Source organism: Pseudophryne corroboree, chromosome 3, assembly GCF_028390025.1.
Source record: "Pseudophryne corroboree isolate aPseCor3 chromosome 3, aPseCor3.hap2, whole genome shotgun sequence".
Lineage (NCBI taxonomy): Eukaryota > Metazoa > Chordata > Amphibia > Anura > Myobatrachidae > Pseudophryne > Pseudophryne corroboree.
In genome coordinates this window covers 543596493-543740671 of record NC_086446.1, presented here as the reverse complement: position 1 = coordinate 543740671, position 144179 = coordinate 543596493, and the positions used below count along the sequence as shown (strand labels likewise).

The following is a 144179-nucleotide window of genomic DNA, read 5'->3' as shown; positions in this document are numbered from 1 at the left end:
GGTAAAATATTTGCATTACAAGGGAAGTTATGCAGTGAAAACAACACTTAAGGTGAAAATCTGTGTGTACTTATGATGTCACTGTCCTATCAGTATTTCGTTGTGTATCCATTATTTTTCAAGACAGCAGCACAGCGACGTGGCATTGAGCCAACCAATGTTTGGAGCTCTTCCTTCTTTATTATGTGGTGCCATGAGACAATTATAGCCTCAATTTATTCTCTTTTATTGGATGGACGTCTCAGATATACCAGTTTTTTCAAATGGAACCACAAATGTTCTATGCGGTGCAGGTCCTGGCTGTTTCCTGGCCATCCCAGCACCTGTATGTCATTCTCGGTGAACCACTGTTTGCATATATGTGCAGTGTGGCAGGGAGCTGAATCCTGCTGGAAAAAAATGGGGCATTATCTAGAAAAAGATCCCAGATAGAAGGCAGAAGTTTTTGTTGTAGGATGGTGGCAATGTACTTTCTGCTGTTCAGTGTGCCATCTATGACATGAAGGCGGCCTACAGCATCTGCTGTCATATATGCCCAGATCATAACACTTGTAGGATTCTTTGTTGTTCCTTGAATGCAATCTGGATGTACCTCTTCCCTGATTTTCTCCCATCACTACTAAATATCGATACCTTAGTTTCGTCACTCCATATCACTTGTTTCTACTGACCTTCTGTCCATGCATTGTGTTCTTTTGCCCACTGTATTTGTTTCTGCTGCTGCTTTTTATTCAGGAATGGCTTTTTTCGGGGGAATCCTACCTTTTAGGCCAACCTCTGTTAGTCTTCTCCGAACCGTTCTTGCACTGACAAAAACACCAGTTGCACTCAGTTCACTGCTAATGACGGCAGATAACATCCATCTGTCCCTGACGCAAATCGTTTTATTCTCCTATCATCAACAGCTGTTGTGCACTTTTTTCAGCTTTTTCCTTCTTTGTTTTGTATAGATTGTGTTTTCTGATGGTGTAAACAAAACTTTCGTACTTCTGATGTTGTCACATTCCCCTCAACTTCTCTCGCAATTGCTGCATACGAAAGACCAATTTCACGTAACACCACAATCCTGGATCTCTTCCTGGGTGACCAGTCACCATTTTGCCTGGACAACATCGTTGTATTAATTTTTTACACTGTCAATAGCACTAAACAATACGCACAAACATCCAACCGTAATTGCACTTCAGTAATCTACTTTATTCTGCAAAATGAAACACCCAAACTGACCTTTCCCACCTTTGAACATGACCTTGCATCTGTTCATATACGACAGCTGATTGGACGACAATTCCGATTGGCTTGTGGTAGCTGTTACCACAATCCGCTTCTTGAAACTCACACATCTGTCTGACTAAAACTAGCATAACTTCCCTTGAAATGCAAATATTTAACCTCTGTTTATTTATTGTGTTGAATTCAGCATTACATTTCCTTTCATTTGATATATGAATCATTGCACTGCGTGAAGTGAAACAGTTTTTATAGGCAAAGTTGAAAACCATTAAAATTTAAAAAAGTGTCCGCAATTTTGGCCACCACTGTATATAATATATATATGTATATATATATATAATTGCTCCTATACCTTAATAGGTCTAAACCTATGTATATCCTTTTTATATACCTCCTTGTACATTGTAGTCTTTTTATATTAGTCATGGTTTAAATTGTTTGCTGTCAGCGTCCGGAGTCTTACCGGTACGCTGGGGCCGCAGGGCTGGCTTCCTTGGCGTTGTGCGGGCAGCGGCGGAGGTGGGCTGCTGCGCCGGATCCGTGGGCAGCAGTAGCGGAGGTGAGGGGGTCCGCTCGTGGCGGCGGGACGCCGCTACAGCGGGTCGCTCTTGCTGAACCGTTGCTTGGAGACCAGGGGCAGTGAGCAATGTGGCTTTGCAAAAAGGTCTGCATTACTGGGCGCCGCCATGTTGGAGACCAAGTTTTAAGCATAGTTCCTGTTTCCTGTTTCTTCCAGCCAATCCAGGGGAAGCTCTCCCTATAAAAGGGGGCTGGTTTAGGACAGGGATGCCAGTGCTTCCAGTTACAACCCTGTTGTAGGTGCTTTAGCCTGTGCTCCCAGAATTCCTGCTGTATCTTGGTTCCTCCTGATCCTGCTTGGTCGGTTCTCTGTTGCTGCTGCAGCCCTGCCGTTTCTTGCCTGCTACTGCCTGTGGAAGCGCTCCTGGAAAACCCGGTCCAGTAAGACTCTTTGGGCACAGTCGGCCCCGGGTCTTCTGTCTCGTCTTTCAAGCCACACTCCACAGATCTCCTTCATCAGCCACGCCTTTGTACCACTGACCACAGCCTGCAGATTATTATCTTCAAGCCACGTTTTCCAAACCACAGTCCACAGTCCTTGTCTCCAGCCACGTTTTCAACTACCATCCACAGTTCCACAGTTCATCATCTACAGTCTCGTCTTTCAAATCACAGTCCGCAGTTCTTCACCTCCAGCCACGTCTTTAACCATTGTGCTTCAGCCTCAGTTCCCTACCTCAGCCCTGTACATAATAAATACTTTCTATTGACGTTCTTCATTGCTCCGTGTCCCATGCGAAGGAACTATATCCAGCCCCCTAATCTGGTTCATTCACAGCCTGTAACCTCCTCGGGCAAATCTCAGCTGCCGGATCCTCAAACCCTGCCAGACGTGACAGTAAGCACTGGCCCAATGGATTCGACGGTTGATCAGGCCTCAGGAGGGGATTCAACTGCAGATATCTGGTCTCGCTTAAGTAAGCAGGAGGCCACACAATCTCAAATCGTGCAGTTCATGCAGAGTATGTCCGAACGTCTCGATTCTCTCTGTGTTGCCATGACGGCACCTCAAGTATCTACAGCTGCTCCCACATTGGCACCTCCGGTCCTGCTTCCTCCTGTACCAGTACCACTTCCACGTTTGCATTTGCCACCTCCCAGTAAATTTGATGCGAATCCAAAACAATGCCGCGGGTTTCTTAACCAGTGCGAAATCCAGTTCGAACTACAGTCGGCCAACTTCCCATCAGCACGAACCAAAGTAGCCTATATAATTTCTTTACTTACCGGGCAAGCGTTGGAATGGGCTTCACCTTTGTGGGAGAGGATGGATCCCATCTTATCTAACTATCCAGAATTCATGGCCACCTTTCGAAGAATCTTCGACGAACCGGGCAGGACTTCTGCCGCCTCATTGGAGATCCTGCGCCTGCGTCAGGGCACGCGTACGGTCAGTCAGTACGTGATCCAGTTTCGCACCCTTTCCTCAGAACTGAACTGGAAGGAGGAGGCTCTCATTGCAGCTTTCTGGAGCGGTCTCTCCGAAAAGATCAAAGATGACCTCGCAACTCAGGATGTACCTGATAAGTTGGATAAACTAATTTCTTTATGCAATAAGTTAGATCTGAGGTCCAGAGAACGCTGCATGGAGAGGTTGCGGTCAGATCGCCCTAAGCCTAGAGTTGTTCTTCCACCAACACCATCATCACCAACTGTGGAAGAACCCATGCAGATTAATCGCTCCCACCTCTCCAATGAAGAACGTCAGAGACGGCGACAAGGGAACCTCTGCCTGTATTGTGGTGCATCTGATCACTTTGTTAAAACTTGCAGTCTACGTCCGGGAAACGCCCGCTCCTAGTTTGTGCTGGAGAGGTCAAGCTAGGAGAATTCTCAGAATTACATACCAAGAAAGAGTCTGTCCTGTTAACCCAATTGGAGCTCCCTTCTTCTTCTCTTCTCATCCCTGCACTACTCGACTCCGGAGCCGCCGAAAGCTTCATTACGTCAGCTCTGGTCAAACGATCTGGAATACAAATGGTTCCTTTGGATCGTACCATTTCTGTTACCGCAGTGGATGGAAGTTATATCCCAGAGGGTATTATATCCTTTCGTACTATTCCTCTCAAGCTGAAGGTCGGAGTTCTCCATTCAGAAAAAATCTCTTTCCTTGTAATTCCTAAAGCCTCTCATGAACTAATCCTAGGGTTTCCATGGTTAATCAGACACAATCCCCACATAGATTGGCAAACTATGGATGTTCTCTCTTGGGGACAAGACTGCTTTCAGAACTGTTTACCTTCAGTTAGACCTCTCTGTTCTTCCAACCCTTCCAGCCTTCCTGTGGAGTACCAATCTTTTCAAGATGTTTTCAGTAAGCATGGGGCGGACACCTTGCCCCCGCATCGTACTTGGGATTGTCCCATTGAGCTAGTACCCGGTAAGACTCCTCCCCGAGGTCGAATTTACCCTCTCTCACTTCCCGAGACACAGGCCATGTCGGAGTATATACGGGAGAACTTGGAGAAAGGGTTCATCAGGTCTTCTACATCTCCGGCCGGAGCAGGGTTTTTCTTCGTCGAAAAGAAGGATGGGGGGTTGCGGCCCTGTATTGACTATAGAGGTCTCAATGACATAACAATTAAGAACAGATATCCGTTACCTCTGATTCCAGAACTGTTTGACCGTGTTAAAGGAGCTACTGTATTTACTAAGTTGGACTTACGGGGGGCCTACAATCTTATACGTATTCGCCCAGGGGACGAATGGAAGACAGCATTTAATACCCGCGACGGCCATTACGAATACCTGGTAATGCCTTTTGGCCTATGCAACGCCCCAGCCGTCTTTCAAGAGTTCATTAACGAAATCTACAGAGATCTCCTCTATGACTGCTTGGTAGTGTATCTGGATGACATCCTCATTTTTTCTAGGGATCTGAAGACCCACCGGGAACAAGTCAAAGAAGTGTTAACTCGTTTACGAAGGAATCAGTTATTCTGTAAGTTAGAAAAGTGCACCTTTGAAGTACCCACGATTCCATTGCTCGGTTACATTCTTTCAGGGCAGAGGTTACAGATGGACCCCGCTAAAGTCCAGGCGATTCAGGATTGGGCACTTCCAGCTACCCTTAAAGGAATTCAACGTTTCCTGGGGTTTGCTAACTTCTACCGAAGATTCATTCAAAATTCTTCTTCTGTCATAGCTCCTATAACCGCATTAACTAGGAAGGGAGCTGATCCTGCCAAGTGGTCTCCGGAGGCTTTGGAAGCTTTTTCATCTTTAAAGGAGGCCTTCACGACTGCTCCAGTTCTTCGACAACCCGATCTCAGCCGTCCGTTCTTGATGGAGGTTCATGCCTCTACTGTAGGAGTAGGAGCAGTATTATCCCAGCTTTTCGAGGACAAGAAGGTCCATCCTTGTGCATTCTTCTCGCGAAGATTCTCCCCCGCTGAACAGAATTACGCTATTGGGGAACAGGAATTACTGGCAATTAAGTTGGCCTTTGAGGAGTGGAGGTATTTGTTGGAGGGAGCTCAGCATCCAATTTCGGTGACCACGGATCACAAGAACCTCCTGTATCTACAGTCAGCCCGATGTCTGAACCCACGCCAAGCAAGATGGGCACTCTTCTTTACCCGTTTTAATTTTAAACTCAGTTACAGACCAGGTTCCCTCAACAAAAAGGCAGATGCATTATCTCGCTCCCTAAGTTCAGAAGAACCCTCTGACCGTTCAAAAGAGCAATTTATCCTGGAATCCACCTCTTTTTCTGCAACTAATACCTCTCCACTTCCTCCTCCAGGGAAGATCTTCGTTGCACCAAATCTTTGCAAAAAACTTCTTACATGGGCTCACTCCTCCTCCTTCATGGGCCATGCGGGCGGTCATAAGACACTTAAATTCATTCAACGCTCCTACTGGTGGCCTCATCTCAGGACTGACGTACAGGAATTCGTAGCTGCCTGTCCAAAATGTGCCCAGCATAAAAGTCCCAAAGGTCCACCAGCCGGGTTACTCCATCCTTTGCCGGTACCACTAAGACCATGGACGCATATTTCTATGGACTTTATTACAGATTTACCTATGTCTGGTGGGCGGAACACCGTATGGGTCATAGTTGACCGATTCTCTAAAATGGCACACTTTGTTCCTCTGGCTAATCTTCCATCTGCATCCCAGTTGGAAAAATTGTTTATAGCAGAGATCTTTCGACTCCATGGTCTACCCCAGGAGATTGTGTCTGATAGAGGTCCTCAATTTGTGGCCAGGTTTTGGAGATCCCTATGTTCTGCTCTTGGCATGAAATTAAACTTCTCCTCAGGATATCATCCTCAAACGGATGGTCAAACAGAGAGAGTGAACCAGGATCTGGAGACTTTTCTGCGTTTATTCATGTCTTCCTCACAGGACGACTGGCTGGACTTCCTCCCGTTCGCAGAATTTGCCCATAACAATCTTTATCACTCTGCCACAAAATCTTCTCCATTCTTCATTAATTATGGTTACCATCCAAGAGTTCCTGACTTCCAACTTCTGCCTATGCTCGAGGTTCCGGCTGCAGAGTCAACACTTCGTCAATTTACTGAAGCCTGGAAACAAGTTCACAAGACTTTGCTCAAGACATCCAAGAGATATAAGACCTATGCAGATCTGAAACGAAAAGCTGTACCAAGCCTTAAGGTAGGAGATCGGGTTTGGGTTTCCACACGTAACCTAAGATTAAAGGTTCCTACAAAAAAGTTTGCTCCCAGATTTATTGGGCCTTACCCAATCGAAAGAGTGTTGAATCCTGTGGCTTATAAAGTGAAATTACCTCCGCAGTTAAGAATTCCAAATGCATTTCATATTTCTCTCTTAAAACCACTGGTACTTAATCGGTTCAGAGCCGCTCTGCCTAAATCACCCAAGATCCAATCAGCACATGGAGATGAATTTGAGATTCACAAGATCCTCGATTATCGCAGACGTTATGGTCGCATCCAGTACCTTGTTGATTGGAAAGGGTATGGGCCAGAGGAGAGATCTTGGGTAGATGCAGAGGATGTCCATGCTCCAAGACTTCTTCGGACATTTCATGCCAAGTTTCCAACTAAACCACATAGGTGTCCGGAGTCCACCCGCAAAAGGGGGGGTACTGTCAGCGTCCGGAGTCTTACCGGTACGCTGGGGCCGCGGGGCTGGCTTCCTTGGCATTGTGCGGGCAGCGACGGAGGTGGGCTGCTGCGCCGGATCCGTGGGCAGCAGTAGCGGGGGTGAGGGGGTCCGCTCGTGGCGGCGGGACGCCGCTACAGCGGGTCACTCTTGCTGAACCGTTGCTTGGAGACCAGGGGCAGTGAGCAATGTGGCTTTGCAAAAAGGTCTGCATTACTGGGCGCCGCCATGTTGGAGACCAAGTTTTAAGCATAGTTCCTGTTTCCTGTTTCTTCCAGCCAATCCAGGGGAAGCTCTCCCTATAAAAGGGGGCTGGTTTAGGACAGGGATGCCAGTGCTTCAAGTTACAACCCTGTTGTAGGTGCTTTAGCCTGTGCTCCCAGGATTCCTGCTGTATCTTGGTTCCTCCTGATCCTGCTTGGTCGGTTCTCTGTTGCTGCTGCAGCCCTGCCGTTTCTTGCCTGCTACTGCCTGTGGAAGCGCTCCTGGAAAACCCGGTCCAGTAAGACTCTTTGGGCACAGTCGGCCCCGGGTCTTCTGCCTCGTCTTTCAAGCCACACTCCACAGATCTCCTTCATCAGCCACGCCTTTGTACCACTGACCACAGCCTGCAGATTATTATCTTCAAGTCTCGTTTTCCAAACCACAGTCCACAGTCCTTGTCTCCAGCCACGGTTTCAACTACCATCCACAGTTCCACAGTTCATCATCTACAGTCTCGTCTTTCAAATCACAGTTCGCAGTTCTTCACCTCCAGCCACGTCTTTAACCATTGTGCTTCAGCCTCAGTTCCCTACCTCAGCCCTGTACATAATAAATACTTTCTATTGACTCTCAAACCCCGCCTACGTTCTTCATTGCTCCGTGTCCCATGCGAAGGAACTATATCCAGCCCCCTCATCTGGTTCATTCACAGCCTGCTACATCCTCGGGCAAATATCAGCTGCCGGATCCTCAAACCCTGCCAGACGTGACATTTGCCTGCCAGTTGGATTTTGAGTACGCACAAAAAATGATCCAGTTGCTTTAGTTCCATCATTCCTGGACACATCAATCTGTTTAGGGCCACTTTACAGGTCCATGTTTGGCTAACCCACAGGAAGACTTTCTTGCGCTGTTAGGGAATGAGGAATGTTCAGTATACTGTGCAGGTTGGATGAGTATTAATTCTTGTATCTAATGAAGGTAGGAATAATTTTTATACTAAATCATATAGGGTTTTAAAAATATCACTCTATCCCCCCCCCCCCCCCCCCAAAAAAAAAAAAAAAAAAAAAACAGACCTCCCACTGGTATAAAAAATATAGACTAAAAAATAAATAAATCTCTCAGTACACAATGGACCCACAAAAAAGACATACATCCTACATGATAATAGTAATACAGAGATCTCAGTTACATATATTTGCAAACATATGGTAAGCCACCAGCCATGGCAATGAATCTCTGCTCTGGTGCTTCTACACTACATGATAACAGCACCTATTTTGGGCCATACATTTATGTATTTCTAAAATGAAAGCCAACTTACCTGGAGGTACCCTACGTTCCTCCAGTTTGGCACTACAGGCATCAGCATACTGTCCAACTACTGTACTAATCCTAGCCATACCTCTCATAACAGTGATACACATAATGGTAATTGCTTAAATCAATTTATTGGCCCATCACAGGTGCATGTAAGGTAGGTGTTAATCTTGACTACAAAAAAAAAAATCCCCAGCATACCATAATGGACCCGCAAACAGTGGCAAATGCAGGATTTAGCTAGGGTTTTTTTCGTTGGTGTGTATGTATATGTGCACTTATGTGTAATATATATATATATATATATATATATATATATATATATCCCACATTCATATATACATACACAAACAAACAAACAAACAAACACACACATATACACAAGCACACATCCATCCATACATACATACATACTGTACATACACCAGTGCACAAACACACAGACATACTGTACATACAAACATACAAATACACACATAGACACTGGCTTCAAACTTACATAATCCATCAGGGGCTGGGAGCAGAAGGGCGGCAGAGTGAGGACGGAGGGAGCTGCTGTTGCTGGGCATGCGCAGCCAGCAGCTCCCCAGGGACATTCTGTAAGCAGAGAGCTTCATAGCTCTCTCTTGCTGCTGAAGCTCCGCGGTCGCGATTGCAGCTTTTGCTGGGACGGAGACAAAGCTGTCTCCGTCTCAAAACAGAAAACTCGGCTCATCAGGGGGGGGGTGGGGGGGTTTCCAGGTACCCAGAAACCGCCCCTGCGTGCGCTACTGGCAAATGAGACATGCTGTTTCTAGCCAATTTGGCTCCCAGTGCGAGATTTAAAAATGCGCCCACCCATGACATAAAAAATGTGCCCCCCCCCCCACACACACACACACACACACCTAGATAAAAAAAACCTTGCGCCCACACCCGGCAAGGGGGCGTGGACTCATCTAAATGGGTGTGGCCTCATTTAAATGGGCATGGCCTCGTCTGAAAAGACTACCTCACAATCCAGTTTTTGACCCTGCTCCAATAGATCACGACCGCCACAGGAAAAAAAAATTCTACCATATTAAGCCCCACACAGTAATGACCCCTGCACCATATTATGCCACACACCGCAATGCCCTTGATACATTAAATCCCCACACTACGGCAGGCAAAAGTCCCCATTTCACACATTACGGCAGGTCTCCCCATTTTACACATTGAGAGAGAGAATACTTACAGAGGCGATTACCGCTCTTCGGCTCGCCACACCAGTCGCTCCTCGCGCCGACCTTTCCCTCTTCCTAACCTGGATCCCCCTCTGTACTCCGCTCGGGGAGGGGGGGGGGGGGGGAGTTTCGCGGAGTGACGGGGTTGCGTCGTGACATAACGAAGCAACCGCGTCATTCCGTGAAACTCCGCCCCCCGAGAGGGTTACTCGGGGAGAAATAGGAGGGGGAAGCAGGGAGCCACAGTTAGTGCGGTTGCACTGCTCGCCTGCCCCAAGAAACGGCCCTGATCCTATGTAAATTATGTATGCAAGTAACTGAAATCTCTTTATTACTACAGTATTATCATGTAGGATGTGTGCTCTTTTACCAGTCAATTACAATTTGCTGTGGGAATTGTTTTTTTTTTTCTATTCCAGAGCTGCCTGTGTTTTCCAAGTGAAGTGGGAGGTCCAGGTGGACGATAATGCAATTTGTGCTGAATCACCTTATTGTAGTCCTGCCTCCTGCTTTATATTGCTGGTAATCTTGCCATTGTATAGTTTGGGTGGGGCCACCCACCAATGCTGCACCCCGCACCACCCCACACAACTGCTGTGCCGAACTGGCTGCTCCCTCAGAGGGGCCAGCCAGAAAGACAGCAAGTATGTTTCAGTTAAAGGGCCAAATGTAATAGGGTCCGAGTTTATTGTGAGGGACAAACTCACACCTTCTCGCATATTTGAAGGTGCAAGTGTGTCCCACAACTTGGCAAATGTAATAACCTGTGAATTTGGTTTCCTGTGGGAATGAAGACCCCCCCCCCCCTCCCCCAGAAAAAAAGGGGGTCCTCCCTCCTCCAGGCACCCCAATCCGGGGCTGAATCCCAGGGATATCCCCGGCACCCTGGGGCTGTAGGTGCCGAGTTGGTTAATCTATTCGTTTGAGATTGGTAAAAACTATATTGTCTTTTACAGTTTATTTCTTCTAATTTAACCCTTTTTTCACATTTTAACAGAGAAGCACTGCAAAGTTCTCACTAATCTGTGCATGTTTCTGTCAAACTTGCCTATAAAAGTTATACTTGCCTATACTTATAGGTGAGTTTTGGTAAGGGTTTGCTTATTGGTATCCGGACTCTAGGTCGACACACTTTAGGTCATCACCTATTGGTCGACACTGACTAGGTTGACACAGCCATTACGTCGATATGAATAAGGTCGACATGGAAAAAGGGCGACATGAGTTTTTCAATTTTTTTTACTTTTTCACACTTTACGATCCACGTGGACTACAATTGGGAGTAGTAACCTCTGCCGAGCGCAGCGGTAGCAGAGTTAGGCACCTTGCCCGAAGCATGGCGAGCTAAGCGACACGGTGCACTAACTGGAGTTCCTCGTCACTTTACGAAGAAAAAGACACCAAAAAAAAACATTTAAAAACTCATGCCGACCTTTTTCCATGTTGACCATTTTCCATGACGACCTAATGGCCGTGTCGACCTATTTCCTGTGTCGACCTAGTCACTGTCGACCAATAGATGTCAACCTAGACACTGTCGACCCTGAGTTCCATGCCCTGCCTATTACATAGGCTATGTTGTATGTTTTCCATAGGAAAGCATCTGGATGTGAGATTGGCCATTACATGTTTGCATGTTCTTGTATCCTATTACATTGTTCGAGTTCTAAAAATGTGTGAGTTTAGCGGTAAAATATTTTACAGACTCTGGCCCTTTTACATTTAGCCCCAGAATTGAAAGTGGAAATGATGTTTTACTGCACATGTGCTGAACGCTGAGCATGTTCATAAAAGAAGAGCTGTGCCTGTGGAGATGGTGGATACACAGCAAAATTTTGCCCAGTCTTGGCTTGTTATGCACCTGCATCCTAAAATGGGTGATAATGGCCCAGTACTACTATTTAGTAGCAGATTGCCGTTGCAATAACGCGGTTTCTATTTCTAGAGACAGTTTATTTTCTACAAACGTTACAAATACAACATAAAGGGGCTGATACTGACACAGATGTTGTATTTGCGACTTTGTGCTAATGCCAGTAACAGCCCTTCCTCACATGTACAGCCACGCATTTGAATGTACAAGTCATTTGATGCCCACTTTGAGCTTCTGTAGTCGTAATAATCCGAAGCACCATCTGGACTTACACCAGCCCCATGATAGGTGCAGAATCTCCATTAGAGTATGTCCTCTGACAAAGCCGTATTATAGGAGGGGTGACAGGGGCGGTCGTACCAGGCCCCCCACACATTGTCCCCCAGACTCCGCACTCAGAGGCGGATCTATCTGCGATGCAGCGGGTGCATTTCACCAGTAAAAGAGCAACAGAATTCTTGAGGTCACTGAGCTCTTCAGAAAGACCCATTTTTGTATCACAAATGTTTACAAATGGAAACTGCATGGCTAGGTGCTTGATTTTATACACCTGTGGCAACGGGTATGATTGAAACACCTGAATTCAATAACTAACAGGTGTGCCCCCGTCTGTGGCAATCTCTCCACAAATCACAGTGAAAATGGCGTGGAGGACATTTTCCCAGCGTTTTGTGCATGCGCAGTATGGAAATCTCCAGGAAAATGGACGCTGCACATGCGTAATAACATACCTCCCAACTTTGTCCACATCAAAAGAGGGACACACACGTGGCTTCCGAAAAGGGAGTGTGGCCTATGAAAAGGGGCGTGACTTCACGGAGGACTCGCGATCGTGAGCCACGCCCCCCATTTTTGTCACTGAGGGGGCATGCCCAGCGCTCCATGAGGACTTCTGTCTCCGTGAGGACTTCTGTCTCCACTGCATAGACACTGTGCGCATGCGCACAGCGTCTATTCACCACTGCGTCCCGCGGGTGGGACAGTCCCAAAAAAACAGGACTGTCCCTCGAAAATCGGGACAGTTGGGAGGTATGTAATAGAGTCTGTGCCCCCTAGTGCTCAGACGGTACTGCACTGCCCGGCTGGTGGCTAGAGGAGGGGAGGGGGGGGGGGGGGGGCGGGCTGCACATGGGCTTCCTCCTCTGTTAATATGCCAGTGTGTGTGTAATCGATGTGGCTTTCCCTATATGTTTAGTATAGATTCTGTTTGTGTGTGTGTGTGTGTGTGTGTGTGTGTGTGTGTGTGTGTGTGTGTGTGTGTGTGTGTGTGAGAATTTACATCAGTTTTTTCTCCTAATGTATATTTCTGTATTTGTATATATTTGATAGACTGACATGTTATAATATATAACACCCATCCTCACAGCTCAGACTTTGAGAAGATTTTTTAAATAGGTTTATGCCCCAATTGATGCCCCACCCGCACTGTAGCTCCAGTCACAATATCCACAGTGAAGGGTGCCAAAATCTATATTCACTCTATGGGCCTAATTCAGACATCATCGTAGCAGCAAATTTGTTAGCAGATGTACAAAACCATGTCAGTGCCGAAACTAGGATTTTCGTCATCCGGGGCAAGGCAGTAATTTGACGCCCCCTCCCTCTCTCCCCCCCCCCCCCCCCCCCCCCCCCCCCCTTAAAACACCCACCCCCCCCCACACAAAAAAACAAACCTCTATCACACTAAAATAATCAGATTATCATAAGTTTTGAAAAAAGGGAATCCTATTGGACAATATTCCCCTATGTGCCTCAAATGCCCTAAGCGTGTTTAACTACATGCTCCTCTGTGTTTCCCATACAATGCACTATATCATAACACTTCATCACTGCACTACATTCCCCTATCCACTGCACTACATCACTATACTACATCCCCTACACGCTGAACTACATCACTACACTACATGCCCCTATACACCACACTACATACCCTATATGCTACACTACATCACTACACTACATCCCCTTATATGCTTAACCACATCAGTGCACTACATGCCCCTTTATACTGCAATACATTACTACACTATATACACTATATGGTACACTACATCACTGCACTACACCCCCCTATATAAGCTACACCAAATCCCCCCCATCTGGGAGGCAAAGCAGGGGTTGATACTGCTAACTGGGAGCACAGTGCACTTCTATAGCTTGTAGGGTGCACCGCACGCTAGTCGCAGCACTACTTGGCAAAGAAGAGAGTTTAAGACAGAAGCCGACATAGGCGAGATCCAGGTACTGGAGCTCACCCACACAGCGTCGGAGCCACCTGCGGGCAGACAGGTGGGTCAGATACATTGCCCTGGGAGCTGTCTGCTGTCTCACTGGAGCATCACAGCACCAGTAAAAAAATAAAAACCTGTTTCTCTGTAACTCCTTGGCGGCCCCTCAAATCCTGCACCCGGGGCACATGCCCCCTTAGCCCCCCCCTTCCCCCCTAGTTACGGCCCTGACCATGTGCACTGCAGGGAGGGGGGGGGAGAAATAACATGTGCAGAGAGAGATAGATTTGGGTGGGGTGTGGTGGTCATTCCGAGTTGATCGCAGCCAGCAACTTTTTGCTGCTGCTGCTGCAATCAATAGTCCACGCCTATGGGGGAGTGTATTTTAGCTTAGCAGGGCTGCAATCACTTGTGCAGCCCTGCTAAGCTAAAAAAAATTTCAAGCAAAACAAGACTAGCCCTGGACATACTTACCCTGTGCGACGATCTCAGCGATGTTGGGGCCGGCTTTGACGTCAGACATCCGCCCTCTGTTCTCCTGGACACGCCTGCATTTTCCTTACCACTCCCCCAAAACGGCAGCCAACGGTCCGGATCCGCCCTGGAACGCATTCTTCCTATCACTCTTCTTTGCGGTCGGCTCTGCGACCGCTTCCTTCGGTAGACGCGACGTAACCCAGCGACCCCTGTCACCGGGCAACGTGACGCACGCGCACTGTGGCCGCCGCACATGCGCATTCCGGACCCGTTCGCACTGCAGCGATAAACCGCTGCGTGCGAACAGGTCGGAATGACCCCCTGTGTTCAAACTGAAATCTAAATTGCAGTGTAAAAATAAAGCAGCCAGTATTTACCCTGCACAGAAACAAAATAACCCACCCTAATCTAACTCTTTCTGCACATGTTATATCTGCCCCCCCCCCTGCAGTGCACATGGTTTTGCCCATCTGCTAACAAATTTGCTGCTACGATCAGGTCTGAATTAGGCCCTATGGGGGTAATTCCAAGTTGATCGCAGCAGGAAATTTTTTAGCAGTTGGGCAAAACCATGTGCACTGCACGGGGAGCAGATATAACATGTGCAGAGAGAGTTAGATTTGGGTGGGGTGTGTTCAATCTGCAATCTAATTTGCAGTGTAAAAATAAAGCAGCCAGTATTTACCCTGCACAGAAACAAAATAACCCACCCAAATATAACTCTTTCTGCACATGTTATATCTGCCTCCCCTGCAGTGCACATGGGCCCTCATTCCGAGTTGTTCGCTCGCAAGCTGCTTTTAGCAGCATTGCACACGCTAAGCCGCCGCCTACTGGGAGTGAATCTTAGCTTAGCAGAATTGCGAACGAAAGATTCGCAATATTGCGAAAAGATTTCTATGTGCAGTTTCTGAGTAGCTCGAGACTTACTCTTCCAGTGCGATCAGTTCAGTGCTTGTCGTTCCTGGTTTGACGTCACAAACACACCCAGCGTTCGCCCAGACACTCCCCCGTTTCTTCAGCCACTCCCACGTTTTTCCCAGAAACGGCAGCGTTTTTTCACACTCCCATAAAACGGTCAGTTTCCGCCCAGAAACACCTACTTCCTGTCAATCACACTCCGATCACCAGAACGAAGAAAAAACCTTGTAATGCCGTGAGTAAAATACCAAACTTCTTAGCAAATTTACTTGGCGCAGTCGCAGTGCAAACATTGTGCATGCGCAATTAGCGGAAAATCGCTGCGATGAGAAGAAAATTACCGAGCGAACAACTCGGAATGAGGGCCATGGTTTTGCTCAACTGCTAAAAAAATTCCTGCTGCGATCAACTTGGAATTACCCCCCATATTCACTTTCCAAAAAACTAGACTCCGGCTGGCCCTGACTGAAAGTCACTGTTTTCTTGTTTTGTTCATTCTGTTTATGTATTTTGTAAAGCTCTACAGACCCCTTGGTAAAGCCATGTAGCACTACAGGTGGGGCTGTTTTAAAACGTGCAGAGGGTTTTATATTAGATGCGTATCCAAACTCAAATCTAAATTGCAGTGTAAAAATAAAGCTGCTTAGCATTTGTGTGCTACGTGCAAAAGCAGACAGTATTTACACTGAATGCAAAATGTAATAAATGTATACCTTAAAAGAAATTATTTGCACCCCTTAAAGTATAAAATGTTTTGTCCAGGTACAAACTAATGCCCCCATTTGTCAACAAAAATGTTTTTTTTTAAAGCTAATTAACGTTACCGCTCGCTGCACTTTTTTACTTGTATTCAGCATTGAAGCTGTCGCTGGCGAGCGGTAATGTAAAAACACCAGTCAGCCCTGTTTTTCAAGCCCAAACAGCGCTGATGATTGCTCTTTTTCTCTGGCATCTCTACCTACTGCGCATGCGCCGTTCTATGCACATTACGGTACATACGCTGTAGTGAGTTCCAGACGCTGCGGTCATGTCAGGACTGCATGCCGAGTGGGCAGAGCTGTGCTGCCTCTTCTCCACCCCTCTGTTTCCATAGAAACCCGGCAGCCGGGGGGCAACGTTGGATAAACACTGTGTTTTAACAGCTAGGAAGAGGAGACTAATCAGATTAAGGTAGGTGGGCGCTATTACAGAAATAGCGCTCGTTGATAAATATACACTTACATACAACATAGTGGGTGAACACTAATCTGATAGCGCTGTTTATTTAGAGCGCTGTCAAGCAATCAAAAATAGAAAACGACCCTAATTAGCATGGAAAATGAGTTTCCAGCCGGGAAACTCGTTGATAAATGGGGGCATTAGTTACTCTGGCCCAGATTTATGAAGCCTTGGAGAGTTATAAATAGCACGATGCTAAAGTACCAACCAATCAGCTCCTGTCATTTTTCAAACACAGCCTGTAACACGGCAGTTAGGAGCTGCTTGGTTGGTACTTTATAACTGTGCAATTTATCACTCTCCAATGCTTGATAAATCTGGCCTTTTCTCTTTTACCATTACTGTGGGAAACAGTGATTTTGTTGACACATAGCAAGCAGCCATGAGTGGTCCACAGTGGTTCCTTCTTCTTTCTCCCGCTGTTTTCTCTCTCCCATCTTCTAACAAAAAATACTGAAAATGAAGAACTTCTGTCTGCAGTGAGTAAGGGGAGTGTCACAGAAAGAAGTGGGGGGCAATTTAGCACAAATATGCAGAAGAAAGTCTTATCTGGAAATATAAAATAACAAAGGTTAAATATAAAATAACCCAAGGTTAAATATAAAATAACCCAATAGCAGCCTTGGAACACCTGGATGTCTCACCCAAAGTAAACCAGATGGCTACTAGTATCTGGAACTATAGCAAGAACAGTGGTAGTGTCAGCTATTACATGTCACGCTCGGCGTAAGTTGGGGTTCCGACAACCGAGTTTTGGCTGAAGGGACAGCTACCTGTGAGGAGAGTAAACGAGGTGGCTGAATGTAATTCCTCCTCATGGGGTGGAAGCCAAACTAAGTGTTACCGTTGGCCGGAGGGTGTAAAGAAAAGGAGGACTTCGTAGGAAGATAACTGTAGTTTTAATGAATAATCAGGCTGTACACGAATATTGGAGCAATTGAGAAACTGGAAGAATTAGAGTCTATGGTTAAATGACTTGAAGAGTGAAGCTGAAGAACTCCGGTAAAGAAGAACTGAAGACTGTGTTTATTGATTAAAAGACGAGGCTGAAGAACTTGGACTTTGATGAAATGAAGACTGTGGTTTGTAATTGAAAGACGAGGCTGAAGAACTTGGACTTTGAAGAAATGAGGACTGTGGTTTGTGATTGAAAGACGAGGCTGAAGAACTTGGACTTTGAAGAAATTAAGACTGCTTTGTGATTGAAAGACGAGGCTGAAGAACTTGGACTTTGAAGAAATGAAGACGTCTGCGGGAACCGCCGTTAGCACCTGGAGCTCCTCTACGACCCCGTGAGCGCTTCCACGAGTATTAACGGACTTAGACAGCAGGACTGCAGCAGTATTGGTAACCGATGGATGAGAGCAACCAGGACCAGGGAACCAGAAGTAACCTGGGAGCACAGAGCTGGAGAACCTTTCACAAGGAGGTAACATGAAGCACTGGCACTCTCCCTCTGAGCCAGCCCCCTTTTGTAAGGGGAGAACACGCAGGATTGGCTGGACACAGATTGGGAACTTCATTGGTAATACTCTGGTCTCCAACATGGCTGCCCCCAGCACAGGAGACATACTTAGCTGTTAGCACACAGCTTTAGCCAGCTTCTGTCTCTGACACACTATACTGTGTCACCACTAGAGGACCTTACTGCAGCGATCCCCGCCGCAGCGCCCGGCTCTCCAGACCCTCGGCTCCCAGACCTTGGCAGCCGCACATCCGTCCAGAAGGACCCGCCGCCAGCAGCTCCCTGCTGCCGCAGCCGTGCCAACCAGCGGGATGGTAAACCGTGGGAGCACCCGCCGGAGGTAAGGCTCCGGAGCCTGACATGACACTGGCAACTATGTGGCCAGTCCACCCCCAACACACATTCTTAACTTCACACAGCAAGTGTGGAGGAGCAGGTAGAAGGTAGGTGGCTGCCGGCGGATGTGTCTTAAAGTGCGGCTTTTGCTAAAGCGCGTTCCACTCCAAGCATTCTGCATGATAGAACAGTGTTGTGGCGTGCCATCATGCTAGTGACCATTCCGCTCTCTCAGCCTTGCACCCTGGTCGTACAGTAGGTACTAGCTGCACACTCCTCGTTACGACACTAAGCAGTGTTACCAGCAGGCCGTAAATGGTTGTTTGCAGTCAGAGTCGGACTAAAACCCCATGGAGCCTAAGGAAGATATTGGTTTGGGCCTCCAGTTGTTAAAAAATAAACCCATCAAAATGATTCAGAGTAGTATGGGCCCCTCATTGGACACTTGTCCCTAGACAGAAGCCTAAATTACCTAATGGATGATTCGCCCATATATTGTAGTGTATACTAGGTACTATCACAGAATGTAAATAAAACCTGTCTGTAACAACATCTATATAAGTATACATCTTTGTAACTCAGGGACGTGCAGTCAGGGGAGGCAGTGCCTCCCCTGTCATTCTCCCGTCATTAATGATTACAATAATATAAAGAAGATACTTATGACACATATTCTGTGTCCTAAGTATATGCTTTATATTATTGTAATCATTTTTACATTTTAAAACAGGATACGTTTTTTTTTTAGAGGCACCGAGAGCAATGCCTCCTGTGGATAATGACAGAGGGACGGAAGCCAGGGGTGGGCAGGGGGCGGGGCCAAGGAGATGTCTGTAAAAGCCCATTAAAAAAAATAAGATTTTACTCACCGGTAAATCTATTTCTCGTAGTCCGTAGTGGATGCTGGGAACTCCGTAAGGACCATGGGGAATAGACGGGCTCCGCAGGAGACTGGGCACTCTAAAAGAAAGATTAGGTACTATCTGGTGTGCACTGGCTCCTCCCTCTATGCCCCTCCTCCAGACCTCAGTTAGGATACTGTGCCCGGAAGAGCTGACACAATAAGGAAGGATTTTGAATCCCGGGTAAGACTCATACCAGCCACACCAATCACACCGTATAACTCGTGATACTATACCAAGTTAACAGTATGAAATATAACTGAGCCTCTCAACAGATGGCTCAACAATAACCCTTTAGTTAGGCAATAACTATATACAAGTATTGCAGACAATACGCACTTGGGATGGGCGCCCAGCATCCACTACGGACTACGAGAAATAGATTTACCGGTGAGTAAAATCTTATTTTCTCTGACGTCCTAGTGGATGCTGGGAACTCCGTAAGGACCATGGGGATTATACCAAAGCTCCCAAACGGGCGGGAGAGTGCGGATGACTCTGCAGCACCGAATGAGAGAACTCAAGGTCCTCCTCAGCCAGGGTATCAAATTTGTAGAATTTAGCAAACGTGTTTGCCCCTGACCAAGTTGCAGCTCGACAAAGTTGTAAAGCTGAGACCCCTCGGGCAGAAGCCCAAGATGAGCCCCTTTCCTCGTGGAATGGGCTGTTACTGATTTAGGATGCGGCAATCCAGCCGCAGAATGCTCCAACTGAATTGTGCTACAAATTCAGCGAGCAATAGTCTGCTTAAAAGCAGGAGCACCTATTTTGTTGGGTGCCTACAGGATAAAAAACGAGTCAGTTTTCCTGACTCCAGCCGTCCTGGAAATATAAATTTTTAAGGCCCTGACTACGTCCAGTAACTTGTAATCTTCCAAGTCCCTAGTAGCCGCAGGCACTACAATAGGTTGGTTCAAGTGAAAAGCTGATACCACCTTAGGGAGAAACTGGGGACGAGTCCTCAATTCTGCCCTATCCATATGGAAAATCAGATAAGGGCTTTTACATGACAAAGCCGCCAATTCTGACACACGCCTGGCCGAAGCCAAGGCCAATAACATGACCACTTTCCACGTGAGATATTTCAAATCCACAGTTTTAAGTGGCTCAAACCAATGTGATTTTAAGAAACTCAACACCACGTTGAGATCCCAAGGTGCCACAGAAGGCACAAAAAAGGGCTGAATATGTAGCACTCCCTTTACAAATGTCTGAACTCCAGGCAGTGAAGCCAGTTCTTTCTGGAAGAAAATCGACAGAGCCGAAATCTGGACCTTAATGGAACCCAAATTTAGGCCCATAGTCACTCCTGACTGTAGGAAGTGCAGAAAACGACCCAGCTGAAATTCCTCTGTTGGGGCCTTCCTGGCCTCACACCACGCAACATATTTTCGCCAAATACGGTGATAATGGTTTGCGGTTACTTCTTTCCTGGCTTTTATCAGCGTAGGAATGACTTCCTCCGGAATGCCCTTTTGCTTTAGGATCCGGAATTCAACCGCCATGCCGTCCAACGCAGCCGCGGTAAGTCTTGGAACAGACAGGGCCCCTGCTGTAGCAGATCCTGTCTGAGCGGTAGAGGCCATGGGTCCTCTGATATTATTTCTTGAAGTTCTGGGTACCAAGCTCTTCTTGGCCCATCCGGAACCACGAGTATCGTTCTTACTCCTCGTATTCTTATTATTCTCAGTACCTTTGGTATGAGAGGCAGAGGAGGGAATACATAAACCGACTGGTACACCCACGGTGTCACTAGAGCGTCCACAGCTATTGCCTGAGGGTCCCTTGACCTGGCGCAATATCTAGTTTTTTTGTTTAGGCGGGACGCCATCATGTCCACCTGTGGCCTTTCCCAACGGTTTACCAACAGTTGGAAGACTTCTGGATGAAGTCCCCACTCTCCCGGGTGTCGGTCGTGTCTGCTGAGGAAGTCTGCTTCCCAGTTGTCCACTCCCGGAATGAACACTGCTGACAGTGCTAAGACGTGATTTTCCGCCCATCGGAGAATCCTTGTGGCTTCTGCCATCGCCATCCTGCTTCTTGTGCCGCCCTGTCGGTTTACATGGGCGACTGCCGTAATGTTGTCTGATTGGATCAGTACCGGCTGGTTTTGAAGCAGAGGCCTTGCCAGACTTAGGGCATTGTAAATGGCCCTCAGTTCCAGAATATTTATGTGTAGGGACGACTCCTGACTTGACCAAAGTCCTTGGAAATTTCTTCCCTGTGTGACTGCCCCCCTGCCTCGAAGGCTGGCATCTGTGGTTACCTTACCAGGACCCAGTCCTGTATGCCGAATCTGCGGCCCTCTTGAAGATGAGCACTCTGCAGCCACCACAGTAGAGATACCCTGGTCCTTGGAGACAGGGTTATCAGCCGATGCATCTGAAGATGCGATTCCGACCACTTGTCCAAGAGGTCCCACTGAAAGGTTCTTGCATGGAACCTGCCGAATGGAATTTTGCTTCGTAAGAAGCTACCATTTTTCCCAGGACTCGTGTGCAGTGATGCACCGATACCTGTTTTGGTTTCAGGAGATCTCTGACTAGAGATGACAGCTCCTTGGCTTTCTCCTGCGGGAGAAACACTTTTTTTCTGTTCTGTGTCCAGAACCATCCCCAGGAACAGCAGGCGTGTGGTAGGAACCAGCTGTGACTTTGGAATGTATAGAATCCATCCGTGCTGTTGTAGCACTTCCCGAGATAGTGCTACTCCGACCAACAACTGCTCCATGGACCTCGCCTTTATAAGGAGATCGTCCAAGTACGGGATAATTAAAAACTCCCTTTTTTCAAAGGAGTATCACCATTTCTGCCATTACCTTGGTAAAGACCCTCGGTGCCGTGGATAGTCCAAACGGCAGTGTTTGGAATTGGTAATGGCAATCCTGTACCACAAATCTGAGGTATTCCTGGTGAGGATGGTAAATGGGGACATGTAGGTAAGCATCCTTGATGTCCAGGGATACCATGTAATCCCCCTCCTCCAGGCTTGCAATAACCGCCCTGAGCGATTCCATCTTGAACTTGAATTTTTTTATGTATGTGTTCAAGGACTTCAAATTTAAAATGGGTCTCACCGAACCGTCCGGTTTCGGTACCACAAACAGTAACCCCGTCCTTGTTGAAGTAGGGGCACCTTGACTATCACCTGCTGGGAATACAGCTTGTGAATTGCCTCTAGCACAGCCTCCCTGCCTGAGGGAGTTGTCGGCAAGGCAGATTTGAGGAAACGGCGGGGGGGAGACGCCTCGAATTCCAGCCTGTACCCCTGAGATACTACTTGAAGGATCCAGGGATCCACCTGTGAGCGAGCCCACTGATCGCTGAAATTTTTGAGGCGGCCCCCCACCGTACCTGGCTACGCCTGTGGAGCCCCCGCGTCATGCGGTGGACTCAGAGGAAGCGGGGGAAGAATTTTGATTCTGGGAACTGGCTGACTGGTGCAGCTTTTTCCCTCTTCCCTCGTCTCTGTGCAGAAAGGAAGCGCCTTTGACCCGCTTGCTTTTCTGAAGCCGAAAGGACTGTACCTGATAATACAGTGCTTTCTTAGGCTGTGAGGAAACCTGAGGTAAAAAATTTTCTTCCCAGCTGTTGCTGTGGATACGAGGTCCCAGAGACCATCCCCAAACAATTCCTCACCCTTATAAGGCTCTATGTGCCTTTTAAAGTCAGCATCACCTGTCCAGTGTCGGGTCTCTAATACCCTCCTGACAGAATGGACATTGCATTAATTCAGGATGCCAGCCGGCAAAATATCCCTCTGTGCATCCCTCATATATAAGACGACGTCTTATGTTCGCAAAATAGTATCCCTGTTTGACAGGGTTACAGACCACGCTGCAGCAGCACTATCTGCAGGTCTCAGTCTAGTACCTGAGTGTGTAAATACAGACTTCAGGATAGCCTCCTGCTTTTTATCAGCAGGTACCTTCAAAGTGGCCGTATCCTAAGACGGCAGTGCCACCTTTTTTGACAAATGTGTGAGCGCCTTATCCACCCTAGGGGATATCTCCCAGCGTAACTTATCCTCTGGCGGGAAAAGGTACGCCATTAGTAACTTTTTAGAAATTACCAGTTTCTTATCGGGGGAACCCACGCTTTTTCACACTTCATTCACTCATTTGATGGGGGAACAAAACACTGCCTGCTTTTTCTCCCCAAACATAAAACCCTTTTTTAGTGGTACTTGGGTTAATGTCAGAAATGTGTAACACATTTTTTATTGCCGGGATCATGTAATGGATGTTCCTAGTGGATTGTGTATATGTCTCAACCTCGTCGACACTGGAGTCAGACTCCGCGTCGACATCTGTGTCTGCCATCTGAGGGAGCGGGCGTTTTTGAGCCCCTGATGGCCTTTGAGACGCCTGGGCAGGCGTGGGCTGAGAAGCCGGCTGTCCCATAGCTGTTACGTCATCCAGCCTTTTATGTAAGGAGTTGACACTGTCGGTTAATACCTTCCACCTATCCATCCACTCTGGTGTCGGCCCACAGGGGGCGACATCCCATTTATCGGCATCTGCTCCGCCTCCACATAAGCCTCCTCATCAAACATGTCGACACAGCCGTACCGACACACCGCACACACACAGGGAATGCTCTGACTGAGGACAGGACCCCACACAGCCCTTTGGGGAGACAGAGAGAGAGTATGCCAGCACACACCAGAGCGCTATATAATGTAGGGATAAACACTATCACTGAGTGAATTTTCCCCAATAGCTGCTTGTATAAACAATATTGCGCCTAAATTTAGTGCCCCCCCTCGCTTTTTAACCCTTTGAGCCTGAAAACTACAGGGGAGAGCCTGGGGAGCTGTCTTCCAGCTACACTGTGAAGAGAAAATGGCGCCAGTGTGCCGAGGGAGATAGCTCCGCCCCTTTTTCGCTGACTTTTCTCCCGCTTTTTTATGGATTCTGGCAGGGGTAATTATCACATATATAGCCTCTGGGGCTATATATTGTGATTATTTTGCCAGCCAAGGTGTTTTTATTGCTGCTCAGGGCGCCCCCCCCCCCAGCGCCCTGCACCTTCAGTGACCGGAGTGTGAAGTGTGTATGAGGAGCAATGGCGCACAGCTGCAGTGCTGTGCGCTACCTTGGTGAAGACTGAAGTCTTCTGCCGCCGATTTTCCGGACCATCTTCATGCTTCTGGCTCTGTAAGGGGGACGGCGGCGCGGCTCCGGGAACGAACACCAAGGACGGGTCCTGCGGTCGATCCCTCTGGAGCTAATGGTGTCCAGTAGCCTAAGAAGCCCAAGCTAGCTGCAAGCAGGTAGGTTCGCTTCTTCTCCCCTTAGTCCCTCGTTGCAGTGAGCCTGTTGCCAGCAGGTCTCACTGTAAAATAAAAAACCTAACATATACTTTCTTTCTAGGAGCTCAGGAGAGCCCCTAGTGTGCATCCAGCTCGGCCGGGCACAGAAATCTAACTGAGGTCTGGAGGAGGGGCATAGAGGGAGGAGCCAGTGCACACCAGATAGTACCTAATCTTTCTTTTAGAGTGCCCAGTCTCCTGCGGAGCCCGTCTATTCCCCATGGTCCTTACGGAGTTCCCAGCATCCACTAGGGCGTCAGAGAAAGCAGGATAAGCGGCACTAGTATAAGTGCCTCGGTGACAGGGTTGTGCTCTCAGCCCATATGAAAGCACCCCCCTGTCACTGATGCAAATATGATTGGGCACCAGAATTTGAGCTCACCTATCATCTATCTTTTTGCCGGTAGGTGAGGTGACGTAATTACGTCGCCGTGGCTGCACACGCAACAGACCATGAGGCTGACTGTGAGCTGGGGGTGGAGCCGAGGAATTTACGGCCCATGGCTCCACCCTCAGCTCGCAGTCAGCCTCCTGGTCTCTGGGGTATTGGACGGCTGGGGGAAGCTGTAGTGCTGGGGCTTCACTGACACTATCCTGCGCTCACCCGCCGCTGGCGGCTCATTGAGTGTCAATTGGTGGAAGCAGCAGTGCTGTGCCTGGGGCTCAGCTGAGACTGCTGCGCTCACCCCCGCTGGCGACTCATGTGATGTATGTATACACCACATGAGCCGCCAGCGGTGGTGTGCGCAGCATAGTTATACACCAGATGAGCCACCAGCGGGGGTGAGCGGGTGACTATAAGGACCTTTATATGGCCGGGTAGCCCTGTGGGTGCTCATCATTTTCCGTGGGTGTGTGCTATTTTGCCTTCTCTCCCCTCAGCTCCATCCCTCCCCCCAAGCGTCTCTTCCGTAGTGTAACGTGTATAAACGGCTCTCCTGTGGTGTAACGTGTATAAGCAGCTCTTCTGTGGTGTAACGTGTATAAGCGGCTCTCCTGTGGTGTGACGTGTATAAACGGCTCTGCCGTAGTGTGACGTGTATAAGCGGCTCTTCCGTAGTGTAACGTGTATAAGCGTCTCTTCCGTAGTGTAACGTGTATAAACGGCTCTCCTGTGGTGTAACGTGTATAAGCAGCTCTTCTGTGGTGTAACGTGTATAAGCGGCTCTCCTGTGGTGTGACGTGTATAAACGGCTCTGCCGTAGTGTGACGTGTATAAGCGGCTCTTCCGTAGTGTAACGTGTATAAGCGTCTCTTCCGTAGTGTAACGTGTATAAACGGCTCTCCTGTGGTGTAACGTGTATAAGCAGCTCTTCTGTGGTGTAACGTGTATAAGCGGCTCTCCTGTGGTGTGATGTGTATAAGCGGCTCTGCCGTAGTGTGACGTGTATAAGCGGCTCTTCCGTAGTGTAACGTGTATAAGCGTCTCTACTGTGGTGTAACGTGTATAAGCGTCTCTTCTGTGGTGTGACGTGTATAAGCGTCTCTTCTGTGGTGTGACGTGTATAAGCGACTCTTCTGTGGTGTAACGTGTATAAGCGGCTCTTCCGTAGTGTAACGTGTATAAGCGTCTCTTCTGTGGTGTGACGTGTATAAGCGTCTCTTCTGTGGTGTGACGTGTATAAGCGACTCTTCTGTGGTGTGACGTGTATAAGCGGCTCTTCCGTAGTGTAACGTGTATAAGCGGATCTTCTGTGGTGTGACGTGTATAAGCGTCTCTTCTGTGGTGTGACGTGTATAAGCGACTCTTCTGTGGTGTGACGTGTATAAGCGTCTCTTCTGTGGTGTAACGTGTATAAGCGGCTCTCCTGTGGTGTGACGTGTATAAACGGCTCTGCCGTAGTGTGACGTGTATAAGCGGCTCTTCCGTAGTGTAACGTGTATAAGCGTCTCTTCCGTAGTGTAACGTGTATAAACGGCTCTCCTGTGGTGTAACGTGTATAAGCAGCTCTTCTGTGGTGTAACGTGTATAAGCGGCTCTCCTGTGGTGTGATGTGTATAAGCGGCTCTGCCGTAGTGTGACGTGTATAAGCGGCTCTTCCGTAGTGTAACGTGTATAAGCGTCTCTACTGTGGTGTAACGTGTATAAGCGTCTCTTCTGTGGTGTGACGTGTATAAGCGTCTCTTCTGTGGTGTGACGTGTATAAGCGACTCTTCTGTGGTGTAACGTGTATAAGCGGCTCTTCCGTAGTGTAACGTGTATAAGCGTCTCTTCTGTGGTGTGACGTGTATAAGCGTCTCTTCTGTGGTGTGACGTGTATAAGCGTCTCTTCTGTGGTGTGACGTGTATAAGCGTCTCTTCTGTGGTGTGACGTGTATAAGCGTCTCTTCTGTGGTGTGACGTGTATAAGCGACTCTTCTGTGGTGTGACGTGTATAAGCGGCTCTTCCGTAGTGTAACGTGTATAAGCGTCTCTTCTGTGGTGTGACGTGTATAAGCGTCTCTTCTGTGGTGTGACGTGTATAAGCGACTCTTCTGTGGTGTGACGTGTATAAGCGGCTCTTCCGTAGTGTAACGTGTATAAGCGGATCTTCTGTGGTGTGACGTGTATAAGCGTCTCTTCTGTGGTGTGACGTGTATAAGCGACTCTTCTGTGGTGTGACGTGTATAAGCGTCTCTTCTGTGGTGTAACGTGTATAAGCGGCTCTCCTGTGGTGTGACGTGTATAAACGGCTCTGCCGTAGTGTGACGTGTATAAGCGGCTCTTCCGTAGTGTAACGTGTATAAGCGTCTCTTCCGTAGTGTAACGTGTATAAACGGCTCTCCTGTGGTGTAACGTGTATAAGCAGCTCTTCTGTGGTGTAACGTGTATAAGCGGCTCTCCTGTGGTGTGATGTGTATAAGCGGCTCTGCCGTAGTGTGACGTGTATAAGCGGCTCTTCCGTAGTGTAACGTGTATAAGCGTCTCTACTGTGGTGTAACGTGTATAAGCGTCTCTTCTGTGGTGTGACGTGTATAAGCGTCTCTTCTGTGGTGTGACGTGTATAAGCGACTCTTCTGTGGTGTAACGTGTATAAGCGGCTCTTCCGTAGTGTAACGTGTATAAGCGTCTCTTCTGTGGTGTGACGTGTATAAGCGTCTCTTCTGTGGTGTGACGTGTATAAGCGACTCTTCTGTGGTGTGACGTGTATAAGCGGCTCTTCCGTAGTGTAACGTGTATAAGCGGATCTTCTGTGGTGTGACGTGTATAAGCGTCTCTTCTGTGGTGTGACGTGTATAAGCGACTCTTCTGTGGTGTGACGTGTATAAGCGGCTCTTCCGTAGTGTAACGTGTATAAGCGTCTCTACTGTGGTGTAACGTGTATAAGCGTCTCTTCTGTGGTGTGACGTGTATAAGCGTCTCTTCTGTGGTGTGACGTGTATAAGCGTCTCTTCTGTGGTGTGACGTGTATAAGCGTCTCTTCTGTGGTGTGACATGTATAAGTGTCTCTTCTGTGGTGTGACGTATATATGCATCTCTACTGTGGTGTGACGTGTATAAGCGTCTCTACTGTGGTGTGACGTGTATAAGCGTCTCTACTGTGGTGTGACGTTTATAAACGTCTCTTCTGTGGTGTAACGTGTATAAACGTCTCTTCTGTGGTGTGACTTGTATAAGCGGCTCTTCTGTGGTGTATCGTGTATAAGCGACTCTTCTGTGGTGTACCGCTCCTGATAGGCTGCCGGTCCGCAGCAGATTTGAAATGGTAGCGCCGCAGTCATAGGAGCCGCAGTGCCGCCGACCACAGCCTCCTCCTCCTTGCACCGCCGCCGCCCTCTGCCTCCTCCTCGCTACACCCCCGCCACCCTCAGCCGTGCCGCCGCCCTCAGTCCTTCTCTGCACCTCTGCCTCCTCCGCACCATGCCAACCACAGCCTCCTCATCCACTGCACCGCAGACCACAGCATCCTCAGCACCGCTGCTACTAAAGAGGTAATCTTACCCCGCTGCCTTTCTCTCTCCCTAGTCCCTACTATATGCCCTTGCTGTCCCTCTCTCTGTCACTCTCCCTGTCCCTATGTCCATTCTGTCACTTTCCCTGTCGCTCTCTGTCACTCTCCCTGTCCCTATGTCCCTGCTGTCACTTTCCCTGTCCCTCTCCATGTCACTCCCCCTTTCTCTATGTCCCTGCTGTCACTTTCCCTGTCCCTCTGTCCCTGTCACTCTCCCTGTCCCTATGTCCCTGCTGTCACTTTCCCTGTCCCTCTCTATGTCACTCCCCCTTTCCCTATGTCCCTGCTGTCACTTTCCCTGTCTCTCTCTCTGTCACTCTCCCTGTCCCTATGTCCCTGCTGTCACTTTCTCTGTCCCTCTCCATGTCACTCTCCCTGTCCCTATGTCTATGCTGTCACTTTCCCTGTCCCTATGTCTCTGCTGTCACTCTCCCTGATTTTTTTCTCATTCCATGTAGCATAATGTTAATTTCGGCTCATACCATGTGCTATAATATGAATTTCGGCTCATATTGTGTGCTATAATGTGAATTTCGGCTCATACCGTGTGCTATAATGTGAATTTCGGCTCATACCGTGTGCTATAATGTGAATTTCGGCTCATACCGTGTGCTATAATGTGAATTTTGGCTCATATTGTGTGCTATAATGTGAATTTTGGCTCATTCTATGTGCTATAATGTGAATTTCGACTTATACCGTGTGCTATAATGTGAATTTTGGCTCATACCATGTGCTATACTGTGAATTTTGGCTCATACCATGTGTTATACTGTGAATTTTGGCTCATTCTGTGTGCTATAATATGAATTTTGGCTCATTCTGTGTGCTAGAATGTAAATTTCTGCATATACTGTGTGGTATAATGTGAAATGGGCACCAGTACTAGACAGTATAAGGGGTCCTACTATTGTGGTGTATAAGGGGTATACGGTGTGGTAAACTACACTGAAGGACACGCCCCCTTGTGAGTGGCCACGCCCTCTTATCCGGAGCGCACGCACCTTTGGCGCTCACATAATTGCGACCTTCACTTTTCCATATTCCCACTTCAAAATTCCACTTCGACCACTGTGAGGGATGGTATCAGAATCCCGGCGCTTGAGATGACGACTGTCAGAATACCAACAGCATCATCCCGATGTGCAGGATCCCGATAACTGTTAGGTTATTACCCTAACTCTAATCTCCAACCCCCCCAACCCTCCCTGCCTGCAGCCTGTTCCTAAACTGTGCCAGGTAGAGTCCATTCCTAAACTGGTACTGCTGGCCAGGGATGATTTTGCTTGTCTACAGCCTCCACCACAAGCAGCAGCTCTCCCAGCAGCAGCGCAACTGTTGGGAGACCTGCTGCTGCTGGCGGAGAATGGAGATGAGCAGAGTCTGTCCCCATGCTGCCCAAAAGGAGGCTCCAGAATCTGCCCCCCTACTGCTTTAGTGCAGGTAGGAGGAGACACAAGCACAGCCAGGAGCGGTGATGACAGGATATAGTGCTATGGATTGTATGAGGAAGGGGGCCCTAAATCGGTGTGTTGCTTAGGGCCACATGAGGTCTAAACTCGCCTCTGGCAGCGGCCATAGCGGCGGCTTTAGTGGGCATGCCTCACCATCCACTGACCTCACTGCACGCAACTGTTGTAACTCCTTTAAATTAATTATATGAAAAAACTTTACAAATGCAATAAAGTGTACTTTTAATATGCATCAGGGACGTGTAGTCAGGGGAGGCAGTGCCTCCCCTGTCATTAATGATTAAAATAATATAAAGAAGATACTTATGACACATATTCTGTGTCATAAGTATCTCCTTTATTATTCTAATCATTATAAGGTGTTATATGTGTTTGGGAGGCACCGATCGTGGTGCCTCCCGTTGTGAATGGCAAAGGTATGGGAGCGGGGGGCGGGTGCGGGTGTGCCTAGCAATGGGCAGGAAAAGCCAATTGAAATTACATAGGAAAGCGGCACCATTAGAGGTGCCGCTTTCATACAGGGATGTGCTTTCAACCCATGAAAGCACGCCCCTGTGAGTGAGGCCACAGTGATTGGCCAGCGGATCTGTCACTGGATCCGCTGTCATCACTTGGTGGGCTCGGTGGCGGGATGCAGCGGAGGTGCGGGTGGTGGTGGCAACGGGCCCATGCGGCGGAGGTGTGGGCGGCGGGATGCGGCGGAGATGCAGGAGGCGGTGGCGGGACGTAGCAGTCAGGGCCATTCTGCAGAGTTCGGCAGCGGAGAGCGGCTTCCAATTTAAAAAATGGCGCCTCAGCGTCATTTTTTAAATGCAAGATGGCCGCCGTGAGCTAATCACGGCTTGCCATGTCATCACCCCACCCACTCCCGCTGTCTTATATAAGTCAGAACGAGGCAGCGGCGTCAGTCCGATGGCGGAGGAGGAGCAGTGAAGAGCTCCGGAAGAAAGAAGGCGCCGTGGAAGTCCTGGATGGGCGGCGGCTATGCAGAAGAGCTTAGCAGCCGCCGCCCACCAGGTGAAGACGCCGAAGTCCTGGATGGGTGGCGGCTATGCAAAAGAGCTTAGCTGCCGCCGCCCATCAGGTGAAGATGCCGGAAGCACTGGGGTGACGCGGCCATGCAAAAGAGCTTAAAGGCTGCCGCCTCCCAGGTGAAGACGCCGGAAGCCCTGGGGAGGTGGCGCCCCCCCAGGTGAAGACGCCGGAAGCCCTGGGAAGGCGGCGGCCACATAAAAGAGCTTAAAGGCCGCCGTCCCCAGGTGAAGACCCTGTGTAATAAAACTTTTTTTTAAAGACGGTGTTGTGGTTTTTTTAAATATTTTCTTTACAGGAGGACTACTGGTGCCAGCGGGCCCTTTATGTCCGGGCATGCTGGCACTTGTGGTTCTCCAAGTGCCAGCATGCATGGGCGGCTTGCTGGGACCTGTAGGCCACCTGTAAAGAACAATATTAGCATACAATGAACCCTGCACCCACCGCCACCAGGGGTGCGGGACATAGCACTGGGCTGACTGGTTGGGGGGCACTTTATTGGCATGGCAGGGGGACCCCACACTGGTTCTGCCTGGTGCTTTTAGTGGTGTGTGGGGGGACTACACATTTTTTTTATTATTTTTCCCTCAATGGGGGGGGGGGGGGGGGGTGTTTTTAGCTGCCGGTCCCTCCCCAGCCACTGACCTCACCGCACGTCACTGATATGCATATGACACACAACAATGGGTAAGTGTTGTTGACAGTGTACAGTCTTATAGCAGGTGTCAATTTTATGCATTTAACGCGTGTGCTTGAAGCCTATTAAACACACTGTAACATTGATAGTCACATCATTTAAGCAAATGAACCAGTAAACACTTTCTATGGGGATATTCAATTGTTTGAAAAGTCGGTTGGGTGTCTGTTCCCCCCCCCCTGTCTATTAAATAGAAAAAAACAGACACCCAACTGACTTTTCAAACAACTGAATACCCCCCTAGGTGTTCACTTTGCTATGCGACATGTTTGACAATGCCTGCAGCAATTACAAGCATTAACACTCAGGGGTCTATTTACTAAGCCTTGGATGGAGATAAAGTGCATGGTGATAAAGTACCAGCCAACCAGCTCCTAACTGCCATTTTTTAAACACAGCCTGTGACATGACAGTTAGGAGCTGATTGGCTGGTACATTATCTCCATCCACGGCTTAGTAAATAGATTCCTTAGTAAAATATACTGGAGTCTATGGGTGTGCTCCTTACATACATACTACATTTTGGAATCAATGGAAACACCTCTCTACTGCTCTGTTAAAAGCAAGGACACAGGGGGTCATTCCGATTTGATCGCTAGCTGCATTCGTTCGCTGTTGCAGCGATGAGGCAAAAAAAGGCACTTCTGCGCATGCGGCGCAATGCGCACACGCGACGTACTAACACAACGAATGATGTCGTTTCACACAGGGTCTAGCGAAGCATTTCAGTCGCACTGCTGACCGCAGAGTGATTGACATGAAGTGGGCGTTTCTGGGTGTCAACTAACCATTTTCAGGGAGTGTTCGGACAAACGCAGGCGTGCCAGGAATAACGCAGGCGTGGCTGGGCGAATGCAGGGCGTGTTTGTGACGTCAAAACAGGAACTGAACAGTCTGAAGCGATCGCAAGCGCTGAGTAGGTTTTGAGCTACTCAGAAACTGCACAAAAAAACTTTGTAGCCGCTCTGCGATCCTTTCGTTAGCACTTCTGCTAAACTAAAATACTCTCCCAGTGGGCGGCGGCATAGCGTTTGCACGGCTGCTAAAAACTGCTAGCGAGCGATCAACTCGGAATGACCCCCCACAGCACAAGCTGTCAATACATTTTACAGGCGTTGGTTTTCAGTGCTCTTGTACAGGAGCCCTGAAAGGTCGTCTATAATGGGGAAATAATAGCAGGTTACGCTGGGAAATTAAGTTATTTAACTCTATATTTGAAGTAGACTGAAAACTAATGTAAATAGGTCCCTACTATTCTGAGGTATCGTTCTGCTATGGCTGTTACAATTACAAAGGCCATCAATCTACCTAAACTACTCCCAGCCCTGAATAATGTGTATTCATCTCTTACCAGTCTGTCCTAGTGTTATGTAAATCTCTTTGTGCTTCAGGCATGTTTCCATCTATAGAGAATAGGACTTCCTAATGGTAGGAAGTGATTAGCCACAATTCAACTGAATAGACTGCACATATGAGTTGTTCATTAATAACAGATAAATGCATCACCATATTGAGCCGGTAAGTCCTCTGGCTGGGGTACTCCATCATCTCCTGAAACTTCCATGTATGTTTTTGTAATTGTTACCTGTAACTTTTTACCTTGGGGAACTCCATTTACCTAAGTACAGGTGAGTGAATGCCCAGGGCACTGGATTAGGCCTGTGTTCACTGCCAGGGTCATAGATTGGTGTACTATACAGGTAATGACACACGTGTATAATTGAGTGTACAATGTAATGAGGGTTTGGTGACAGTCTCCAGCCATGTGCAGCCTTCATATCTAGGTATACAGTACGTGTGTGTGGTGATATGTCGATCCCATCCCTCAGTGATGCACCTCATCCCCCTCCCCTATATTATTAGGAATATCTTCTCCTGTCTGTGCGCCCACGGCGGCTCTCCTCCCTCCCCCTCCCCCTCCCCGGCTCCATCTCAGCCCTGATCCCTGGGACGGATGTGGGACACGCTGATCTAATCTCCAGCAGTTCAGTCTTTTGAAACTTTCAGCGCCTCTCAAATTACTTCCCATTTACCCGCAAAAGACCCCTAATGTGACTCGACATTAATGACTTTAACGGCTCTTTAATGAGGAAATGGCAGGCTAGTCTATGGGAGGGGGAGGCCCGGGCAGCCCTGAAAGGGTTAATTTAAAGCCCCCTCCTCCCTTTCCAGTTTCCAAATCTTGAATGTGCTCTGTGTGAGCCTCACACACTGTTCCCCCGTATTCTGCTCTCCAGTCCTCACCTACGGTCTGTCCTTGTAACTGGAGAGGGTGTGGGGTCCCAAATTATCTCCCACCCACCCATAACCTCCAAAGGTGGATTCATTCAGCACCCAGCCTTATAGACCACTGGCTTTTGCTAGGGGGTTTACACCCTACTTGTGCCCATTTTAGGTTTGACTCTTCCCATTCTGACCAGCATCCTAATTCCCTGGAACGTCTCTTATGCTGAGAGGATATTCTCCTGTCTAACTTCATCCCTGCACTGGGCACCAGTCAGCACCTGCCCTCCTCTGCTCATGCCACTCAGCTATCACTCAAAGGCATTCTGAACCAAGAACAAAACCTTCTCCATCAGAACGTACACTGCAGCCCTCCAAGAACATATTGGAGTACATTGGTTTGCAATTTGTAAGGTAAGATTTCTGTTTTTTTTATTTTTTTCCCCAGTAATATTTAAAATAAAGCCTATTCTGTTGGTGAGCAATTTGGCTTTTCCAGTTTTCCTGTGTGCAACAATTTATAGAGGATCTCACAATTACAAGTGTTCTACTTCTTCGGACTTGTGGAAGGTACACTGAAGAAGTGATGAAGATGCCCAGCTCACTATTGGTGACTGTAGGAGTTCTAGGGAACAGGAATGGAATTTGTACTGTTTATATGTCAGCCTTCGTAGTGCTGTATAACTGGTGAATAAATGGCAATATACAAATTATGGTGAGCAGATAAAAGTGACAGTGTTTCTAGTGAAGATGATAAAATCACAGTACAGTGAAATAATGTTACATTGAGCCCAGGCTATATTTGGGAGGGTATGGGTCACTAGGTCGACAGTCATTAGGTCGACCACTATTGGTCGGCATGCATTAGGTCGACATGGAAAAAGGTTGACTAGAGTTTTTTTACTTTTTTTGATGTAGTTTTCTAAATAAAGTGACGGGGAACCCCAATTAGTGCACTGTGTCCCCTCGCATGGCGAGCGAAGGCAAGGTGCCTCGCTCTGCTACCGCTGCGCTCGGCACAGGTTACCGTTCCCAATCGTAGTCCATGTGGATCGTAAAGTATGAAAAGTTAAAAAAAGTAAGAAAAAAAAATCTGAAAAACTCATGTCCACCTTTTCCCGTGTCGACATAATGACCATGTCGACCTAATGCACGTTGACCAATAGTGGTCGACCTAAGTGTTGTCGACCTAATGACTGTATCCCATTTTGGATTAATCAGTCTTCAGGCATTTTGCATACTGTGAAACTGAATGTAAATGACATAATACATACAATGTGTATATAATTATATGTATGCCTTATTGCGCTGAAAAAAACATAGTAATACAACTCTACAACCTATCTATAACTGAATGAAGTCTATGTCACAATTCTCACCTTTATAGATGTTTGTGGGATACTAGTAGACTGATGTGAATGGACAAATATTCTCTGTAAAGCGCTGCGGAATATGTGTGCGCTATAAAAATAACTAATAATAATAATAATAATAATAATACTCTAATTGCAGCCAGTATTGCTGTTTTATCTAGGACATAGTCCAGTCCTTTTCTATTGTGCGTGTTGTAACCTTCCTATGCCAAATAATGTCCAGGGTGACTTACGAAAAATGTATCTAAGGGTTCATAGCAATGATGCTTTATAAAACTGTTTTGGGAACAGGTCTGACGCTAGTTACTGCTGTTTCAAGTTTTACTACACCCATTGGCGTTTTCATTCTTTTTCAGGATGCTACTTGCTTTTCTGTATACCACCCAGAAGCTTTCTTGTGATTTATACTATCCCCACCCAAAAATGAAGGAAATGCATTACTAATACACAGTAAAAGAGTAAAACAGTAAAAGTTTGCTATCTATTGTGCATTATTGTCATAACATTTTTTTCTGTACAGTATGATGCACAAGTGTATACACATTGGGAATTCAGTGTTGTGGAAGCTATACAGAGTAGCTGGGTAAGACTGAGGTGTGGTGGATGTGCTTTGATAATGCCATGTGGGACTTTGAAGTAGTGCTGAGGGTGCCACGTGTGTGTAGTTAAGGAGCAGTAAGGATTGTGTGTGACTGCACTGCTGAGCTGGTGACATGAAGTGGCAGTGAAGGAACATCAAGATGTCATATGGTAACGGCGAGGATTCCATATGTGCATTCACAATGTCCTGGCACTCGTGACCCAGATCATGTGTTTGTGCAGTAAATACCCAGTTCTAGAGCAGTACAGTCGCCTGCTTTTCTTCCCTAGGGTTACAAACAGTTCCTTCATTTGCATGTTACATTTCTCGATGGGTTTAATAAAATATATAATAATTTAACAAAATTCTATTGACATTTTTCTATATCTTGTTACTATTGCACAGTTAAATATGTCAGTAAAAAACAACGTTTGTTTGAATTTTTTCCAGTGAAGTTATCAATAAATTTAAATGTTCCGCATTTGTGGGTTGCTTTTTTCTCTGAACCTGGTATAGGAGATATCATTGGATACTTAATGAGGGTGGAGGACAAACAGGCACAGGTGCTTACAACACTGTGTGTGCGGTTAGTGTAGACACTGCAAATCCTATAAGGGTAAATGATGCAGTTTTTTAGCTCCCTAATGCTAGTGAGGTTGGGGATGCCAGGGATGGTCTCTACTATTGTTCCATACTTGCCTACCTGACCCTCGCCATGAGGGAGAAAATGCTCTGTTCCTGGACTTTCCTGGTAATGTATGATTGCCATCACCTGTGGTGAGCTAGTTAATTGATAAGAAAGGCGTTTCACCACAGGTGATGGCAATCATACATTACCAGGAAAGTCCAGGAACAGAGCATTTTCTCCCTCATGGAGAGGGTCAGGTAGGCAAGTATGTGTTGTTCTGTTCTGATTTGCACATGTTACGTTTATAAAGGTAACTCTGAAACAGAGCCAAAGTTATAAAAAGTTGAACTGTAAGGTACCGATAAACTTTAAAATATTGTTGGCCAATTAGGCTGCCTTGTTCTATATTGGCCCTAAATAGCAGTGTTTATATACACTGGAGGACTGCCAGTTCTGATCAGTGTGTGATTGCAAATTTTCAGCTGTCAGTTGGGAATGTGAGAATGCAGTTGCACTATTTGGACTCCATTATGGCCGAAATGGCACAGATCGTGGTGGCTTTAGACACTGGCAAATCTACACCTTTATTCCTTTTATTAACATTAAATTATAAAGCACCAGTCATCACTGCAGTATTTTACAACTGGACTGAAGTTCTTTTTATTATTTTTGCTTTGTAAAGCTTTACATGTAGCTCTCCAGCTTTTGTGGAACTAGAAGTCATGGCATCTCCTGGCAGAATGCTGGGATGTGTCTGACCTCCGATGGAAGCAATCACTATTTCAAACTCTTTTTTTTGTTTCTCCAATAAAATGATTTCTTGCAGGAGGCTTTTTACCAGAGTACACTAATTTTTATTACCAGTTTTGTTGCCCTTTACTAGCGATGTGGGCCTCTATTTACCCTTTCTCCCCCTTCACCCACTTCATGGACACTGCCTGTGGTTTTGAGAAAAAAAAGGAGGATGCCAAAAAAAGCGGAGATCAAAGAGGAGTGGCGACACCCAGAACCGCAGAAAAGGAAGGGGTGTGGGGAGGAGGGAGGAAGAGTGGGGAGTGAGAGAAAGAGGGAAGGTTGCTTTGATGGAGAGATGGAAAGTGACAGGGGGATCAGAAACATGAAAAGCTGAAAAGGACAAATCTGAGCAATACTTCTAAGCTCTGTCTCCTTGTTCTGAAGCATTATATTATGCCGTGCTGTCCACAGATTTATTTGTTTAGTTCCATTGTCCGTCCGGATGATATTTTTTCTGCATCTGAAATAGGAGGATCCTAAAAGTCTGTAACAGAAATTTGGGATACTGATGTGACTTGGAGTCTGCCCTATTCGTGAATACCAAAGCTTGATACTTTTTTTTTTTTGGGTGCCATGCAGAATAAGTTTGTTTATATGTATTCCCTTTGCTTTTCAGAATTCAGTGCAAACAGTTATCTTTCTTTTACAGAAATTAGTTTCTAAAATGAAAGTGCCTAGTGAGGAAAACAAAGACTGAATGTTACACAGTGGTGGGTCTGATTGTGGTGAGAGTACAGAAATAAATGAGCAAGTAATTGGCAAAACCATGCTGCACTGCAGGTGGGGCAGATTTACAACGTGCAGAGATTTAGATGTGAGTGGCATGTGTCCAAACTCAAATCTAAAGTGCTGTGCATAAATAAAGCTGTGTGGGCTACATTCAAAGCATCCAGTATTTACCCTGCATTCAAACCCCCCACCCACTATGGTTTGTCCAGGTGCACAGCTACTTGCTCTTTTTGCTTTAGTGCTACATGTGTGTGTAACAGTGGGGGCAGGTTGGGTTGGGGGGGGTTGCACAGTGTGCAGGAACAGTGATTGGGAGGAAGTGATGGGGTGTTGTTTTGCTTATACCTCTTTTACTCTAAAATTGCGGGTCACAGAAGCTTGACACGGATGCTACCCGGCTGTGACACGCGTCAGGCCCCTTTCCCACTGCCGTCTCCAACCTGGCTTATTGACGGGTTGATGACGTAGCCGATGACGCGGCGGGGGGATCTCCAAGCGCCACCTGTACATTCTCTGTAAACAGGAAGCCAAGTTGATGCGACCCGGCTACCGTTTACACTGCACAGTTTGCTGGGTTGAACTTGTGTTCAACCCTGCAATCTACCCGAGTTGGAATACCGGTCAGTCAACCCGGATTATTCGTACTCTGCCCTTTTACACCGAGCAGCAACACGGGTTATGCACGCTTATGTACAATAACCCGTGTTATATGCTGGCAGTGTAAAGGGGGCATTAGTGAGCAAGAAGTGGAGTTGTTATATGGGATGCGGTCAAAATACCAGCAATCGGGATCTTGACGGTCAGAAGACCGACAGCGCGATCGTAAGTACAGCAGGTTAGGCAGTAGGGGGAGACCTAGCATAAGGCTGCAGGGGTTGGGGGGGGGGGGGGGTCGGGGTCGGGGTTAGGCTGCAGGAGGGGGGAGTATAAAAATATAGAGCCACACGATTGCGCAATCAGTCTAGATATAGCAGCCATATATGTGCCTCACATTATTGTGGAGTAAATTGTAATCTAGTGTAAGCACCCACTGGTTTAACATTTTCTACTTATGCCGGAGTGGGAGGTTAGTTTTGGGCTGCAGGAGGGGTGGGGTAGGGTAAAAATATTTACCAGGATACTCTACCAGTGTAGAGTGTGATGTATATATGTGTGTGTGTGTGTGTGTGTGTGTATATATATATATATATATATATATATATATATATATATACACACACACACACGCATTTAATTGAATGAGAAAATGTGTCCAAACTTTTTACTGGTACTGTGTATATAGGGGGTCATTCCGAGTTGATCGTAGCTGTGCTAAATTTAGCACAGCTACGATCGTAAACTCAGACATGCGGGGGGACGCCCAGCACAGGGCTAGTGCTCCCCGCATGTCCGTGCTGGCCCTCCCCCACACAAATACAAAAGCATCGCACAGAGGCGATGCCTTTGTATCTGTGGAGTAACTCCCGGCCAGCGCAGCTCCTGCGGCTGGCCAGGAGTTGTGCGTCGCTGCCGCTGGCCGCAGCGGCTGCGTGAGTCGTCACGCAGCTGCCGCGCCACGCCTGCGTTGGCCGGACCGCGCCTACTAAACGGCGGCTTAACGCCGCAGTTCAGCCCCCTCCCGCCCAGCGACCGCCTCTGTCTCAGAGGCGATCGCTGGGCACCGACGACTGCCGTGCCGGTGCATGCGCAGTTCCAACCCGATTGCTGCGCTGCGACAAACTGCAGCGAGCGATCGGGTCGGAATGACCCCCATAGTGAGCAATAAGTGGAGTGAAGGACTGTACTCTGTAGTGAGAAAAACACTGAGAGGGAGGACTGTACTCTGTAAGAAGTAGAGTAGGATTAATGTACTTGTGTAGAACTAGAGCGGGATGGGTTGGACTGTGCTATATATATATATATATATATATATATATATATATATATATATATATATATATATATATATATATATATATATATATATATATACACATAATAATGACATTATGGGAATGTACTAAATACAGCAATTAAAATGTAGTGATTTTTTTTTTCTCTCTCTCTTAACTAGAGTGGCTTGTAATGTGCTAAGGGAGTCTATTTATCAAGCATTGATATCCCCTTTCTCCAGAGAAAAGTGTTATCACTGAACGGTGCTGCTTAACAAGAGGAAAACTGCAGAGAAGTCATTGATTACACCTGTGGTCCCTCTATTTTCTCTCCTTGCTGCTGCCCCATTATATAGGCTGACCATATTATCCCTTTAACTTGGGACACTCATGGATTACACAGGTTCTGTGGTTGGTTGACTACAAGCCTGCATTTCACCTGGTTGTAAGCAGCCACAGAACCTGTGTAATTCATGAGTGTCCCAGGTTAAAGCGATAATATGAGCAGCCTACATAGACTGATGTATTTACCACAATGTATGCACAGCTATGCTTTTCACAGTTACTGATAAAAACATTATGGGGTATTCAATTAGGGTCGGATCCATTCCGATATGTATTTGTTGGAATGGATCCGACAACCCCTGTTCAATCTCATCTCAATATGACTTTCAAAAAGTCAAATTGAGATGAGGGACCCAGAGGAGGAGAGGGGTCCCCGTTTCACTCAAAAGTACGTGAATCGGCAGCTATACCGCCGATTCACATACTATTCGACAAGTAGAATTCCACGACTTGCCGAATAAAAACAGCTGGGACTGAATAGGTCGAATCACTATTCGACCTTAAAAAGTCGAAAACTGACGTCTTTTCGATAGACGGCAGTTTTCGACCCTAATTGAATATACCCCTATGTAATCTCAGGATGGGGTTATTATCACAAAGTAACGTCCAGACAGGATAAGCAGGCTGCTCCCCGTCAACCCAAACGGGTGAGTGTGCATGCGTGGCTTCTCTGGTCTGTGCATGTGCAATAAGGATTTACAGTATAATTGCCATAGAGCATTATGGTACCAGTGAAGTCAAATTCATACCCCATACTTGCACACAATTTCACTACTCATCGCTAGGGGGATTTTTTAATTTATTTTTTCATAAATGATCTACCGAGGTGCAGTGTTCTGTATTACTGCAGTAAGTTTCATGGGGCGGGATGTACTAAGCGGTAAACCCCCTGTTTACCGCATTTTCCTGATGTACTATCGCCCGGCTGCCAGGTCAGCGCCGCGGTGGTTGTTCGCCAGCTTTAGCTGGCGATAGTCCATAGAAGCCTATGGGCTTCTCTCCGCGGCGCTGTGTGAGGGATCCGATCGGATCCCTCCCAGCATGCCCTGCGGCCGCCCCCATCACCCCGCGCATGCGCAGACTGATTTCTGGGGCCGAATCCCAGAAGTCAGGCTGCCGCTGTGCATCGCGGGGGACAGCTCTTATCGGAAGAGCTGTCCTCCGCAATGCTGATCGCATATGTTAGTACATATGCGATCAGCATCGTGGCGCAGGGCGGCGATGGGCAGCGATGTACATTAGTACATCCCGCCCATGGTGTCTAAATATGTGGTGGCAATTATATTCATAGGACTCAATCCAATTAGGTGCGAGTCTGTGAATGAGACTTTGTTTCATGATACTCACAGACTTTGCACAAATGCGTGCATCCGAAAACTGCAAAATCCAATAAGGAATGCCTATTTGCGTTACTCGCCGCAAGGGAGAGCACATTTTCTACAAAATGTAATCTAGGAGAATTGCATGAAAAAGTGGGGAGACCTTCCTGGACCACAAAAAAAAATCCTATAGAAGGCTGTCAGTGCATATAAGGAAAGTACCGGATGCTTTTAAAAGGTATCATCATTTTTTTTTATTTTTTTTTTCAGAGAAAATTTTTTTTTTTTTACAAATTTTGTTTAATGATAATAAGATTTTACTCACCGGTAAATCTATTTCTCGTAGTCCGTAGTGGATGCTGGGAACTCCGTAAGGACCATGGGGAATAGCGGCTCCGCAGGAGACTGGGCACAACTAAAAGAAAGCTTTTAGACTACCTGGTGTGCACTGGCTCCTCCCACTATGACCCTCCTCCAAGCCTCAGTTAGGATACTGTGCCCGGAAGAGCTGACACAATAAGGAAGGATTTTGAATCCCGGGTAAGACTCATACCAGCCACACCAATCACACCGTATAACTTGTGATACTATACCCAGTTAACAGTATGAAATATAACTGAGCCTCTCAACAGATGGCTCAACAATAACCCTTAGTTAGGCAATAACTACATACAAGTATTGCAGACAATCCGCACTTGGGATGGGCGCCCAGCATCCACTACGGACTACGAGAAATAGATTTACCGGTGAGTAAAATCTTATTTTCTCTGACGTCCTAGTGGATGCTGGGAACTCCGTAAGGACCATGGGGATTATACCAAAGCTCCCAAACGGGCGGGAGAGTGCGGATGACTCTGCAGCACCGAATGAGAGAACTCAAGGTCCTCCTCAGCCAGGGTATCAAATTTGTAGAATTTTGCAAACGTGTTTGCCCCTGACCAAGTTGCAGCTCGGCAAAGTTGTAAAGCCGAGTCCCCTCGGGCAGCCGCCCAAGATGAGCCCACTTTCCTCGTGGAATGGGCTTTTACTGATTTAGGATGCGGCAATCCAGCCGCAGAATGCTCCAGCTGAATTGTGCTACAAATTCAGCGAGCAATAGTCTGCTTAGAAGCAGGAGCACCTATTTTGTTGGGTGCCTACAGGATAAAAAGCGAGTCAATTTTCCTGACTCCAGCCGTCCTGGAAATATAAATTTTTAAGGCCCTGACTACGTCCAGTAACTTGGAATCTTCCAAGTCCCTAGTAGCCGCAGGCACTACAATAGGTTGGTTCTAGTGAAAAGCTGATACCACCTTAGGGAGAAACTGGGGACGAGTCCTCAATTCTGCCCTATCCATATGGAAAATCAGATAAGGGCTTTTACATGACAAAGCCGCCAATTCTGACACACGCCTGGCCGAAGCCAAGGCCAATAACATGACCACTTTCCACGTGAGATATTTCAAATCCACAGTTTTAAGTGGCTCAACCAATGTGATTTTAGGAAACTCAACACCACGTTGAGATCCCAAGGTGCCACAGGAGGCACAAAAGGGGGCTGAATATGTAGCACTCCCTTTACAAATGTCTGAACTCCAGGCAGTGAAGCCAGTTCTTTCTGGAAGAAAATCGACAGAGCCGAAATCTGGACCTTAATGGAACCCAAGTTTAGGCCCATAGTCACTCCTGACTGTAGGAAGTGCAGAAAACGACCCAGCTAAAATTCCTCTGTTGGGGCCTTCCTGGCCTCACACCACGCAACATATTTTCGCCAAATACGGTGATAATGGTTTGCGGTTACTTCTTTCCTGGCTTTTATCAGCGTAGGAATGACTTCCTCCGGAATGCCCTTTTCCTTTAGGATCCGGAATTCAACCGCCATGCCGTCAAACGCAGCCGCGGTAAGTCTTGGAACAGACAGGGCCCCTGCTGTAGCAGATCCTGTCTGAGCGGTAGAGGCCATGGGTCCTCTGATATCATTTCTTGAAGTTCTGGGTACCAAGCTCTTCTTGGCCCATCCGGAACCACGAGTATCTTTCTTACTCCTCGTCTTCTTATTATTCTCAGTACCTTTGGTATGAGAGGCAGAGGAGGGAATACATAAACCGACTGGTACACCTACGGTGTCACTAGAGCGTCCACAGCTATCGCCTGAGGGTCCCTTGACCTGGCGCAATATCTAATTTTTTGTTTAGGCGGGACGCCATCATGTCCACCTGTGGTCTTTCCCAACAGTTTACCAACAGTTGGAAGACTTCTGGATGAAGTCGCCACTCTCCCGGGTGTAGGTCGTGTCTGCTGAGGAAGTCTGCTTCCCAGTTGACCACTCCCGGAATGAACACTGCTGACAGTGCTAAGACGTGATTTTCCGCCCATCGGAGAATCCTTGTGGCTTCTGCCATCGCCATCCTGCTTCTTGTGCCGCCCTGTCGGTTTCCATGGGCGACTGCCGTGATGTTGTCTGATTGGATCAGTACCGGCTGGTTTTGAAGCAGAGGCCTTGCCAGACTTAGGGCATTGTAAATGGCCCTCAGTTCCAGAATATTTATGTGTAGGGACGACTCCTGACTTGACCAAAGTCCTTGGAAATTTCTTCCCTGTGTGACTGCCCCCCAGCCTCGAAGGCTGGCATCCGTGGTTACCAGGACCCAGTCCTGTATGCCAAATCTGCGGCCCTCTTGAAGATGAGCACTCTGCAGCCACCACAGTAGAGATAACCCTGTCTCCAAGGACCAGGGTATCAGCCGATGCATCTGAAGATGCGATCCCGACCACTTGTCCAAGAGGTCCCACTGAAAGGTTCTTGCATGGAACCTGCCGAATGGAATTCTGCTTCGTAAGAAGCTATCATTTTTCCCAGGACTCGTGTGCAGTGATGCACCGATACCTGTTTTGGTTTCAGGAGGTCTCGGACTAGAGATGACAGCTCCTTGGCTTTCTCCTGCAGGAGAAATACTTTTCTCTAACGTCCTAAGTGGATGCTGGGGACTCCGTAAGGACCATGGGGAATAGCGGCTCCGCAGGAGACTGGGCACATCTAAAGAAAGCTTTAGGACTATCTGGTGTGCACTGGCTCCTCCCCCTATGACCCTCCTCCAAGCCTCAGTTAGATCTCTGTGCCCGAACGAGAAGGGTGCACACTAGGTGGCTCTCCTGAGCTTCTTAGTGAAAGTTTTAGATTAGGTTTTTTATTTTCAGTGAGACCTGCTGGCAACAGGCTCACTGCATCGAGGGACTAAGGGGAGAAGAAGCGAACTCACCTGCGTGCAGAGTGGATTGGGCTTCTTAGGCTACTGGACATTAGCTCCAGAGGGACGATCACAGGCCCAGCTTGGATGGGTCCCAGAGCCGCGCCGCCGGCCCCCTTACAGAGCCAGAAGGCAGAAGAGGTCCGGAAAATCGGCGGCAGAAGACGTCCTGTCTTCAACAAGGTAGCGCACAGCACTGCAGCTGTGCGCCATTGCTCTCAGCACACTTCACACTTCGGTCACTGAGGGTGCAGGGCGCTGGGGGGGGGCGCCCTGAGACGCAATAAAAACACCTTGGATAGCAAAAAAAATGCATCACATATAGCTCCTGGGCTATATGGATGCATTTAACCCCTGCCAGAATCCATAAAAAAGCAGGAGAAAAGTCCGCGAAAAAGGGGCGGAGCCTATCTCCTCAGCACACTGGCGCCATTTTCCCTCACAGCTCCGTTGGAGGGAAGCTCCCTGTCTCTCCCCTGCAGTCACTACACTACAGAAAGGGTTAAAAAAAAGAGAGGGGGGCACTAATTGGGCGCAGTATTAACTATACAGCAGCTATAAGGGGAAAAACACTTATATAAGGTTATCCCTGTATATATATAGCGCTCTGGTGTGTGCTGGCAAACTCTCCCTCTGTCTCCCCAAAGGGCTAGTGGGGTCCTGTCCTCTATCAGAGCATTCCCTGTGTGTGTGCTGTATGTCGGTACTTTTGTGTCGACATGTATGAGGAGAAAAATGATGTGGAGACGGAGCAGATTGCCTGTAATAGTGATGTCACCCCCTAGGGGGTCGACACCTGAGTGGATGAACTGTTGGAAGGAATTACGTGACAGTGTCAGCTCTGTATAAAAGACAGTGGTTGACATGAGACAGCCGGCTACTCAGCTTGTGCCTGTCCAGACGTCTCATAGGCCGTCAGGGGCTCTAAAGCGCCCGTTACCTCAGATGGCAGATATAGACGCCGACACGGATACTGACTCCAGTGTCGACGGTGAAGAGACGAATGTGACTTCCAGTAGGGCCACACGTTACATGATTGAGGCAATGAAAAATGTTTTACACATTTCTGATAATACGAGTACCACCAAAAAAAAAGGGGTATTATGTTCGGTGAGGAAAAACTACCTGTAGTTTTCCTGAATCTGAGAAATTAAATGAGGTGTGTGATGATGCGTGGGTTTCCCCCGATAACAACGGATAATTTCTAAAATGTTATTGGCATTATATCCTTTCCCGCCAGAGGTTAGGGTGCGTTGGGAAACACCCCCTAGGGGGGATAAAGCGCTCACACGCTTGTAAGGGCTCTACCTTCGCCTGAGATGGCCGCCCTTAAGGATCCTGCTGATAGAAAGCAGGAGGGTATCCTAAAAGGTATTTACACACATACTGGTGTTATACTGCGACCAGCAATCGCCTCAGCCTGGATGTGCAGTGCTGGGTTGGCGTGGTCGGATTCCCTGACTGAAAATATTGATACCCTAGATAGGGACAGTATATTTTTGCCTATAGAGCATTTAAAAGATGCATTTTTATATATGCGTGATGCACAGCGGAATATTTGCCGACTGGCATCAAGTCTAAGCGCGTTGTCCATTTCTACCAGTAGAGGGTTATGGACACGTCAGTGGTCAGGTGATGCGTATTCCAAACGGCATTTGGAAGTATTGCTTTATTAAGGGAGGAGTTATTTGGGGTCGGTCTTTCAGACCTGGTGGCCACGGCAACAGCTGGGAATTCCACATTTGTACCCCAGGTTGCCTCTCAACATGAGAAGACGCCGTATTATCAGGCGCAGTCTTTTCGTGGACAAGCGGGCAAAAGGTTCCTCATTTCTGCCCCGTGACAGAGGGAGAGGAAAAAGGCTGCAGAAATCAGACAGTTCCCAGGAACAGAAACCCTCTCCCGCCTCTGCCAAGCCCTCAGTATACGCTGGGGCTTTACAAGCAGAATCAGGCATGGTGGGGGGCCCGTCTCAATGAATTTCAGCGCGCAGTGGGCTCACTCGCAAGTAGACCCCTGGATCCTTCAGGTGATATCTCAGGGGTACAAATTAGAATTCGAGACGTCTCCCCCTCGCCGTTTCCTAAAGTCGGCTTTACCGATGTCTCCTTCTGACAGGGAGACAGTTTTGGAAGCCATTCACAAGCTGTATTCCCAGCAGGTGATAATCAAGATACCCCTCCTGCAACAGGGAACGGGGTATTATTCCACACTGTTGTGGTACCGAAGCCGGACGGCTCGGTGAGACCGATTCTAAATCTAAAATCTTTGAACACTTACATACAGAGGTTCAAATTCAAGATTGAGTCACTCAGAGCAGTGATTGCGAACCTGGAAGAAGGGGACTACATGATGTCTCGGGACATCAAGGATGCTTACCTTCATGTCAAAATTTACCCTTCTCACCAAGGGTACCTCAGGTTTATGGTACAGAACTGTCACTATCAGTTCAGACGCTGCCGTATGGATGGTACACGGCACCCCTGGTCTTTACCAAGGTAATGGCCGAAATGATGATATTCCTTCGAAGGAAGTGAATTTTAGTTATCCCTTCCTTGGACAATTCCCTGATAAGGGTAAGATCCAGGGAACAGTTGGAGGTCGGTGTAGCACTATCTCAGGTAGTGTTGCGGCAGCACGATTGGATTCTCAATATTCCAAAATCGCACCTGGTTCCGACGACGTGTCTTCTGTTCCAATGGATGATCCTGGACAAAGTCCAGAAAAAGGTGTTTCTCCCGGAGGAGAAAGCCAGGGAGTTATCCGAGCTAGTCAGGAACCTCCTAAAACCGAGCCAAGTCTCAGTGCATCAATGCACAAGGGTTCTGGGTAAAATGGTGGCTTCCTACGAAGCAATCCCATTCGGCAGATTCCACGCAAGAACTTTCCAGTGGGACCTGCTGGACAAATGGTCCGGATCGCATCTTCAGATGCATCAGCGGATAACCCTGTCACCAAGGACAAGGGTGTCCCTCCTGTGGTGGTTGCAGAGTGCTCATCTTCTAGAGGGCCGCAGATTCGGCATTCAGGACTGGGTCCTGGTGACCACGGATGCCAGCCTGCGAGGCTGGGGAGCAGTCACACAGGGAAGGAATATCCAGGGCTTATGGTCAAGCCTGGAGACATCACTTCACATAAATATCCTGAAGCTAAGGGACATTTACAATGCTCTAAGCTTAGCAAGACCTCTGCTTCAAGGTCAGCCGGTGTTGATCCAGTCGGACAACATCATGGCAGTCACCCACGTAAATAGACAGGGTGGCACAAGAAGCAGGAGGGCAATGGCAGAAGCTGCAAGGATTCTTCGCTGGGCGGAAAATCATGTGATAGCACTGTCAGCAGTATTCATTCCGGGAGTGGACAACTGGGAAGCAGACTTCCTCAGCACGATCTCCACCCGGGAGAGTGGGGACTTCACCCAGAAGTCTTCCACATGATTAAAAACTCGACAGGTATTGCGCCAGGTCCAGGGACCCTCAGGCAATAAGCTGTAGACGCTCTGGTAACACCGTGGGTGTACCAGTCAGGGTATGTGTTCCCTCCTCTGCCTCTCATACCCAAGGTACTGAGATTGATAAGATGGAGAGGAGTAAGCACTATATTCGTGGTTCCGGATTGGCCAAGAAGGACTTGGTAACCGGAACTTCAAGAGATGCTCACGGAGGATCCGTGGCCTCTACCTCTAAGAAGGGACCTGCTCCAGCAAGGACCCTGTCTGTTCCAAGACTTACCGCGGCTGCGTTTGACGGCATGGCGGTTGAACGCCGGATCCTGAAGGAAAAAAGGCATTCCGGATGAAGTCATCCCTATCCTGATCAAAGCCAGGAAGGATGTAACCGCAAAAACATTATCACCGCAATTGGCGAAAATATGTTGCGTGGTGCGAGGCCAGTAAGGCCCGACGGAGGAAATTCAACTGGGTCGATTCCTACATTTCCTGCAAACAGGAGTGTCTATGGGCCTGAAATTGGGGTCCATTAAGGTTCAAATTTCGGCCCTGTCAATTTTCTTCCAAAAAGAACTAGCTTCAGTCCCTGAAGTTCAGACGTTTGTAAAAGGGGTACTGCATATACAGCCTCCTTTTGTGCCTCCAGTGGCACTTTGGGATCTCAATGTAGTTTTGGGTTCCAAAAGTCACATTGGTTTGAACCACTTAAATCTGTGGAGTTAAAATATCTCACATGGAAAGTGGTCATGCTGTTGGCCCTGGCCTGGGCCAGGCGCGTGTCAGAATTGGCGGCTTTATCCTGAAAAAGCCCTTATCTGATTTTCCATTCGGACAGGGCGGAATTGAGGACTCGTCCTCAGTTTCTCCCCAAGGTGGTTTCAGCGTCTCACCTGAACCAACCTATTGGTGGTGCCTGCGGCTACTAGCGACTTGGAGGCCTCCAAGTTGCTAGACGTTGTCAGTGCCCTGAAAATATATGTTTCCAGGACGGCTGGAGTCAGGAAATCTGATTCGCTGTTTATCCTGTGTGCACCCAACAAGCTGGGTGCTCCTGCTTCTAAGCAGACGATTGCTCGTTGGATTTGTAGTACAATTCAGCTTGCACATTCTGTGGCAGGCCTGCCACAGCCAAAAATCTGTAAATGTCCACTCCACAAGGAAGGTGGGCTCATCTTGGGCGGCTGCCCGAGGGGTCTCGGCTTTACAACTTTGCCGAGCAGCTACTTGGTCAGGAGCAAATACGTTTGTAAAATTCTACAAAATTGATATCCTGGCTGAGGAGGACCTGGAGTTCTCTCATTTGGTGCTGCAGAGTCATCCGCACTCTCCCGCCCGTTTGGGAGCTTTGGTATAATCCCCATGGTCCTTACGGAGTCCCCAGCATCCACTTAGGACGTTAGAGAAAATAAGAATTTACTTACCGATAATTCTATTTCTCATAGTCCGTAGTGGATGCTGGGCGCCCATCCCAAGTGCGGATTGTCTGCAATACTTGTACATAGTTATTGTTACAAAAATCGGGTTATTATTGTTGTGAGCCATCTTTCAGAGGCTCCTCTGTTATCATGCTGTTAACTGGGTTCAGATCACAGGTTATACGGTGTGATTGGTGTGGCTGGTATGTGTCTTACCCGGGATTCAAAATCCTTCCTTATTGTGTACGCTCGTCCGGGCACAGTATCCTAACTGAGGCTTGGAGGAGGGTCATAGGGGGAGGAGCCAGTGCACACCAGATAGTCCTAAAGCTTTCTTTAGATGTGCCCAGTCTCCTGCGGAGCCGCTATTCCCCATGGTCCTTACGGAGTCCCCAGCATCCACTACGGACTATGAGAAATAGAATTATCGGTAAGTAAATTCTTATTTTTTCTGTTCTGTGTCCAGAACCATCCCCAGGAACAGTAGGAGTGTGGTAGGAACCAGCTGTGACTTTGGAATGTATAGAATCCATCCGTGCTGTTGTAGCACTTCCCGAGATAGTGCTACTCCGACCAACAACTGCTCCTTGGACCTCGCCTTTATAAGGAGATCGTCCAAGTACGGGATAATTAAAACTCCCTTTTTTCGAAGGAGTAGCATCATTTCTGCCATTACCTTGGTAAAGACCTTCGGTGCCGTGGACAGTCCAAATGGCAGTGTTTGGAATTGGTAATGGCAATCCTGTACCACAAATCTGAGGTACTCCTGGTGAGGATGGTAAATGGGGACATGTAGGTAAGCATCCTTGATGTCCAGGGATACCATGTAATCCCCCTCCTCCAGGCTTGCAATAACCGCCCTGAGCGATTTCATCTTGAACTTGAATTTTTTTTTATGTATGTGTTCAAGGATTTCAAATTTAACATGGGTCTCACCGAACCGTCCGGTTTCGGTACCACAAACAGTGTGGAATAGTAACCCCGTCCTTGTTGAAGTAGGGGCACCTTGATTATCACCTGCTGGGAATACAGCTTGTGAATTGCCTCTAGCACAGCCTCCCTGCCTGAGGGAGTTGTCGGCAAGGCAGATTTGAGGAAACGGCGGGGGGGGGGGAGACGCCTCGAATTCCAGCTTGTACCCCTGAGATACTACTTGAAGGATCCAGGGATCCACCTGTGAGCGAACCCACTGATCGCTGAAATTTTTGAGGCGGCCCCCCACCGTAAATGGCTACGCCTGTGGAGCCCCCGCGTCATGCGGTGGACTCAAAAGAAGCGGGGGAAGAATTTTAATTCTGGGAACTGGCTGACTGGTGCAGCTTTTTCCCTCTTCCCTCGTCTCTGTGCAGAAAGGAAGCGCCTTTGACCCGCTTGCTTTTCTGAAGCCGAAAGGACCGTACCTGATAATACAGTGCTTTCTTAGGCTGTGAGGAAACCTGAGGTAAAAATTTTTCTTCCCAGCTGTTGCTATAGATACGAGGTCCCAGAGACCATCCCCAAACAATTCCTCACCCTTATAAGGCTCTATGTGCCTTTTAAAGTCAACATCACCTGTCCAGTGTCGGGTCTCTAATACCCTCCTGACAGAATGGACATTGCATTAATTCTGGATGCCAGCCGGCAAAATATCCCTCTGTGCATCCCTCATATATAAGACGACGTCTTTAATATGCTCTTATGTTCGCAAAATAGTATCCCTGTTTGACAGGGTCACAGACCACGCTGCAGCAGCACTATCTGCAGGTCTCAGTCTAGTACCTGAGTGTGTAAATACAGACTTCAGGATAGCCTCCTGCTTTTTATCAGCAGGTACCTTCAAAGTGTCCGTATCCTAAGACGGCAGTGCCACCTTTTTTGACAAACGTGTGAGCACCTTATCCACCCTAGGGGATATCTCCCAGTGTAACTTATCCTCTGGCGGGAAAGGGTACGCCATCAGTAACTTTTTAGAAATTACCAGTTTCTTATCGGGGGAACCCACGCTTTTTCACACTTCATTCACTCATTTGATGGGGGAACAATACACTGCCTGCTTTTTCTCCCCACACATAAAACCCTATTTTAGTGGTACTTGGGTTAATGTCAGAAATGCGTAACACATTTTTTATTGCCGGGATCATGTAACAGATGTTCCTAGTGGATTGTGTATATGTCTCAACCTCGTCGACACTGGAGTCAGACTCCGTGTCGATATCTGTGTCTGCCATCTGAGGGAGCGGGCGTTTTTGAGCCCCTGATGGCCTTTGAGACGCCTGGGCAGGCGCGGCTGAGAAGCCGGCTGTCTCACAGCTGTTACGTCATCCAGCCTTTTATGTAAGGAGTTGACACTGTCAGTTTATACCTTCCACCTATCCATCCACTCTGGTGTCGGCCCCACAGGGGCGACATCACATTTATCGGCATCTGCTCTGCCACCACATAGGCCTCCTCATCAAACGTGTCGACACAGCCGTACCGACACACCGCACACACACAGGGAATGCTCTGACTGAGGACAGGACCCCACACAGCCCTTTGGGGAGACAGAGAGAGAGTATGCCAGCACACACCAGAGCGCTATATAATTTAGGGATTAACACTATATTGAGTGAATTTTTCCCAATAGCTGCTTGTATATAAAATATTGCGCCTAAATTTAGTGCCCCCCCTCTCTTTTTAACCCTTTGAGCCTGCAAACTACAGGGGAGAGCCTGGGGAGCTGTCTTCCAGCTGCACTGTGAAGAGAAAATGGCGCCAGTGTGCTGAGGGATATAGCTCTGCCCCTTTTTCGCGGACTTTTCTCCCGCTTTTTTATGGATTCTGGCAGGGGTATTTATCACATATATAGCCTCTGGGGCTATATATTGTGATATATTTGCCAGCCAAGGTGTTTTTATTGCTGCTCAGGGCGCCCCCCCCCCAGCGCCCTGCACCCTCAGTGACCGGAGTGTGAAGTGTGTATGAGGAGCAATGGCGCACAGCTGCAGTGCGGTGCGCTACCTTGGTGAAGACTGATGTCTTCTGCCGCCGATTTTCCGGACCTCTTCTTGCTTCTGGCTCTGTAAGGGGGACGGCGGCGCGGCTCCGGGAACGAACACCAAGGCCAGTTCCATGCGGTCGATCCCTCTGGAGCTAATGGTGTCCAGTAGCCTAAGAAGCCCAAGCTAGCTGCAAGCAGGTAGGTTCGCTTCTTCTCCCCTTAGTCCCTCGATGCAGTGAGCCTGTTGCCAGCAGGTCTCACTGTAAAATAAAAAACCTAAAATAAACTTTCTTTCTAGGAGCTCAGGAGAGCCCCTAGTGTGCATCCAGCTCGGCTGGACACAGAAATCTAACTGAGGCTTGGAGGAGGGTCATAGTGGGAGGAGCCAGTGCACACCAGGTAGTCTAAAAGCTTTCTTTTAGTTGTGCCCAGTCTCCTGCGGAGCCGCTATTCCCCATGGTCCTTACGGAGTTCCCAGCATCCACTAGGACGTCAGAGAAAAAGGAATGAAACAAGAAAAAAAAATGCAAAAAAGTTGATTTTGGTGCAGTTTGAGTCCATTTGTTTTAACCCCAAAAAGGCCTAGCAATTATTGGCCCAATTACGCTAATTGAAGACTTCCAAATGCGCCTAATTGGTCAATGGGAGGGGGAAGGGGGGGGGGGGGGGGGGGAATTATAGGGGATATTGGCAATGGGTTCTGAAGCAACACCTGGCATTTATCCTTGAGCTAAAGATTTTCCATACCCTCCGGGGTGTGAGCATGAAAAAACACAAATTTCAAGGAATCAATGCAATTTGTTATGAAAATGGCTCACTCGGGCCTACTCGCACCGAACTGGACTTACCCCTTAGAGTGAGTGGTACTGTGTTTGCCTAATGTGGGTTAGGAGTTGAATTTTGCATAATGTGCTAGATGGAGGGCCCAGCTCTCACAAATGGGCGGGATGTACTAAGCGGAAAATGCGGTAGACCCCCTGTTTACCACATTTTCCTGATGTACTATCCTCTGGCTGGCAGGTCAGCGCCGCGGCGGTGTTCGCCAGCTTTAGCTGGCGATAGTCCATAGAAGCCTATGGGCTTCTCTCTGCGGCGCTGTGTGAGGGATCCGATCAGATCCCTCCCAGCATGCCTTGCGGCCACCCCCGTCCCCCTGCGCATGCGCAGACTGACTCCTGGGGCCGAATCCCGGAGGTCAGGCTGCCGCTGTGCATCGCGGAGGACTGCTCTTATCGGAAGTGCTGTCCTCCGCAATGCTGATCGCATATGTGAGTACATATGCGATCAGCATCGCAGGGCGGCGATGTACATTAGTACATCCCGCCCACATATGTTTGGACTGTCCCATTAATCCTTAGGCTGGGTACATACTAAGAGAAATATTGTCCCGTATGTACACCCGATATGTTTGTGTTTGTGAATTATGTCAGTCACAGACATATGTCGGCTGTGCAACATGGCAGATGCTAATATTTTGCAGATATATAGTTAAATCTGCCTGTGTGTATGGGCTACTGACCGACCCATATGCTGGCCACAGCAACCGCTGACAGTGACGTCGCTATTGGTTCTTGTGGCCAGGCATGTCGGGCAGCAGATTGGTAAGTGTGTATGCATGTATTGTTTGTGCAGAATACTTACCAAATCATTAGATCGGTTGGCCCTTAGGCTGGGCGGCCTATCCATCATTCAGGTGTGTACCCCAGCATTACTGTATTGCTTTGGCCGGGGTTTCACTCAGCTGCCTCATTTTTATCTCCAAAATCAGTGTTAGTAGAAATCACCATCGCTCCTTATAATTATCATTATTATTATGCCACCGGCATGCTAAGAAAACATAGATTTGGCTTCAGTAATCCAATTAGAAAATAAGATAGTTAAAAATAGATAAAACATTTTATAAACCTTTCAATTTTAAAATCTTTAAACATCAAAAAATGTTTTAGTTAAAGCAAGGGCCCTCAGAATGGAACATTACCAACCTTAGACAGTCACTTACAATAATGCATTTTTCTTTTGTTGACTACCGGATATCGCCAACCTGAGATAGCTGAGTGCTCCAGTAATGGCCACCACCAGCAATATGTGGCAGTAGCCTTTAATAAACAGAAAAAAGCAGATTATACATATTTTCTATTAATGTGCCTATACAGAGGCTTCCCTCTGTAAAAGTAAGGAGAAGCAAAAACTGTAGGATTAAACTACAATGATTTTTCTAACACTGCTGTCACTGGTGATAACTTTAGGTTTGAGAAAAGCCCCATTGCTAGTGAGCATTAATATATCAACCCCCCTAATTGGGTTGGGTTCATGAGGACGGTCAACGGAGGGGTGTTCTATCTTTAAACATACCGCTTACTTGTATGATTATAATTTATAACACCTACATAGGTAAAATGCTATAAAGAGCATTAAACACTTGTTGGGATCCTGTGGTGTTGACATACTCACTATACCCATAGGGGGAGATTTATCAAACCTTGGAGTTTGCTAATGAGGGAGCTGTATAAAACCTTAGAGCAAGGAGAGAGATAAAGTAGCACCCAATCCGCTCGTAACTGTCATGTTACAGGCTGTGCATGAAAAATAAGTTAGGCGTGGATTTAGACCTGATTGCTGCTGTACGTTTTTGCGCAGCGGGTGATCAAGTACTAACTGCGCATGCATATGCACCGCAATGCACACGCGCATTGGACAACAACAAAGGGCATCGCCGGTCAGCGACGGGATGGTGCGAAAGATCCAAACGCACGGGTGTTCGCAAGGTGACAAGAGGAAGCCGTTTGTGGGTGGTGATTGACCGTTTATTGGGAGTGTCCGGTAAAACACAGACGTGCCCAAGCGTTTTCAGGGAGGGTGTCTCATGTCAGCTCAGGCCCCGATCAGCCTGTTGTGATCGCACTGAAGGAGTAAGTCCTGGGCTGCGCAGAGACTGCACTAAGTGAATTTTTGCCGCTCAGCATACACACAGGCTCGAACACTCCCCCTAGAGGCGGCGACTATCTGAATGCAGGACAGCTAAGTTAGCAGCCCAGCGATCAGGTCTGAATCAACCCCTTTATCTCTTTGCTGTATCTCGTCACGGTTTGATAATCTCATCCAAAGTTTCAACCAATTATCTCCTTACCTAACTGCAATTTACCAAGCACAGCCTGTTAAATGACAGAAGCTGATTGGTTACTCTATCTTTCTCCTACGTCCTAAAGCAGAGGTGGGCAATTATTTCAGCTGGGGGGCCGCTTAACACTTCCAGTGAATGTTCGAGGGCCACACACAAGGGCGGGGACTAATATGAATGACAAATATTTGTAGGAGTAAGTCCTGGGCTGTGCAGAGACTGCACAAAGTAGATTTGTGCAGCTCTGCGTACACATACGATCGTACACTTGCACGGGTGAATTTACACTCCTCCTGGGGGGCGACGACTACCTGAACGCAGGACAGCAAAATTATCAGCACAGTGATCAGGTCTGAATCAGCCCCTTAGTCAGCAGTTGCTGCAAAATGAGACCCGTTATAGGGCCCAATTCAGACCCGGTCGCTGCTGTGTATTTTCGTACAGCGGGTGATTGGGTCTGAACTGCGCATGCATTGCAGTGCGCAGGCACATCGGTCCGCCGCGCTGGGGAGCGTCAGGCAGTGATGGGATGGTGCGAACAAAGCGATCGCACAGGTGATTGACAGGAAGAGGACGTTTGTGGGTGGCAACTGACCGGTTTAGAGGAGTGCACGGAAAAATGCAGGAGGGACCAGGCGTTTGGAGGGAGGGTTTCTGACGTCGGCTCCGGCCCCGATCATCGCACTGGAAGAGTAAGTCCTGGGCTGCGCAGAGACTGGTCAAACTTCTGTTTCTGCAGCTCTCCTGCACATGCGATCGCTCCCCTGCACAGCGATTACCCCCTCCGCCTGTAGGCGGCGACTACCTGATCGTAGCAGTGCAAAAATCACACCCTAGTGATCAGGTCTGAATTAGGCCCATAGTTTCATTTATTTATATATATATATATATATATATATATATATATAACTATAAAAACATAGTATTATATAATATATATATATATATATATATATATATATATATATATATATATATATATATATATATATATATATAACTATAAAAACACACACACCACAATATACATTACACCGCATACGTAGTTTTTTACAGGCAAAATACAAATGTCTAAAAAACACATCCAGTAATAAAAAAATAAAAATAAAAAACTGCTGAAAACAAACAAACAAACAGCATCCTGTGTAATGCTGTTTATCAATCGTATTCACAGCTGGTTACTAGCTCCCCCCACCCGCTTCCCTGAACCCACATAGCAGTCTCAAACTTCCCCTCTCCCTTAAACCCATATAGTAGTCTCTACCCCCCTTCCCCCACCCCTGAACCCATATAGCAGTCACTACCCCCCTTCACCCCCTCCCCTGAACCTATACAGCAGTCTCTACCCCCCTTCCCCTGAACCTTTACAGCAGTCCTCTACCCCCCTCCTCTCCTCCCTCCCTCCCTCCCTCCCTCCTCCTCCTCCTCCTCCTCCTCCTCCTCCTCCTCCTCCTCCTCCCTCCTCCTCCTCCTCCCCCCCTCCGGACCCATATAGCAGCTTTACCTTTGATGTATTTTTTTCACAGTGGCAGATCTGCTGCCCAGATTATCCACCGCCTTCTGCCAGATCCGCTGCGCAGAGCCGCTGCTGCTACCCGCTGCCCTCTGCACGCTCCTGCCGCCCAGCGCTTGATGTCACAGAGGAAATCCCGGTCAGCAGACCGGGTATTTCCTCAGCGGCGCCGCATCTCGGAGCTTCGTAGCGCAATGACAAGCGGCTCAGCCGGGCCGCTTGTCATTGCACAGTGGTATGGGACAGCGGGACAGGCAGAATCGGTTCGCGGGCCGCCCGCATGTAGCCCACCCCTCTCCTAGAGGATGCTGGGAACTCCATAAGGACTATGGGGTATAGACGGGATCCGCAGGAGCTTGGGCACACTAAAAAGACTTTGACTGGGTGTGAACTGGCTCCTCCCTCTATGCCCCTCCCCCAGACCTCAGTTAGACTTTGTGCCCAGGAGTGACTGGACACACACTAGGGGAGCTCTACAGAGTTTCTCTAAAAGACTTTGTTAGGTTTTTTATTTTCAGGGAGACCTGCTGGCTACATGCTCCCTGCATCGTGGGAGTGAGGGGAGAGAAGTCAGACCTACTTCTTAGTTTAAGGGCTCTGCTTCTTAGGCTACTGGACACAATTAGCTCCAGAGGGTTCGATCATTTGGTTCGCCTAGCTGCTTGTTCCCCGAGCCGCGCCGTCAACCCCTCACAGAAGCCAGAAGAAAGAAGCCGGGTGAGTATTGGAAGAAAGAAGATTTCAGTGACGGCAGAAGACTTCAGTAACGGTGGTACAGCGCAGCGGTCGCGCTGCGCTCCATGCTCCCACACACCAACGGCACTCACAGGGTGCAGGGCGCTGGGGGGGAGCGCCCTGGGCAGCAAGTTACTGAAAGTTTTTACCGCTGGCGTAAGTTCATATTCAGTGCCTGGGCACCGTTTACGATACCCCCGCCAGATAATGCAGCGGTCACGCTGCGCGCCATTGCTCCCACACGCCAACGGGTTTTACAAGGGTGCAGGGCGCTAGGGGGGAGCGCCCTGGGCAGCAATATATATACCTTTTTGAGGGTGACAACACGCCTATACAGTATGTAGACGCTGTATAGGGACCCCCGATAGCATACATAAGGCTATATTGTTAGCGGGCTGCAGCGCGCCGAGTAGGGGCGGGGCTTAGCCCTCACTTCAGGTTACAGCGCCATTTTCTACATGTCCCCGCCAAAAGCAATGGAAACAGTGCAGACAGGAGGGGGCACGATGTTTAGTGCTATATAGAAAACAATATAGCACTATTTTTGACAAATGGGCATGTAATCTGTGTGTTATGAATATCTGTGTGTTCCCTGTCGGATACCAACTATAGCTTTAGTCGACATGTGTCGACAGGAGTGAGTGCTCTGTCACTTATGGGGATCACAGTCGGCAACTGCTGTTGGTACTGGATTCTGTAGATGCAGTGTCAACAGGTCGGTAATTGTATACTTGTCAAAAAGTAAACACTGTATGGGAGATACAGTAGTGTGTGGGTGACACTGTCGGCACCAACTGTTATTACTGGGTGTAATTTAACATGCGGTAACTACCTTATATCTGTATATATGTGTATGTATATATATATATATATATATATATATATATATATATATATATATATATATAATATATATATATATATATATAATGTATGGTACGGTTCCATGGGCCTGTAGCTCGAGCACAGACATGGTAGTATAGGTGGGGGAGTGTTGTTGTACTTATTTATGTATACTTCCCTCGGTCCCCTCGGAGTTGCAAGACGGTTATTTTGCCCGGTTACTTCTCCCTGCTGTCGACGAATACTAGTTTTTCTGTCGACCATAATGTTTCCTGGTAGATCCACTACTGGGGCATTCAGTACATGGTCATGTCAGTACATGGTTATACACATTCAGATCACATTACTGTCACTAGGGACCTGACGGGTCCGGACAATCTATCTATCTATATATATATATATATATATATATATATATATATATATATATATATATATATATATATATATATATATATATATATATGAGTTAGGATATGTGTGATATATTGTGTATTACATTATGTATATTCATGAATGCTGAAGTAATAGTATTCCTTTTTTATGTGCTGGTCGGCCGTGACGAGTTGGTCTTCAATCCTCTCAAGGAGTCCGAATGCTTATTCGCTTACCGACGCGGAGAGAATACTGTGGAAGTCAACTCCTGGTCGACACGGGGCCCTGTCACAAAGGATCGTATACAGGAAGCTAAGTGATATTTTATTTCTATGCTTTGAGCTTTTTTGCATTACATGCACATGAGGGAGTGTTTATGTTCGGAAAGGCATCCGATAGAATTAACCTAAAGTGAGTAAGGGTTGTTCTTTCTGTTGGTTCTTCTCTATAATATTGCGGCAGGCTGCTGTACGTATACAGGAGGTGTGGCCGGGGAAATGCTGAGGCTAACTCCGAGAGATTCTGGAGTTTTTCCCTGGGACGGTGTACCGCTGTTTGGGGATTCCTCTGTTCAGTCAATCCCGGGGGATACTTCTGGTAAATCTAATTTCGTGAGTTAGTCTCCTTCACAACGGTTGGTGACGCATTCTTTTGTGGGATGCAGTCGTTTTAACCGGTTCGATACCGTTCTTTTTTTTCCTTTTCTGTGCAGACAGTGGAAGGTGAAAAAGGTAAGAGTTCTGCAGCCTTGTTAGGTTCGCAGAAGCAGATGTAATTTTCTGTTTCTACCATATACATCACATGTCGCGGAGTCTACCTGGCTGGAGGCCACTCTGGTGGGAACTCGTCTACTACTTTTCAGTCAGTCTGGGAATAGACTAGGACCTGTGAGTTAATTATAGAATCCTAAGGGGGACATTCTGGCGTTACAGATGCTTCTCCTCACTGATTTTTCTAATAGATCTTGCCGTTCCCCTCTGGAAGGGGAGGTAGTACGCGACGCCATACCAGAGGTGCGTCAGGTTCAGGGCATTGTCCTGCTGTCCCTGATTAAAAATAAATAAAATAAAAATGCTAGAGGTTAAATGCGTTGTTCTCCGCATTCAGATTACCTGGGTGGATATCCAGGATTGTCTTTGCTTTTTCACCAGAGTGATGGCAGTAGGATGGTATTTTTTCAATAGTAACAGCCATTGTTAGTCTGTACTGGGACACTCTCCTGTTTAAGGCGAGGTCAAGACACAGGTGGTACAAATCGTTGTTTTCTCTCTGACTGTTCTTCAACACAGGGGAGGACTGTTACTCCCAACGTCGCAGACATCGGAGGTGGGTATCAGAGTAGATACGAAATGGTTGAAGTTCTCTGGGTTCCTGTGGAAAGAGGTCTGAGGATCCGGAGTCGGTGACAATCCATCACTATGTTCCGTCGATGAAGAAGATGGGTGCGGCCTAAGAGGCCTTTTTCGGTGAGCAGGTCAAATGCCAGAGTGGGTTTCACTGGGTCACTTAGAAAGGTGGTCCGGGTCTCACCTGCACATGCGCCGAAATATATTCCTAATGGCCAGGATATCGCTCCTGTTGTGTCTGCTCAGTTCTCACCTCCTAGAGGGACAAAGGTACGGATTCCAGGATGAGATCCTGGTGGCCATGCATGCAGATCTCCGAGACTGGGGAGCAGTCCTTGCGAGGGAAGTATTTCCAGATGAAAAGGTCAAGCTGGGAAGCTTGTCTGCAATAAGCTTTCTTGAATTAATAGCTATTTTCAATGAACATATGATTAGTGATCTGCCCGTGTTATTTCTGTCGGGCGTCTTGACAGCAGTGGTGTAAGTAAGCCGCTAGGGCGGAACAAGGAGCAAAGCAGCGATGGCAGAAGCCGAAAAAGTTTTCCGTTGGCTGGAAAGACTGGTAAACGCTATGTTAGCAGTCTTCGTTTCCGGATGTAAACGACGGAGAAATAGATTTCCTCTGCTGACGCGATCTCCATCCGGGAAAAATACAGTCGTCACAGAGAAGTTTTCCCTGAAGTGACAAGTCGTTGAGGAGTGCCTCAATTGGACAGGTTGGCGCCTCGTCGAGAGACCAGGGGGATATTGTTTCAGGTCAGGGGAGACTCAAGCTGTAGCAGTGGACGTCCTCGGGACACCTTGGGTGTTTTCAGTCGGGCTATGTGTCCCCTCCGTTTTCACTCTTCGGAAGGTGATAAATGTAAGAAGAACAAAGGTTCAGGCGATCCTCATTGTTCCGGTCTAACCAAGGAGGGCTTGGTATCCAGTTCTTCAAGATTTGCTAATGGCAAAGCCTTACCACCGTGTTTGGAGACTATGTGTGTCTTGGTGGGAATCCAAGAAGGCTACTACGGAAGACTTTCAGCTGGGTCGTTCTTCTCCATTCTTTGCAAGCAGGTGTGGGTGCAGGCCTAAAGTTAGGCTCCATTTAAGTGCGGTTTTGGCCTTATATATATATATATATTTTCTTTCAAGAAAGAATTGGCAACCTTTCCGGAAGTTCGGACCTTCGTGAAAGGAGTGCTGCACATCCAACCTCCATTTGTGCCCCCGTTGGCACCGTGGGACCTTGACGTGGTGTTGCGTTTCTTGTGTCACACTGTTTGGAACCTTTGTGTTAAAATCTCTCTTTTGAAAAGTGGTCATGATATTGGCTTTGGCATCCGCAAGGCGGGTGTTTGAAGTAGTGGCCTTGTCTCACAAGAGCCTGTTTGATCTTCCGTGTGGATAGAGAGGAATTGACAACTCGGATAATAGTTTTGCCAAATGTGGTTTCTGGGTTTCGCAGAAATCAGCCTATTTTGATGACGTTGGTTACTTACGCATTAGCTGATTCAAAGTCTCTCGATGTAGTCAGGGCTTTGAATATTTCGGTCGCCAATTTGGCTCAGATTGGGGAAACAGAGGCTCGGTTTGTCTGGTATGTTTCCAGCATGATTGGGGCGCCTGTGTCTATGCAGTCTGTTACACGCTGGATCGGTGATACGATTCGGCGTGCTTGTTCTACGGCTGGATTGTCGTTACTGAAGTCGGTGGAGACCCGTTCTACTAGGAAGATGGGTTCTTCTTGGGCGGATGCCCAAGGAGTCTCGGCGGTTCAACTTTGCCGAGCAGCTGCTTGGTCAGGTTCAAACACTTTTGCTATGCTCTACAAGTTTGATACCCTGGCTGATGGGGACCTTTTGTTTGCTCAATCGGTGCTGCAGAGTCGTCCGCACTCTCCCGCCCGGTCTGGAGCTTTGGTATAAACCCCATGGTCCTTATGGAGTCCCCAGCATCCTCTAGGACGTAGGAGAAAATAGGATTTTAATACCTACCGGTAAATCCTCTTCTTAATCCGTAGAGGATGCTGGGTGCCCGTCCCAGTGCGTACTGTATCTGCAGTAATTGGTTATGGTTATGGTGTTTCTTTTCTGTCAGGCTGTTGCTGACGTTGTTCATGCTATGGCATGCGGTGTCTTCTTCTTGGTTGTGTTGACACACAGGTTGTTACATTTTCTCTCAGCATGTGGCTGTGTATTTTTTCATGCCGTTGGCTGGTATTCTATTGAATGCCACGTTTTGCGGTGTGTTCGTGGTGTGAGCTGGTATGACACTCACCGTGTTTAAACAATAAATTCTTTCCTCGAAATGTCCGTCTCTCCTGGGCACAGTTCCTATAACTGAGGTCTGGGGAAGGGGCATAGAGGGAGGAGCCAGTTCACACCCAGTCAAAGTCTTTTTAGTGTGCCCAAGCTCCTGCGGATCCCGTCTATACCCTATGGTCCTTATGGAGTCCCCAGCATCCTCTACGGACTAAGAGAAAAGGATTTACCGGTAGGTATTAAAATCCTATTTTGTCCACTATCTCACTCCAAGATTTGACCCGCCACTCTTAATTGTACTTTCATCGGGATTGAAAAATGTCCAATCCCGGGATACCCGGGTTTGGCTTTTACCTAGGTGGCCGCCCCACCCCGCCCCGCCCGTCCGCACATATAACTCACCATATACTGGGGACGGGTGGGAGGAGAACATCCTGTGAACGCTGCTGGCGGCTCCCACCAGCAGCTGACAGCGCAGCGTGACCTCTCACACTGCACTGGGGACCCGGAAGCAGGAAGCCGGGCAGCGTCTGAGCGTCCTGTGGACGCTCAACGCTGATCCCTCAATCCCCGGGATTGGAGCTTCCAATCCCGGAATTGAATCCCGGCCATTTTTGGGCCTAAATCCCGGGATCCCGCCGATCCCGGGATTGGCCACCATATATGTGACATAGGGGCACCATTGAGGGAGGGTTTTGCTGAGCAATTACTTGAACCCAATATCTATATTAAACTGGTTTGAATTAAACCTTGGTAATCTACGGAAAGCACTGTGCCATTTTTCATAACGACTGCTTCTGAGCATCGTCTTCCCATTGTTTATGACTGTAAGTGTCCTTCAGGTGGCAGGGCAATGTTGCACTACCACCTAGGAAATGTCTTTGCAAAGGGCAAGTATATAGAACTTTTGTGTGGATAAGATCAAAGCAGCTATGATAACGCAACATGGAGGCAAACAATTAGGTATGCAAAGCCTGACATTTAAGGCGTCAGAAATAGAGGAGCAATGTTTTTCTCTGGGCATGCATCTGAATCACACTGCACATAAATCCAAATTTTATATGTAGCCTAGTAGAAGTTCAGATGTGAATGCACAGTGGTAGAAATGAGAGGGGACGTTCCTGGAAGGTGACTGGAAGATAATAGGGGGCTAGCTAAAGAGACGCATGGAGGTGACTAGGTGTGTCGTGACAACATGCAGTTTCTAGTGGTAGTACTCTGCCTGGGGGCTGTAGTATTTACTTAATGACATAACCACGTCTTTCTGCAAAACTCTCGCCCCCTCCCGAGCGGAGTACTATGGAAGCGGGAGGAGCAGGATATATTGCCAGAGAATATACACCTTTGGCAACGAGCCATTATCCTTTGCAATGAGTATTACACTGGGCAATGAGCATTACACCCAGCGCATGAAACCCATGGCAACGAGTAGATAATTTAAAAGTAATTAGAAGCCTTTTTTCTTTTCTTTTTTTCTCCTGTGGCGGCCGAGGTCTGTTGTTGCAGGGTCAAAAACTGAGGTGTAAAGTAGTCTATTCCTGCGAGAGCACACCTATTTTAATGAGGCCACACCTATTTTAGAGAGGCCACGCACCTTCACCAGGAGCACGCACATAAAATGTTGTTTTTTGTTTTTTTCTATGGTGGGGGGCATATTTTTAATGCTCACACTGGGAGCCAAATTGTCTAGAAACAGCCCAGTGTGGAAAGCTGTTCTGTACAAAGACACTACACTATAAACATAGGAGGCCATACTCTGACAGCGAAACTGTACCTGCCATAGGGCTATTGCATGTTTTCATGGTGCAACCAATGATGTGTCTAAAGACACACCGGTCAGTATGTCAACATCTCAGTCCCGGCACAGTGTGCGCCTCAGTCCTTTCACATTCAGACGTACAGATCTCTCCCAGGGAAGGGCTTTGTAGCGGCATTACCATAGAGTAGAAATTGCGAATGTGGCATAAGCCGCAGCAACGTCTTCCCCTGTCTCAGCATCAGCCCCTTTGTGGCATTGCATTAGGATGCATACAGGATGGATTACATCTTTCTTACAACTTTATTCACTCTTGAATTTGAATTTAACTAAATTAGGACAGCCGGGATCCGGAACGATGACTACACGGGCCGCAGGAGAGGTAAGCCGCAGGTGTGTGTGTGGGGAGGGAAGAGTTAGGCTGCCAAGGGGAGGGTTAGGAACACCTGGGGAGAGTTAAGGCCCATACACACTGGCCGATATAGCGGCCGTTCTCTTAAACGGCCGATATATCGCGGGTCCGTCGGCCAGTGTGTACGGCCGATACGTCTGTGAACTCCGTCGTTCACAGACGTATCGCGTCGGTCTCGCAGCACAGCCGACGGCCAATATATCTACCAATATATTGGCGTGTCGCTGTGTGTGTACGGCGGTCGGCCGACCGCCCGTACACATGCTGCGGCGGCCGGCGGTGGTTGACAGCTGAACTGGGCGGGCATGTGTACACGCCCGCCCAGTTCATGACGTTAGTCCCCGACGGATCCGGCAGTGTGTATGCTCAACACACTGCCCGATCTGTCCATAGATATATCTGCAGATCAATTGATCTGCAGATATATCTACTAGTGTGTATGTACCCACCTTTAAGGTTAGGCTGCAGGAGAGGCAGGGTTACGGTTAGTTACCATCGGGGAGGGTTAGGCTGCAGGGTGAGGGAAGGGTTAGGTTTAGGCTGCGGGAAAGATGGGTTAGGTATCAGGGATAGTATTCTAAATTATCCTGGGTCTGTATTTTAATAATCGGGTTGCTGCTGTCAGTATTTTGACAGCCGACATCCCAACCACCAGAATCCCGATACCAATGCCTATAACTGACTGGTTCCTTCTCCCCACAGGGCTACAGGAAAAGCAGCTTGTTGCTGCCTTGAGAGATCACCATGCAGTACAAGAGGGAAACTCATTACGTTTTATTGGTTTCCAGTTATTTTGTGGTTGAAGCAGTAACTTGTCTGTTACTGCTCCAGGCCAGTGTCTCAGGGACAGTTAATATCACTTTGCTGCCTTGGTAATATATTATTATTATTATTATTATTATTATTATTATTATTATTAAGAAAAAAAATGTAATGCTAAGCTCATTACCACATTGATGACAAAAAAAATATTGGGGGTAATTCCAAGTTGATCGCAGCAGGATTTTTGATAGCAACTGGGCAAAACCATGTGCACTGCAGGGGAGGCAGATATAACATGTGCAGAAAGAGTTAGATTTGGATGGGTTATATTGTTTCTGTGCAGGGTAAATGCTGGCTGCTTTATTTTTACACTGCAAATTAGATTGCAGATTGAACACACCACACCCAAATCTAACTCTCTCTGCACATGTTATATCTGCCTCCCCTGCAGTGCACATGGTTTTGCCCAGTTGCTATCAAAAATCCTGCTGCGATCAACTCAGAATTACCCCCATTATTCTGCCAACATTGGGGTTCCTCTTATAAATAGATTTCTGTAATCAGATGAAATGTTATACAACCCCGTGCATTCTGCAAACTTGTAACTCATTATTCTTCCTCACATAGGGCTTCATGCTATAAAAGCATAAAAGCTCTCGATGGTATTTATTTATATTACATGTGTTTTTTGTTACATATATTAAAGACTTACTTAGCTAGTTTTTATTGAGATGTGGGGTATGAGTAGGGGTGGAGGTAACTTAGGGGGTCATTCTGACCTGATCACACGCTGCCGTTCATCACAGCGCAGTGATCAGGTCAGAAGTGCGCATGCTCCGGCACCGACGGCTGTCATTGCCTAGCGATCGCCTCTGCCTGATTGACTTTAATGCCGCCCCCCCCTACCCCCCTTCTCAAGCAGCACAAGCAGTTTAATTCAGAAAAGGCAGGCCAGCAACAAACCAAACAGATGGGACTCGCAGCCTACACGCAGGAACGTAGAACATCGTGTCTAAGGGTTGGTCTATGGCTACGCTGACTGAACACAGCAGTAGTTATGCAGGAGCCATGTATTTGTACTTACGAACTCACAGCTGACAGCAGATACCTACCCCGAAAATGGCCATGACATGCTTGCGGTTTGCCAACTAGTCCCTGTAAACTACCAGCTGATGGCTCCAAACGGTCACTTCCTGTCAATCACTTTGCAATGTAATCGTCACTGTGAGCGGGATTTCAGTGGCACCTTTGTGCATGCGCGTTATGATTGCAGCACATGCGCAGTCTGCCGATAATCGCTCCATTGTACAATAGTTGACCATTGTGTACAAACATGAATTAGGCCCATAGCTAGCCATTATCTCTTGCAGTTTACAGTCATGGTTGCAACATTCTCTTTCTTGAAGCTTTGTGTTGGTGACATCAACGGGGTGTAGTTATGTGACCGGCGGTCACAATACCGATGGCTACATCCCGAACCCTCTAAATTCCGACATAGAGTGGGAATAGAACCTGTGGGGAGCGCCACCGGGCCGGCAGCGAGCCCACAAGGGGCTTTGTGTGTGTGTGTGTGTGTTCCGCCCCCGCTGTCTTTCTGCTGCAGGGATTCAGTGACCGGTACGCTGATCCCTAGTGCTGGCCAAGCTTACCCGACCCACATCAACAAGCATCTGTCCTCAATTTCACAAAAGAAGGCCAGGTGAAAATTTGTCTTCCTTCCCTTACTTCTCCTGTAGTCTAGAATACATGTTGATGTAACTCTTATTGAAAGTTGGTGCTAAAAGCAGGTCAAGGTGCTTATACTACCACAACCAAATATACAAATACATTTAATATAGAAGTGTGTTTCACTGACAGCTTGATTCGGGAGACATTTAAGAATTCATTAGTCATTGATTAAATGAAAATTTATCTGCCTGATTTACTGGCCATGTCTTTCGTTATTATGTTCGTGATAGATGTTCCCTAATAAATGTTATACTGGTATTTCATTTATTTCAGGGTTTATTTCCCTTGCAGTTTCTTCATGTGTGGTTGCTGAACATCTAACAGTTCAAGTTATTTTTTTCCTTTCTTTACTGTTTATTATTCCCAAAATGTTTATTTTTATGCTGGAGCTATAAAAAAATGATCAGTAATCCCCTTTATATTCTGTTTAATGGATGTCATTCTGAGGCACTATACTCACTCTATACAAAGACTGCTTTATTTGTTCAGTATACCTAATATCATTCTCGGTTTCTGTTCTTACACACTATGGGGTATATTTACTAAGATTCGTAATTTCCGAAAATAGGTCAAAGTTCAATCACGAATGACATCGACAGTGTAAAACTGCAACTTTTTGAATTGATTACGATGGATTTACTAAGCTGTCGTATTCGTATTTTTCTTTGCTTCCGATGTCGATGTCATTCGTTTTTTTTTACCTATTTTTACGGCAGTGATTAGCAAAACACTGCCGTTTTTTTTTTACAATCAATCTCGGCCGGATCTGTGTGATCCGTGCTGGGGTTCTTATTTTTTTTTTTTTTAATTAAACAATGTAAAATCCCAAAAAAAAATGCGTGGGGTCCCCCCTCCTAAGCATAACCAGCCTCGGGCTCTTTGAGCCGATCCTGGTTGCAGAAATATGGGGAAAAAATTGACAGGGGTTCCCCCATATTTAAGCAACCAGCATCGGGCTCTGCGCCTGGTCCTGGTTCCAAAAATACGGGGGACAAAAAGAGTACGGGTCCCCCGTATTTTTAAAACCAGCACCGGGCTCCACTAGCTGGACAGATAATGCCACAGCCGGGGGTCACTTTTATACAGTGCCCTGCGGCCGTGGCATAAAAAATCCAACTAGTCACCCCTGGCCGGGGTACCCTGGGGGAGTGGGGACCCCTTCAATCAAGGGGTCCCCCCCCCCCAGCCACCCAAGGGCCAGGGGTGAAGCCCGAGGCTGTCCCCCCCCCCATCCAATGGGCTGCGGATGGGGAGGCTGATAGCCATTTGTGATAATGAAAAGATATTGTTTTTAGTAGCAGTACTACAAGTCCCAGCAAGCCTCCCCCGCATGCTGGTACTTGGAGAACCACAAGTACCAGCATGCGGCGGAAAAACGGGCCCGCTGGTACCTGTAGTACTACCACTAAAAAAATACCCAAAAAAACACAAGACACACACACCGTGAAAGTATAATTTTATTACATACATACACACATACATACATACTTACCTTATGTTCTCACGCAGGTCGGTCCTCTTCTCCAGTAGAATCCAAGGGCTACCTGTTGAAGAAATTCTACTCACCAGATCCATGGGTCCAGGCTCCTCGGCAAATCCAGGGTTAATCCACGTACTTGAATAAATAAAAAAAAAACGATGTCCCGACCACGAACTGAAAGGGGACCCATGTTTGCACATGGGTCACCTTCCCACGAATGCCAGAAACCCACTTTGACTTCTGTCTAAGTGGGTTTCTTCAGCCAATCAGGGAGTGCCACGTTGTAGCACTCTCCTGATCAGCTGTGTGCTGCTGTCCTCACTGACAGGCAGCACACGGCAGTGTTACAATGTAGCGCCTATGCGCTACATTGTAACCAATGATGGGAACTTTCTGCCCTGCGGTTGACCTAAAGTGACGTCACCGCTGAGCAGAAAGTTCCCAGCATTGGTTACAATGGAGCGCATAGGCGCTACATTGTAACACTGCCGTGTGCCGCCTGTCAGTGAGGACAGCAGCACACAGCTGATCAGGAGAGTGCTACAACGTGGCACTCCCTGATTGGCTGAAGAAACCCACTTAGACAGAAGTCAAAGTGGGTTTCTGGCATTCGTGGGAAGGTGACCCATGTGCAAACATGGGTCCCCTTTCAGTTCGTGGTCGGGACACCGTTTTTTTTTATTTATTCAAGTACGTGGATTAACCCTGGATTTGCCGAGGAGCCTGGACCCATGGATCTGGTGAGTAGAATTTCTTCAACAGGTACCCCTTGGATTCTACTGGAGAAGAGGACCGACCTGCGTGAGAACATAAGGTAAGTATGTATGTATGTGTGTATGTATGTAATAAAATTATACTTTCACGGTGTGTGTGTCTTGTGTTTTTTTGGGTATTTTTTTAGTGGTAGTACTACAGGTACCAGCGGGCCCGTTTTTCCGCCGCATGCTGGTACTTGTGGTTCTCCAAGTACCAGCATGCGGGGGAGGCTTGCTGGGACTTGTAGTACTGCTACTAAAAACAATATCTTTTCATTATCACAAATGGCTATCAGCCTCCCCATCCGCAGCCCATTGGATGGGGGGGGGGACAGCCTCGGGCTTCACCCCTGGCCCTTGGGTGGCTGGGGGGGGGGGACCCCTTGATTGAAGGGGTCCCCACTCCCCCAGGGTACCCCGGCCAGGGGTGACTAGTTGGATTTTTGATGCCACGGCCGCAGGGCACTGTATAAAAGTGACCCCCGGCTGTGGCATTATCTGTCCAGCTAGTGGAGCCCGGTGCTGGTTTTAAAAATACGGGGGACCCCTACTCTTTTTGTCCCCCGTATTTTTGGGACCAGGACCAGGCGCAGAGCCCGATGCTGGTTGCTTAAATATGGGGGAACCCCTGTCATTTTTTTCCCCATATTTCTGCAACCAGGATCGGCTCAAAGAGCCCGAGGCTGGTTATGCTTAGGAGGGGGGACCCCACGCAATTTTTTTGGCAAAAATAAGCACTTTCCCACCCCTTCCCACTGATATACATGCACGGATCTCATGGATCCCTGCATGCATCTCAAATCACGGAAAAAAAAAGCAGGTCTGTTTTTTTTAGGACTTTTTTACGAGTTGTAATTTTTCACGGCAGTGTTTTGTGTTTTTTTGCTTTGCACTTCTTAGTAAATGACCGAGATTCATACTTAAACAGCCGCGTTTTGACCGATGGTGTATTCATTCGTAATTTTTTACCTGAACTAGCAAAAAATTACGAATGCCCTCATCACTGCCGTGATTAGTGTTTAGTAAATGACCGAGATTTACCGAGATGACACTTTGATGAAAAAACGGCATCTCGGTCAAAATCGGGAGCTTAGTAAATATACCCCTATATGTGAACAATTATTCAACACCACTTCATTGGCTATAAATGTCTCATGTCATTCTCAGGAAGGAACTAGGGGGGGCAATTCAGACCTGATTGTAGCAGCAAATTTGTTAGCAGATGGGCAAACGATGTGCACTGCATGTGGGGCAGATATAACATGTGCAGAGAGAGTTAGATTTGGGTGGGTTATTTTGTTTCTGTGCAGGGTAAATATTGGCTGCTTTATTTTTACACTGCAATTAAGATTTCAGATTGAACACACCCCACCCAAATCTAACTCTCTCTGCACATGTTACATCTGCCCCCCCCCCCTGCAGTGCACATGGTTTTGCCCAACTGCTAAAAAAAAATTGCTGCTATGATCAGGGGGTCATTCTGACCTGATTGCTCGCTGCAGTTCATCAGGTCAGAACTGCGCCGGCACCGCAGTGCGCCGGTGCGTGGCTGACAGTCGACGGCTGTCGTTGCCTAGCGGTCGCCTCTGCCTGATTGACAGGCAGAGGCGGTCGCTAAGCGGGAGGGAGCTGCACGGCGGCGTTTGGCCGCCGTTTTGTGGACTCGGTCCGGCCAACGCAGCCGCTACAAGCTGGGCAGCGACGAGTAGCTCCCGGCCAGCATGCAAAATCTGCGTTGGCCGGGAGCTACTCCTGAAGTACAAAAGCATCGCCACTGTGCGATGCTTTTGTACTTCTGCGATGGGGCAGGGACTAGCATGCGAGGCGGACTAGCCCTGTGCTGGGCGTCCCCCCGCATGTCAGTGTGACTGATCGTAGCTGTGCTAAATTTAGCACAGCTACGATCAACTTGGAATGACCCCCCCAGGTCTGAATTACCCCCTTCATTCTATACTGTATGTTTGCAACAGCTCTGTATAGAGGGTGTAATGTTTTAGTATAATAATTGTCTATTACGCAAGGGCACGTGCACATGATCGTCTCTCCCCTCTGTATGAGGTATATCATTAACAGAAAGATATTTTTGCTTTGGGGGGGGGGGGGGTGTTTTTATAAAAACATGTTAATATGTCTTGTTACTTTTTTGTTGTTGTGTGGACATTTTAATTTGGTTGTCCAGTATAATAATGAGTCTTTTACTCAGGATAACGTGTCGCCCTCACGTAAGACCAAGTGCTTATTGAAAATATTGACGTTGCTCACTGCTGTGTTTTTGTAATTGTATATGTTTCTATATGCATGATTACTGGATCATGCATATTGTTTCTTTTGAAACTGATTATTATTTTACTTTTTTTAAAATTTAATTTACATGTACTAATCACTGTTTGAGTATATGCATGTTAAATAAATCATGATCTTTTAATAATCTCTTCAATATTTAAAGTATTACTTACTTGTAAGCATTTAAAGTATTTGTTTATTATCTTCTTTCCTCCGATGTTAAGTACAGCACTGTTTTATTTTTGTTTGTTTTTTAAATCCCACCTGAAAATTTCAATGCAAAGTAATTGTAACTGTAAACATCAGACAAAAAGAGAATAAAGTACAGTGTATGTATATATGCGTGTGTTTATTATTTAATTTATATATAATATATAATGACACACACATTAGTATCAAAGACCCAGAATGCACCAGGTCACCTCAGTGTTCACCTCGCCCCCTCTGTGGCCGGTCTCTCCTAATCCCTGCTGCACACCCTCAATGCACTATGGGCCTAATTCAGACCTGATCATAGATGTGCTAAATTTAGCACATCTACGATCAGTTTCACAGACATGCGGGGGGACGCCCAGCACAGGGCTACTCCACCCGGCATGTCGGGCCCTACCTCACCCGCACAGGTAAAAAAGCATAGCACGGCAGGGATGCTTTTGTACCTTACGAGTAGCTCCCTGCCAGCACACCACCTGTGCACTGGCAGGCCGCGTCCCGGGTCACTGTGGCTGCGTGTGACTTCATGCAGCCGACGTGGCCTGCCCCCTCCCAACGGTCCAGACCGCACCCTGCCAATGGCGTTCTAACGCCGTTGGCACGCCCCGCGAACGCCTCTGCGTGTCAATCAGGCAGACGCGATCGCAGCCCTGAGATCGCCCGCTGCGCCCAGATCAGGGGAATTTGAAGGACAAGTCAACACCTTTGAACTCTCTTTGCCATGTTCCTCAAATGGGCTCGGTAGGGAATGCCGGAGGTCAGAATTCCAACCGCGGCATCCTTACGATCAGATAAGTATACTTGCCTTACCCACATGGACCCCTAACCTTACCTCCCCCCGCAGCCTAAACCTAACTCACCTGGGCCGCAGCCTAACCCTAACCCTACTCCTGCAGCTTAAACCTACCTTTTCAGAGTCCCGGCACTTGGTTGTTCACAATCCCGGTGGTTGGGATTCCGACGCCAGGCAGGTGTTCCTATTCGGGATGCTGGTGTCTGCATTCCGAGTAGCAGAGGCGGATTGGCCATAGGGTTTACAGGGAAGATTCCCGGTGGGCCGACGCACCCGTGGGGCCTGTTTTCTTTGAGGACATTTGGTCCTTTTTATAGACATAATGAATAAGATGCAAAATAATTTGCATATATGAAAATAACTTAGCCTGTGATTGCAGATGATCTAGTGTATGCTCTGTCTGCCTGCTTGGCTGACATATAAGATTGAGTGAATAGTGATTGGGATACGGTTGGTGTAATAAGCAAGAAAATATATCTTTCTAAAGATTTATATAGTTTCCTAAATTCTGAAGGTGTATCATATAATGTGCTCATAATATTTAATTTTATTTCCATTATTTACTTCCCCCTTGATGCCGGACATGCCCACTATCTGGAAAGTCTTGGGGGGAGGGTGCTGCTGCCATGGCTAGACCGTACACCTCTGGTGCTGCCCATGTGGGGCCACTAGTACAAATTTCTCTATCGTCCTAGTGGATGCTGGGGTTCCTGAAAGGACCATGGGGAATAGCGGCTCCGCAGGAGACAGGGCACAAAAAGTAAAGCTTTTCCAGATCAGGTGGTGTGCACTGGCTCCTCCCCCCATGACCCTCCTCCAGACTCCAGTTAGATTTTTGTGCCCGGCCGAGAAGGGTGCAATCTAGGTGGCTCTCCTAAAGAGCTGCTTAGAAAAAGTTTAGCTTAGGTTTTTTATTTTACAGTGAGTCCTGCTGGCAACAGGATCACTGCAACGAGGGACTGAGGGGAGAAGAAGTGAACTCACCTGCGTGCAGGATGGATTGGCTTCTTGGCTACTGGACATCAGCTCCAGAGGGACGATCACAGGTACAGCCTGGATGGTCACCGGAGCCGCGCCGCCGGCCCCCTTGCAGATGCTGAAGTCAGAAGAGGTCCAGAATCGGCGGCTGAAGACTCCTGCAGTCTTCTAAAGGTAGCGCACAGCACTGCAGCTGTGCGCCATTTTCCTCTCAGCACACTTCACACGCAGTCACTGAGGGTGCAGGGCGCTGGGGGGGGGGCGCCCTGGGAGGCAAATGTAACCTATATAAAGGCTAAAAATACCTCACATATAGCCCCCAGAGGCTATATGGAGATATTTAACCCCTGCCTGGATTCACTAAATAGCGGGAGACGAGCCCGCCGGAAAAGGGGCGGGGCCTATCTCCTCAGCACACGGCGCCATTTCCTCTCACAGCTCCGCTGGTCAGGACGGCTCCCAGGTCTCTCCCCTGCACTGCACTACAGAAACAGGGTAAAACAGAGAGGGGGGCAAATTTATGGCGATATTTTGATATATATAAAGCAGCTATAAGGGAGCACTTATTATAAGGCTATCCCTGTTATATATAGCGCTTTTGGTGTGTGCTGGCAAACTCTCCCTCTGTCTCCCCAAAGGGCTAGTGGGTCCTGTCTTCGTTAGGAGCATTCCCTGTGTGTCTGCTGTGTGTCGGTACGTGTGTGTCGACATGTATGAGGACGATATTGGTGTGGAGGCGGAGCAATTGCCAAATATGAGGATGTCACCCCCTAGGGAGTCGACACCAGAATGGATGCCTTTATTTATGGAACTACGGGATAGTGTCAACACGCTAAAGCAGTCGTTTGACGACATGAGACGGCCGGACAATCAATTAGTGCCTGTCCAGGCGACTCAAACACCGTCAGGGGCTGTGAAACGCCCTTTGCCTCAGTCGGTCGACACAGACCCAGACACAGGCACTGACTCCAGTGGTGACGAATCAACCGTATTTTCCAGTAGGGCCACACGTTATATGATTTTGGCAATGAAGGAGGCGTTACATTTAGCTGATACTACAGGTACCACTAAACAGGGTATTATGTGGGGTGTGAAAAAACTACCTATAGTTTTTCCTGAATCAGAAGAATTAAATGACGTGTGTAATGAAGCGTGGGTTGCCCCTGATAAAAAGCTGATAATTTCAAAGAAATTATTGGCATTATACCCTTTCCCGCCAGAGGTTAGGGAGCGCTGGGAAACACCTCCTAGGGTGGACAAGGCGCTAACACGCTTATCTAAACAAGTGGCGTTACCCTCTCCTGAGACGGCCGCACTTAAAGATCCATCAGATAGGAGGATGGAAAATATCCAAAAAAGTATATACACACATGCAGGTGTTATACTACGACCAGCTATAGCGACTGCCTGGATGTGCAGTGCTGGGGTAGTTTGGTCAGAGTCCCTGATTGAAAATATTGATACCCTGGACAGGGACAATATTTTACTGTCGTTAGAACAAATAAAGGATGCATTTCTTTATATGCGTGATGCACAGAGGGATATCTGCACACTGGCATCACGGGTAAGTGCTATGTCCATTTCGGCCAGAAGAGCTTTATGGACGCGACAGTGGACAGGCGATGCGGATTCAAAACGACATATGGAAGTTTTGCCGTATAAAGGGGAGGAGTTATTTGGAGTCGGTCTATCAGATTTGGTGGCCACGGCTACAGCCGGGAAATCCACCTTTCTACCTCAAGTCACTCCCCAACAGAAAAAGGCACCGACTTTTCATCCGCAGCCCTTTCGTTCCTTTAAAAATAAGAGAGCAAAGGGCTATTCATATCTGCCACGAGGCAGAGGTCGAGGGAAGAGACAGCAACAGGCAGCTCCTTCCCAGGAACAGAAGCCTTCCCCGGCTTCTACAAAAGCCTCAGCATGACGCTGGGGCTTCTCAAGCGGACTCGGGGACGGTGGGTGGTCGTCTCAAAAATTACAGCGCGCAGTGGGCTCACTCGCAGGTAGATCCCTGGATCCTGCAGATAATATCTCAGGGGTACAGGTTGGAATTAGAGACAGATCCACCTCGCCGTTTCCTGAAGTCTGCTTTACCAACGTCCCCCTCCGAAAGGGAGACGGTTTTGGAAGCCATTCACAAGCTGTACTCTCAGCAGGTGATAGTCAAGGTACCTCTTCTACAACAAGGGAAGGGGTATTATTCCACTCTTTTTGTGGTACCGAAGCCGGATGGCTCGGTAAGGCCTATTCTAAATCTGAAGTCCTTGAACCTGTACATAAAGAAGTTCAAGTTCAAGATGGAGTCACTCAGAGCAGTGATAGCGAACCTGGAAGAGGGGGACTTTATGGTATCCTTGGACATCAAGGATGCGTATCTCCACGTTCCAATTTACCCCTCACACCAGGGGTACCTCAGGTTCGTTGTACAAAACTGTCACTATCAGTTTCAGACGCTGCCGTTCGGATTGTCCACGGCACCTCGGGTCTTTACAAAGGTAATGGCCGAGATGATGATTCTTCTTCGAAGAAAAGGCATATTAATTATCCCATACTTGGACGATCTCCTAATAAGGGCAAGGTCCAGAGAACAGCTAGAGATGGGATTAGCACTGTCTCAAGAAGTGCTAAAACAGCACGGGTGGATTCTGAATATTCCAAAATCCCAGTTAATGCCGACAACTCGTCTGCTGTTCCTAGGGATGATTCTGGACACGGTTCAGAAAAAGGTTTTTCTCCCGGAGGAAAAAGCCAAGGAGTTATCCGAGCTTGTCAGGAACCTCCTAAAACCAGGAAAGGTGTCTGTACATCAATGCACAAGAGTCCTGGGAAAAATGGTGGCTTCTTACGAAGCAATTCCATTCGGCAGATTCCACGCAAGAATTTTCCAAAGGGATCTGTTGGACAAATGGTCAGGGTCGCATCTTCAGATGCACCTGCGGATAACCCTGTCTCCAAGGACAAGGGTGTCTCTTCTGTGGTGGTTGCAGAGTGCTCATCTATTGGAGGGCCGCAGATTCGGCATACAGGATTGGATCCTGGTGACCACGGACGCCAGCCTGAGAGGCTGGGGAGCAGTCACACAAGGAAGAAACTTCCAGGGAGTATGGACGAGCCTGGAAACGTCTCTTCACATAAACATTCTGGAACTAAGAGCAATATACAATGCTCTAAGCCAGGCAGAACCTCTGCTTCAGGGAAAAACGGTGTTGATCCAGTCGGACAACATCACGGCAGTCGCCCATGTGAACAGACAGGGCGGCACAAGAAGCAGGAGTGCAATGGCAGAAGCTGCAAGGATTCTTCGCTGGGCAGAGAATCATGTGATAGCACTGTCAGCAGTGTTCATCCCGGGAGTGGACAACTGGGAAGCAGACTTCCTCAGCAGACACGATCTTCACCCGGGAGAGTGGGGACTTCATCCAGAAGTCTTCCACTTGCTGGTAACCCGTTGGGAAAGACCAATGGTGGACATGATGGCGTCTCGCCTCAACAAAAAACTGGACAGGTATTGCGCCAGGTCAAGAGATCCGCAGGCAATAGCTGTGGACGCGCTGGTAACGCCTTGGGTGTACCAGTCGGTGTATGTGTTTCCTCCTCTGCCTCTCATACCAAAAGTATTGAGAATTATACGGCAAAGAGGCGTAAGGACGATACTAGTGGTTCCGGATTGGCCAAGAAGGACTTGGTACCCGGAACTTCAAGAGATGATCACGGAAGATCCGTGGCCTCTACCTCTAAGGAGGGACTTGCTTCAGCAGGGTCCCTGTCTGTTTCAAGACTTACCGCGGCTGCGTTTGACGGCATGGCGGTTGAACGCCGGATCCTAAAGGAAAAAGGCATGCCGGAAGAAGTCATTCCTACTTTGATTAAAGCAAGGAAGGAAGTAACCGTGCAACATTATCACCGAATTTGGCGAAAATATGTTGCGTGGTGCGAAGATCGGAGTGCTCCGACGGAGGAATTTCAACTGGGTCGATTCCTACATTTCCTGCAATCAGGATTGTCTATGGGTCTCAAATTGGGATCTATTAAGGTTCAAATTTCGGCCCTGTCGATTTTCTTTCAAAAAGAATTGGCTTCAGTCCCTGAAGTCCAGACCTTTGTTAAGGGAGTGCTACATATACAGCCTCCTGTGGTGCCTCCAGTGGCACCGTGGGATCTCAATGTGGTTTTGGACTTTCTAAAATCTCATTGGTTTGAACCACTAAAGAAGGTGGATTTGAAATATCTCACATGGAAAGTGACCATGCTTCTAGCCCTGGCTTCGGCCAGGAGAGTGTCAGAACTGGCAGCTTTATCTTACAAAAGCCCATATCTGATTTTCCATTCGGACAGGGCAGAACTGCGGACTCGTCCGCATTTTCTCCCTAAGGTGGTGTCAGCATTTCATCTGAACCAGCCTATTGTAGTGCCTGCGGCTACAAGTGACTTGGAGGACTCCAAGTTACTGGACGTTGTCAGAGCATTAAAAAAATATATATTGCAAGGACAGCTGGAGTCAGAAAATCTGACTCGTTGTTTATATTGTATGCACCCAACAAGATGGGTGCTCCTGCGTCTAAGCAGACGATTGCTCGTTGGATCTGTAGCACAATCCAACTTGCACATTCTGTGGCAGGCCTGCCACAGCCTAAATCTGTAAAGGCCCACTCCACAAGGAAGGTGGGCTCATCTTGGGCGGCTGCCCGAGGGGTCTCGGCATTACAACTTTGCCGAGCAGCTACGTGGTCAGGGGAGAACACGTTTGTAAAATTTTACAAATTTGATACTCTGGCTAAGGAGGACCTGGAGTTCTCTCATTCGGTGCTGCAGAGTCATCCGCACTCTCCCGCCCGTTTGGGAGCTTTGGTATAATCCCCATGGTCCTTTCAGGAACCCCAGCATCCACTAGGACGATAGAGAAAATAAGATTTTACTTACCGATAAATCTATTTCTCGGAGTCCGTAGTGGATGCTGGGCGCCCATCCCAAGTGCGGATTATCTGCAATAATTGTACATAGTTATTGTTAACTAATTCGGGTTATTGTTGAAGGAAGCCATCTTTCAGAGGCTCCGCTGTTATCATACTGTTAACTGGGTTTAGATCACAAGTTGTACGGTGTGATTGGTGTGGCTGGTATGAGTCTTACCCGGGATTCAAAATCCTCCCTTATTGTGTACGCTCGTCCGGGCACAGTACCTAACTGGAGTCTGGAGGAGGGTCATGGGGGGAGGAGCCAGTGCACACCACCTGATCTGGAAAAGCTTTACTTTTTGTGCCCTGTCTCCTGCGGAGCCGCTATTCCCCATGGTCCTTTCAGGAACCCCAGCATCCACTACGGACTCCGAGAAATAGATTTATCGGTAAGTAAAATCTTATTTTTTCCAGGGCCGCTTTTTGTTCCCTGCCGAGTATTGTCGGTATCCCGGCATTGGTATTTTGACTGCCAGGATCACGACCGCCTGGATCTTGACTGGATTCCCCTCAAACCATTCTTGAACAATTTTTGAGGTGTTGCAGGGCGCAGTATCCTGCTGAAAGAGGACACTGACATTGGGAAATAAAGTTGCCATGAAGAGTTCTATTTGGCTGCAACAATGAAACAAGGCTACATCGAAGGTGCTTTTTGCGGTGGACAGGGTTCAGCATGGGCACTCTGACCAGTGTGTGGCTACTCAGCAAGCTGCGATGTACTGTGTGTTCTGACAACTTTCTGTCACAGCCAGAATTAACTTTTTCAGCAATATCTGCTACAGTAGCTCTTATGTGGAATCTGACCAGACAGGCTAGCCTTTACTCCCCACAGACATCAATGAGGCTTGTGCACCCATGACTCCATCACTGGTTCACCGCCTGTTCTTCTATTGGACCACTTTTGGTAGGTACTACTGCATACCGGGAACACCCCACCTGCAGTTTTGGAGTTGCTCCGACCCAGTCGCTTAGCCATCACAATTTGGCCCTTGTCAAAGTTGCTCAGACACTATGCTTGTCCATCTTTCCTGCTTCCAGCACATCATCTTCAAGAATTGACTGTTTACTTGCTGCCTAATATATCCCACCCTTTGTAAGGTGCCATTGTAAGGGGATAATCAATGTTATTCACCTAATCTGTCTGTGGTTTTAATGTTGTGGCTGATGGGGTGAGGGTGGGGGTGGGGAAGGGGGGGGATTAATAAATAAATATATAATTCAATTAAGAGTTGCACTCGCCAGTCTTGCAAAGCAGTAACAAATCTTTTTTTTAGTAAACTGTCATCATTAAACAGGATCAACATTTCTGTCCTATCCCTTTGTTTGTATTGAACTATATGGATACTGGTATTCCAGCCTTTTTTGGATTGCTACCCCAGCATAATGGATAATTATGCGTGAGTGTGGACCTGTTGCAGCATCTATCTATCTATCTATCTATCTATCTATCTATCTATCTATCTATCTATCTATCTATCTATCTATCTATCTATCTATCTCTATAAATCCCATATATACTAGAGATGTGTGGTTCGGTTTTCCTGGAAAATGAACACATTGAACTTAGGGGTTCCGAGTCGAATCGAGTTCCTGCTCAGGTCTGTTGTCAGTTCGAAACTCTGATTTAAAAACCAAACTCTGGTTTTGAACTGCATGTGAACGGGTCCAAATTACACGATTTTAGCTGTTTTTTTATTTTATTTTGGGTTGTTAGTTTTTTTTTTATCAATGTTTGTTTATTGATTTATTTATTTTTTAATTGATATTTAAAGGAATGCAGAACCAGTCCAAACACCAAATTAAAACCAAAACACTTGAGGGTGGTTTTGCCAAAACCAATTCATGATGATGAATTCGAACCAAAACCAAAAATCGGGGTCCACATGGTATCTGGTCTATAGATCCTCACTAAAAAGGTCTGTAGTCAATAGGTCAACCACTACTGGTAGACATGCATTAGGTCGACAGGGTCAAACGATCAACATGACACTGTTCGACACAAGTTTTTGGTTTTAATATATTTATTTTTTACTTTTTTATACTTTACCACACATGTGGATTACAATTGGGAATAGTAACCTGTGCCGAGCGCGGAATACATTTGTTACCGGTGGGCGGGATGCCAGCTGTCAAGATCCCGACAGCGGCATCCCGTCCGCCAGAATGCCGGCAGCGGGGTGAGCGGTACGAGTCACCTTGCGGGCTCGCCACGCTGCACTCGCCACAGGTTATATTCTCACTCCGCGAGTGTTGTGGACACCCACGAGTGCGAATAGTCCCTGCGCACTGGGATTCTGGCGTTTGTATCCTGACCGCCGTCAAATTAATTACATCCCCCGAGCATAGCTCTGAGTGGAATAAATGTTTAATGTACAATGTTACATGGCTTGAATATAATCCCATACTTCAGCATTTCAAGAAATGTAACATAATTCTGTATTTACAATTTTGAGGCTGCGGGTTTAAAGTTTCCTTCAGTCCTTCAATTCCTTAATGGTATCACAGTATAGGATATGGTGCATAAATTCTTGAGGATGCTACCACGAATTGCATTAAAGACTTATGCATGGACAAATTTCCAATATGTACTCCTCAATACCTGCTCTTATTCTGTATATAAGGATAACTGCCCAGTATCACTATGCCTAATTTAATTCTCAGTATGTGTTCTTCTTCTGTTTGTATGGACATCTGTACAGTAAGTTGAACATACAGATAAGGCCAATAGCATTTGCCTACTTACCGGTACTATTCCATTATGTATAGCTGTGATTAATATTGGTTTTCACTTCTCTGCAGGGTGGCACTCTGTGCCTGGCATGGCCGGGGGGATGTGTGTGACTCTGTTGCTCCTGCTCAGTGTAGTCCCTGCAGGGAGCAGGAAGAGCTGGAGGAGACGTGGGCAACAGTTTGTACCCAGCAGCCGTGAGCGAACGGAAGGGGGTGGAGAGAGCTTCCCATTGGATTTTACTGCTGTAGAAGGAAATATGGACAATTTCATGGCCCAGATAAAGAGCCTGGCACAGTCATTGTACCCATGTTCTGCACAACGTCTGGATGAGGAGATGAAATTGCACCTTCTGATCAATCAGTCCATCACCTGCAATGATGGGAGTCCAGCTGGGTAAGTGACCAATACAAAGTGTCAGGAGAGATTAGGTGAAATCATTAGTGATATACAGTAGAGCTGTCCAACTGCACCCTTGAAGGCTGGTTCTAGCCCTCCAATGGCCATATAGTTAGAGCCCATTTTCCTGTATCAACTTAGTGGTCATTAGGTACACCTACCTGTACACCTGTTTGTTAATGCAAATAGCTAAATAAGCCAATCATGTGCATACAAGCATGGAGGCAGTCAAGAGTTTCCGTTGTTGTTCAAACCAAACACCAGAATGACCTAAAATAAATTTTAATGTCAGAGTACATTAAATATCATAAAAACTGCTGGTCATCTGGGATCTTAATGTACAACAGTCTATAGAGATTACATAGAATGATGTACAAAACAAATGAAAAACAAAAACCCATTTAGTGAGTGGCAGTTCTGTGGATGAAAAATGCCTTGTTAATGTGATTAGGTCAGAGGATAATATTAGATTAGTGGTTTGGGAAAAGTTTTCTTGGTAAACATTAGGCCTCTAAAAACCAATTGTTTAAATACCATAGTCTACCTCAGTATTGTTGCTGTGAATTACTTTATACAGTAGTTGCAGCCTACACACCTTTTAGTGGCTATTTCCAGCAGGATAACACCCAATGGGGCAGATGTATTAAGCCTGAAGAAGTGATAAAGAAGTGATAAATCAGTGATAAGTGCAAGGTGATAACGCACCAGCCAATCAGCTCCTAACTGTAATTTTACATATTGGAGCTGATTGGCTGGTGCATTATCACCTTGCACTTATCACTGCTTTATCACTTCTCCAGGCTTAATACATCTGCTCTATGGTTATAAAGCACACATCCTCACAGTCTGGTTCCACATACGTGACAATGGGGGAGATGTATTAAGCAGTGAAAAGAGCGGCCAGTGGAGAAGTTGCCCATGGCAACCAATCACCATTGAAGTAACATTTATTACTTGCATACTATAAAATTATACAGAGCAACTGATTGGTTGCTATGGGCAACTTCTCCACTGTCTCACTTCTCCACTCTTTTCACTGCTTAGTACATCTACCCCTATGAGTTCCGTGTACTCCAGTGGCCTCCACTGTTACCAGAACTCAGTACAATAGAGCATCTTTGGGATGGGGTACAAAATAAGATGCAGTATGAATGTGCAGCTGACAACTCTGCAACAACGGTGAGATTGTAGTACGCTCATAAGGACCACAGTCTCTAGGGAATGTTATCAGCACCTCTTTGAATCTGTGCCATTAGAAATCAGGCTGTTTAGGGGCAAAATATATGGGGGGGGGGGGATTCATGTCCTAGAAATAGTTCCTAATAAAGTGGCCACTGAGTGTACTTTCAACACGTTCATATTTCCACCCACGCACATCATTGTTTTAAATGAAATTGCGTAATGTGATTATATGTTTTGTGCACAAAACGTATTTGGCCAGAAGTGGGATTAAAACTAGCCAAATGAAAGCTGTGTGTGTGGGATGCATAGGACCTCTGTCTCTATTCCATATCTACACACAGAAAGACTTCAAAGCAACTACTTATTCCAGTATGCAACCTCTTTCCTTTGATAGCTGTCCATCGCCTCCTTCGTGCTGCCATCACCACAGACTCTAACTCCTTCTCATGTTTACTTTCTAGTTACTACCTAAAAGAGTCCAAAGGCAGCCGTCGGTGGCTCGTCTTCTTGGAAGGTAAACCTTCATTTTTATTTTTCCTCTTTGCTGAAGATTGTGGGCCTTCTTCCTAAACTAAGGAAAAGAAAATAAACTGAGCTTGCGGTGGCAAGTTGTAAAAACACAATTTGCTTCCAAAACAGGTTCTTGAATGAAGTGACATGTTACTGTGACCAGGGGTCAAAGGTCAGGACCTCACTGGGAAAGGACATGAGTATGACTGCTGAGCTGATTTTACTGCGCATGATTGTGTTTTCTGGCTCACCCATGTTCACGTGGAAGCTGCCTACTGTTTCTTTTAAATTGAAACATACTTAGGTTTATTTCATTTCTCATCAGCGAAGTTTGTTTTTGTTTTTTTTATTAAGTAAATGTTCAGTGATTTACCCAATTATTAATGAATATGCTTAGAGTATTTACCTACATCATTTCTATTTAAAATGGACACTCAATATGCCATTCCCACCAATCAATTAACATGAAATAGAATTCAAAGCCTCCACTGAAACCGTAGCACTTCTATCTATCTATCTATCTATCTATCTATCTATCTATCTATCTATCTATCTATCTATCTATCTATCTATCTATCTATCCGAACACTCGCAGGGGCAGATGTACCAAGCCTTGGAGATATATAAAGGGGTCTATGTAGTAAGCCTTGGAGAGAGAGAGACAAAGTGGGTGGAGATAAAGTACCAACCAACTGCTTCTAACAGCGTGTAGCATGACAGTTAGGAGCTGATTGACTGGTATTTTATCTCTGTCTACTTTATTTCTATCCAAGGATAAGTACATCTGCACCTCAATACTGCTATATAATGCAGTTCTTTTTGTACATTATGATTATACTGTGCTATCTTGTACACCACAGATATTACAACGGGTGGTCTTCAGGTTGCCGACTGTCGGGATCCCGGCACACAGTATACCGGCGCCGGAATCCCGGCAGCCGGCATACCGACAGATATTCTCCCTCGTGGGGGTCCACGACCCCCCTGGAGGGAGAATAAATAGCATGGCGCGCCACCGTGCCCGCAGCGTGGCGAGCGCAGCAAGCCCGCAAGGGGCTCATTTGCGCTCGCCACACTGTCGGGCTCCCGGCGTCGGTATGCTGTTCACCAGGAGCCCGGCCGTCGGCATACCATACTACACCCATTACAACATGTCCCCTTTGCTAAAGGCCAGTACTGACGAGAAGATGTGTGCTGAGCGATCTATCAGTGACCGCTCAGCACACATCTCTCCCCCCACTCAGTACAGCGCGATGTGTGCTGAGCGAGGGGGGGCCACTCATTTTACCCAGCGGTGAAATGAGCGACCTGCTAGATTGTGCCTGCATGCAGGACAATCTAGCACCGGCGATAGCGACGCTCAGGAACACGCATCGCTATCGGTGTCGGGGATACAGACTGAGAGATCAGTGCTTAACCTCTAAGCAATCTAGTCAGATTGCTTAGAATGTAAGCACTGATCTCTCCGTGTGTACCCACCTTTAGTGTGCTTTTATTGTGCAAATAATTTTTCTCTTTCTTTATCTCTGCTGAGTGTGATCAGAAGTTTAATCTTTGCTGTTAATTCTGTATTTGAAATAAATGCTTAGGTGTTAGTTTATTCATATGCCAGATGATTATCTTGTATCATGCAGTAAATGCAAATAGCGGCTTACGTATGACTGTACCAAGTGGGAGAGTTGTACCCAGCATGACCCCAATTCACTCTGCACATAAAATGAAAATGCTTTAATGTAATCCCCGAACATGAGCAGATATGCACCAACTTAGTGTAACTCCCTCATACATTAGGTTTCTAGAAGTCTTATATACTCATACCCTCCAACTGTACCTTTTTGGCCGGTACAGTACAATTTTTTTTTTCTGGTCTGTACCTGCCAAAAAGGGCTTTGTACCGGTTTTCAGCTTCTCCCTTGTCCTATACATTCCTATGGCAGCACTGCATGGTCACGCCCCCTTGCCCGTGGCCACACCCATTTCTGGAATTTTTAATGATGTTGAATGGTATGTATTCTGTGACCTCCTCACCCCCAAATTAATGTAAATCGAGCCATGAGAAACACAAACATATGTAATTAAGGGGAAATGTACCAAACCTTCCAAAGAGAACCCCTGGAGAACTTGTCCATAGTGACCAATTAGCTTCTACCTATCACTTGTTGTACATTCTATAAAATGAAAGCTAGAAGCTTATTGGGTACTATGTGAAACTTCTTCACCTGTCCTCTTTAGAAGGTTTGGTACATCTCCTCCCGAGACTTTGCTTTTGGAACTGCTGTCATAGGCAAACGCAGGGGGGGGGGGGGGGGGGGGGGGTTTCCAGTTACCCAGAAACCCCCCTCCTCTTAGCCAGTAATTCAAACGAAGACAGCATTAAAAGTAGTATATAATACGATTACTTGAGACTGCAGCCACATCATGCAGTTTAAGGGGCAGAGCAGAGCTGCTGCACATGCCCAGTGGTAGCAGCTTCTTCTACCAAGTTTGCTGTGTGTGTGGATCTCAGTGCTCCATCTATGCACTGGACCAGAGAGTAGCTGCCAGGAGGAAAAGACAGGCACCTTACCATGAGGTGGAAGAATGTGAGTTTAGGAAGTGCAGTTCTGTCTCTTACTGATTCTGTTACGTTTGTGTATTTATGTATTTATTTATTATGGGAGGTTTAACCTTTTACAGTATCCCCTGTATAAAAAGACCAACGTGTACATTAATGTCCAGGGTTTGCACTAGGTTCCCCCACACTCCCACCCTTGATCCAATGTTCCACAGAGTGGGAGATTGTGGATTACATTTGTAAACCCCTCTCTAAAAATCCTGTATTTGCCACTGGCCGTGATGGAGATGGGGGGGGGAGAGAGAGGGGGCTGTGGCTTGAATGAGGTGGTAGGCAGGGGTGATTTCCAAGAGCTGAGTTACTGATAGGATGGGGACTGGTAGAGAAGAGGGAGAATCTATCTTGGGAGGGTCTGTGGGCTCTATTCTCCCCTAATTACTATCTTCCTATTGTTAGGGGGCTGGTACTGTATCAGCCGTGAGAACTGTGATATGCGATACGATACCATGAGGAGACTCATGAGCTCTAAGGGATGGCCAGCCACTAAAACAGGTGAGGAGTGAGATAATGCTGTGTTGTGTGACCTTGATTCATCATTCCATGTATAAATATACTTTCTCTAACGTCCTAGTGGATGCTGGGACTCCGTCAGGACCATGGGGAATAGCGGGCTCCGCAGGAGACAGGGCACATCTAAAAAAGCTTTTAGGTCACATGGTGCGTACTGGCTCCTCCCCCTATGACCCTCCTCCAAGCCTCAGTTAGGTTTTTGTGCCCGTCCGAGAGGGTGCAATCTAGGTGGCTCTCCTAAAGAGCTGTTTAGAAAAGTTTTTTTTTAGGTTTCAATCTCAGTGATTCCTGCTGGCAACAGGATCACTGCATCGAGGGACTTAGGGGAGAGATTTCCAACTCACCTGCGTGCAGGATGGATTGGAGTCTTAGGCTACTGGACACTTAGCTCCAGAGGGAGTCGGAACACAGGTCAGCCTGGGGTTCGTCCCGGAGCCGCGCCGCCGATCCCCCTTACAGACGCTGAAGAGACGGCAGAACGGAGGTCCGGAAAGCAGGCGGCAGAAGACTCCTCAGTCTTCTTGAAGGTAGCGCACAGCACGGCAGCTGTGCGCCATTGTTGTCACACGGCTCACTGACTCAGTCACGGAGGGTGCAGGGCGCTGCTGGGGGCGCCCTGGGCAGCAATATAATTACCTTTAGTGGCAAAATAAATACATCACATATAGCCATTAAGGCTATATGTATGTATTTTAACCCAGGCCAGTTTCTTAAAAACCGGGGAAAAGCCCGCCGAAAAAGGGGCGGAGCTTATTCTCCTCAGCACTCAGCGCCATTTTCCTGCTCCGCTCCGCTGGTGAGGAAGGCTCCCAGGTCTCTCCCCTGCACTGCACTACAGAAACAGGGTAACAAAGAGAAGGGGGGCATAAATTGGCGATATTTATATATTAAGAGCGCATATATAGTAAACAACACCTTCTAGGGTTGTTTATATACATTTATAGCGCTTTTGGTGTGTGCTGGCAAACTCTCCCTCTGTCTCCCCAAAGGGCTAGGGGGTCCTGTCTTCGATTAGAGCATTCCCTGTGTGGCTGCTGTGTGTCGGTACGTGTGTGTCGACATGTATGAGGACGATGTTGGTGTGGAGGCAGAGCAATTGCCGATGATGGTAATGTCACCCCCTAGGGAGTCGACACCGGAATGGATGGCTTTAGTTATGGAATTACGTGATAATGTCAGCACATTACAAAAGTCAGTTGACGAAATAGACGCCCGGCAAACCAGTTAGTACCGGTTCAGGCGTCTCAGACACCGTCAGGGGCTGTAAAACGTCCTTTACCTCAGTCAGTCGACACGGGTACCGACACAGATGAATCTAGTGTCGACGGTGAAGAAACAAACGTATTTTCCAATAGGGCCACACGTTATATGATCACGGCAATGAAGGAGGCTTTGCAGATCTCTGATACTGCTGGTACCTCAAAAAGGGGTATTATGTGGGGGGTGAAAAAACTACCTGTATTTTTTCCAGAATCAGAGGAATTGAATGACGTGTGTGATGAAGCGTGGGTTAACCCCGATAGAAAACTGCTAATTTCCAAGAAGTTATTGGCATTATACCCTTTCCCACCAGAGGTTAGGGCGCGCTGGGAAACACCCCCTAGGGTGGATAAGGCGCTCACACGTTTATCAAAGCAAGTGGCGTTGCCGTCTCCTGATACGGCCGCCCTCAAGGATCCAGCAGATAGGAGGCTGGAAACTACACTGAAGAGTATATACACACATACTGGTGTTATACTGCGACCGGCAATAGCCTCAGCCTGGATGTGCAGTGCTGGGGTAGTGTGGTTGGATTCTCTGACTGAAAATATTGATACCCTGGATAGGGACAGTATTTTATTGACTCTAGAGCAATTAAAGGATGCTTTCCTTTATATGCGAGATGCTCAGAGGGATGTTTGTACTCTAGCATCAAGAGTAAGCGCGATGTCCATATCTGCCAGAAGAAGTTTATGGACGCGACAGTGGTCAGGTGATGCGGATTCCAAGAGGCATATGGAAGTATTGCCATATAAAGGAGAGGAATTGTTTGGGGTCGGTCTTTCGGACCTGGTGGCCACGGCAACTGCCGGCAAATCCACTTTTTTACCTCAGACCCCCTCCCAACAGAAAAAGACACCGTCTTTTCAGCCGCAGTCCTTTCGCTCCTATAAAAAGCGACCAAAAGGACAGTCTTATCTGCCGCGAGGCAGAGGAAAGGGTAAGAAAGGGCAGCAAGCAGCCCCTGCCCAGGAACAGAAGCCCGCCCCGGCTTCTACAAAGCCATCAGCATGACGCTGGGGCTTTACAAGCGGACTCAGGAACGGTGGGGGGTCGACTCAAGATTTTCAGCAATCAATGGGTTCACTCACAAGTGGACCCGTGGGTCCTGCAGATAGTATCTCAGGGTTACATGCTGGAGTTCGAAAGGTCTCCCCCTCGCCGGTTCCTAAAGTCTGCTTTACCAACGTCTCCCTCAGAAAGGACGTCGGTTTTGGAAGCCATTCACAAGCTGTATTCTCAGCAGGTGATAGTCAAGGTACCCCTCCTACAACAGGGAAAGGGGTATTATTCCACACTATTTGTGGTACCGAAACCGGACGGTTCGGTAAGGCCTATTCTAAATCTGAAATCCTTGAACCTGTACATAAAGAAATTCAAGTTCAAGATGGAGTCACTCAGAGCAGTGATAGCGAATCTGGAAGAAGGAGACTTCATGGTGTCCTTGGACATAAAAGATGCTTATCTACATGTCCCGATTTACCCCTCACACCAAGGGTATCTCAGGTTCGTGATACAAGACTGTCATTATCAGTTTCAAACGCTGCCGTTTGGGTTGTCCACGGCCCCTCGGGTCTTTACCAAGGTAATGACCGAAATGATGGTTCTTCTACGAAGAAAAGGCGTATTAATTATCCCTTACTTGGACGATCTCCTGATAAGGGCAAAGTCCAGAGAACAGCTGGAAGTCGGTGTAGCGCTAACACAAGTAGTGCTTCAGCAACACGGGTGGATTCTAAATCTTCCAAAATCTCAATTGACCCCGACAACACATCTGCTGTTCCTGGGCATGATTCTGGACACGGTTCAGAAAAAGGTATTTCTCCCGGAAGAGAAAGCAAGGGAGTTATCCGAACTTGTCAAGAACCTCCTAAAACCAGGAACTGTGTCAGTACATCAATGCACAAGAGTCCTGGGAAAGATGGTGGCTTCGTACGAAGCGATTCCATTCGGCAGATTCCATGCACGAACATTTCAGTGGGATCTGCTGGACAAATGGTCCGGATCGCATCTGCACATGCATCAGCGGATAACACTGTCACCGAGAACAAGGTTGTCTCTCCTGTGGTGGTTGCAGACTGCCCATCTGTTAGTGGGCCGCAGATTCGGCATACAGGACTGGGTCCTGGTGACTACGGATGCCAGCCTACGAGGTTGGGGAGCAGTCACAAAGGGAAGAAACTTCCAGGGCGTGTGGTCAAACCTGGAGACGTCTCTTCACATAAATATACTGGAGCTAAGAGCGATCTACAATGCTCTAAGCCTGGCAAAATCGCTGCTTCAGGGTCAGCCGGTGTTGATCCAGTCCGACAACATCACGGCAGTCGCCCACGTAAACCGACAAGGCGGCACGAGAAGCAGGAGTGCAATGGCTAGAAGCTGCAAGGATTCTGCGCTGGGCGGAGAATCATGTCGTAGCACTGTCAGCAGTGTTCATCCCGGGAGTGGACAACTGGGAAGCAGATTTCCTCAGCAGACACGACCTTCACCCGGGAGAGTGGGGACTTCATCCAGAAGTTTTCCACATGATTGTGAACCGTTGGGAAAAACCAAAGGTGGACATGATGGCGTCTCGCCTCAACAAAAAATTGGACAGGTATTGCGCCAGGTCAAGAGACCCTCAGGCAATAGCTGTGGACGCTCTGGTAACACCGTGGGTGTACCAGTCAGTGTATGTGTTCCCTCCTCTGCCTCTCATACCAAAGGTACTGAGAATTATACGGAAAAGAGGAGTAAGAACAATACTGGTAGCTCCGGACTGGCCAAGAAGAACTTGGTATCCGAAACTTCAAGAGATGCTCACGGAGGATCCGTGGCCTCTACCTCTAAGAAGGGATCTGCTTCAGCAGGGACCTTGTATGTTCCAAGACTTACCGCGGCTGCGTTTGACGGCATGGCGGTTGAATGCCGGATTCTAAAAGAGAAGGGCATTCCTGAGGAAGTTATTCCTACTTTAATTAAAGCCAGGAAAGAAGTGACCGCACAACATTATCACCGCATTTGGAGAAAATATGTTGCGTGGTGTGAGGCCAAGAAGGCTCCAACGGAAGAATTTCAATTGGGTCGATTCTTACATTTCCTGCAAGCAGGATTGTCTATGGGCCTCAAATTGGGGTCCATTAAAGTTAAAATTTCGGCCTTATCAATTTTCTTCCAGAAGGAATTGGCGTCAGTGCCTGAAGTACAAACTTTTGTCAAAGGTGTACTACATATACAACCCCCAATAGTGCCTCCAGTGGCACCGTGGGATTTGAACGTGGTTCTAAATTTTCTCAAATCTCATTGGTTTGAGCCTTTAAAATCGGTAGATTTAAAATACCTTACATGGAAGGTAACCATGCTGTTGGCCCTGGCTTCAGCCAGGAGAGTTTCGGAGTTGGCAGCTTTGTCATACAAAAGCCCATATCTGATATTCCATTCGGACAGGACAGAATTGAGGACACGTCCTCAATTTCTCCCTAAGGTGGTTTCGGCATTTCACTTGAACCAGCCTATTGTGGTGCCTGCGGCTACTAGCGACTTGGAGGACTCCAAGTTACTGGACGTTGTCAGAGCATTAAAAATATATAATTCAAGGACAGCTGGAGTCAGAAAATCTGACTCGTTGTTTACATTGTATGCACCCAACAAGTTGGGTGCTCCTGCGTCTAAACAGACGATTGCACGTTGGATATGTAGTACAATCCAACTTGCACATTCTGTGGCAGGCCTGCCACAGCTTAAATCTGTAAAGGCCCATTCCACAAGGAAAGTGGGCTCATCCTGGGCGGCTGCCTGAGGAGTCTCGGCATTACAACTTTGCCGAGCAGCTACGTGGTCAGGGGAGAACACGTTTGTAAAATTTTACAAATTTGATACTCTGGCTAAAGAGGACCTGGAGTTCTCTCATTCGGTGCTGCAGAGTCATCCGCACTCTCCCGCCCGTTTGGGAGCTTTGGTATAATCCCCATGGTCCTGACGGAGTCCCAGCATCCACTAGGACGTTAGAGAAAATAAGAATTTACTTACCGATAATTCTATTTCTCATAGTCCGTAGTGGATGCTGGGCGCCCATCCCAAGTGCGGATTGTCTGCAATGCTTGTACATAGTTATTGTTACAAAAATCGGGTTATTACTGTTGTTGTGAGCCATCTGTTCAGAGGCTACTTCGTTTGTGTTATCATACTGTTAACTGGGTTCAGATCACAAGTTGTACGGTGTGATTGGTGTGGCTGGTATGAGTCTTACCCGGGATTCAAGATCCTTCCTTATTGTGTACGCTCGTCCGGGCACAGTACCTAACTGAGGCTTGGAGGAGGGTCATAGGGGGAGGAGCCAGTACGCACCATGTGACCTAAAAGCTTTTTTAGATGTGCCCTGTCTCCTGCGGAGCCCGCTATTCCCCATGGTCCTGACGGAGTCCCAGCATCCACTACGGACTATGAGAAATAGAATTATCGGTAAGTAAATTCTTATTTTCCTCTCTTCGTAACGTGCCTCTTCTGTGCTTTGTACTTACAATCTAATTCTGTAATATAATCTCCATCATCAATATGTCATGGGAATATCATGCATGCAAGTTTCTGACTGTGCCACATATGTGTTTGTGTCAAATTTCATTTCATATTTCAGCTTCAGGGATTTTGTCAACTCAGCCAGAGGAGAATCCACATTGGTGGAATGCTAACATGGTGTAAGTAATGCCTGCACCTTGTCCATCTTATTGCATTAGTAATTAGTCACAAGACCTGTGTTGTGTGTGCTCATCACTTTCTTACTTTTCTCTGCAGATTCATTCCATACTGTTCCAGTGATGTCTGGAGCGGAGCATTACCCAAATCAGAGAAAAGTAAGTAAACATGAATAGAACATTAAGCTGACACTGAAGGGCAGATTTATTGAAGGCCTTATTACCAGGGAAAATGGGTATTTTCACCAGCGATAAGACTTTTTATCTGTCCTGTAAGTGCTTCGTGCCAGCGATAGCCTTATTATAGAACAATAGTATAGAGAGGCACAGAGCTGCTGAGATAGCACCTTCCCCCCCCCCCTTACCCCCAAAAGAAATGCTACACCACACTTCCAGTTACGTAGATACAGTACAGACGAGTGGGTTATGTTCACATACAGCGCTGGGTATAGACAGATTACTTCCCTTAAGAAATGAAGGTCTTAGGTCAGTGGAATTTTCTTGCTGTTTCTAGTTTTCTTTGTAATTCTCAAACCATTCATGTAGATGTGGTATACATGTGGGCAAAAATGGAAAAAAAACATATCATGGTGTAGTATGTCTCAATAATCCTAACTCATTTTCCCCTTTGTAAAGTTCATGAACAAGCATCTAGAAATCTTCAAAATTCCCGCTAAACTTCAACGGTTGCGTACCGTACTTACTGATAGACTCCGCAATGGAGTGCATATAAAGGTATCTTTTCTTTCAAAGAAATAGGCAGCGTACTCCAACTCACAGTGCATCATTGGATTTATCACGTATAAAGGTATCTTTGAGACTTATTAATAGAGCATACCCCAACTCTCAATTCCAAACACTGGAGACCACATATAAAGGTATCTTTTCTCAATACATAAATCCACAGTGCGTGCCCCAACTCACAATAGAGTCAACTGGAACATTCATATAAAGGTATCTTTCTCCAATTCGGATAGGGGTTAGACAACTGAGAGTCCACAATTTGATTTAAAAAAAAGGGTTATGATTTATTGAATAAAAAAAAACAAAGCAGGGGTACAACATTCAAAATCACATAAAAAATATAAATAAAAATAGGTAGCACTTCATACACAACAGCATTGAGAAATGAGGTACAAGCAGGAAGATGGAAAAAAACCTGGTCCAAAGGTCCAGACTTCTTTCTCCTCTGGAATACTCTTCCGTACCCCCTCGAAAAGGATTCTCCTTGCTGTGTTGTGTAACTTACATGTAAAGGCTCCTCTCTGTAACCAACATGTTTCGATCCTGCTGGATCTTTCTCAAGGCATCTTTGAATGGAGTAGCCTGTTTGTTGCCTAACAGCTCATACTGCTGAGGTACCCGTTCCATTGGCTCAGGTTAGCGTTGACCTGGGGGAAGTGGATGGATTGGTAAATGTCATCTAACTTATTATACATTCTGTATAGTTTCATATTCTATGTATTTGCTATAACCGTGCACGTGGAAGCTTAAACCAAGCTTAACAGAGCTGTAGGCCTGGGCTACAGAGCAATACAAAATGCCTGTTACTTTGAATAGCTTGCATTGTGACTGCTTACTGTAGTACAGCTGCCATGGTGAAAAAAGGGTAAGATGTGATAAATAACCTCCATTAGATGGTGCAAATCTTGCTATAATGTGTAGTGGTTGAACTGGCTGTCCTTCTGTTTCAGGTGAATACGCTTTCATGGGATCACTAATTATACAGGAGGTGGTGAAGGAACTGCTTGGAAAAGGGATGGACAATGCTAAAGTTCTTCTACTGGCTGGAAGCAGGTGAGAGGGTATGGATTTGATCTGTAGGATACATCTTTGGGGAGGTGGTGGACAGGATTGTGACCGGACAGGGTTGTGTCCAAATAAATGTACAAGAACATAAAAAATAAACTTAAATGTGCATATTATTTATTGCTGTAGTGCTGGTGGAACAGGGGTCCTTCTGAATGTGGATCTGGTAGCTGAGCAGCTGGAGGAATTGGGCTATCCTGGGATCCAGGTACGAGGTCTCTCAGACTCTGGCTGGTTTCTTGATAACCAGCAATATAGGAGGACAGACTGCACGGACATTATCACATGTGCACCTACAGAGGCCATCCAGCGAGGAATCAGGTAAAGGGAGAGTCCAGTAGGAGGAAACAGAGCATGTAGTAAAATCAAGGGGCATGGCGATCTTGGATGTGGACAGTGGGCTAGATGTAGGAATTGCTAAAGTGGACATGAATGTTGAAAGCAGTGGTGCTTGGTGGGGATTGGAAAGTAATGAGCTGAGTAGGTAGAATAGGAAGACTGTTGTCAATTACAGTGTGTGGAGTGACTGCGTAAAGTCATAGAACAGCAGTCTGCATGTTACCACAACTGCAAACTGGTCTCTCACCATCCATTTCTCTGTCAGATACTGGAATGGGGTTGTACCAGAAAGGTGTAAGCAGCAATTTAAAGAAGGAGAAGAATGGAACTGCTTCTTCGGCTATAAGATCTACCCTACTCTGAGAAGTAAGTAGTAATGGCTACAAAATTCTTGGGCACAGTGGAGAAAAACAAAACAAATATAAAGTCATATATGATTGCTGTTAAAAAACATTACAAATGCTGAGCAATCCTAACTGGACGCTGGTATAAAGCAAAGTGGGAAGTCCATGTAGACGATATACTAGTTTATCTCCAATAACCTTGTTAGACGTTTTTCTTAGAAGCGTGGGATTTTGTGTGTTTTGTGTTTTTCATTTTAATTTTGTATGACAACTTCACTCCTAAATAGAAATGTTCACACATAGGGGGTTATTCAGGTTTGTTAGCAAACCAAAAAAGTACACTAATGGGCAAAACCATGTTGCACTGCAGGTGGGGCAGATGTAACATGTGCAGAGAGAGTTAGATGTGTGTGGGTTATATTGTTTCTGTGTAGGGTAAATACTGGCTGCTTTGTTTTTACACTATAATGTAGATTTCAGTTTGAACACACCACACCCAAATCTAACTCTCTCTGCACATGTTACATTTGCCCCACCTGCAGTTCAACATGGTTTTGCCCATTAGTGTGCTTTTTTGGTTTGAGGCACATAATGTACACTCATATAAATTATATTTGCCTAATTACCCAGCCTGGTTCCCAGAGATGTGGAGGCAAGGTGGGAGACCATGGGTGGTGCTCGACAACCCAAATTGTTATCAAGCAGATGAGCCAACAAAAAAACCACATATATAAAAGTGTGAGTATATAGCCTTACAACTGGGTTATTTCTTTCTGTGCAGTTGAAACCAGGAATGAACATACAATAACTCCTGACCCTTGCACAGTTTACAAGTCAATCCAAGCTATATCTTTAAATCAAGTTATCTCTGCCTCCTAGTGATTTAGGGGTCTATTTACTAAGCCTTGGATGGAGATAAAGTACCAGCAAATCTGCTCCTAACTGCCATGCCACGGGCTGTGTTTGAAAAATGACAGGAGCCGATTGGCTGGTACTTTATCTCCGTCGACTTTATCTCCATCCAAGGCTTAGTAACCAATAAAACTTAATTGATCTGTTCACTGAGTGTCTGACAGGCAAATGCTGTGGCTTCTACTTTAGGAGCTACCAGCTTGGACTGCTAACTTATGTGTGCCATATTATTGTCTACCACAAGACTGGCAGAACTATTATGAAATAGATGACCAGATGTGCCACTTGTTAAATTGTCCTCTTCTTGTTGTCTAGTGGGCTACAGTAGTTACATGAGTCTCGCTATAAGGAAGTAGAAACATGCTATCCTCTAGGCAGAATACTTTGCCATTGTACCATGGAAAGTAGCTTTCAGTTTTCCAGTGTGGTGTGTGTTGTGCATAATTTAGTAGTTAGCAAATATTATATCCACTCAGCTGTGAGTAGCAGGTACAGCCAACCAATCACAAATGAGTGAGAGCACTGAAGGCATAGGGGCTAATTCAGGTTGGATCGCGATCCAACCGGAATATTTGCGGTCGGCCCGCGAGCGCATGCGCAGCGCCTGTACTGTGCATGCGCCCGCACTTTGTGCGGGGGGGGGGCGCAGAAAACGCGATCGCCTCTGCCTGTCAATCAGGCAGAGGCGGTCGCTGGGGGGACAGGCAATGCTCCGTTTCCAGGGAGGAGATGGAGCGCTGCGGGGGCGGAGCGACCCAAACGGTGGGTGGTGCAGTGCGAATGGGGGCAACATCGCGGCGGCTGCATGACATCACACGCAGCCACCACGATGGCTAAGATGGCGCCGGGCCTCCTGTAGCCGCAGCTAAGCTGCGCTGGCAGGAGGCATCAATAATTTTTACGATTAAGCAAACTGCGAGGTGATTGCTGATTAGCAGAATTTGCTATCCTTACTGAATTAGCCCTAGTGACGTGACATAATAGAGATCAGTTTTATGTTATAGTGACAGCATTTATATGTACAAACATTGGTACAAAGCCATCAATGACAAGAAAACATCTGCCTCCCCATTGATGGCACACCTGAGACATCTGTCGCTAATCATTGTTGTCTAAAAATCCTAGATGTCGATGTCCCAACCTTATATACTAGCTCCTTACTGTAACATTGTAATTAAAGCATGGGCAGCACGGATGGTGTAATGGTTAGCATTACTACCTCACAGCACTGAGGTCATTGGTTCAGTTCCCACCATAGCCCTAACTGTGTGGAGTTTGTATATTCTCCCTGTACTTGCATGGGTTTCTTTCGGGTGCTCCGGTTTCCTCTCACAATCCAAAATATACTGGTAGGTTAATTGGATCCCAACAAGAATTAACCCTAGTGTGAAGGTGTGTGCGTGTGCATGTGGTAGGGAATATAGATAGTAAGCTCCACTGGGGCAGGGACTGATGTGAATGGCCAAATATTCTCTGTAAAGTGCTGCGGAATATGTGTGTGCTATATAAATAACTGGTAATAATAATAATAATAAAAAAGAAGGGCCCTACCACAGCGATGTGAATCACTGTTTCATTTGCTTAGTGTTACATTTTATTAGAGCTGCAATGGAATGTAGTAATAGCATTCCCTCCCCACATCATAGACAGCTGATGTCAAGAAAGCAGTAGATAAATGGCAAAGAACTGAAAATATTAAGTAGAAAACCAAATAAAAATAAGCTGCTCTGAGAGCACTGTATGTATGAGTTTGCCGTGATGTACATTGTATTTCTGCATAAAACAGGCAGATATAACCTGTGCAGAGAGAGTTAGATTTGGGTGGAGTGTGTTCAAACTGAAATCTAAATTACAGTGTAAAAATAAAGCAGCCAGTATTTACCCTGCACAGAAACAATATAACCCACCCAAATCTAACTCTCTCTGCACATGTTACATCTGCCCCACCTGCAGTGTACATGGTTTTGCCCATTAGAGGAAAATGTTGTTTTGCAATCAACCTTGAATTAGGCCCCATGGGGGTCATCCCGAGTTGATCGCTCGCAGTTTTTAGCAGCCGTGCAAACGCTGGGAGTGTATATTAGCTTAGCAGAAGTACAAACGAAAGGATCGCAGAATGGCTACAAAAAAATATTGTGCAGTTTCTGAGTAGCTTCAGACCTACTCAGCGCTTGCGACCACTTCAGACCATTCAGTTCCTGTTTTGACGTCACAAACACGCCCTGCGTTCTCCCAGCCACGCCTGCGTTTTTCTTGGCACGCCTGCGTTTTTTCGAGCACTTCCTGAAAACGGTCAGTTGACACCCAGAAACGCCCACTTCATGTCAATCACTCTGCGGCGGCCATTGCGACTCAAAAGCTTCGCTAGCCCTTGTGGGAAACTACATCGGCCGTTGTGAAAATACGTTGCTCGTGCGCACTGCGCCGCATGCGCAGAAGTGCCGGTTTTTCACTTAATCGCAGCGCAGCGAACATTTTCAGCTAGCGATCAACTCGGAATGACCCCCCATATACGGTGTTTGTCTTATTTGCACAATAATTATGAAAACATTGGTTTTTCTTTCTTTTCATGTTTTGATTTGTGGCTAACTTTATTGAGGGGCAGGGTACTCTGTAAGGTTTCTGATTGGTCACCGGCATGTTACAGCACACTGGCTGGTGCTGCAGATGAATATTACAGAGGGATAGAGATTGTATAGGGTCCAGCTGCTGACCATCTGCACAACAGTCCAGTCATTGCATCATGTCATAAAAATCTCAGGAGTGTATAAATATTCTGTCAATCCATTGAATCTGTTTTCTGGGGATCAGTATGATATACAGATGGTTGGGATGCCGACGGACAGTATACCGACAGCGGCATCCCGTCCATCAGAATCCCGACATCCCCCCCATAAAGGGCCTTAACTCTCCTCTTCCCCCTACCTTGTGGTGGCCTAACCCTAACCCTCCCTTACCCGCTGCCTAAACTTAACCTTCCCCGCTTGATGTCTAAACTCCCACTCTATCCCTAACCCTCCCTCCCCGGTCCCTAACCCTCCTGGCGCAGAAGCTTAACCCTAACCCCCCTTCTGCAGCCCAAACACCGCCCCGCCCCCCCGTGGTAGGATGGCAGTGCGTCCCACTGTGAGTACAGTCTGCGTCATCCCATTGGGGAAGGATGTCACGTCAGTGCTGTCAGAATGACACTCCATAATAACAAATGATTTTATACAGATTGCTGAAGTCACACTCCAGGGCGTGGCCAATGATATTGCAATAGGTATAAGTGATATGCTGTACTTGCCATTTGGATTTCAGTCTGCTACATGCTTCCTATTACCCGTTATCCAAGGGCTGCGGAACATGTATTAAATTAAGAACAAAGCTGCAGTTGAAAGTCAAGTTGAAATTTGACCTTTGTCCAAAACACAGCTGGAAAACAAACTTTCATCAATACTAACCCATGCAATGCTTCAATGTACTGCGTAACTCTGATATTATATGGCTTCTTAACTCCATTGCAGGTCCTGTTTTTGTGGTTCAGTGGTTGTTTGATGAGGCGCAGCTGACCGTGGATAATGTTCATCTGAACGGGCAGCCGGTGCAGGAAAACCAGTGGAATTATATCCAGAACTTGGGTCGGGAGCTGAGGAACACGCTGAAAGATGTTGGGTATGTGTCGAAGACTGGTGAGCATATACTGTAATTACTGCTGTTCTGGTCTCTGAGAGACTGACTATCTCCTCTCTCTGCAGGGCATGCTTTGCACCTGCATGTCTGTCTCATGAAGTCATCACACGCAGGTAAATATCACATCCACATTATTGTCTTGCCATATCCTAAGGCCACATTGCGCTTCCCCAGAGTTGTTGTAGTTTAATGGCATACTTGTGGCTCACTATGAGTTCCTCATTAAACCTATTATAAGTATAGCTTTTTTCATATCTCAGCATTCTTTGCTAGCCCTATACGTAGGCTATAGGGAGAATTGTATTTATTAAGGGTATATTGCATGCACAATAAAGGGCCGATTCAATTGTTTTGGGTGTCTAATTTTTCCATCTAAACGGGACTGTTTTAGACGCCCAAACAATTGTCACATTTCAATTGGTGTTTGGGCGCACATGCATGTTGCGCCCAAACAGAGAAGGTTTAGCCGCATAAAACTGCAGAAGCCATCTAAAGTCCTGCTCTGGGTGTCCAAACTCCCGTTCAGAAGTTCCGTTTAGGAGGTCATTCCGAGTTGATCGCACGCTAGCTGTTTTTAGCAGCCGTGCAAACGCATAGTCGCCGCCCACGGGGGAGTGTATTTTCACTTTGCAAGTGTGCGAACGCCTGTGCAGCCAAGATCTGCAAAAACATTTTGTGCAGTTTCAGAGTAGGTCTGAACTTGCTCAGCCCTTGCGATCACTTCAGTCTTTTTGGTGCCGGAATTGACGTCACACACCTGCCCTCCAAACGCCCGGACACGCATGCGTTTTCCCTACCACTCCCAGAAAAAAGTCAGTTGACACCCATAAACGCCCTCTTTCTGTCATTCTTCTTGTGATCGGCTGTGCGTATTGATTCTTTGTTAAATCCATAGCTCAGCAACGATCCGCGTTGTACCCGTACGACGCACATGCGCATTGTGGTGCATACGCATGCACAGTAGAGACCTGATCGCAGCACAGCGAAAATCGGCAGCGTGCGATCAACTCTGAATGACCCCCTTAGAGCGCATTTCTTCTCGCACCTCAGGAGGCTGCGAGAAGAATATCCTCCCAGTGGCTACCGGGGGTCAAAACGGAGCAACAATTGAATTGCTTTCATTTTGGTAGCTGCAGTGTAAAACAATTGAATCAGCCCCTAAATGCCTACATTTTGATGTAGTGTATTAGTAATGTTCATATTGATAGTTGATATCCGGAGGTACAGATGGGATGTTTAGTGGGTTTCTGCAATGTGTTTTTGGGGTCCCCTGATTAGTAGATAAACAATCAGTCCTAGGGGTATATTTACTAAGATTTGTATTTCAGACGATTTCAGCCGAGAACAATCTCAGCTGAAATCGTCAGTGCAAGATTGCAACTTTTTGAGAAAAAACACGGTCATTTACTAAACTACTGTTTTTTCAATATGAGTTCACCGATGTCAGTGAAATTCGTATTTCCGGCAGTGTTTTATGGGAGAGAATAGTAAAACACTGCCAGACTTAACACAATGAAGCTCGACCGGATCAGTGAGATCCATGCAGAGCTTCATTGTGTACGGTATGTGAAAGAGTTAAAAATCATAAAGAAATTGCGTGGGGTCCCCAGACATAACCAGCCTCGGGCTCTTTGAGCAGGTCCTGGTTGTTAAAATACCAGTAAAAAATTGCATAGGGGCCTCCAGCATTTATACAACCAGCACCGGGCTCCTGGTCCGTTCCTGGTTCCAAAAATACGGAGGACAAAAGACGTAGGGGTCCCCGTATTTTTAAAACCAGCACCGCGCTCCACTAGCCAGGGACATAATGCCACAGCCGGGGGACACATTTATGTACGTCCCTTCGGCTGTGGCATTAACCCCCGAACTAGTCATCCCTGGCCGGGGATCTGTGGGGGAGTGGGGACCCCTTAAATCAAGCCTCCAGGCACCCAAGGGCCAGGGGTGAAGCCCGAGTCTGTCCCCAGCACCACAGGGAGGTGGGTGCTGGGCTGATAGCCATTAAAAGTGTCACAAAAAAAGAAGAAGAAGAATATTGTCTTTTGCTGTGGAACTACAAGTCCCAGCAAGCCTCCCCTGCATGCCGGTACTTGGAGAACCACAAGTACCAGCATGCAGGGAATTAACGGGCCCACTGGTACCTGTAGTTACACAACAAAAGAAATACCCCCACCCAAAAAAAACACAACACACACACCATGATAGTACAAGTTTTTTACACATACATGCACACTCACACATTTACCTAGTGTCCCACGGAGCCCATCGGTCCCCTTATCAACGTAGAATCCATGGTGAACCTGTAAATAATAAACAAATATACTCACCTATAATCCAGTGAAGATCGGTCCTCTTCTGTCCATGTAGGCATCCACAGGGTTAAAAGTAACAAACTGCAAAAAACCCGGTCCACGCCACTAAAGGGGATCTATGTTTACACATGGATCCCCTTTCCCCGAATGCCGGTACCCCCCGTGACTGCTGTCACTAGAGGACCACCCACAAGAGTGACCTCAATTAACCTTGCGGTCAGCACCCACCGTCCCGGGGTCTCCGTCTTCACCCCTGGCCCTTGGGTGCCTGGAGGGGGGACCCCTTGATTTAAGGGGTCCACACTCCCCCAGGGAAGCCCGGCCAGGGGTGACTAGTTGGGGGTAATGTCACGGCCGCAGGGACCTACATAAATGTGTGCCCTGGCTGTGGCATTATGTCCCTGGCTAGTGGAGCCCGGTGCTGGTTTAAAAAATACAGGGGGACCCCTACTTCTTTTGTCCTCCGTATTTTTGGAACCAGGACTGGACCAAGAGCCCGGTGCTGGTTGTATAAATACTGGGGAACCCTACACATTTTTTCCCTGGTATTTTAACAACCAGGACCGGCTCAAAGAGCCCGAGGCTGGTTATGCCTGGGGACCCCACGCAGTTTTTTTTATCTTTTTTTTTTTTTTTTTACTCTTTCAGACTCTTTTACAGAAAAGCATGCACGGTTCCGGTATGAATGGTCGACCATGTTATGGTCGACAGTCATTAGGTCGACCACTATTGGTCGACATTGACATGGTCGACATGGACACAGGGTCGACACATGAAAGGTCGACATATGAAAAGGTCGACATGAGGTTTTTTTTTAACTTTTTTTGTGTCGTTTTTTGCGTAAACTGACTGGTAACCCCAATTAGTGCACCGCGTCCCCTCGCATGGCTCGCTTCGCTCGCCATGCTTCGGGCATGGTGCCTTCGCTTCGCTCGGCACAGATTACCGTTCCAATCGTAGTCCACGTGGATCGTAAAGTATGGAAAAGTTCCCCAAAAGAAAATAAAGTTAAAAAAATGCATGTCGACCTTTTCATGTGTCGACCATTTACATGTGTCCATGTCGACCATGTCAATGTCGACCAATAGTGGTCGACCTAATGACTGTCGACCATAACATGGTCGACCATGTGAACGGATACAAGCATGCACGGATCTCACTGATCCGTGCATGACTATCAAAACACGCCAGCCAAAAGCAGTTCTATTTGAAAGTTCTGTTTTTGTACAGATTCTATGCTTTCTCGGCAGTGTTTGCCTATTGCCAGCAGTGATTGAGAATACGAATTCTTAGTAAATTACCGTGTTTTATAAAATAACAGCCGCGTTTGACCAGCAGTGTATCTCAATACGAATAGCCCAAACACTGACGAGATTTGTGTTTAGCAAATTACTGAGATGCCACTTAGAAAAAAAGCAAACTCGAATGGAATCGGGACCTAAGTAAATTTCCACCTTACTGGTATTCCAAAACAGTTCACAGTGATACATGAGCTCCTAGCTGAAAAACAAAGTTCTCTAGTCTGCAACTAGGATACAGGATGTCATTGGCTTATTATGATATCAGAAAGCCCATCCCTACACAAAGCTCACCTGGAATGAATGCTGACTGTGGCTATAATACATCCTATGTGGTAAGAAGTGATCAGTAGTTTGAGTAGAGGAGGTACAGAAGTGAGGACCCTTTCTCTCCCTTGTTGTACTTCCTACTACTCTTAGGGCAAATACATTGACTTGGGGTCATGCTGCACTTTATTTTCAATAGTGAGCGCAATGATGGGCCAGCAGAAAGTTGGATTATTGGGAGTGAGTGATAAATGTGCAAATGTCTCCTCTTCTGGCAAAAAGGAACAGCTCAGACCTGTGCTTTTGATCTTCCAGTGTGCGTGTGGTTTCAATAAAAAAAAAAAAAAAGTATGTTTACTAGCCTGTCCCATAGTAGTGATTAGCATTTCCGCACAAGTCACATGTGCCACAAGCTTATAATGAGACTGAATATTGTGCAGGCGCTTGGAACAGTATAAGCTGTCGGACAGTCAGAAACTCTGTGCTTATATGGGTCCTGCAATTTACACATATACTTACAGCAGAAGCGTATGTACTGTGGATATAAGGTCTTCTTTGTGTGTACATGGTGTGGCTGCTGTGGTTGTATAGTGCATACATTGATGCCAATTTACTTACTGATTTTGTAATACATTTTTTGGGGGGGGGGGTATACCTAAAAACAACAGACAGAATATCAATATTTTTCTTTATAATACTATAACTGCATCTAGGAAACATTTTGGAGTTCTAGAGATGGATTCAGTTACAAATAAAGATGCCCTGTCTGTGATTACATCATTGGAGGTGTCTGCTCAGGGGGGATATCATTCGTTCTTTTTACAGGAATACGGAGCAAATGATTGTGACGAAACATTGCAAGACTTCTCTGACACTCTGCGTTTAGCATGCAAATGATGCTAGACTCTGCAGGGACCAATTACAGAAGTTCCGAAATATAGAATTTGTAATCCCTGAAGCTTTTCTACTCCAAGATTGAATCTGTTCAGTAATAGTTACAGGGAACGCTTGACTGTAGCTCTACACAGCAGGTGGAGAAGGGGCATAGTTACTGTCATTAGTGAAGGTATTTGTTTTTTTGTTCTTAAGGGGGGTTTACTAACCTTTTTTAGTAGAAACAAAACAGATACTGCAGTGGTTAAAATACAGAGTTGCTTAGTCAAACGGAAGGTAGTGATCGCCATCTAGTGGTGATGTGTCACATTGCTTTAAGTACATACATATGAGTATACTACAGTTTATTGAAAGGTTCCTTGAATTTGCTAATGAAATACTGTAACTGGATTCTCATTATGCCTTCCAAAATGTGATACAATAATCTAGGGAAAGCATTCTTACATCTTGTTTTGGCTAAAGACAACATATAATAAGTGAACTGTAATCAGCACAGTGATAATTCTTCACTTGTCCTAATACTGTGATGTCTCCTATTCATGTGGAATAAGAACATAATTGAGAGGCCTAGAAAGGGTTGTGCTAGATCAGGCTCACAAATAAAAGTCTTCAACATCCTATATTCTACAGGGTGACTGAGTAGTCTGCAAGTTTTGGCTCCAAGCAGCATACTTTATTGGATTTTTCCGGTATATTTTCTAAAGTGCGGGTTTTCAAAATTGGAGATGTTGCCTATAGCAACCAATCCAATTCTATCTATTATCTTCTAGAACAGGGGTGGCCAACCAGGCAGAGACAAAGAGCCAAAAAAATCTTGTTAGGTACGTCAAAGAGCCGACATTGAGCCGAAGACGCGTGTGCAAAAATGGGGTGTGGCCTTATGCCAGCTAGGACACACCCCTTGTATAAAACACATTGAAAAAGACAGATCCAGCATAAGATACATTTTAAAGCCAGATCCAACATAAAATACATTGAAATAGTCACTTTCACATAAAATAATTGAAAAAGCCAAATCCATATAAAATATATTGAAAAACCAGATTCACATAATACACTTCAGCTCCCCCATGTGTCACTCCAACCAGCTCCAACATATGTCACTCCAGTCAGCACCCTCCTACAGTATGTCACTAGTCAGCTCCCCCATTGTGTCTCTCCTGCCAGAACACTCCTGTGTCACTCCAACCCACCCTCATATGTCACTGCAGTCCCCCCAACTTGTGCCCAGGGGCCGGCTGGGAAGGGGGGAAGGGAGGGGGAAGGTGCCATCTGGGGCCGCTTGCATGAGTCTGCAAAATGGGGCCGCTTGCATGAGTCTGCCCCCCAGACTAAAGGTTGCCAAGCCCATGATTGCAGCAGCCCCTTATGTGTCCTCTATTTGCCAGTGGATGTCTCACCTATAGTATTTGGCTTCCTCAGTTTTCAGTCCCTGTAGTGTTGCTGCGTGTCTGGCTGGAGTGCAGCGGTTTCTGTATCTGTTGTGGTCACGTGACTTTGAGTGTTGGGAGCCACATTTGAGTAAAGAAAGAGCCACATGTGGCTCAAGAGCCACTGGTTGGCCACCGCTGTTCTAGAAGGTGCTAGATAAAAAAGTAAAATCTGGTTGCTATGGGCATCTCCACATTTGAAGACCCGCACTATAGTAAATATACCCCTTAATGTCTTTTGAAATCAAAATGATTAATACTTAAATAAATTTTCCTGCATACAACCCAAATGACATTAGAAATTAGTATGTATATTGTATTAAAACATTGTTTAGAACAATTATGTCCGTAAAACCACCCAAAATGATATAACTCCTTTTTTAATAGCGGAGTCTTGGTCTGCTGATTAAGCACTCCATTATTTTTTTGTAAATGAAAGATTAACATCACCTTGGGGACAAGAGAAGCCCAGAGGATAGCACTGGGAGGAGGCTATCGGGCCAATGCATTAAGGTTTTTTTCCATTTATTTATTTATTTATTTATTCTGTAAAAAAAAGTCAGATTACATGGTTTTCAGGTTTTGTTTTTTTAGTATCCACATGTATATTTAAGCATTAACAATGGAGACATCACAGATATCTCCAGCCTCCGTAAACAAAACCCCAAAATATTGCATCACATCGCTGGAAACTCCCAATGTTTTTCAAAACGTATCAAGTTCTATAAAGCTTGGTCTTTTAGGAACTCAATTGCCGTAATCAACACCATCTTTAGGCAACTTTAGAAGTACATGTTAGTTGAAAACGGTAAGGAGAGGGGAGAAAGCCTGGAGTCTATACAGACACGAGTACACTTACTAATAATGCAGCTAGTATTTTAGTTCTGCCACTTGGCGGGGTATCCAGGCAGAATGTTGACAGGTTCTGAATGTCGTCATGGTTAAAATGTCAAAATATTCATAATGTTAAAATGTCTCTGCAGCTGTCATTAAGGGGTATATTTACTAAAGTGCGGGTTTATAGAAGTGAAATTGCCAATAGCAACCAATTAGATTCTAGAAAGTTCTAAATACATAACTGGAATCTGGTTGCTATTGGCAACATCTCCACTTCTATAAACTCACACTTTAGTAAATATACCTCTAAGAGTTCTAAAGGGGGAGAGGGGGGTCTCCCCTCAGCTCTAGTGCATATCTGTGCATTTTAAGGGCATTTGCCGCAAAAAAAATTAATAGTTCTTGTGCTAAATTATCCCCTAGAGGAGAAAATATTTTACTTGTCGTTTATTGTCCCAGAACGCCTATCCATAGTGCTAAAAGCTGGCACTGAAGCGAGTATGATACAATGAGTACAGGGACAAACGCATCATTTTTTATGGGCAGTTTCCATACAGATTATCTATCTATCTATCTATCTATCTATCTATCTATCTATCTATCTATCTATCTATCTATCTATCTATCTATCTATCTATCATACTGCGATTTAATACAAGCAGAAAGCTGCTGAATAGAGTACAAGGCATATTATTAAACTAAATAAGCCTGATACGACATGCATCCACCAATATCAGCAGTAAATATGCTAAAGTAGACGGCAGTGTGTCTTGCTGTAAGGTCGGATGTCTATGTAGTAATATAACAATCTGTGTCACTTTTAGACCATACCACTGAGCAGGCTGCTGGAAAGTAAATAATACAATCTGCCCATATCTCCCAACTTTTGGGTCCAGCAAAATGGGAAGGGTTGTGTGGACTTGCAGGTAGTGCTGCGATAGCAAGCCATGCCTGGTTTTCATCACTGTGGGGGTATGCCAATCGCTTTGTTAGCTACTCCCTCTCCCCGGTGAATTGTTGCCGCGTGCTTGCGCACAGTGTCTATTCACCGCTGCATTGCTAAACAGAGCATGGAGTGAGAGAGTGTCTCCCAGCTGCTAAAATCCGGGCAGCTGGGAGGTATGCCCATGTGATGGCTTAAAACAAAAAAGAAAGCACACGTATCTACTGTTAATACAGGTCAGTATAGACATCTCTCACAAAATGAGTGATGTGTGTAGAACGGCATTACACTAAGCCCTGCTACAAGCAGAAAACAGCTAACATTCACATTTATACACACACAAACCATACCTACAAACACACACACTTATATATACCAAATGTTGTGGAGAGTAAGATGATCATTACTAGAGTCTATGTGAGCGGAGCTGGTGCTGCACATGCTCAGTGGCTCCCTCACCCAACTGTGTAATATATCCTGTACAGAGAGCTCTGCCGATCAGAGCTCTGTCTGAGGAGTTGGGCCTGTGTGTAGGGATGGTTACCGGTGTTGCCTTCATGAATGGGTTACCATCGATGGCGATGGAGACACAAACCATCAATGGCAGGCAACTATTCTATGCATTGTCATCAATGGTTTTACTATTGTTGATTATGCACACGCTGTATCTGTGCGAGAGCTTCGGTGGGGCTGAGTTGTGAATGACAAGGCAGGACATCCCATTCCCACCTCTTACACATAGTTTAAGTGGGAAGGCAGCACAGGGCAGCTGGCTGACAGCTTAGTGCAGCAATAGCCTCACTGAAAACGAGGGGGGGGGGGGGGGGCAGGGTGGAAACAATCGGCCAAATGGCCATCCCTACCTGTGTGTATCTCTGGTAAACAAACAAATTTGGTCTGTCAGGAAGTGGAAGTGGGTTCTAGGTAATCAGTAACCATAATGACACCAACTCAGGGGTAGCAATGTATGTGAAAAAAAGCATAAATGCTACTTTAATACAAAATATTGAAGACAAAACTGAGACCACAGAAACCGGGGAGAAGGACATTATTCGCATTGGGGTGATCTATAGACCACCAGGCCAGGGGCAGGATTTGGACAGGAACCTATTGTTGGACATCACTAAAATGGCTTTAAAGGGAGAAGTCATAATCATGGGAGACTTTAATTTACCTGATGTTATTTGGGAGGGGTCTTTTGTAAGTTCAGCTACAAGTGGCACATTTCTAAATTTCTTACAGGGAGCAGCTCTCAAGCAATTGGTGAGGGAGCCCACTCACAAAGACTCAATATTAGATGTAATTCTTACAAATGGTGACAGGATATCAGACATATATGTGGGTGAGCACCTGGGATCCAGTGATCATCAAGTAGTATGGTTTAGTATAAAGACAGGATCCAACTCCTGTCACACAAAACCAAAGGTGTTGGATTTTAGAAACGCTGACTTTGCAAAAATAGGGAGATGTTTAAGTGAGTCATTGGCGGACTAGAGGAACTTGGAAGGAGTGCAGGAGAGGTGGGAAAACTGAAAATTACAACACATCTTAGTATCAAAATGGTTAGGAAAAGCACCAGGAAAAGGAAGCCAATGTGGTTCACAAAAGAAGTATCAACTAGTGTGAAAGCAAAAAAGATGGCTTTTAGGAAATACAAACAGACTCAAAATAATAACGACAAAGAGGTGTATCTTGACAAATGATGCTAAGAAAGTGATTAGACTTGCAAAGGCAGAAGCTGAGGAGAAAATAGCCCAGTCAGTAGATAAAGGGGGCAAAACTTTTTTTTAAGTATATAAGTGAAAGGAGAAAGTCAAATGGAGGAATAATAAGACTTAAGACAGAGAGTGAGCATTTGGAGGAGGGAGACAAGGCAATAGCAGATCACCTAAATAATTATTTTTGCTCAGTACTTACTACAGAAAGAGAAGGGAAGGGGCCACAGTTAAGTTGCAAGGACATTCATAAAAGTAAAGTAGATGAAAGTACATTTACAGAGGAGAAGGTCCTAACAACTTTCAAAAATAAAAGTGGATAAATCAGTGGGGTCAGATGGGATACACACAAGGATACTAAAAGAGCTAAAAGATGTGTTGGTGACACCTTTAACAGAATTATTTAACCAGTCACTAAATATAGTTGCCATTCCAGAGGACTGGTAAAGAGCAAATGTAGTTCCACTGCACAAAAGTGGAAGCAAGGAAGAAGCAAGTAACTACAGACCAGTAAGCCTTACATCAGTAGTAGGGTAAGTAATGGAAAAACTATTAAAGTAAAGAGTTTTGGAATATCTTAAATCAAACAATTTCCAGGATCCAAAACAGCATGGATTTACTGGTGGGAGATCATGCCAAACAAATCTTATTGACTTTTTTGACTCTGTGATGAAAATAATAGATCAAGGGGGAGCTGTAGATGTAGCATATCTAGACTTTAGTAAGGCATTTGACACTGTCCCACATCGCACACTGCTAAATAAACTTGAAAGCATAGGGGTGGATTATAAAAACAGTTAAATGGATAAGAACCTGGTTGCAGGATAGGAAACACAGTTGTAGTAAATGGAGTGCAATCTATGGAGGGAAATGTTACCAGTGGAGTACCGCAGGGATCTGTACTTGGACCAGTTCTCTTTAATATCTTTGTTGGTGACATTGCAATTGGTATTGAAAGTAAAGTATGCCTTTTTGCAGATGATACAAAGATATGCAACAGGGTAGACACACCGGGAGGGGTAAAACAAATGATTGATGACCTAGGTAAGCTTGAGAAATGGTCAAGAACGTGGAAACTACAGTTTAATGCTAAAAAATGCTAAATTATACACTTGGGTCTCAAAAACCCAAAGGCTAAATATAGTATCAAGGGTACTATAATGGAAACTGCTGAGGAGGAAAGGGATTTAGGAGTCACTATTTCATGTGACTTAAAGGCAGGAAAGCAATGCAACAAAGCAATGAGAAAGGCAAGTCAGTTGCTTGGTTGCATAGGGAGAGGAATCGGTAGCAGGAAAAAAGTGATAATGTCACTGTATAGGTCATTGGTACGGCCCCATCTGGAATACTATGTCCAGTTCTGGAGACCATATCTCCAAAAGGATATAAATACATTAGAGTGTACAAAGAAGGGCAACTAAAATGGTGCATGGTCTACATCACAAAACTTACCCGGAAAGGCTAAAAGATCTTAACATGTATAGTTAAGAGAAGGGAAAGGGGGGACATGATAGAAACTTTAAAATATACCAAGGGTCTTAACAAAGTTCAGGAGGGAAACATTCTTCAAAGGAAGAGAAGTATTAGAACTCTAGGACATACACTGAAACTGGAGGGAGGCAGGTGCAGGGGAAATTTAAGGAGAAATTACTTCACAGAAAGGGTAATGGATAAGTGGAACAGCCTCCCATCAGAGGTGGTAGAGGCTAAGACTGTAGAGCAATTTAAACATGCTTGGGATAGGCATATGAATATCCTTACAAAGAATTAAGGTTCAAAAAGGGTTGAGATAACCTAAAGGATAAAAAAAAGGGGCAGACTAGATGGGCCAAGTGGTTCTTATCTGCCGTCAAATTCTGTTTCTATGTACCCCCTCCCCCGTTACTTGTTGTAGGAAAACATTGCATGAATGGTACTCTGGAAAACATTATTTATACTGTGGTTGGGAGGATTATATACAAAGTCTTCCCTTCCTTCTAAACTTCATTGATGTTTGCAAGGTTGACCAGCATGACATGTAGTAAAATAAGTCCTATTAGAATGTTATATTGCCATATTTACTTTTCTCAACCAGTGTAAAGTGATACTTTAGTCTCGAGGGCACAGTGCTTGACACTGTAAGGCTACATGGCAGGTTATTATCTCAGGTATGCTGGAACTGTTATGTTACTAAACACAATGAGATTTAAAGGTAAGTTACATTTTAGTGACCTGGTGTAGCCAACTTAGGGCCCCGTTTATAGAGGACTCTTTTACTAGCAGCATATTTTGTTTAGTATCACAGTGATACTAATGACTATGATGTTGGTATTTATCATTACATACCTCCCCAGCGAGGTCCAGCTGCATCCTCCTCTCTGTTGCTGGCAGGATACCACTGCCGAAGATGGAGTGCTTTATAATGAGAATGTACGCTGGTTAGTCTACTCGTGCATTATATTTTCACCCGGTAATGCCTGGAAGGTTTCGCTGAAGCTGGAAAGGCTGCTTTGGTCCCCAGTGCCGGCAATGTTTGTGTAAGCGGTACACGGGCAAACAATGGTAATGTTAAATACTGAAAGGCTGACACCAGGGCCATCTTAATGTTTAGGCACATTGGGCAGATGCCCAGGGCCCCACAATTCTAGGGGCCTTCAAGCAGGGGCAGGCTGGGCCAGAGGTCATCTGCTTTCCGGACTGGTGCATCTGAAGCTTCTTGGGAGGCAGGTAGAGAATGCTGCCCAACCATTCTCTACCTGCCTCCCAGGCTGCAGCAAGACACCAAATGGCTGTCAGCTTGCTAATTGGTGGGTCGTTGGAGCGATCCACCAATCAGAGTGGACCATTCTCTACCTATCTGCCTGCAGCCAGACAGTGAATGGCTGTCAGCTTGCTAATTGTGGTGGATGGCTGGAGCTATCCACCAGTCAGAGTGCTGATATCCATTCACTGTATGGAAGCATGTGGAGAGATAGGGGTACATTTACTAAGATGGGAGTTCTATTTAAGATGAGATGTTGCCCATAGCAGCCAATCAGATTCTACTTCTCATTTATCTAACACCTTCTAGAAGATAATACCTGGAATCTGATTGGTTGCTATGGGCAACATCCCATCTTAAATAGAACTCCCATCTTAGTAAATTTACTCCATGGTGTGGGACCACAGAACGGGTAAATTATGATTTTTCTTTTTTCCACTTATTCTCGTGAATGGGTAGGTAAGGGCCTCCATGAATTGCTTTGCTTTGGGCCTTCAATGCTGTTAAGACAGCCCAGGCGGACATAACTAAAGTGGTTATGTCTCGTTGCTAAATGGGCCCATAGTACAATGATTGAAGCTAATTATTGGCAATACCAGGTGTCTTATATACAGATATCAAGTTTTTATGTTTTGGGCGTGTAGTTTTCACTTCAGCAATGCAGATTAAAAAAAAAACTGTTTGAAACATTGTTATCAGTGGATTTTTATGTACTATATAAATGCAAATATAACAGTGTTTGCATGTAAATGTTAATTTGTGTTGACTGCATGCAGTTGTATGGCATTGTACATGTGTTTTATTGTGTTCCAGAAGTATTGACTGGTTATCTGTGTTTTTGTAGTCACTGGACAGAAGTTCAGATTCGTGGGACATCTCTCCCCCGTGCGCTGCACTGCTGGGATCGCAGTCTACAGGAAACAAACAAAAACAGCAAGACCCCTTTAAAGGGATGCCCCTTCCACATGATGGACAGCTGCCCTTGGCCACAGTGTAACCCCACCTGCCCTTCCATCAGAGACCACTTTACAGGGCAGGAGATGAGTGTGGTCCAGTTTCTCATGCACCTTGGCTTTGATGTTCAGAAAATGGCAAGCCAACAAGGCATGGAGCCAGGCAAACTGCTGGGAGTGCTAAGCAGCTAGTTGGGGGAATGCTCAGCATTAAGGGGAAGGGCCTTATATTTATGGGAGGGCTTTCTTAAAGGGAAAGGGTCTGACAGTGATGAAAGGAGTAACTTATTAGGTAGGGCAGGAAAGGGCTAGTGAAGGAGAGTGGAGTAATGAGGGCTTCTGTTGAGTCAGTCTAAGAGTGTCCGAGCCTGACTGGTTCACAATAAAGCAGCATGTGGTTGGTTTAAGTAATAAGGGTGGCCTGCTAACATGAGGATCAGCCAAATAGCTGGCACCTGAGCTGGGATAAGGGGATGTTTTTTATTGATTATTTTTAAATGACAAAAAAAACCACGGGACAGACATTAATTGCAGGACGTTCTTTACATACCAAGATACAGTCTGTTTGGCTCCACATTGTCTGACCCTCCACAGGCCATTGTCCCATGCTGCCAAGTTGTGACCAGAGCGTGCCCTTCTCTGTAGTGACTTTTTAGTCGGCAAGTGAGATAGAAGATCATTTTTAGATCCTTTTTGTAAGATAATTTTTTTTTATAAAACTAAGCAAACAAACCTCATTCCTGGGGGAGCCATGTTATTTATTGGAGTTTGTAAATCCTATTTATGAATGAGGGCGGGAGAGCTGCCCTGTGTACAGATGTAAATAGAACCTGCATGTCCTGTATCATGGAGACTATTCCCTCATTAAAAAGAAAAACTTTCTACACTACTTGTCTGTGTGTAATTACTGAATAGTTTGTGTCCACAAATTATATCCGCGTTCTCTACAGTCAATGCTGTGTATAATTCTTATTATATGAAACTTTTTATACAAAGTCTTTAACTTATTATTACCATGGATGTGCAGAGTTCTATATGGCTGTAGAGGCGAATACAGAGGTGCGGCGATCAGCGTGATAGTGTCCCGTCACCCTTCCCCATAACACTTCTTACCTGTCACTACCGCTGGCTGCTGTATATCAGCAGTACAGCGGCACATCAGGGTAGGGAAACGGAGGAGACTGCTGCTGCTCAACGGCAGCAGCCTCATCCCCAGCCCTGCTGTACAGCAGCCAGTGATAATGGACAGGTAAATGCCGTACTGATGGCCACCCCTGCATCCACCACTGTATAGCTATACTGGTTCTATGCATCACTACTCTCAGTTTTACATGTGTCAATGCTTCTGAACATCCAATTAAGGATAAGAAATACAGATAAGACTAAAAGGTCATACTCCAGTGTTGACTATATGCAGATTGTCATAGTTCTGACAGAGATCTATTATATAACCTAATACTGTGTTACTCTAGCACTGTTGCAGTACAGGGCTGGAGGAAGGCCTCACTACCTCCCTCTCCCCACAGCTCTCACTGGCTGCCTGACTCGGATACTGCCTCTGTACTCCCACAGCCAGAGTTGTTTGGAAAAACAGAGCTGTTCCTAGTCCAGCCCTCCACCCACCACACATCCCCACAGCTCCCCCGCCTGTGAACCCCTTTTGATGGGGTGATGTAGAAAGATCAGAGAGAGTGAGATGGGGAGTGTAGATGAGAGAGAGACAGACATGGGATGAGGAACAGAGATGATAAACAGGTGGGGGTAAGGGTAAAGGAGGGACATAGTTGAGAGAAATGGGGGGTGATTGTTAAAGGGAAGTGGAAAAAGACAGAGGGGTTAAAAAAATTAAACACGGGACACAATAGATAGTGACCCAGCAAGTGATGGGTACAAAAAAACTAATAAAAAAATATCCAAACTATGCATTGTATATTGGGGGTGATTCAGACCTGATCGCTGCTGTGTTTTCGCACAGTGGGCGATCAGCGATTAACTGCGTATGCACTGCAATGCGTATGAGCGTCGGCAAACAACAACAACCATTGCCGGTCAGCGACAGGCTTGTGCCAAAATTCGAAGCGCACAGCCATTCACATGCTGATTGACAGGAAGAGGCCGTTTGTGGGTGATAACTGACCATTTTCTGGGAGTGTCAGGGTAAACGCAGGCGTTCCCAAGCGTTTTCAGGGAGGGTGTGTGACATCAGCTCCGGCCCAGATCAGCCCGTTCTGATGTCACTGTAGGAGCTAGTCCTGGGCTGCGCACAGACTGGTAAAAGCCATTTACTGGTGAGTGAGGTGCGAATGGATTTGCAGCTGTCCGAGTACTGAGGCATTTTTAGCAGCTCGGCGTACACATGCGATTGCACACTTGTATGTCGAATATACACTCCCCATGGGCGGTGACTATCTGATCGCAGGACAACAATTTTAGCATCCTAGCGATCAGGTCTAAATGACCCCCATTATTTCTGTAGCTCACTGAAGGCAGGTAGTAATGGGAATCCTTTAGTTAGGCTGACTGTCTCACCTGTCCATTTGCCTACCCAGGAACTCTGCTGTAAAGATTTCCTGTTATGGACCAGTGTCTCCGACGGGTCAGATGAGGTTTATGCTGTTTTTTGGTTACAAAGAACCATAACATGTGGTCATATATTTTCTCTAACGTCCTAGTGGATGCTGGGGACTCCGTCAGGACCATGGGGAATAGCGGCTCCGCAGGAGACAGGGCACAAAAGCAAGCTTTTAGGATCACATGGTGTGTACTGGCTCCTCCCCCTATGACCCTCCTCCAAGCCTCAGTTAGGTTTTTGTGCCCGGCCGAGAAGGGTGCAATCTAGGTGGCTCTCTTAAAGAGTTACTTAGAAAAAGTTTTTAGGTTCTTTATTTTCAGTGAGTCCTGCTGGCAACAGGCTCACTGCATCGAGGGACTTAGGGGAGAGATTTTCAACTCACCTGCGTGCAGGATGGATTGGATTCTTAGGCTACTGGACATAGCTCCAGAGGGAGTCGGAACACAGGGCTCGCCCTGGGGTTCGTCCCGGAGCCGCGCCGCCGACCCCCCTTGCAGACGCTGAAGATGAAGAGGTCCGGAACCAGGCGGCAGAAGACTCTCAGTCTTCATCAGGTAGCGCACAGCACTGCAGCTGTGCGCCATTGTTGTCAGCACACTTCACACAGCGGTCACGGAGGGTGCAGGGCGCTGGGGGGGGGGCGCCCTGGGCAGCAATGTATAATACCTGTATGGCGAAAAATACATCCCATATAGCCCTTGAGGCTATATGGATGTATTTAACCCCTGCCAGATATCTAAAACTCCGGAGAAGAAGCCCGCCGAAAAGGGGGCGGGGCCTATTCTCCTCAGCACACAGCGCCATTTTCCCTCACAGAAAGGCTGGTGGGAAGGCTCCCATGCTCTCCCCTGCACTGCACTACAGAAACAGGGTTAAAACAGAGAGGGGGGGCACTGATTTGGCGATATGTATATATATTAAAATGCTATAAGGGAGGAACACTTATATAAAGGTTGTCCCTGGATAATTATAGCGTTTTGGTGTGTGCTGGCAAACTCTCCCTCTGTCTCCCCAAAGGGCTAGTGGGTCCTGTCCTCTATCAGAGCATTCCCTATGTGTGTGCTGTATGTCGGTACGTGTGTGTCGACATGTATGAGGAAAATATTGGTGAGGAGGCGGAGCAAATTGCCTGTAATGGTGATGTCACTCTCTAGGGAGTCGACACCGGAATGGATGGCTTATTTATGGAAATTACGTGACAATGTCAACACGCTGCAAGCCGGTTGACGACATGAGAGGGCCGGCGAACAAATTAGTATCTGTCCAGGCGTCTCAAACACCGTCAGTGGCTGTAAAATGCCCATTTACCTCAGTCGGTCGACACAGACCCAGACACGGACACTGATTTCAGTGTCGACGGTGAAGAAACAAACGTATTTTCTTTTAGGGCCACACGTTAAGGGCAATGAAGGAGGTGTTACATATTTCTGATACTCCAAGTACCACAAAAAAGGGTATTATATGTGAGGTGAAAAAACTACCTGTAGTTTTTCCTGAATCAGATAAATTAAATGAAGTGTGTGATGATGCGTGGGTTTCCCCCGATAGAAAATTATTGGCGGTATACCTTTTCCCGCCAGAAGTTAAGGCGCGGTGGGAAACACCCCTCAGGGTGGATAAGGCGCTCACACGCTTATCAGAACAAGTGGCGGTACCATCTACGGATAGGGCCGTACTTAAGGAGCCAGCTGATAGGAGGCTGAAAAATATCCTAAAAAGTATACACACACATGCTGGTGTTATACTGCGACCAGCGATCGCCTCAGCCTGGATGTGCAGAGCTGAGGTGGCTTGGTCGGATTCCCTGACTAAAAATATTGATACCTTTGACAGGGACAGTATTTTATTGACTATAGAGCATTTAAAGGATGCATTTCTATATATGCGAGATGCGCAGAGGGATATTTGCACTCTGGCATCAAGAGTAAATGCGATGTCCATATCTGCAAGAAGATGTTTATGGACACGACAGTGGTCAGGTGATGCAGATTCCAAACGGCACAAAGATGTATTGCCGTATAAAGGGGAGGAGTTATTTGGGGTCGGTCCATGGGACCTGGTGGCCAGGGCAACTGCTGGAAAATCCACCGTTTTTTACCCTAAGTCACATCTCTGCAGAAAAAGACACCGTCTTTTCAGCCTCAGTCCTTTCGTCCCTATAAGAGTCATATCTGCCCAGGGATAGAGGAAAGGGAAGAAGACTGCAGCAGGCAGCCCATTCCCAGGAACAGAAGCCCTCCACCGCTTCTACCAAGTTCTCAGCATGACGCTGGGACCGTACAGGACCCCTGGATCCTACAAGTAGTATCCAAGGGGTACAGATTGGAATGTCGAGAGGTTTCCCCCCTCGCAGGTTCCTGTAGTCTGCTGTACCAATGTCTCCCTCCGACAGGGAGGCAGTATTGAAAACAATTCACAAGCTGTATTCCCAGCAGGTGATAATAAAATTACCCCTCCGACAACAAGGAAAGGGGTATTACTCCACACTATATGGTGGTACTGAAGGCTAGGTGAGACCTATTCTAAATCTGAAAAATTTGAACACTTACAAGGGTTCAAATCCAGATGGAGTCACTCAGAGCAGTGATAGCAAAGAACAAGGGGACTATATGGTGTCCCGGGACATCAGGGATGCTTACCTCCATGTCCCAAAATTTGCCTTTTCTCACCAAGGGTACCTCAGGTTCGTGGTACAGAACTGTCACTATCAGTTTCAAGACGATGCCGTTGGATTGTCCAAGGCACCCCGGGTCCTTACCAAGGTAATGACCGAAAGGAGGATTCGTCTTCAAAGAAAATGGACGACCTCCTGATAAGAACAAGGTCCAGAGAACAGTTGGAGGTCGGAGTAGCACTATCTCAAGTAGTTCTACGACAGCACGGGTGGATTCTAAATATTCCAAAACCGCAGTTGTTCCGACGACACGTCTGCTGGTCCTAGGGATGATTCTGGACACAGTCCAGGAAAAGGTGTTTCTCCCAGAGGAGAAAGCCAGGGAGTTATCCGAGCTAATCGGGATCCTCCTAAAACCAGGAAAAGTGTCAGTGCATCATTGCACAAGAGTCCTGGTAAAAATGGTGGCTTATTACGAAGCGCTTCCATTCGGCAGATTTCACGCAAGAACTCTTCAGTGGGATCTGCTGGACAAATGGTCCGGATCGCATCTTCAGATGCATCAGCGGATAACCCTATATCCAAGGACAAGGGTGTCTCTCCTGTGGTGATTACAGAGTGCTCATCTTCTAGAGGGCCGCAGATTCGGCATTCAGGATTGGATGCTCGTGACCACGGAGGCCAGCCTGAGAGGCTGGGGAGCAGTCACACAAGGAGTGTGATCAAGTCTGGAGAATTCTCTCCACATAAATATACTGGAGCTAAGAGCAAATTTATAATGCTCTAAGCTTAGCAAGACCTCTGCTTCAAGGTCAGCCGGTATTGATCCAGTGGGATAACATCACGGCAGTCGCCCACGTAAACAGAAAGGGCGGCACAAGAAGCAGGAGGGCAGTGGCAAAACTGCAAGGATTTTTCGCTAGGCGGAAAATCATGTGATAGCACTGTCAGCAGTGTTCATTCCGGGAGTGGACGACTGGGAAGCAGACTTCCTCAGCAGGCACGACCTCCACCCGGGAGAGTGGGAACTTCATCGGGAAGTTTTCCGCATGATTGTGAACCGTTGGGAAAGACCAAAGGTGGACATGATGGCGTCCCGCCCGAACAAAAAATGGGACAGGTATTGCGCCAGGTCACGAGACCTTCAGGCGATAGCTGTGGACGTCCTGGTAACACCGTGGGTGTAACAGTCGGTGTATGTGTTCCCTCCTCTGCTTCTCATAACCAAGGTATTGAGAATTATAAGACATAGAGGAGTAAGAACTATACTCGTGGCTCCGGATTGGCCAAGAGGGACTTGGTAACCGGAACTTCAAGAGATGCTCACAGAGGACTAATGGCCTCGGGAGCTAAGAAGGGAATTGCTTTCAGCAAGTACCATGTCTGTTCCAAGAGGAACCGTGGCATCGGCCTTTAAGAAAGGACCTGCTCCAGGAGGGACCTGGTCTGTTCCAAGACTTACCGCGACTGCGTTTGACGGCATGGCGGTTTGAACGCCGGATCCTAAGGGAAAAGGCATTCCGGAAGAGGTCATACCTACCCTGGTCAAAGCCAGGAAGGAGGTGACCGCACAACGTTATCACCACATGTGGTAAAAATATGTTGCGTGGGTGAGGCCAGGAAGGCCCCACGAAAAAATTTCAACTAGGTCGATTTCTGCACTTCCTGCAAACAGGAGTGTCTATGAGCCTCAAATTGGGGTCCATTAAGGTTCAAGTTTCGGCCCTATAGATTTTCTTCCAGAAAGAATTGGCTTCAGTTCCTGAAGTCCAGACGTTTGTCAAGGGAGTATTGCATATACAGCCCTTGTGTGCCTCCAGTGGCACCGTGGGATCTCAACGTAGTGTTGGGATTCCTCAAATCATATTGGTTTGAACCACTCAAATCTGTGGATTTGAAATATCTCACATGGAAAGTGACCATGCTGTTGGCCCTGGCCTCGGCCAGGCGATTGTCAAAATTGGCGGTTTTGTCTTACAAAAGCCCATATTTGATTTTCCATTCGGGACAGGGCAGAACTGCGGACTCGTCCCCAGTTTCTTCCTAAGGTGGTGTCAGCGTTTCACCTGAAACAACCTATTGTGGTGCCTGCGGCTACTAGGGACTTGGAGGACTCCAAGTTGCTAGACGTTGTCAGGGCCCTGAAAATATATATATATATATATAATTCCAGGACGGCTGGAGTCAGAAAGTCTGACTTGCTGTTTATATTGTAGGCACCCAAAAAGGCTGGGTGCTCCTGCTTCTAAGCAGACTATTGCTCGTTGGATTTGTAGTACAATTCAGCTTGCACATTCTGTGGCAGGCATGACACAGCCAAAATCTGTAAATGCCCATTCCACAAGGAAGGTGGGCTCATCTTGGGCGGCTGCCCGAGGGGTCTCGGCTTTACAACTTTGCCGAGCTGCAACTTGGTCAGGGGCAAACACGTTTGCTAAATTCTACAAATTTGATACCCTGGCTGAGGAGGACCTGGAGTTCTCTCATTCGGTGCTGCAGAGTCATCCGCACTCTCCCGCCCGTTTGGGAGCTTTGGTATAATCCCCATGGTCCTGACGGAGTCCCCAGCATCCACTAGGACGTTAGAGAAAATAAGATTTTTCTTACCGATAAATCTATTTCTCATAGTCCGTAGTGGATGCTGGGCGCCCATCCCAAGTGCGGATTGTCTGCATTACTTGTACATAGTTATTGTTACAAAAAAATCGGGTTATTATTGTTGTGAGCCATCTTTTTTAGAGGCTACTTCATTGTTATCATACTGTTAACTGGGTTCAAATCACAAGTTGTACGGTGTGATTGGTGTGGCTGGTATGAGTCTTACCCGGGATTCAAGATCCTTCCTTATTGTGTACGCTCGTCCGGGCACAGTACCTACCTGAGGCTTGGAGGAGGGTCATAGGGGGAGGAGCCAGTACACACCATGTGATCCTAAAAGCTTGCTTTTGTGCCCTGTCTCCTGCGGAGCCGCTATTCCCCATGGTCCTGACGGAGTCCCCAGCATCCACTACGGACTATGAGAAATAGATTTATCGGTAAGTAAAATCTTATTTTCCTATGGCAGAGATTACACATCAGAAGTATATTGTCAATAATTATTACAGTACATGCCTAGAGATCTATTTATAGTGCTAATTTGTGACTTTAAGCTTTGACAAGTAGATGGCAGTTACGTAATCCGCATACAGCATACATCTTTATCCCCCTTTTTCAACAAACAGAACAATAAACACGTGTGTGGGTGTAAGATTGTGACAGGTATTTGATGCGAGGACAATGTGCAGCAAAAGAACAAACAAACTGAAAAAAATGGAGATTAAGTAACATGGGAATGTGTGCACCCCAATAGGTGCTTCTTCAGGGGGCTCATTGTCCATGATAGATCTTCTGACAACCTCCACTAGGGTCAGGTGAGATGGAGATGTTGGCCCACACACAACTAGGAGGTGGCGCCTGTTGCGCGCATAGAAAACACGGTCAGATTGTACCACATAACTGTTGTGCTTGTTGGAAGATTCCTGCGCAGTCCCAAACCAGACGGGCCTGGATGCGGACAGTCTGTCCAGGGGACATAGGGGGTAATTCCAAGTTGATCGCAGCAGGAATTCTGTTAGCAATTGGGCAAAACCATGTGCACTGCAGGGGAGGCAGATATAACATGTGCAGAGAGAGATAGATTTGGGTGTGGTGTGTTCAATCTGCAATCTAATTTGCAGTGTAAAAATAAAGCAGCCAGTATTTACCCTGCACAGAAATAAAATAACCCAACCAAATCTAACTCTCTCTGCAAATGTTATTTCTGCTTCCCCTGCAGTGCACATGGTTTTGGCCAACTGCTAAAAAATTTCCTGCTGCGATCAAATTGGAATTACCCCCTATGTGCAGAACAAGACCAGCCCTGTAGTTACTTATTCTGTGCGATGATTGCTGTGACGAATGACGTCACAGTAATGACGTCAGATACCCGCCCAGCAAACGCCCGGCCACGCCTGCGTTTTTCCAAACACTCCCAGAAAACAGTCAGTTGACACCCAGAAACTCCCACTTCCTGTCAATCTCCTTGCAATCGGCTGTGCGACTGAAAGCGTCGCTAGAACCTGTGCAAAACCACGATGCTCTATGTACCCGTACACCGCGCGTGCGCATTGCGGTACATGCGCAGTTTCAACGTTTTTTTAACTGATCGCTATGCAGCGACCAACGGCAGCTAGCAATCAACTCTGAATGAGGGCCACTGTGTAGAAACAAAATATCCTTCCACCACATATAAAACTATATATAAATAGAGACATATGGAGTAACAATACCTGGGTTAAAGCCAGAGCCGGATTACGAGGGGGCCCCCGGAGATAAGTACCCCGGGCCCCCTTTTTTGAAAAGGGCCCCCCGCCGCCACCGCAGATCGGATCTCTGTTCCGATCTGCGGTATTGCGCTGCGCTCCCAGGAGCTGGCGGCTCTGGCTCACGGCTCCACTGCACTGAACATGCTGGCTCCGCGGCCGCACGCAGGGAGTCAGTGCCTGTAAAGGGAAGGACAGCTGAGCGACGGCTCAGCTGTCCAATAATCTAACGAGCGGCAGCTTGCGGCTCAGTCATTGGCTGGGCTCGCAGGCTGCAGGGAAGAAGGAGGACGGCGCGTGGAGCCTGGAGGCAGAAGTCATCACCCAGTTTCAGCCAGCTCTCCTAGGCTATGTGTGGTTGTGCAGCCTGCCAGCATCAAAGGACATAAAAACGTAAGGCTGTATTATGTACTGGTTTTATATATATATATATATATATATATATATTTACATATGTGTGTATATGTGTGTGTATATATATATATATATATATATATATATATGTGTGTATGTATATATATATGTGTGTGTGTGTGTGTGTGTCGTCCACCCGACCCTTCTCTCTCTACACTCGCCCGCTATGCCTGGTCAGCAGGCCCGGCGACAGACATGCCGCTGCAGGGGCAGTAGAGAGTACATTTGTCAGCAGCACCTGCTACCGGAACTCACATGTGAACAAGACTGCACCCACAAGTAATGTATAATGTGTGTTATATAATGTATTTGGAGGGGCACTATGTGTCACATAATGTGTTTGGGGGCACTGTGTATTATATAATGTGTTTGGGGTGTACTATGGGGTCTATTCAGGCTGGGCCGCAGCCGCTCATTCGCACGTGGTGTAATGTGAATTTTGGCTCATACCGTGTGACATAATGTAAATTTTGGTTCATACCGTGTGACGTAATGGGAATTTTATCTCATAAAGCATGGCGTAATATAAACTTTGGCTCCTACCGTGAATTGCGGCTCATACAGTGTGGCGTAATGTGAATTGCGGCTCATACAGTGTGGCGTAATGTGAATTGCGGCTCATACAGTGTGGCGTAATGTGAATTGCGGCTCATACAGTGTGGCGTAATGTGAATTTTATCTCGGTGTGTGGCGCAATGTAAATTTTGGCTCATACTTTGTGGCGTAATGTAAATTTTGGCTCATACTGTGTGGCGTAATGTAAATTTTGGCTCATACTGTGTGGCGTAATGTAAATTTTGCCTCATACTGTGTGGCGTAATGTGAATATTATCTCTTGCTGTGTGGCATAATGTGAATTTTATCTTATACCGTGTGACGTAATGTGAATTTTGGCTCATACCATGTGACGTAATGTGAATTTCGTCTCATATCGTGTGGTGAAATGTTAATTTTGACTCACTGTGTGGTGTAATGTGAATTTTGCACCAAAGCCCGCCACTCTCTAGTTCCGCCACTAGGTCAAGGATAGGTTGGGGAAGTGTAAGTAACGATAGGGTGCAGTGGCAGCTATGACTCTGGGTTATGGCGTAGGAGACAGTCAGTACCGGCCGGTGGTCACACCATTATGTTTCATTTTATTTCTCTGGGGTGTATTATATCTACTTTTATTAGGAACTAGGGAGAAATTAGATTACACCATGTGATTTGTTTTTGTGTAAAATATTAAATACAGTTTGAGTATCCCATATCCAAATATTTTAATACTCAAAGTTACTAAAAATATTGTATTAAATGACCTTCAGGCTGTGTGTATTAGGTGTATATGAAATATAAATGCATTCTGTGCTTAGACTTGAGTCCCATCGCCATGATAACTCATTATGGTATGCAATTATTCCAAAATACGGAAAAATCCCATATCCAAAATACCTCTGGTCCCAAGCATTTTGGATAAGGGATACTCAACTTGTAGTAATAAATATTCCTTTTAAGATGGATTAGTCTGTAAGATTCTTTCAAATTTACAACCTAATTGTAATTTTCTTTGTAAAGATTGAAGGCGCTATGATTTTAATTTTAAATCTTAGGGCCCCCCTGTCTTAAGTACCCCAGGCCCCCCGAAGCCTTAATCCAGCTCTGGTTAAAGCTCATATCGTATACAGCAAAAAGCGGAACCTCCTGCACTGTAAAATAATAGTTATAATGAGCTGATTAACATCTTATCAGAAATGCAAAGCTTAGCAATAAAGTATTTATAAAAAAACACTGGAGACCTAAACTCTCATTAAGGCCCTGAGGGGATACAGTATTTAATGTATAAATCCACCTACTTTCACGCTGTAGGAGGATCTTATTATGGTCTCCTCCCCTGTGGGATAAAGGTACATGATCTATTATTAGCATATGTGGGCAAAACAAAGGGGCAATTCCGAGAAAGAATGGCCCTACATCGTAGGGTCATCAAACAAGCTTTCGAGAAGGGCACCAGTGAACCGGGATCCGGTCTGAAGATCGACAGTGTCTAGGTCGACAATGTTTAGGTCGACCACTATAGGTCGACAGTCACTAGGTCGACATGGATGGAAGGTCGACAGGGTTTCTAGGTCGACATGTGCTAGGTCGATAGGTCTAAAGGTCGACATGAGTTTTTCACATTTTCCTTTTTTGGATTTTTTCATACTTAACGATCCACGTGGACTACGATTGGAACGGTAAAATGTGCCGAGCGAAGCGAAGGCACCATGCCGAAGCATGGCGAGCGAAGCGAGCCATGCGAGGGGATGCGGTGCACTAATTTGGGATCCCGGTCACTCTACGAAGAAAACGACACCAAAAAAAATAAAATCCTCATGTCGACCTTTAGACCTGTCGACCTAGCACATGTCGACCTAGAAACCCTATCAACCTTCCATCCATGTCGACCTAGTGACTGTCGACCTATAGTGGTCGACCTAAACATTGTCGACCTAGACACTGTCGATTTGATGAACCACACCCAGTGAACAATCTGTAGCCTGTCATTGCCTACGCCCTACAGGCCAGACATAACATTGCCAGTATGAGAGCCATAATAATAGATCACGTACCTTTATCCCACAGGGGAGGAGACCATAATAAGATCCTCCTACAGAGTGAAAGTAGGTGGATTTATACATTAAATACTGTATCCCCTCAGGGCCTTAATGAGAGTTTAGGTCTCCAGTGTTTTTTATAAATACTTTATTGCTAAGCTTTGCATTTCTGATAAGATGTTAATCAGCTCATTATAACTATTATTGTACAGTGCAGGAGGTTCTGCTTTTTGCTGTATACGATATGAGCTTTAACCCAGGTATTGTTACTCCATGTCTGTTTATATATAGTGGAAGGATATTTTGTTTCTACAGTGTCTTTAATGTATGTTTATGTTTTACAGCGTCACCTAGCAACTCTAGTTGCACCTTTCCATTGGCTAAGCCGGTTCGGCGCCGTCTGCTGACATCGAGTCCCGGAGTCTCCACTCGAGTGAACCAGGACGCGGCGGGAGCAGCGGCGCTGGATAGGTGAGCTTAATCGATGTAATGAATGTTTGTTAGAGAGGTATATATACCTGTTGCTGGTTGTAAATTTTTGTGGAACGCTTGTCCCTGACGACGGGGTAAGTACCCGAAATGACGTAGGACTAATAAATTGCTTTTTAAATTGCGACAAGACTGTGGACTGCCGCTGATTCTTGCTACTAATGTGAGGCCGCATCTGTGACCTACAGAAGGCATCGCAGCAAGTAACTCACTATCAGTCCCGGGCGCCACAATTTCTGATGGCAGCCGTGGCCATAGCCAACACCCACAGGGTTGCTTCTATCACTGCAGCAATGATGCCCATGTGATTTAACTCCGCTATCACGTTGTTCTTCATGGCCAGAGACACGTCTGGGAGCATGTACTGTTGGAGAAAGAGTCTTCTCTAAATGCTCGTGATAGGTGACTGGGAGTTCCCCAAAGGGAATTCAGTTGAACAGATCTGCAAAATCTTTTAACTGTGGAACATCCTGAGGGAATGCACATGCGCATCAGCACTTAAAGTTATTAACCTCAGTCTTATGCTGATTGGCAAAATAAAGAGCAAACTAAAGAGCTGTTTGAAATTACTGTCCGCTATATAATACTACAGCATTAAGGGGCTAATGCAGACTGGAACGCTGCAGCGGCAGCGATCGCAGTCTGAATCTTTTTGTGGAGTGCGCAGCGGCCGCCCTACGCTTGTGCACCCCTGGAGCCCAGTGAGATGCTATGAGCATCTCTGGGCTGCGATTGCCTCTGCTTGATTGACAGGGAGAGGCGGTCGCGGGGCGGGAGTGCCAACGACGCTAGAACGACGTTGGTGGGGCGCGGTCCGGACAACGGAGGCGTGGTGGGCTGCTGGAATGTGCAAGTTTGTCTGTCATCAGCTTTAGACTTGGACCTAAAGCATGCAAAATTATTTTGTTTGCCATAAACTTTGTAGCATTTATTGAAATCATATTTGTAGCGTTCATGGGCGACCGCTGCAATTCACATGTATCAACTTGTATATGTTCCTGCATTCATTGCCGGAGGTCACATACATCAGACTGTCTTTTAAACTCCATTGGACTGCCCATGCAGCATGCATATATGTATAGCAGTGTTCAGTGTTAATTCCTTCTCGCATAATAAAAGTGCACGAGTATCATCATCATATGTTCCACAAACAATCCTGTCCCTGATGAGCACACTTGCTAATGCACCATAATTATATTTCTTTCCTAGTAGTTTCAATCTGGCATCATAACACTGGATACTCTCATAGGGGCTTTGCACAGCAGTGTTAATAGCATGTATGTCCTTTATAATATTTTTCACTGATAAGCATGTCTCATCAAACATACTATTTTAGTGTCTCTAAAGCCTCTTGATCCTCCACCTCTACATAAACAAATGTGTCTGCAGTGCTCAGGGACATAAAAGGGCTTCCAACCTGGGTAATGTAGGGGGCGTAGCCTAATTGTAGGAGATGGGACCACGCTCCCCTAAAACCTACAAAAAAGTAATACTGTATGACCTGCACAGAAGGACACAATTTGCCCCTCAGCCAGGGGCAGATCCATGGGGGGAGCAATCCGCCTAGTAAAATCTTCAAACAGCCTCCTTACATAGCAACGTTTCGGGGTTTTATTGACCCCTTTTCAAGCAGCACATACAACACAAAGTAGTAAATGTGATTACCTTAAATACCCTCTCCCTTGCTGCAGATACCGGGTGTCCTCTCCCACCCTCTGTGTAAGCTGGTTGTTAGAAGATTTTACTTGACCGCAGAGTGCCGATAGATAGATAAATAAATGGGATGCAGTCAATTTACCTACAATCAAAATCATGATGGTCAAAATACCGACAACCATTGACTGATGGTCAAAATACCGACATGGTAAAAATACCAACATTAAACATGTCGACATGGTCAAAAAATCGACACGTTTTTCATGATTTTTTCATTGAAACCGACTTGTTCATACTTTACCATCCCAGTGGACGTGGAGGGGCAATATAATAGTGTGCCGAGTGCAGTAAGGCGTGCCCAAAGCATGGCGAGCTCAGCAAGCCATGCAAGGAGACACGGCACACTTATACAGTGTCCATGTTGACCTATGTCGACACACAACAATTAAAAAACTTGCGTCGACTTTTTGACATGTCGACATTTTTAAATGTCAGTATTTTGACCGTGTCGACATTTTAACCAGAGGAATCTATGCAAAGAAGAAGCTGGACCAGTCCGAAGCAGGTATGTCTTTTACATGCTGAATGAAGGTCTCCACTGCAGCTTCCAGTGACTCCAAATGAAACCCATGGATCTTCCGCTTCATTTATGGGAACACAAAGAAGTCGCAGGAGGCCAGGACTATCTGTATGGCGGATGACCAAGCTCCTGGATGCGTTCATGGGTCAGAAAATCCACCACTTTCCTGGACTTGTAGGCAGGTGCATTGTTGAGATGAAGATAAAATGTCTTGTTTTTTTAACTAATTTAATATGGTTTAAAATAGTGGTCCTCCAACCTTAATCGAGGTGTGAGCTACTTTCGGAAAATAAAACCTCTGGAATAGCTACCCACTCCCCCAATGTACGTGCATGCCTGTGAAAGTGGGTGTGGCCTCAAAAAAGTGGTTGTGGTCTCAAAAAAGTGGTTGTGGTCTCACAAAAGTGAGTGTGGCCTTGCAACAGTAATGCCCCCTGCATAGTGCCAGATACACAAGTAATACCCCCCCCAGCAGTTCCAAATACAAATAACGCCCCCCAGCAATGCCAGATACACAAATAATGCCTCCCAGCAGTGCCAGATACACAAATAATGCCCCCCAGCAGTAACAGATACACAAATAACGCCCCCCAGCAGTGCCGGATACACAAATAATGCCCCTCAGCAGTACCGGATACACAAATAATGCCCCTCAGCAGTGCCAAATACACAAATAATGCCCCTCAGCAGTGCCAAAACAAACTGTACAGTCACATTATGCTCCAATATGCTCCATCAGTATACACCTGCAGTGTGCTGATTATTGTAGCCATTGCCATACCTATTTAGACTCTAAATAGGTGGGGCGATGGCTGTAAAAATCAGCACAATGCAGGTGTATACAGTTCTGATGGAGCATATTGGACTGTACAGTTTACTTGGCTCTAACTAGGAGTGGTGATAGCTGCAATAATCAGCACAATGCAGGTGTATACTGATGGAGCATATTGGAGCATAATGAGGTTGTGGTACAGCCACATTATGCTCCATCATATAATACACCTGCATTGTGCTGACTGCTGTTTTCACTACACACACACCACACACGGAAGCCTTTAATACGATTACTGCTGGCACTAAACTACTAAAGACTCACTCAATGCCTCTATCACGGTCCGGATGGCGTGGGGTGCGGGCTCTGTCACACTACAAGCGACTACTCAGGGGCAGCTCTCCCGCTCCCGGCCGCGCACAGTGATGTACAGCCGTGTACACCAGCTCCCGGCTGCGCATAGACGCCGCCCACTCCTTGAGTACCCATGCATAATGTCGGTAATGGTAGCAGGATTCTGCCTGCGAGCTACTCCGATTACAGCGGAGAGCTACCCATCACTTGCGAGCAACAGGTTGGCGACCGCTGGTTTAAAAAGTAGTTTTTTAATATTTAAATAATATATTATGCACATCTGCAGAACAGATCTCATCAAAAACTGAGGCACAGTGGAGCGGTGCTGTCGCATGTGATCTGACCATGCCAGCTAAGTGGTTTTAAGGACCTTTTCAAGACATAGCAGCATACAGGTATAGATGTATAAATCAAGCAGCCAGTCTCTTCCTCGATTCTCTTCTCGATGCCTGTAAGTTGGCGGTGCTGTCCCCCTGGAGTTTGTATTGTGTGTGTGTGTGTGTATATATATATATATATATATATATATATATATATATATATATATATATATATATATATACACTGCTCAAAAAAATAAAGGGAACACTAAAATAACACATCCTAGATCTGAATGAATGAAATATTCTTATTAAATACTTTGTTCTTTACATAGTTGAGTGTGCTGACAACAAAATCACACAAAAATGATCAATGGAAATCAAATTTATTAACCCATGGAGGTCTGGATTTGGAGTCACACTCAAAATTAAAGTGGAAAAACACACTACAGGCTGATCCAACTTTGATGTAATGTCCTTAAAACAAGTCAAAATGAGGCTCAGTAGTGTGTGTGGCCTCCACGTGCCTGTATGACCTCCCTACAACCCACACATGTGGCTCAGGTAGTGCAGCTCACCCAGGATGGCACATAAATGCGAGCTGTGGCAAGAAGGTTTGCTGTGTCTGTCAGCGTAGTGTCCAGAGCATAGAGGCGCTACCAGGAGACAGGCCAGTACATCAGGAGATGTGGAGGAGGCCGTAGGAGGGCAACAACCCAGCAGCAGGACCGCTACCTCCGCCTTTGTGCAAGGAGGAACAGGAAGAGCACTGCCAGAGCCCTGCAAAATGACCTCCAGCAAGCCACAAATGTGCATGTGTCTACTCAAATGATCAGAAACAGACTCCATGAGGGTGGAATGAGGGCCCAACGTCCACAGGTGGGGGTTGTGCTTACAGCCCAACACCGTGCAGGACATTTGGCATTTGCCAGAGAACACCAAGATTGGCAAATTTGACACTGGCGCCCTGTGCTCTTCACAGATGAAAGCAGGTTCTCACTGAGCACATGTGACAGACGTGACAGAGTCTGGAGACGCCAAGGAGAACGTCCTGCTTCCTGCAACATCCTCCAGCATGACCGGTTGGGAAGTGGGTCAGTAATGGTGTGGGGTGGCATTTCTTTGGGGGGCCACACAGCCTTCCATGTGCTCGCTAGAGGTAGCCTGACTGCCATTAGGTACCGAGATGAGATCCTCAGACCCCTTGTGAGACCATATGCTGGTGCGGTTGGCCCTGGGTTCCTCCTAATGCAAGACCCCAGTCCGCCCGTTCCCCAGACCTGAATCCAATTGAGCACATCTGGGACATCATGTCTCGCTCCATCCACCAACGCCATGTTGCACCACAGACTGTCCAGGAGTTGGCGGATGTTTTAGTCCAGGTCTGGGAGGAGATCCCTCAGGAGACCATCCGCCACCTCATCAGGAGCATGCCCAGGCATTGTAGCACGTGGAGGACACACACACTACTGAGCCTCATTTTGACTTGTTTTAAGGACATTACATCAAAGTTGGATCAGCCTATAGTGTGTTTTTCCACTTTAATTTTGAGTGTGACTCCAAATCCAGACCTCCATGGGTTAATAAATTTGATTTCCATTGATAATTTTTGTGTGATTTTGTTGTCAGCACATTCAACTATGTAAAGAACAAAGTATTTAATAAGAATATTTAATTCATTCAAATCTAGGATGTATTGTTTAAGTGTTCCCTTTATTTTTTTGAGCAGTGTATATATTAGAGATGAGTGGGTTCGGGTCTCAGAGAACTGAACCCTACCGGACTTCATGCTCTGGGCCTGGTTCCGAGTCAGGCTCGGGTTTTCCCCGCCTGACTCGGAAACCCGAACGAGGCAAAACGTCATCATCCCGCTGTCGGATTCTCGCGGGATTTGGATTCCATATAAGGAGCAGCGCATCGCGGCCATTTTCACTCCAGTCTCGGAGAGTGTATTGAGAGGACGTGTCCTCAGTGTCTGTGTGGGCGGGAAAGTAGGCTGGCGAGTCTTGTGCTGTGTTGTGCTGCTCAGTCCAGTCCAATGTAGTCCATGTATTGTGCTGCAGAGCCCGCGTGGGGTGCGGGCTCTGTCACACTACAAGCGACTACTCAGGGGCAGCTCTCCCGCTCCCGGCCGCGCACAGTGATGTACAGCCGTGTACACCAGCTCCCGGCTGCGCATAGACGCCGCCCACTCCTTGAGTACCCATGCATAATGTCGGTAATGGTAGCAGGATTATGCCTGCGAGCTACTCCGATTACAGCGGAGAGCTACCCATCACTTGCGAGCAACAGGTTGGCGACCGCTGGTTTAAAAAGTAGTTTTTTAATATTTAAATAATATATTATGCACATCTGCAGAACGGATCTCATCAAAAACTGAGGCAACACTGGCTAGTCACAGTGTTGGTGTCCTCTGCTGCTATATGTCCCCAATGCTGCTGGCTGCTGTATAAGTCCCATGCAGTTTTGCTGTGTTGTCTTGCATCAGACCAGGGGTAGTATCTCTCTTGTGCAGCATCAGTCCAGTGACCAGTCACAGTGGTGGTGTCCTCTGCTGCTATGTGTCCCCAGTGCTGCTGTATAAGTCCCATGCAGTTTTGCTGTGTTATCTTGCATCAGACCAGGTGTAGTGTCTCTCTTGTGCAGCATCAGTCCAGTGACCAGTCACAGTGGCGGTGTCCTCTGCTGCCATATATCCAGTGTAGTTGTATAAGTCCCTTTCAGTGGTGCTGTGTTGTCCTGCATTAGACCAGGGGAAGTCTCTTGTGCATCAGTCCAGTGACCAGTCACAGTGGTGGTGTCCTCTGCTGCCATATATCTAGTGTAGCTGTATACTGTAAGTCCCTTTCAGTGGTGCTGTGTTGTCCTGCATTAGACCAGGGGAAGTCTCTTGTGCATCAGTCCAGTGACCAGTCACAGTGGTGGTGTCCTCTGCTGCCATATATCCAGTGTAGCTGTATAAGTCCCTTTCAGTGGTGCTGTGTTGTCCTGCATCAGACCAGTGGTAGTGTCCTGCCCATCAGTCATTCCAGTGACCAGGCAGTCACAGTGGTGTACGCTGCTGCTATATGGCCACTGCTGCCGTATAATAATATTATTATTATTATTATTATACGGCAGCAGTGGCCATATAGCAGCAGCGTACACCACTGTGACTGCCTGGTCACTGGAATGACTGATGGCCAGGACACTACCACTGGTCTGATGCAGCACAACACAACAACACTGTAAGGGACTTGTTGTTGTTGTTGTTATTATTATTATTATTATTATTATTATTATTATTATTATTATTAACAACAACAAGTCCCTTACAGTGTTGCTGTGTTGTGCTGCATCAGACCAGTGGTAGTGTCCTGGCCATCAGTCATTCCAGTGACCAGGCAGTCACAGTGCTATACGCTGCTGCTATATGTCCACTGCTGCCGTATAATAATAACAACAAGTCCCTTACAGTGTTGTTGTGTTGTGCTGCATCAGACCAGTGGTAGTGTCCTGGCCATCAGTCATTCTAGTCATTCCTGTGCCGCATATTGTCTTATATAACTCCCAAAAAATAATGGAGAACAAAAATTTGGAGGATAAAATAGGGAAAGATCAAGAACCACTTTCTCCTAGTGCTGAAGCTGCTGCCACTAGCAATGACATAGACAATGAAATGCCATCAACGTCATCTGCCAAGGCCGATGCCCAATGTGATAGTAGAGGGCATGTTAAATCCAAAAAGCCAAAGTTCAGTAAAAAGAGCCAAAAAAATTAATTTAAATCGTCTGAGGAGAAACATAAAGTTGCCAATATGCCATTTACGACACGGAGTGGCAAGGAACGGCTGAGGCCCTGGCCTATGTTCATGGCTAGTGGTTCAGCTTCATATGACGATGGAAGCCCTCATCCTCCCACTAGAAAAATTAAAAGAGTTAAGCTGGAAAAAGCACAGAAAAGAACTGTGTGTTCTGAGATGGTATCACAAATCCCCAAGGAGAGTCCAAGTGTGTCGGCGGTTGCGATGCTTGACCTTCCACTGGACGGGAAGAGGTGGCTCCTTCCACCATTTGCACGCCCCCTGCAAGTGCTGGAAGGAGCACCCACAGTCCAGTTCCTGATATTGAAATTGAAGATGTCACTGTTGAAGTACACCAGGATGAGGATATGGGTGTTGCTGTCGCTGTGGAGGAAGTTGGCGATGAGGATTCTGATGGTGATGTGGCTTGTTTAAGTCAGGCACCGGGGGAGACACCTGTTGTCCGTGGGATGAAGAAGCCCATTGTGATGCCTGGGCAAACTACCAAAAAAGCCACCTCTTCGGTGTGGAATTATTTCTCCACAAATCCGGACAACAAGCAAGAGGTGGTAATGAGGTGGAATTCAACACTATATGCTTCAGAGGATGAAGGAGCAGCAAAAGGCCATTCAAGCCTATACATCCACCTACGATATAGGCAAAGGAGGGGTAATGCACCTGACTCAAGCGCAGTGGAGAATGATTTCCGTCTTGTGCAAGGTTCTCCAACCCTTCGAACTTGCCACACGTGAAGTCAGCTCAGACACTGCCAGCTTGAGTCAGGTCATTCCCCTCATCAGGCTTTTGCAGAAGCAGCTGGATAAATTGAAGGAGGAGCTAAGACGGAGCGATTCCGCAAAGTATGTGAGACTTGTGGATGGAGCCCTTCATTCTCATTCACTTTGCCAGGATTCAAGGGTGGTCAATCTGTTGAAATCAGAGCACTACATGGCCACCGTGCTCGATCCTAGGTTTAGCCTACGTTGTATCTCTCTTTCCAGCAGACACAAGTGTGCAGAGGTGCAAAGACCTGCTGGTTAGTAAATTGTCAACTCAAGCAGAACGTGACCCGTCAACAGCTCGTCCTTCAATTTCTCCTGCCACTGGGGCTGCAAGGAAAAGGATAAGATTTCCTAGCCCACCTGCTGGCGGTGATGCAGGGCAGTGAGGAGCGAAAGCTGACATATGGTCTGGACTGAAGGACCTGCCAACGATTACTGACATGTCTACTGTCACTGCATATGATTCTATCACCATTGAAAGAATGGTGGAGGATTATATGAGTGACAGCATCCAAGTAGGCATGTCAGACAGTATGTATGAATACTGGCAGGAAAAAGAGGCAATTTGGATGCCCTTGCACAAACTGACTTTATTTTACCTAAGTTGCCCCCCCCTCCAGTGTGTACTCCAAAAGAGTGTTTAGTGCAGCTGGTAACCTTGTCAGCAATCGGCGTAGGAGGTTACGTCCACTAAATGTGGAGAAGATGATGTTCATCAAAATTAATTATAAATTCCTCCGGGAAGACCTTTACCAGCAATTGCCTCCAGAAAGTACACAGGGACCTGTGATGGTGGATTCCAGTGGGGACGAATTAATACTCTGTGAGGGGGAGGATGTACACAGTGAAAGGGGCGAGGAATCAGAGGATGAGGATGAGGTTGACATCTTGCTTCTGTAGAGCCAGTTTGTGCAAGGAGAGATTGCTTCTTTTTTGGTGGGGGCCCAAACAAACCAGTCATTTCAGCCACAGTCATGTGGCAGACCCTGTTGCTGAAATGATTGGTTTGTTAAAGTGTGCATGTCCTGTTTATACAACATAAGGGTGGGTGGGAGGGCCCAAGGACAATTCCATCTTGCACCTCTTTTTCTTCTTTGCATCATGTGCTATTTGGGGACTAGTTTTTTTAAGTGCCATCCTGTCTGCCACTGCAGTGCCACTCCTAGATGGGCCAGGTGTTTATGCCCAGGGGAGGATCCAGAAGAAAATGATATGGGGGGCACCATGGAAGGGGCAAGTACATTTGCGTGCGGCTTCGGTGCATGGTGCAGTGTGCAGGGGGCAGCGTTTGAGGGACAGGGGGCAGCGTGTGAGGGTCAAGGTGCAGGGGGCAGTGTGTGAGGTGCTGGGTACAGGGGGCAGTGTGTGAGGGGCAGGGGGCAGCGTAATAATGCCCACAGTAGTAGCACCCCGTAATACACATAATGCCCACCACAGTAGCGCTTCTTATACAATGCCCACAGTTGTAGCGCTCATTATGCAATGTCCATTGTACTGGTAGTGCCCCTTATATAGACCCCATAGTAGTGGTGCCCCTTATGCAATGCCCGTATTGCCCCCAGTAGTAATGTTGCCTGTAGTAATACCCCCAGTCATTTAGCACCCTAGTAGTTATGCCCCCAGTGGTAATGCCCCTACAGTTATGACCCCAGTAGTTTACCCCCCCTTTAGTTTAGCCTCCCAGTAGTAATGCCCCCAGTAGTTTGCCAGTAGTTTGCCTGCTTGTAGTTTAGCCACCAGTAGTAATGCCCCCCTGTAGTTTGCCCCATTTAGTTTAGCCCGTGTAGTTATGCCCCCCTTGTAGTTTAGCCCCCAGTAGTTTGGCCCCTGTAGTTATGCCCACCTTGTAGTTTAGCCCCCAAGTAGTAATGCCCCTGTAGTTACGCCACCAGTAGTAATGCCCCTGTAGTTACGCCGCCAGTAGTAATGCCCCTGTAGTTACGCCGCCAGTAGTAATGCCCTCCTGCAGTATACCCCCAGTAGTTAGCCCTTTGTAGTTTGCCCCCTTGTAGCTTACCCACAGTAGTTTCCCCCCTTGTAGTTGGCCCCAGTAACAATGTCCCCCAGTAGTTTGCCCCCAGTAGATGCCCCCCAGTAATAATGGCCCCCAGTAGTTTGCCCCCAGTAGATGCCCCCCAGTAAAAATGTCCCCCAGTAGCTGCCCCCAATAGTAATGCCCCAATAGATGACCCCCCCAGTAGTGATGCCCCCCAGTAATAATGCCCCCAGTAGTAATGCCCCCCCAGCAGTAATGCCCCTTGTTGATGCCCCCCCCCCAGTAGTAATGTCCCCCCGTAATTTGCCCCCGCTGCACTAAGAAAGATAAAAAACTACATACTTACCGAGCCCCGTTCCCGCTTCCAGACCTCCTCCTGGCGTCCTCTCCTCAGCACTATGAGAGAGACGTCATGACTGACGTCTCTCCCATAGTGCACGCCGCAGTGACAGCGCCGGAAGCCGGAGCTCAGTACTGAGCTCCTGCCTCCGGCTTCCGCTGTGCAGGGAGACGGGCGCCCGCTGGTAAAACAATCTCAGCGGGCGCCCGTCATCTCCCTGTGCGGCGGGGACGGACGGACGGAGGGAGAACGGCCACAAATGACAGGGGGGGCACGGGCCCGAGTGCCCCCCCCCCTGGATCCGCCACTGTTTGTGCCGCACACTTGTGTCACTTAGCTTGGCCATCCAGCTACCTCATTGTATCTCTTTTACTTCTTTGCATCATGTGCTGTTTGGAGCCTAATTTTTAAATCTGCCATCCTGTCTGCCACGGTAATGCCACTCATAGATGGGCCAGTTGTTTGTGCCGCTTAGCTTAGTCATACAGCCACCTCGGTGCAACTTTTAGGCCTAAAAACAATACTGTGAGGTGTGATGTTTTCAGAATAGACTGGAAATGAGTGGAAAGTAATGTTAATAATACCGTAGGAGCAAAATTACCCCCAAATTCTGTGATTTTAGCTGTTTTCATGTTTTTTTCAAAAATCATCCAGATCCAAAACCAAAACGAGAACATGAAAGGGTGGTTTTGGCAGAAGCAAGCCAAAACCAAAACACGAAAGAGGAATTAAAATCAAAACCAAAACACAAAACACGAAAAGTGCCAGCCGCACATCTTATATATATATATATATATATATAGACAAATTATCCTTCCCAACCTGTGGCTCAGGTATTGTGCGGCGAAGGAAGCAGGCGGCACTCCAAGGACTTGTGTAACAACTTGTTTTTGTATTCAAAGCATAGTGACAAAAAAAAAGCAAAACAAAAATACAGGTATCTTTACAACGTTTCAAGGCATGGCAGCCTTTTCCTCAGGTAAGTGACCCTGGTGCTGTGAAAAGAAACAAAAAACGAACGTTCGTTTTTTGTTTCTTTTCACAGCACCAGGGTCACTTACCTGAGGAAAAGGCTGCCATGCCTTGAAACGTTGTAAAGATACCTGTATTTTTGTTTTGCTTTTTTTTGTCACTATGCTTTGAATACAAAAACAAGTTGTTACACAAGTCCTTGGAGTGCCGCCTGCTTCCTTCGCCGCACAATACCTGAGCCACAGGTTGGGAAGGATAATTTGTCTGTATTATCATCTGGAGGGCACCCAGGCATTATTCCATTTATCAGAGTGCCGGATGTCTCTTTTCTGTATATATATATATATATATATATATATATATATAAATATATGGCACTCCTCTATCTATCTATCTATCTATCTATCTATCTATCTATCTATCTATCTATCTATCTATCTATCTATCTATCTATCTATCTATAAACTTTCACATATTGTTTAATTTGAAAGTCATTAAAGAGCAAATCCTTAACATTTTTAATGAGACTAAAAAATGTTGCCTTTGCGACATTCCTTGAATTAGACTGACATTGCATGCTTTAGGCTCCTGCATGTTTGTTCTCTATGTGCAAAGTGTATTTATATAATCAGTCTAGCTCCTATTGCCCAGCCCCAGGTATTTGGGAGCTGTGACAGGTGGACCTGTGGTATGCGCCTGTCTGTAAACAAAACCATCTCATTCCATCACAGGGCCAGTGCTGAACTTGGTCCAACACTATAAATACTGCCTCCTATTTATACCGAGGACTTGCTTGTCACTCTGATGGTCTCTGCACTGTCATACATAGCCTGGAGGTTACCAGGACAGCAAGAGACAAGAACTAGTGCATGAACGGAGAAGACAGTTTGTGGGATCCTCACATTATCCAGCTGATTTCTTACGGCTTATGAAAATGAATAACTCAGGTGAACCCTATCTGAATGTCCAGGCCATTTGTTCCAAAGTAGGGATTGTTCGCTTGCTGCAACTCCTGTTTGGATGTACCACCTTCAGCCTGGTTCTCCACAAAGCTGGATTCAGTGCTGCCTATGGAACGTTCTGTGTCTTTGTATGGTGCTTCTGTTTCGCTATCACCACCCTAATTATTGTATGTGATCTTACACGACTGCAGTCATGCCTTCGCAATCTGTCCTGGGGCAACTTCACTGCAGCCTTTGCTATGCTGGCTGCCCTTATGACCCTCACGGCATCTGTCATTTATCCACTGTACTTCGTCACACTGAACTGCTCCTCAACGGACTGTGTAACCAGGAATCACCGTCTTGCGGTCAGCATCTGTGCAGTGCTTTTGTTCCTGGTCTATGCGGTGGAGGTGTTCCTGACACGTGCCAGGCCTAGGATGCCCTCGAGCTACATGGCAACAGCAGCTGGCTTGCTGAAAGTTGTTCAGGCTTTTGTAGCCTGTGTGATATTTGGAGCTCTAGCAACAGAGAGTCAGTACAAGAGGTACATAGCCACTCAGTGGTGTGTGGCTGTGTACAGCTTCTGCTTTGCAGTGACAGTGGTAGTGATAATACTAAATGTCACCGGACGGGCAGCCACCTTACACTGCCCATTTGAACGCTTTGTGGTGATATACACATTGGTAGCAATATTGATGTACATGAGTGCTGCTGTCATCTGGCCGGTCTTCTGTTTTGATTCAAAATATGGGTCACCATCGAGACCCTCACGATGCTCTTGGGGACGATGCCCATGGGACAGTCAACTGGTGGTCACCATTTTCACACATATAAACCTGGTGCTGTACATTGCGGACTTGCTTTACTCACAGAGACTGCGATTTGTGACTCAACATTAAGGTGGAGCAAACATTTAAACACAAAACCACCTGGGGACCAGCAGTGTTATGTATTTAGTACTGTGTCACCAAATCAGGCCTACACTGACACTTCTGTTTCCTAATTCACCGAACACATGTAAGGGAGAGCTGTATAAAAGTACTGTCACAATCAGGACTGACGTAAAAAATATACATAGAGGTAATTTTGTATTCTGTAGTAAATTGTCAAAAATGTGATACTAAAGCAATATTTTTTTTATATATAATTTTTCAAAAAATGTACCGTATATACTGTAAGTTACTAGGATATTAGGAGAGATGATCCGTGACTATTTATATATATATATATGTGTATATATATATATATATATATATATATTTACTTATTAATAATGTATTTATTAACAGTTTCTTGTATAGCGCAGCAAATTCCATTGTGCTTTATAATTGGTAATAATGATAAAATAAAACTGGGTAATTACAAACAGTCATGGAGGTAGGAAGGTCCTGCTCGCAAGCTTACAATCTATAAAAACATATATATATATATATATATATATATATATATATATATATATATATATGTATATATATATATATATATATATATATAAATTATTAGATAGATAGATAGATAGTCGATATAAACACATAGAAACAGGAGGCTGTGTGGACCATGATTCAATATGGGTCATAAAAATCCAAAGTAACTTGTAATATCCATAGTAATTTACAGTAGGGGCTGCACAATGTACTGCACAAGTTTTTCCTCATAAACACGGATGTGATAATATAATTTATACAGAGTAGACATTATTATTATTATTACTGGTATATTACATAGATTGACAGACATGTTTCAAACTTTCTACTACTATGAGTGAATAAAGTTCCAAGATTTTTACATATCAGAAGCCTGGTGAGTGCTCTCTACTGCTACTTATGGTGTATTACATAGAAATGTTATAAAAAAAACTATCAGTTATCCGTATCACTACACAGAAGTGCTGTCTTGAACAGTCACAGTTAAGCTTACTTAAGGGCCCTACACACTGGACGATATCTAAGAACGATATGAACGATATCGTTCAGAAATGCGCCCCCCCCCCCCCCCCCCCCCCCCCGTGGTCGTACATCGTTGTCCTTTCATAATTTTTCAGTGCAAGACAATTTAGACGAATATCGTTCATCAATCATATCGCTCATCGTTCAAATCGCTCAGTGTGTAGGGCCCTTTACACTGTCCAATAATTATTATTACTACTATTATTATTATTATTACTACTACTATTATTATTATTTAAACTGCATTCATCATTTCCCTTTTGTACTAATTTTTCCAACTATTCTACCATAAGTAATTTTCCATTTTTTTAAGCATTTGTATCTCCTCGGAACAATATATGAAAATGCATTGCATTATAAAATGGCACAAATCATCAGAAAGGTAGAAAAAAAAAATTTGTAATATGAATGACATTATATCAATGACAAGAAAGCCATAAATGCCATAATGAAAAGGAAAATTAAATAAAGAGGATAACTAAACGCATACATTGTACACTGAGCAGTTTTCTATTTAACACCATATATACTGTATGAATGCTGTTTACTGAGATGGGCCCTGAAATGCTAACCTGAGTGGTCTGAAAAGGAAGACATTCTACCAATCTGTGGAATGTGGAGTGGTATTTTACTGCAATAATATAGTGTCTTCCTGTGAGACTTTCCTCCATGTGTCTATAGCCCCAAACATTTGTATGCACTCCTCTGTCTGAATCCCACTGGGCTGGAGACCCCCTCGCACAGGCATATACAGAGGTGCATTCTGGGTACATGTGGGAGAAAACGCAACCAGCTACCATGTGACTGTCACAATGGGGAAACTTTGGAATGGCTGGAATGAGCAAATGTCACATTGAGAAATGTCTTGTTTTGAAAGTAGGGACAATTTATTTATAATGGTCAGTTGCAGCCTTAATTATTCCAGTGTATTTATAGATGAGACTGAAATGGGAAAGAAAGGTAATACATAGCTACGTCAGCTGTTACAGCACTCACTTCCACACAGAGATGTCTAATATCGGCCTTTCAGTCAGGGTTATACTGAGATGTCAATGAGTGACTGAAGGATCACACCTCAATGTGTGTAGAATGATATGCACATCTCATGTATCTTACTAAGAACTTACAGTAACTAATAAAGTAATATAATAAATACGTAGTAAATTACTCTGTATAATAAAAGTTTTTTTAAATAAATGTTTTTATTAAAACACTGCAAAACTGTACATTTTCAATTTCTGTTTGCCAAATTGGTCAATGTTTTCTTACTGCGCATGCATCTGAGCCATAGGGCCAGATGTACTAAGCCTGAAAAGTGATAAATATCACAGTGATAAAGTACCAGGCAATCGGCTCCTAACTGTCATTTTTCAAACACAGCCTGTGACATGACAGTTAGGAGCCGATTGGCTGGTGCTTTATCACAGTGATATTTATCACTTTTCAGGCTTAGTACATCTCCCCCATTGTGAGTATGTGCAGCGAGTGAATTGTGATGGCGGTTGCAACGAGAGATTAGTCGCAAAGTGAGTGAAAGGAAGACAGAATTTGGAGATGGTAATGAGGAGTGGTCAGATAAACGCAGGCGTGTCATGGCCGTTTAGACAGCGTTTTCTGGGCATGCATAAATGAACAGTTGCAAATAGGGATGGCCATCAGTGTTGCCTGCATCGATGGTCACGGTGACAGAAAGCATCAATGGTAGGCAATCAGGTCAATTATCAGGTTATGCACATGAACGGCGGCTGCTGCTGTTTCGGTGCGAGAGACGGGGACAAAGCTAAGTTTTGAATGACAGCTCAGCATGTGAAAGAAGTGGGACATCCCATTACACCCTCTTACGCACAGTGTAAGGGAGCAGCGCAGGCAGGGCCGGCAACAGAAATCATGGGGCCCGGTACACCAATATCTCTGCCCCCCCCTCAACCTACCTCTGCCCACCCTCCTCAACCGATCCTCCAGACATCACATACAATAAATATATATATATATATATATATATATATATACAGACATCACATACAATATATACATACTATATATAATAAGATTTTACTCACCGGTAAATCTATTTCTCGTAGTCCGTAGTGGATGCTGGGACTCCGTAAGGACCATGGGGAATAGCGGCTCCGCAGGAGACTGGGCACAACTAAAGAAAGCTTTAGGACTACCTGGTGTGCACTGGCTCCTCCCACTATGACGCTCCTCCAGACCTCAGTTAGGATACTGTGCCCGGAAGAGCTGACACAATAAGGAAGGATTTTGAATCCCGGGTAAGACTCATACCAGCCACACCAATCACACCGTATAACTCGTGATACTATACCCAGTTAACAGTATGAAATATAACTGAGCCTCTCAACAGATGGCTCAACAATAACCCTTTAGTTAGGCAATAACTATAAACAAGTATTGCAGACAATCCGCACTTGGGATGGGCGCCCAGCATCCACTACGGACTACGAGAAATAGATTTACCGGTGAGTAAAATCTTATTTTCTCTGACGTCCTAAGTGGATGCTGGGACTCCGTAAGGACCATGGGGATTATACCAAAGCTCCCAAACGGGTGGGAGAGTGCGGATGACTCTGCAGCACCGAATGAGCAAACTCTAGGTCCTCCTCAGCCAGGGTATCAAACTTGTAGACTCTTGCAAAAATGTTTGAACCCGACCAAGTAACAGCTCGGCAAAGTTGTAAAGCCGAGACCCCTCGGGCGGCCGCCCAAGAAGAGCCCACTTTCCTCGTGGAATGAGCTTTTACAGATTTAGGGTGCGGCAGTCCAGCCGCAGAATGTGCAAGTTGAATCGTGCTACAGATCCAGCGAGCAATAGTCTGCTTAGAAGCAGGAGCACCCAGCTTGTTGGGTGCATACAGGATAAATAGCGAGTCAGTTTTCCTGACTCCAGCTGTCCTGGAAACATATACTTTTCAGGGCCCTGACTACGTCCAGTAACTTGGAATCCTCCAAGTCCCAAGTAGCCGCAGGCACCACCATAGGTTGGTTCACATGAAAAACTGATACCACCTTAGGAAGGAATTGGGAACGAGTCCTCAATTCCGCCTTATCCATATAAAATACAGATAAGGGCTTTTGTATGACAAAGCCGCCAATTCTGATACACGCCTGGCCGACGCCAAGACCCACAGCATGACCACTTTCCACGTGAGGTATTGTGGCTCCACGGATTTAAGTGGCTCAACCCAATGCGACTTCAGGAAATCCAACACCACGTTGAGATCCCACGGTGCCACTTGAGGCACAAACGGGGGCTGACTATGCAGCACTCCCTTAACAAAAGTCTGAACTTCAGGCAGTGAAGCCAGTTCTATTTTGGAAGAAAATCGATAGAGCCGAAATCTGGACCTTAATGGAACCCAATTTTAGGCCCATAGTCACCTCTGACTGTAGGAAGTGCAGAAATCGACCTAGCTGAAATTCCTCCTTTGGGGCCTTCCTGGCCTCACAGCACGCAACATATTTCCGCCATATGCGGTGATAATGGTTTGCGTTCACTTCTTTCCTAGCTTTAAATAGCGTAGGGATACCTTCCTCCGGAATGCCCTTTTCCTTAAGGATCCGGCGTTCAACCGCCATGCCGTCAAACGCAGCCGCGGTACGTCTTGGAACAGACAGGCCCCCTGCTGCAGCAGGTCCTGTCTGAGCGGCAGAGGCCATGGGTCCTC

The 144179-nt window shown here is 46.5% G+C and overlaps 2 protein-coding genes across 5 annotated transcripts; both read left to right on the top strand.

Annotated features, from left to right (window-relative positions):
* The first annotated feature begins 32940 nt into the window (after positions 1 to 32940).
* Positions 32941 to 113934, top strand: NOTUM (notum, palmitoleoyl-protein carboxylesterase). Of its 4 annotated transcripts, XM_063961224.1 has the most exons (13): positions 33036 to 33135; positions 33903 to 34144; positions 81510 to 81834; positions 83481 to 83533; positions 86540 to 86635; positions 92526 to 92586; positions 92684 to 92742; positions 94278 to 94380; positions 94522 to 94713; positions 94997 to 95097; positions 99494 to 99641; positions 99725 to 99772; positions 112940 to 113934. In XM_063961224.1, the coding sequence occupies exons 3-13, from the start codon at positions 81530 to 81532 to the stop codon at positions 113238 to 113240; spliced, it is 1467 nt and encodes a 488-aa protein (XP_063817294.1). In that variant the 5' UTR covers positions 33036 to 33135; positions 33903 to 34144; positions 81510 to 81529; the 3' UTR covers positions 113241 to 113934. The 4 variants fall into 4 exon arrangements, with proteins under 4 accessions (XP_063817296.1, XP_063817294.1, XP_063817295.1 ...); XM_063961226.1 differs by lacking the exons at positions 33036 to 33135; positions 33903 to 34144 and adding an exon at positions 32941 to 33025; XM_063961225.1 differs by lacking the exon at positions 33903 to 34144.
* Positions 113935 to 138397: 24463 nt separating this feature from the next.
* On the top strand, positions 138398 to 140025 carry MYADML2 (myeloid associated differentiation marker like 2). Its single transcript, XM_063963668.1, has one exon. The coding sequence runs from the start codon at positions 138532 to 138534 to the stop codon at positions 139444 to 139446; it is 915 nt and encodes a 304-aa protein (XP_063819738.1). The 5' UTR covers positions 138398 to 138531; the 3' UTR covers positions 139447 to 140025.
* The last annotated feature ends 4154 nt before the right edge of the window (positions 140026 to 144179 follow it).

What these genes read in the sequence shown, in the direction of transcription:
- NOTUM (XM_063961226.1), top strand. Translation starts at nt 81,530, where the DNA reads ATGGCCGGGGGGATGTGTGTGACTCTGTTGCTCCTGCTCAGTGTAGTC. An exon ending in AATGATGGGAGTCCAGCTGG is followed by an intron (nt 81,835 to 83,480) that starts GTAAGTGACCAA and finishes TTTACTTTCTAG; the next exon opens with TTACTACCTAAAAGAGTCCA. An exon ending in GCCATCCAGCGAGGAATCAG is followed by an intron (nt 94,714 to 94,996) that starts GTAAAGGGAGAG and finishes TTTCTCTGTCAG; the next exon opens with ATACTGGAATGGGGTTGTAC.
- MYADML2 (XM_063963668.1), top strand. Translation starts at nt 138,532, where the DNA reads ATGAAAATGAATAACTCAGGTGAACCCTATCTGAATGTCCAGGCCATT.